Source organism: Cherax quadricarinatus, unplaced genomic scaffold, assembly GCF_038502225.1.
Source record: "Cherax quadricarinatus isolate ZL_2023a unplaced genomic scaffold, ASM3850222v1 Contig842, whole genome shotgun sequence".
Lineage (NCBI taxonomy): Eukaryota > Metazoa > Arthropoda > Malacostraca > Decapoda > Parastacidae > Cherax > Cherax quadricarinatus.
In genome coordinates this window covers 1-110,000 of record NW_027195868.1, presented here as the reverse complement: position 1 = coordinate 110,000, position 110,000 = coordinate 1, and the positions used below count along the sequence as shown (strand labels likewise).

At 43.3% G+C, this 110,000-nt stretch overlaps 2 protein-coding genes across 2 annotated transcripts; one reads left to right on the top strand and one right to left on the bottom strand.

Annotated features, from left to right (window-relative positions):
* Positions 1–1,994: 1,994 nt before the first annotated feature.
* On the top strand, positions 1,995–3,611 carry LOC138851520 (zinc finger protein 271-like). Its single transcript, XM_070080721.1, has one exon. It carries the CDS (start codon positions 2,482–2,484, stop codon positions 3,475–3,477), a length of 996 nt encoding a protein of 331 aa, XP_069936822.1. The 5' UTR covers positions 1,995–2,481; the 3' UTR covers positions 3,478–3,611.
* Positions 3,612–28,657: 25,046 nt separating this feature from the next.
* Positions 28,658–72,084, bottom strand: LOC128696518 (uncharacterized). The gene is made up of 3 exons (XM_053787796.2): positions 71,933–72,084; positions 47,866–52,485; positions 28,658–30,253 (listed from the first exon to the last, which is right to left on the bottom strand). The coding sequence occupies exons 2-3, from the start codon at positions 52,101–52,103 to the stop codon at positions 30,187–30,189; spliced, it is 4,305 nt and encodes a 1,434-aa protein (XP_053643771.2). The 5' UTR covers positions 52,104–52,485; positions 71,933–72,084; the 3' UTR covers positions 28,658–30,186.
* Between the last annotated feature and the right edge of the window lie 37,916 nt (positions 72,085–110,000).

Below are 110,000 nucleotides of genomic sequence, written 5' to 3'. Positions count from 1 at the left end.
GGGTTTTAATTTTTCCGCCTCTATGTACCCATTGAAGTCCTGGACATATTTTTCAGCCACTTTTTTTTGTCAGAACTGGCAGCCTCACCATGCCTTATCACACTGTGTATGCCACTATGATTCTTAAATCTCTCAAACCAGCCTTTGCTGGCCTTAAATTCACCAATATGAGCACTAGTTCCAGGCATTTTCTTAATGATTTTTAAATATAATTGCAAAACACTATCTCCTGTTAATTGTTTCTTGTTGATCCACACCAACAAAAGTCTCTCCACATCTTAGAGTATTTGCGATCTCTGTTTTGTAAGCATATTTGCACCTTTCACAACAACAGCTTCCTTGATTGCCTTTTTCTTGGCCAAGATAGTAGTGATGGTTGTATGGGGTTTGTTATACAACCTGGCCAGCTCGGAGACGCACACTCCACTTTCGTATTTTGCAATGATCTCTTTCTTGAATTCTATAGTGTTTCTCACCCTCTACCAAAGGGCTGGCACTAGAAGCTTTCTTTGGGCCCATGGTGGCTTATTTAGCAGCTACAAGCACTAAAAACAATGGAATAATACAAAATGTATCGCATGTACACGTGGAATCTTCCTCACTGGATTGTAAACAGTGGCACACTGGCTGTACATGGAGTGGCTGGGCCGCTCACGGCATGCGGACATGTCCCGGACGAATGACTTTAACCGAGTTCAGCGTCATTAACCGAGCCAGTATTTTGATGCAAAAACGTTACATAATCCAATTATTTTCTTAATCCAATGACGTCTTAATCTGGGGATCCACTGTACTTTGTGTATTTAGAGTACAGTGGTACCTTGAGTTTCAAACGGCTCTCAACTCTAACAGTTATATAAGTGTGTTTTTGTAAGTGCTTTTGTAAGTGTATTTTTGGGGGTCTGAAACGGACTTATCTAATTTACATAACCTCTGATGGGAACAAATTCGTTCTTTAACAGCCGAAACTTGAGGTACCACTGTATTGTAATAATTATTTATAATTTGTAATATTAATACATTTAAAATGTGCGTAAAGTAAAAAATTTAACAAAACTATATTTTGTCTTATATTCCACTTAATGTGACATTTATTTTATGTAGGTAATCTGGCACCAGAGGCTGGTAGTGGGCCAATACTGCAAGTTGTCATTTTCATTAAGAAGAGGAATTGCATTTGTAGTGCTTCCACTGCAGATCTTCAGTGTTATAAAGCTCATATATGCTACATATATACTGAAATATGTATAGTGATGGCATTATTTAATTGCAGTGATGGAAATGCTACATACGTACAGTGTCATCACCTGTGCCATGTTTGTCAAGAGAGACTCCTTAATAGTCTGTTTTGACATTCATTCTCCTGACTTACTTAGGCTTATTATGTACAATGTTATCTCAGTTTGCATTACAAATTTTTTCACAAAATTATTTCAAGTATAGTATCATCAGCATGAAGTGTGCTTAAGTTAATCTCTTTCTTCAACAAAATGTGCTGATTCTTCTTTAAGTTTTTAATATGAATGTGCATTGTACAAGAGTATTGCAAAGATTGAATGTTCTGCTGTATTATAGAGGTGTTGTTCATGTAACCATTGTGCAGCAGTATGATGATAAATGTATGAATGGTATTATGAGGAAGGTACTATGTATGACCATTGTGCAGCAGTAATGATAGTATCTGCTATATCAGTTACATAATTTCTCATCTGTCTTAGTCCCCACCTCATCCCATCCCATCCCATCCCTCTGCTCTGCTCTGTTTTACTGTTCATTACTATTATAAACTTTTGTGCCCCCAAATGTAATATGATTTAACCTCATTTTTCCCTTGATAAAATTCCTGCCCTAGCAATCATTGTCCCATGTACTGTGTTGGACACATTATAAGGCTCCAATTTTGCATGAAAAGATGTTTATCAAGCTGTATGCCATTTCATTAATAAGGGAATGCATTAATATAGCTGACTGTCATACAAATTTTAAAAAACTTATATATATATATGCTATACTAAACACATTCCTGGTGCTTGTCATAAGTAAAATTTGCATAAAGCAAGATCATAGTAGCAATATCTTGTGTGGATAGGAAGTACCAAGACTGCAGTAGTAACATGAAGTTTTTTTTATAAATTGGCTTTAATAATATGCATGATAATATATATAATATGTATGTAACTTATAACAATATACATTATTTCAAAAGTGGTGTGAAAGCTTTGACAACAAATATTTAAATTTGTATACGGTATTAGAAAGCCCTTCAGGGCTTTCAAGGACTTGGAGCTGTCCTAGTAATCTGTGAATCATCATTCCTTTTTAATTTTCTCTGTATGATCCTTATGGGTTTATCACTTGCCTGTGTTTATAATATTGTAATAAAACAGAAATTCAGAAAAATTGGTTTTCAGTGTAATGAAATATCAGAAAAAATTTCATCTCGTTAAGCTCTCATAGTTCATATAGAATATTATCAAGTTAATGTTAACTATGTCTGATATACTTGAAAAAGAACGTGTTCAAAGATCACAAATTATTCTACACACACAGGATAAATTATATCAGTATTCACAGTCTCTAAAACACTCCTCACAAAAGTCTCATTGTGCATCTTTGAAGAGAATTTGCAAAAGCAAAAAAGCACTTCAGTGTTCAGTGTGTCTAAAAGACTTTTCCTATAACTCTACCTTAATAAAACATATGAGAATTCATACTGGAGAGAAGCCATATCATTGTCCAGAGTGCCTAAAAGATTTTTCTCTAAAGTCTATCTTAGTACAACACATGAAAACTCATACAAAAGAGAAACCATATCCATGTTCAATGTGTTTAAAAGGGTTTTCTCTAAAATCTAATTTAGTGCAACACATGAAAATTCATACTAGAGAGAAACCATACAAGTGTTTAGTATGTGTGAAAATTTTTTCTAAAAATGCTCATTTAATCAATCACATGAGAGTTCATACTGGAGAGAAGCCATATCAGTGCTCAGTGTGTCTAAAAGCTTTTTCCTTAAAATTTAACTTATTAAAACATATGAAAATTCACACTGGAGAAAAGCCATATCACTGTTCCGAATGTCTCAAAGAGTTTTCAGATAAATCCAGTTTAATAAGACACATGCGAGTTCATACTGGGGAGAAACCATACCAGTGTTCCGAGTGTGTAAAAGACTTCTCAGATAAATCTAGTTTAGTGAATCACATGAGGATTCATACTGGAGAAAAACTGTTCCAGTGTTCAGTATGTTTAAAAGAATTTTCTGATAAGTCTGCATTAGTAAAACACATGAGAATTCATACAGGGGAAAAACCATATCATTGTTCAGTGTGTGCAAAAGACTTTTCACATAAATCCAATTTAGTAAGACATATAAGAGTTCATAGTGGAGAGAAACCATATCATTGTTCAAAATGTCTAAAAGAGTTTTCAGATCAGTCGAGTTTAGTAAAGCACATGAGAGTTCATAAAAATTAGGTCATATTAGTGTTCAGTTTCTGGAAGTGGAAGGAGTTGTACACATTTAAGTTAAGAACAATCTAGTAATTATCCTGGTATGTTAGCTACTATCAGCCAATGCAAAGGAATTCACTGAATAAACAAGAAAGATAGGTAGCTGCTTTGAAAATCCCTCGCCAAATACTGCCTCCCTTGGAGATTTCAGCCTTCCAAAAGTAAAACAAAGATGTTAGCAGCATTTTACCAGAAAAAATTTTAGAAGCTTTCTAGGTCAACAAAAATACCATGGAAAAAGTTTGTTTTGAGCTAACAGATAAGTCTGCTAGAAATAAGAAATACATAAAATCTGATCATGAATAATGAAGAAATATCAGACACATAACACTATGAGATAAAATGTACAGTACTCTGGTCACAACCACACAAAAGTTTGGATATCCGTGTGTATTTGGATACCCATGTGTAAAGGATGTGCGAATATCTAGCATGAGGGAATGTACAGGAAATTTAACTTCACCAGTCAGAGAGCTGATTGGGACAAAATATACAATGAGCCATCAGGTATTTTCTTGGAAACAGTAAATGTAGGTTTTTACAGACTATTTTCACACCAATAAGGCTGTGGCATGCGCTAATTCAAGTCCCCTTCAAAGCTGTTAGAAACGACTCATGAAATTGTAATAACACAGTAGTAAAGAAGTCACTCATTGTAGGGTTTGATGCCATGGAAAGCAAGTCTTCAAAAAAAGTCATTCATTAGACGTTTGAGGAGACTTGATCTAGAGTTTGCCATGGCCAGGCTGGTGTGAGATTGATCCATAAAAACCTGCAATTATGGTCACAGTGGTGTTCTTGCTAACATAATTAATGAATATAGTAATATATCTAGCTTGATGAATCCTATTAGGATGGTGCCCTCCCTTGCTAGTTTTAGGAGGATTAGCATGGACCCCACTGACCATAAATACAGGTTTTTGCAGCTAAATCATACACCAGCATGACTGTGGCATGCTCTAGCTCGAGTCCATTCATAGCCATTATAAATGATTAGTTCTGGGACTGGCTTGTCATATTTTTTATTACAATTGTGTCATGATTATTAGAATCAAATTCAGAATTTGAAAAAAATAATGAAACACATGTCCATACATGCAGCATCTCGGCTAAATTCCCAGAAATTATCATTAGTACAAATATTCAGTATTCTTTGAAGAAAATTCTTAGATATACTTGATTTCCCAGATATTTAGTAAGGGCAGATGTAGCTCCTCTGCACACGAGTAAGCAGAAGAGCAATGACAAAATTACACAAGTCTTTGAAAGGGTCATGAGATGCCAACTTACTGATTTTCATGGATCAGCATGATCTAAACAACTCAATCCCTTCAAGGGGGATTTCTTGGCATGGCAAAGGGGCTCTTGATCCCATGAGTTAGACCTCTTGTCTCCTTCCTCAAAATCTAAGTTCCTTCCCATCCCCCTCTCTCCATTCCCTGTCACCAAAATGGAAACTAAAGTCTGTCCTTCTGAGGTCAGAAGTGTTGGCCAAGTAACATTGCCAGACTGTCAATTGCTGGGAGCTAGCAGCCTTTGTTTACCTAGCAGGTCAGCACTTACAATGTGGGAATTGTTCCCAACACCTTAGTCAGAACCTGGCTGTAGATGGAGAATGTTGTTGTTCATTATAATCCATCTTGTGGCCAGCCAGAACCAGGTTAACCCCTTGACTGTCGCAACCCCCAATCCTGAGGTGTCTCCTGGTGTCGCAAAATTTCAAAAAAAAAAAAAAATTGTTTTTTCTTATGAAATGATAGAGAATCTTTTCCCGATTGTAATGACACCAAAAAAATGAAATTTGATGGAAAACTGACGGAATTATGCTCTCGCGAAGTTAGCGACCTCGGCGATATTTACAAATCGGGGATTTCGCCCACTTTGAGCCCTATTTTCGGCTAATTACTTTGTTCCAATCGACCAAACTCATAGCTATTTCTTTAGAACTCCATTTTTTTTTATCGATTGAGTACAAGAAACTGCCCATTTACTGATTTCAACTACCCAATAATGTGGTCAGAAATTTGCAATTTGGCCAATTTCATGAAAATTAAAAAAATATGAAAATTTCAAAATAAGGTCCAGAATGAACAATGCAGACATTCCTGGCTCTAAAATGATATTTTCTTTGTTCATCAGTCATGTCTCCAGGCCCCTCTGATATTACTCTTGCTTTCTATTTTGAATTTTTATTCAAACAAAAAATAGAAGACTTACTATTATGCAGACTACTGCAATACTGTAATAATTGTATAAATAACATCAATCCATTCATGACTGCATATTAGAATGGCTAGTTGGACATTTATTGGACAATGACATCATTTGTTTACTTTTGAACACTGGCAAAAATCAAACATTTCCCCTACTTTGAGCTCCATTTCCAGGTTCTTTTTATAGTAAAATCAATCAAAATCACCTCAATTTCTATAATATGTTTTCCATTCTATCAAATGAGACCAAGAAAACGAGAATACAACCACAAATATACGAAAATAGACCTCAAAGTTGGCATTTTAATTAAAAAAAATGGTCGGAGCTTTTTTATCTCATTATGCACTGCGTGCTCCAGGATTTTTTTTATATGGTGCACACTGACCACACAGACCCATTCTCTCACATGTGGGCCTACCAGCTTTCTCCTGCTTGATTTGAAGCCGCTAGAATTTATGAGTATATATACGTCATAAGTAGTCATGAGTAGACTTCAGGATGTACATGTTTATAGAGGGGCCACAGATATATCAGATCACTTTCTAGTTGTAGCTACACTGAGAGTAAAAGGTAGATGGGATACAAGGAGAATAGAAGCATCAGGGAAGAGAGAGGTGAAGGTTTATAAACTAAAAGAGGAGGCAGTTAGGGTAAGATATAAACAGCTATTGGAGGATAGATGGGCTAATGAGAGCATAGGCAATGGGGTCGAAGAGGTATGGGGTAGGTTTAAAAATCTAGTGTTAGAGTGTTCAGCAGAAGTTTGTGGTTACAGGAAAGTGGGTGCAGGAGGGAAGAGGAGCGATTGGTGGAATGATGATGTAAAGAGAGTAGTAAGGGAGAAAAAGTTAGCATATGAGAAGTTTTTACAAAGTAGAAGTGATGCAAGGAGGGAAGAGTATATGGAGAAAAAGAGAGAAGTTAAGAGAGTGGTGAAGCAATGTAAAAAGAGAGCAAATGAGAGAGTGGGTGAGATGTTATCAACAAATTTTGTTGAAAATAAGAAAAAGTTTTGGAGTGAGATTAACAAGTTAAGAAAGCCTAGAGAACAAATGGATTTGTCAGTTAAAAATAGGAGAGGAGAGTTATTAAATGGAGAGTTAGAGGTATTGGGAAGATGGAAGGAATATTTTGAGGAATTGTTAAATGTTGATGAAGATAGGGAAGCTGTGATTTCGTGTATAGGGCAAGGAGGAATAACATCTTGTAGGAGTGAGGAAGAGCCAGTTGTGAGTGTGGGGGAAGTTCGTGAGGCAGTAGGTAAAATGAAAGGGGGTAAGGCAGCCGGGATTGATGGGATAAAGATAGAAATGTTAAAAGCAGGTGGGGATATAGTTTTGGAGTGGTTGGTGCAATTATTTAATAAATGTATGGAAGAGGGTAAGGTACCTAGGGATTGGCAGAGAGCATGCATAGTTCCTTTGTATAAAGGCAAAGGGGATAAAAGAGAGTGCAAAAATTATAGGGGGATAAGTCTGTTGAGTGTACCTGGTAAAGTGTATGGTAGAGTTATAATTGAAAGAATTAAGAGTAAGACGGAGAATAGGATAGCAGATGAACAAGGAGGCTTTAGGAAAGGTAGGGGGTGTGTGGACCAGGTGTTTACAGTGAAACATATAAGTGAACAGTATTTAGATAAGGCTAAAGAGGTCTTTGTGGCATTTATGGATTTGGAAAAGGCGTATGACAGGGTGGATAGGGGGGCAATGTGGCAGATGTTGCAAGTGTATGGTGTAGGAGGTAGGTTACTGAAAGCAGTGAAGAGTTTTTACGAGGATAGTGAGGCTCAAGTTAGAGTATGTAGGAAAGAGGGAAATTTTTTCCCAGTAAAAGTAGGCCTTAGACAAGGATGTGTGATGTCACCGTGGTTGTTTAATATATTTATAGATGGGGTTGTAAGAGAAGTAAATGCGAGGGTCTTGGCAAGAGGCGTGGAGTTAAAAGATAAAGAATCACACACAAAGTGGGAGTTGTCACAGCTGCTCTTTGCTGATGACACTGTGCTCTTGGGAGATTCTGAAGAGAAGTTGCAGGGATTGGTGGATGAATTTGGTAGGGTGTGCAAAAGAAGAAAATTAAAGGTGAATACAGGAAAGAGTAAGGTTATGAGGATAACAAAAAGATTAGGTGATGAAAGATTGAATATCAGATTGGAGGGAGAGAGTATGGAGGAGGTGAACGTATTCAGATATTTGGGAGTGGACGTGTCAGCGGATGGGTCTATGAAAGATGAGGTGAATCATAGAATTGATGAGGGAAAAAGAGTGAGTGGTGCACTTAGGAGTCTGTGGAGACAAAGAACTTTGTCCTTGGAGGCAAAGAGGGGAATGTATGAGAGTATAGTTTTACCAACGCTCTTATATGGGTGTGAAGCGTGGGTGATGAATGTTGCAGCGAGGAGAAGGCTGGAGGCAGTGGAGATGTCATGTCTGAGGGCAATGTGTGGTGTGAATATAATGCAGAGAATTCGTAGTTTGGAAGTTAGGAGGAGGTGCGGGATTACCAAAACTGTTGTCCAGAGGGCTGAGGAAGGGTTGTTGAGGTGGTTCGGACATGTAGAGAGAATGGAGCGAAACAGAATGACTTCAAGAGTGTATCAGTCTGTAGTGGAAGGAAGGCGGGGTAGGGGTCGGCCTAGGAAGGGTTGGAGGGAGGGGGTAAAGGAGGTTTTGTGTGCGAGGGGCTTGGACTTCCAGCAGGCATGCGTGAGCGTGTTTGATAGGAGTGAATGGAGACAAATGGTTTTTAATACTTGACGTGCTGTTGGAGTGTGAGCAAAGTAACATTTATGAAGGGATTCAGGGAAACCGGCAGGCCGGACTTGAGTCCTGGAGATGGGAAGTACAGTGCCTGCACTCTGAAGGAGGGGTGTTAATGTTGCAGTTTAAAAACTGTAGTGTAAAGCACCCTTCTGGCAAGACAGTGATGGAGTGAATGATGGTGAAAGTTTTTCTTTTTCGGGCCACCCTGCCTTGGTGGGAATCGGCCGGTGTGATAATAAAAAAAAATAATAAAATAAAATATACGTCAAACACGGTACCTCGTAAGACGTATATATACTGCCGCGACAGTCAAAGGGTTAAGGCCAGCTGAGGCCCTAAGTACAGATCAGTAATGGTGCCCCCTCAGCCCTTCCATTGCTTAGCTTGATAGACGTTTAGACTCGGTAAGTGCTGAAGGTGAAATAATACATTAAAAATTAAAGTTTTCTTCAAGGTCATTCCCCACACCAGAACACACAATTACATTAAATATACAGTGGACCCCCGCATAACAATTACCTCCGAATGCGACCAATTATGTAAGTGTATTTATGTAAGTGCGTTTGTACGTGTATGTTTGGGGGTCTGAAATGGACTAATCTACTTCACAATATTTCTTATGGGAACAAATTCGGTCAGTACTGGCACCTGAACATACTTCTGGAGTGAAAAAATATCGTTAACCGGGGGTCCACTGTATACTGTTTTTATTAAATTAATTTAACAATAAATAGCAAGCAGTATAAGCCAATTACTTATAACTAGGGCAACAGAAAAAAATAAATTTCATCAATACTTTCTGTACTTTTTAAGAAAACTGTTATAAGGGAAAAATGGAAATGCAGACATTTATTGAAAACTATTTTTAATCACCCTCCAAAAGTTTATAAGACAAAATAAAAAAATAAGATCTGATTTTATCATCACTGAAATTATGTGATCTCGAGAGCATACTTTTCTGTTTATTGTTGCCTGCTTATAAATTTATTATTTAAAAAGTATCCTCAAGTCCTCAAAATCAGTCAGGCATAAATCTTCAATATTTAGCAGTGCTAAGGCATCCAGCCAGTGTTGGAGTAAAGATGTTCTCTTGGGGTTTCTTATATGCTTGAGCTGAGAAAATGAATGCTCCTCTCTGCAGTTTGTGACCATTAATGTTAAAAATATGCACAAGGCGATGTCTATGTCTGGAAATGCACTCTCAGGTTTGTATTATGAAATTTAAAAAACAGATTCCGTTATGCTGAACTTTATAACAGTTTTTGTTGCACTGAACTTACATTGTACGTGAGTGAAACTGCTGAAGCTCAGCATAGAGGCTGGTGTCCAAGTCCTCTGGGTGAGCATCAGTTAACTTCAGAACGCTGGTTTGTCATTACTTCACTGGTATGATTTTTGTTAGTTGCAGAAAGGTTAAAAAAAAAAAAAAGCATTTGCTATGCTGTCTATCTTTTAAGTATCGGTGGGCATGCTTAAACAGAGCTTCACTTTACAGTTCTTTGCTATACAGCATTTTGCTAATGCAACTGTTTTCAAGTAGTACTATAACTATTCTTCATTAATTCAGACTTCCTGCAATAAATTTGAATATTAAAATGGTATAAAATACCGACAGGTTGTTAGGCAAGACATGCATGGAATAGTTGGGTATACTTATTTCAAAACGTTTCACCAACACAGTAGGCTTCTTCAATTGAGTACAGAAAAGTTTGAGAGGGATGTGACCTCTCAATGATTACATTCTTGCTTCTGCTAGTGGCCTCCATCTCATCACCTGACAGTATATAATGTTCCATACTGTCACTTCAACTCCACATCGTTTCAGACTTTGGAACAAATACTCTTCTCCAGGCTGAGAGACTGCCCACCTCAAAGCTAGATCTTCAAGGGTGATGGACTGATTACATTGTCGTCACATCTTTTCTGCTTTTACAAACTTTTCTGTACTCGACTGAAGAAGCCTACTGTGTAGGCGAAATGTTTTGACATAAAGATACTTAACTGTTGTATGTGTGTCTTGCCTTACAATAAATTTATTCACCACTCATCATAAAGTAAGGAAAAAATATTTTAAGGAAAGTAATGCATGTACTGCATTTTTGTTTTTTAGACCTAGCTCTATTGCTCACTTAATATAAGATAATATAAACATTTTCAGGCATTTATATGTACACCTACCATCCGACTTACGACCTGCTCGATATGCGACGACTCGACTTATGACCGTGTTTTTTATGCCAAATTTCTGGGAAATAAGTGTTTGTGTTGTACACAGTGTTTATCCTAAATCTTACAGTATAAAATACAGTACTAACAGCATAAAAAATAAAGTAAAACATGAAATACCAAAATAAAACTAAATTTTTGTAATGACTTTTATTTTATTATGTTGATATTCAGTAGTAAAGTTCGACTTGCGTCCATTTCAACTTACGACCAGTTTCTTGGAACCGAACTCTGTCGTAAGTCGGATGGTAGGTGTATTTGAAAGTGAAAAAAGCCATGTTTCACTTTACAGCAGTAACCAAGAGCCTATCCTGGTGTATAAGTGGGGCCCTCCTGTATCAAAGTACAACACTTAATTGCTAAATTATCAAAGCTAAGCACTAAACCAACAAGGGTCATACAGTGCTACAAGGTAGGATGTGTGTACTCTATTTGTGGTTGCAGGCCTATTCAACGGGGGTTCCTTGCAGTGGTGAAGAGGCTCTTGATGTGAGAAATTGGACCCTTCGGTCTTCTTTGTCTGATTGAACCTAATTACCCCCCATTCCTTCCATCCCCTGTCTCATCTTCCCCATTCCTCCTCTCCCCATCCCTCCCCTTTTCCTTTCCTGTTTTCAGCCTTTGAGGTTGTTCCTTTAGGCATTGTAGTTCCTAGATCTGGGAAGGGGCTCCAGGGCCCATCCCAGTCCATAGAGATCCTTGGTGGTAGTGTAGTTTGCTGTGGGATTTGGAATTTCCTCTCCTGTCCCCTCCCAGGTTTCTTCCTCTCCTGTCCCCTCCCAGGTTTCTTCCTCTCCTGTCCCCTCCCAGGTTTCTTCCTCTCCTGTCCCCTCCCAGGTTTCTTCCTCTCCTGTCCCCTCCCAGGTTTCTTCCTCTCCTGTCCCCTCCCAGGTTTCTTCCTCTCCTGTCCCCTCCCAGGTTTCTTCCTCTCCTGTCCCCTCTCAGGTTTCTTCCTCTTCTGTCCCCTCCCAGGTTTCTTCCTCTTCTGTCCCCTCCCAGGTTTCTTCCTCTCCTGTCCCCTCCCAGGTTTCTTCTCCTGTCCCCTCCCAGGTTTCTTCTCCTGTCCCCTCCCAGGTTTCTTCCTCTCCTGTCCCCTCCCAGGTTTCTTCCTCTCCTGTCCCCTCCCAGGTTTCTTCCTCTCCTGTCCCCTCCAAGGTTTCTTCTCCTGTCCCATCCCAAGTTTCTTCTTCTCCTGTCCCCTCCCAAGTTTCTTCTTCTCCTGTCCCCTTCCAGGTTTCTTCCTCTCCTGTCCCCTTCCAGGTTTCTTCCTCTCCTGTCCCCTTCCAGGTTTCTTCCTCTCCTGTCCCCTCCCAGGTTTCTTCCTCTCCTGTCCCCTCCCAGGTTTCTTCTTCTCCTGTCCCCTCCCAGGTTTCTTCCTCTCCTGTCCCCTCCCAGGTTTCTTCCTCTCCTGTCCCCTCCCAGGTTTCTTCCTCTCCTGTCCCCTCCCAGGTTTCTTCCTCTCCTGTCCCCTACCAGGGTTCTTCGCCTGTCCCCTCCCAGGTTTCTTCTCCTGTCCCCTCCCAGGTTTCTTCTTCTCCTGTCCCCTCCCAGGTTTCTTCTTCTCCTGTCCCCTCCCAGGTTTCTTCCTCTCCTGTCCCCTCCCAGGTTTCTTCCTCTCCTGTCCCATCCCAGGTTTCTTCCTCTCCTGTCCCCTCCCAGGTTTCTTCCTCTCCTGTCCCCTTCCAGGTTTCTTCTCCTGTCCCCTCCCAGGTTTCTTCCTCTCCTGTCCCCTCCCAGGTTTCTTCCTCTCCTGTCCCCTCCCAGGTTTCTTCCTCTCCTGTCCCCTCCCAGGTTTCTTCCTCTCCTGTCCCCTCCCAGGTTTCTTCCTCTCCTGTCCTCTCCCAGGTTTCTTCCTCTCCTGTCTCCTCCCAGGTTTCTTCCTGTCCTTTCTCCTCCCAGGTTTCTTCCTCTCCTTTCTCCTCCCAGGTTTCTTCTCCTGTCCCCTCCCAGGTTTCTTCTTCTCCTGTCCCCTCCCAGGTTTCTTCTTCTCCTGTCCCCTCCCAGGTTTCTTCTTCTGTCCTCTCCCAGGTTTCTTCTTCTCCTGTTCCCTCCCAGGTTTCTTCCTCACCTGTCCCCTCCCAGGTTTCTTCCTCTCCTGTCCCCTCCCAGGTTTCTTCCTCTCCTGTCTCCTCCCAGGTTTCTTCCTCTCCTGTCTCCCAGGTTTCTTCCTCTCCTTTCTCCTCCCAGGTTTCTTCCTCTCCTTTCTCCTCCCAGGTTTCTTCTCCTGTAACCTCCCAGGTTTCTTCTTCTCCTCTCCCCTCCCAGGTTTCTTCTTCTCCTGTCCCCTCCCAGGTTTCTTCTTCTCTTGTCCCCTCCCAGGTTTCTTCCTCTCCTGTCCCCTCCCAGGTTTCTTCTTCTCCTGTCCCCTCCCAGGTTTCTTCCTCTCCTGTCCCCTCCCAGGTTTCTTCCTCCTGTCCCCTCCCAGGTTTCTTCTCCTGTCCCCTCCCAGGTTTCTTCTTCTCCTGTCCCCTCCCAGGTTTCTTCTTCTCCTGTCCCCTCCCAGGTTTCTTCTTCTCCTGTCCCCTCCCAGGTTTCTTCTTCTCCTGTCCCCTCCCAGGTTTCTTCTTCTCTTGTCCCCTCCCAGGTTTCTTCTTCTCCTGTCCCCTCCCAGGTTTGCTCTCCTGTCCCCTCCCAGGTTTCTTCTTCTCCTGTCCCCTCCCAGGTTTCTTCTTCTGCTGTCCCCTCCCAGGTTTCTTCTTCTCCTGTCCCCTCCCAGGTTTCTTCCTCTCCTGTCCCCTCCCAGGTTTCTTCCTCTCCTGTCCCCTCCCAGGTTTCTTCTTCTCCTGTCCCCTCCCAGGTTTCTTCTTCTGTCCTCTCCCAGGTTTCTTCTTCTCCTGTCCTCTCCCAGGTTTCTTCTCCTGTCCTCTCCCAGGTTTCTTCCTCACCTGTTCCCTCCCAGGTTTCTTCCTCACCTGTCCCCTCCCAGGTTTCTTCCTCTCCTGTCCCCTCCCAGGTTTCTTCCTCTCCTGTCCCCTCCCAGGTTTCTTCCTCTCCTGTCTCCCAGGTTTCTTCCTCTCCTTTCTCCTCCCAGGTTTCTTCCTCTCCTTTCTCCTCCCAGGTTTCTTCTCCTGTCCCCTCCCAGGTTTCTTCTCCTGTCCCCTCCCAGGTTTCTTCTCCTGTCCCCTCCCAGGTTTCTTCTTCTCCTGTCCCCTCCCAGGTTTCTTCCTCTCCTGTCCCCTTCCAGGTTTCTTCTCCTGTCCCCTCCCAGGTTTCTTCCTCTCCTGTCCCCTCCCAGGTTTCTTCCTCTCCTGTCCTCTCCCAGGTTTCTTCCTCTCCTGTCTCCTCCCAGGTTTCTTCCTGTCCTTTCTCCTCCCAGGTTTCTTCCTCTCCTTTCTCCTCCCAGGTTTCTTCTCCTGTCCCCTCCCAGGTTTCTTCTTCTCCTGTCCCCTCCCAGGTTTCTTCTTCTCCTGTCCCCTCCCAGGTTTCTTCTTCTGTCCTCTCCCAGGTTTCTTCTTCTCCTGTTCCCTCCCAGGTTTCTTCCTCACCTGTCCCCTCCCAGGTTTCTTCCTCTCCTGTCCCCTCCCAGGTTTCTTCCTCTCCTGTCTCCTCCCAGGTTTCTTCCTCTCCTGTCTCCCAGGTTTCTTCCTCTCCTTTCTCCTCCCAGGTTTCTTCCTCTCTTTTCTCCTCCCAGGTTTCTTCTCCTGTCGCCTCCCAGATTTCTTCTTCTCCTGTCCCCTCCCAGGTTTCTTCTTCTCCTGTCCCCTCCCAGGTTTCTTCTTCTCTTGTCCCCTCCCAGGTTTCTTCCTCTCCTGTCCCCTCCCAGGTTTCTTCTTCTCCTGTCCCCTCCCAGGTTTCTTCCTCTCCTGTCCCCTCCCAGGTTTCTTCCTCCTGTCCCCTCCCAGGTTTCTTCTCCTGTCCCCTCCCAGGTTTCTTCTCCTGTCCCCTCCCAGGTTTCTTCTTCTCCTGTCCCCTCCCAGGTTTCTTCTTCTCCTGTCCCCTCCCAGGTTTCTTCTTCTCCTGTCCCCTCCCAGGTTTCTTCTTCTCTTGTCCCCTCCCAGGTTTCTTCTTCTCCTGTCCCCTCCCAGGTTTGCTCTCCTGTCCCCTCCCAGGTTTCTTCTTCTCCTGTCCCCTCCCAGGTTTCTTCTTCTGCTGTCCCCTCCCAGGTTTCTTCTTCTCCTGTCCCCTCCCAGGTTTCTTCCTCTCCTGTCCCCTCCCAGGTTTCTTCCTCTCCTGTCCCCTCCCAGGTTTCTTCTTCTCCTGTCCCCTCCCAGGTTTCTTCTTCTGTCCTCTCCCAGGTTTCTTCTTCTCCTGTCCTCTCCCAGGTTTCTTCTCCTGTTCCCTCCCAGGTTTCTTCCTCACCTGTCCCCTCCCAGGTTTCTTCCTCTCCTGTCCCCTCCCAGGTTTCTTCCTCTCCTGTCCCCTCCCAGGTTTCTTCCTCTCCTGTCTCCCAGGTTTCTTCCTCTCCTTTCTCCTCCCAGGTTTCTTCCTCTCTTTTCTCCTCCCAGGTTTCTTCTCCTGTCCCCTCCCAGGTTTCTTCTCCTGTCCCCTCCCAGGTTTCTTCTCCTGTCCCCTCCCAGGTTTCTTCTTCTCCTGTCCCCTCCCAGGTTTCTTCTTCTCTTGTCCCCTCCCAGGTTTCTTCCTCTCCTGTCCCCTCCCAGGTTTCTTCCTCTCCTGTCCCCTCCCAGGTTTCTTCTCCTGTCCCCTCCCAGGTTTCTTCCTCCTGTCCCCTCCCAGGTTTCTTCTCCTGTCCCCTCCCAGGTTTCTTCTCCTGTCTCCTCCCAGATTTCTTCTTCTCCTGTCCCCTCCCAGGTTTCTTCTTCTCCTGTCCCCTCCCAGGTTTCTTCTTCTCCTGTCCCCTCCCAGGTTTCTTCTTCTCCTGTCCCCTCCCAGGTTTCTTCTTCTCCTGTCCCCTCCCAGGTTTCTTCTTCTCTTGTCCCCTCCCAGGTTTCTTCTTCTCCTGTCCCCTCCCAGGTTTGCTCTCCTGTCCCCTCCCAGGTTTCTTCTTCTCCTGTCCCCTCCCAGGTTTCTTCTTCTCCTGTCCCCTCCCAGGTTTCTTCCTCTCCTGTCCCCTCCCAGGTTTCTTCGTCTCCTGTCCCCTCCCAGGTTTCTTCCTCTCCTGTCCCCTCCCAGGTTTCTTCCTCTCCTGTCCCCTCCCAGGTTTCTTCCTCTCCTGTCCCCTCCCAGGTTTCTTCTCCTGTCCCCTCCCAGGTTTCTTCTCCTGTCCCTTCCCAGGTTTCTTCTTCTCTTGTCCCCTCCCAGGTTTCTTCTTCTGTCCTCTCCCAGGTTTCTTCCTCACCTGTCCCCTCCCAGGTTTCTTCCTCACCTGTCCCCTCCCAGGTTTCTTCCTCACCTGTCCCCTCCCAGGTTTCTTCTTCTCCTGTCCTCTCCCAGATTTCTTCCTCACCTGTCCTCTCCCAGGTTTCTTCCTCACCTGTCCTCTCCCAGGTTTCTTCCTCACCTGTCCCCTCCCAGGTTTCTTCCTCACCTGTCCCCTCCCAGGTTTCTTCCTCACCTGTCCCCTCCCAGGTTTCTTCCTCACCTGTCCCCTCCCAGGTTTCTTCCTCACCTGTCCCCTCCCAGGTTTCTTCCTCTCCTGTCCCCTCCCATGTTTCTTCCTCTCCTGTCTCCTCCCAGGTTCCTTCCTCTCCTTTCTCCTCCCAGATTTCTTCTTCTCCTGTCCCCTCCCAGATTTCTTCTCCTGTCCCCTCCCAGGTTTCTTCTCCTGTCCCCTCCCAGGTTTCTTCCTCTCCTGTCCCCTCCCAGGTTTCTTCCTCTTCTGTCCCCTCCCAGGTTTCTTCCTCTCCTGTCCCTTCCCAGGTTTCTTCCTCTCCTGTCCCTTCCCAGGTTTCTTCCTCTCCTGTCCCCTCCCAGGTTTCTTCCTCCTGTCCCCTCACAGGTTTCTTCTCCTGTCCCCTCCCAGGTTTCTTCTCCTGTCCCCTCCCAGGTTTCTTCTTCTCCTGTCCCCTCCCAGGTTTCTTCTTCTCTAGTCCCCTCCCAGGTTTCTTCCTCTCCTGTCCCCTCCCAGGTTTCTTCCTCTCCTGTCCCCTCTCAGGTTTCTTCTTCTCCTGTCCCCTCCCAGGTTTGCTCTCCTGTCCCCTCCCAGGTTTCTTCTTCTCCTGTCCCCTCCCAGGTTTCTTCCTCTCCTGTCCCCTCCCAGGTTGCTTCCTCTCCTGTCCCCTCCCAGGTTGCTTCCTCTCCTGTCCCCTCCCAGCTTGCTTCCTCTCCTGTCCCCTCCCAGGTTGCTTCCTCTCCTGTCCCCTCCCAGGTTTCTTCCTCTCCTGTCCCCTCCCAGGTTTCTTCCTCTCCTGTCCCCTCCCAGGTTTCTTCCTCCTGTCCCCTCCCAGGTTTCTCCTGTCCCCTCCCAGGTTTCTTCTCCTGTCCCCTCCCAGGTTTCTTCTTCTCCTGTCCCCTCCCAGGTTTATTCTTCTCCTGTCCTCTCCCAGGTTTCTTCCTCACCTGTCCCCTCCCAGGTTTCTTCCTCACCTGTCCCCTCCCAGGTTTCTTCCTCACCTGTCCCCTCCCAGGTTTCTTCCTCACCTGTCCCCTCCCAGGTTTCTTCCTCTCCTGTCCCCTCCCATGTTTCTTCCTCTCCTGTCTCCTCCCAGATTTCTTCTTCTCCTGTCCCCTCCCAGGTTTCCTCTCCTGTCCCCTCCCAGGTTTCTTGTTCTCCTGTCCCCTCCCAGGTTTCTTCTTCTCCTGTCCCCTTCCAGGTTTCTTCCTCTCCTGTTCCCTCCCAGGTTTCTTCCTCTCCTGTCCCCTCCCAGGTTTCTTCCTCTCCTGTCCCCTCCCAGGTTTCTTCCTCTCCTGTCCCCTCCCAGGTTTCTTCCTCTCCTGTCCCCTCCCATTGCTACTTCTGCACTGATGGACACTGATCCACCTCCCATTGCTACTCTCTACTCTTCTTCATCCGCATAACTCTTCACAGCGTTCCAATCCTTCACTGCTAACTCGTTTTCCGCTGCCTCCATATGTGGATTTTACTAACCCTTCTAGTCCATAGATACTTATTACTTCATATTTCCTGTATCCTTCTCTTTGCAAATTATGGCTTATTTACAGTGGAACTTCCGATGCCTCAGTGATAACCGGGCTGAGCTTCAGGTGTTGCTCTCCAGGTTTTCCCGTTTATGTTAGTTTACAAAATCTCAAATTACGCTCCACTGTTATCCATCCCATCTCGGGCTATGTTTTTTTATATTCATCAGATCCTTTTCCTAATGAAATCTTTAATAAGAGCGCACTTCTTATATGCACGGATAATCCATACCGTTAACTCTTTGTTCATACTTCGCTGCATTACACTGCAGGCTGTATCCACTTGCATAAGTGGTAACCAATCTGTTCTTTGTATATCTCTCCTCCTCGGGCATTATCTATTCCAAATGTTGCATTTCTGGTTTCTTTCTTACCTCCACCTCTAGTGTTACTTGGCGATTTTAATGCCCAACATTTCCTCTTTGAGGGGGGGGATTCTCACTGTGACTTCCCACAGCATTCAGTTGGAGGCTTTTCTTGCTTTCCCCCCCTCTCTCCATGTTTTAAATATGGGTACTCCCACCCATTTTGATCCTCATACTCATCCTCTCTTGCATTGATCTCTCTGTATGCACTTCAACTGTACTAGACTTCACCTGGTCCGGACTTGCATGACAGCAATCATTTTCTAATCATCCTTACTTTTCCTTCATATTCACCACCACCTTGTAGCCCACACTGGCAATTTGTCCTAGCAAATTGGGACCTTTACTCTCATCTAACTGCTTTTATTGAGGTTCCTTCTTCGTCCTCCATTGATGAGCTTTTACATCTCTTCTCGACCTCGGTTTTAACAGCAGCTTCACAATCTCTACCAGGTATTTTCAGAAGTGCGTGCCTTGGTGGTCTCCTGCTTGTGCTAGGGCAGTATGTTTGAAATGTGCTGCGTGGGGCAAGTACCAGTACAACAGAACCAGAGAGAGACTCCTTGATTTTAAGCAGAAGAGAGCGGTCACTTAGTGTCATCTGTGACGCTAAAAGCACTTGCTGGTGGGATTATTTTTTTTTACCATCACTTCTGCCTTCTCTATGAGTGCAGTCTGGAAAAAAATATGGCAACTATCCCGACTCGGCTAATGTTTTTTGGGTTTCTGGTGTTGATATCGCAAACCCTCTTGACGTTACCACAGAAATTAGTAATCATGTATGTATCTCTCAGGGGCTTCATCTATGCCCCTCATTTCGTTCCTCAAAGTCTGCCAGAGACTTAGCACCCTTAAGCTTTTCTTCTATCAGGGAAGAATCTTATAATGTGCCTTTTACATTTCTGGAACTGGAGACAACACTCTCAGCTTGCTGGTCATCTGCAGCAGGGCCTGATGACATTTATACTTGCATGTACCGCCCACAGGATGGGTATGGGGTGCATAATAAACATATTAAACTAAATGCTACAGCATTTACATCAGTCAGCCCTTGCAGTCGTCTTATTTGGTCACAAGAAGTTCTCCAGCTGTGGAAATCTACCATTGTTCTCTCTTACTGAAAACCAGGTACTACGGGGCATGATGCCTCCCACTATCGTCCCATTGCTCTTACCAGTGCAATTTGCAAGGTGATGGAACTTCTGGTAAATAGACGTTTGATGTGATATTTAGAAACACACAACAGTCTTTCCACTAGTTAACATGGCTTTCATAAAGGCTGTTTTACTACTGACCCTTTACTACGCTTGGATACTTATGTTCATAATGCCTTTGCCAGTAACTCGGTTATCACCATTTTTTTTTTTGACCTTGAGAAGGCATATGACACAAATTGGAGGTATAATATCTTGGCCCAGGCCCACTCCTTAAGCCTCCGAGGCAATCTACCATTTTTCCTTAAGAACTTCTTAACTTAAAGACATTTCCATGTTCGCGTTAATAATATCCTTTCCCTGGACATTGTCCAGGCTGAACGTGTCCCCCAGGGGTGTGTTCTGAGCACAATGTTTTTTCTCCTTGCTATAAATGATCTGGCCTCTATTCTTCCATCCAATCTTTCGTCATTGCTCTATGTTGATGACTTTGCTATAGCTTGTGCAGGCGCTGACTGTCACCTCACTTAGTTTCTCATCAGCATGCAATCAGCCATGTTTCCAATTGGACCACCAGGAGACTCCTGGGTTTAAATTTTCTAGTACTAAAACTCGCCAAATTATTTTCACTAGATGTTCTGTCATCTCTGATCATCCATTGTACCTGTATGGCTTGCTTATCCCAGAACGTGATACGGTACTTGCTCCCATCTTGTTCCTCATCCTCATATCTGACATAGACAAGGATGTCAGCCACAGCACCGTGTCTTCCTTTGCAGATGACACCCGAATCTGCATGACAGTGTCTTCCATTGCAGACACTGCAAGGCTCCAGGCGGACATCAACCAAATCTTTCAGTGGGCTGCAGAAAACAATATGAAGTTTAACGATGAGAAATTTCAATTACTCAGATATGGTAAACACGAGGAAATTAAATCTTCATCAGAGTACAAAACAAATTCTGGCTACAAAATAGAGCGAAACACCAACGTCAAAGACCTGGGAGTGATCATGTAGGAGGATCTCACCTTCAAGGACCATAACACTGTATCAATCGCATCTGCTGGAAAAATGACAGGATGGATAATGAGAACCTTCAAAACTAGGGATGCCAAGCCCATGATGACACTCTTCAGGTCACTTGTTCTATCTAGGCTGGAATATTGCTGCACACTAACAGCACCTTTCAAGGCAGGTGAAATTGCTGACCTAGAAAATATACAGAGAACCTTCACGGTGCGCATAACGGAGATAAAACACCTCAATTACTGGGAGCGCTTGAGGTTCCTGAACCTGAATGCCCTGGAATGCAGGCGGGAGAGATACATGATTATATACACCTGGAAAATCCTAGAGGAACTAGTACCGAACTTGCACACGAAAATCACTCACTACGAAAGCAAAAGACTTGGCAGACGATGCAACATCCCCCCAATGAAAAGTAGGGGTGTCACTAGCACGTTAAGAGACCATACAATAAGTGTCAGGGGCCCGAGACTGTTCAACTGCCTCCCAGCATACATAAGGGGGATTACCAACAGACCTCTAGCAGTCTTGAAGCTGGCACTGGACAAGCACCTAAGTCGGTTCCTGACCAGCCGGGCTGTGGCTCGTACGTTGGTTTGCGTGCAGCCAGCAGTAACAGCCTGGTTGATCAGGCTCTGATCCACCAGGAGGCCTGGTCACAGACCGGGCTGTGGGGGCGTTGACCCCCGGAACTCTCTCCAGGTAAACTCCAGGTCAGGTTTCTCGGCCTAATGTTTGACCGTAGGTTATCCTGGAAACCTCACATTACCTCTCTGAAGGCAATTTGTCACAGCCGGCTGAACCTCCTTAAAACCCTTGCTCATCTTTCATGGGTGGCTGATTGTAGGACTCTCCTCTGACTACATTCAGCCCTAATTTTATATTCAGCAGCCTCCCCTGCAACTCTCTCTAGCCTTAATCCCATCCATCACCAAGGATTACATTTATGCCTCGGTGCTTTTCGCTCTTCACTGGTTGAGAGCCTCTATGCAGAGGCGAATATTCCATCCTTGTCCAATCGCTGTGATGCTCATTGCCTTTGCTATTACGTTCGCTCTCATGAACTCTGCAATCTTTCCACATACAGGATAGTCACTGATGTTAGTAGACGTTCTTTATTTGTTCGTTGCCCCTGTTTACTCCATCCCTCTTCCCTTTGTCTACATTCGCTCTTATCTTTTCTTCAGTTACCACCTTTCTATGTTCATCTAGCATCTCGCTTTTCCCTACCTCTTGAGAAATTCTGACGGTTTGTGTCTGTTCTTTCCCACTGCTATGCGTGAAAGCCCAACTGCCTACGGTGACTTCTTGCTTTCTTTTTCTTAACCACTTTCGATCTCATTCTCATGCCATCGCAGTGTACACCGATGGTTCCAAGTCTTCTGATGGCGTCGGATATGCAGCATTGTTTCCGAACAGCATCGTGCGAGGGCATTTATTATCCCTGGCTAGCATTTTTATGGCTGAAATGTATGTCACACTAATCCATATTGTTTCTGTCACCATTTGTGGTCGTTTCAGACTCCCTTAGTGCTGTACTGGCTATACAAAAATTTGATACACCTTAATATTGTTTTTTGTTGGGTTCCCAGTCATGTTGACATACAGGGCAATAAACAGGAAGACACTGCTGTGCGGTCAGCAGTACATGACCTCCGTTTCATATAGAGGTAATTGTTATCCACCTTCGCACCCGTTGGCAACAACATTGGTCTGATCTGCTCCATAGTAAACTACATTCTATTAAACCGAGTATTAGTTTCTGGCCCTCTTCTTATTAGTGTCGAGGTTGGGAGACTATTCCCATCTTCACATCGGCCATACTCGTCATACTCATGGGTATCTCATGGAGAGGCGTCCTGTTCCACTCTGTGAAAATTGTCAGGTTCCAGTTTCTGTTAGCCACATTTTGTTGGACTGCCCACTATCAATGAGCATGCAGAATTTACCTCTGTTGTTGCCGCTCTGATGCTCTTTACCTTCCTTTCTTACTGATGGACCCTCCTTCAAGCCAGACTCTTTAATTGACTTTGACAGCAACTGATTTACTGCCAAACTCTAATGATGATGCCTCTGGTACTCCTCACAGCCCTTTCTATCTCAGTCTCCTGCTACCCTCTGCCCCTGCACTATCCATTGTCCCGCTGCACTCCAGGACCTAATAATCATCCCTCTCCCTCTTGCTAGCCAATACCCCTGCATCCTTTCCTGCCTGGCAGTCACTGTATGACCTTTGTAGGTTTAGTGCTTTTATTATAATTCACAATCAGTACCTCAAACCTTGGGCAGGTATTCTCAGAAATGCAAGCCTTGGTGGTTTCCTGCTATTCTCATGCGGTACGTTTGAAACGCGAGGCATGGAGCAGATAGTTACAAGAGCACCACAAAGTAACTCATTGATTTTAAGCAGACGAGAGCGGTCACTTGCCGTGTCATCCGTGAAGCTAATTGTACTTGTTGGCGGGATTATGTTTCTACCTCACTTCGGCTTCCTCTGTGAGTGCAGTCTGGAAAAATGTATGGAAACCGAGTGGCAAATACTCTCCAGACCCATCTTCCATTCTTCGGGTTGCCAGTGTCACCATAGCAAACCCTCTTGGAGTTGTCACTGAAATAGGTAATCATCTTGACCCCATCTCTCAGGGGCTCCATCCATGCCCCTCGTTTGTTTCCTCCAAGTCTGCCAGAGACTTAGTCTTTTCTTCTAGCAGAGTCTTATAATATGCCGATCATCGGCAGCTGGGCCTGATGACATTCATATTTGTATGCTCTAGCATTTACATCCATCAGCCCTTGCTATCCAATTACATCTATTTCATCTTATTTGGTCACAATGAGTTCTTCCCCAGCTATGGAAATCTGCCTTTAAATAAACTACGTACTTTGGGACATGATGCCTCCCACTATCATCCCATTGCTCTTACCAGTTCAGTTTGCAAGGTGATGGAACATCTGATAAATAGACGTTAGATGTGGTATTTAGAGACACACAATAGTCTCTCCACTAGTCAATATGGGTCTCGTAAGGGCTGTTCTACTATTGACCCCTTTGCCAATAACCACTTAGTTTTTAGTTAGTTTAATATGTTTATTATGCACCTCATACCCATCCTGTGGGCGGTAGTCAGAAGATTACAGAGGTACATAATGGGTCCAGGGACTGGACTCCAAAGGGCACCTAAAGTCAGTGCCTGACCAGCCGGGCAGTGGTTCGTACGTCGGGTTGCCTGCGCCCAACAGTAACAGCCTGGTTGATAAGGCCCTGATCTACCATGAGGCCTGGTCACAGACCTGTCCGGGGGGTCGTTGACCCCCAAAACCATCTCCAGGTATACTTTAGGTATACTTCCTCTAGCACTCCTCGTAGCCCTTTCTAAATCTCTCTTGTCCATTCCAGTCTTGCTACTGTATAATCCTGCACTATCCCCTGCCCCACTGCAATGTATGACCCTTGTAGGTTTAACGCATCTTTTTCATTATAATAATCATAAGCCTAGTTCCTTCTACTTTACTGTATGAAATAAGGAATAGTACAGCACTTGGTAGCAGTTCTAGCATTAGGGAAAAAGTTTGAGACTACTGTCAGTGTCAGAGTTGTCTGAGATACCAGACTCTACCACACGGAGGCTATGGAGTCGATGTGGGTTTAGTAACTGATGATGTCAGGAGGCATGCATATTACTGTCTAGGAAATCTGACACTTGGGGTTATTTATGTAGCAGAGGTTTTTATTGAAGTTACCTGCAATTATCAGGTGATTTTTATTAAGTGATTGTTATGTTTTGTAGGTTGTAATTTCAGCTGTCAGTGTTTTTGTCAGGTATTGTGTAAGTCGCAGTCAGTGTTCGTGTAAGGTATTGTGTAAGTCGCAGTCAGTGCTTGTGTAAGGTATTGTGTAAGTCGCAACAGCTGCTATGGATTAGTATTATTGACATTAATTTAAGCAAATATATATTCATTATATTCATCAGATCAGAGGTTACTTTATTTAATATCTTTATTGTGCTTCCTTACCTATCCTGTGGACGGTAGTTAAAAGATTACACAGGCACATAATGGGTCCAGGGACTTGTCCTCAACATTTCAGAAGCACTTAATGGGTTCAGGGACTGTACCTTAACATTTCAGAAGCACTTAATGGGTCCAGGGATTGGGCCACAAATTTTTGATAGCTAAACAAGTTACAATAGTAATGAACTATTTACATGTTTATATCTGCTTACAATAGTACTGGGTTATTTATGCAGACATGAATTATAGGTAGTAGGTTGGTAGACAGTAGCCGCCCAGGGAGGTACTACCGTCCTGCCAAGTGAGTGTAAAACGAAAGCCTGTAATTGCTTTACATGATGGTAGGATTGCTGGTATCTTTTATCTGTCTCATAAACATGCAAGATTACAGGTACGTTTTGCTACTTCTACTTACACTTAGGTCACACTGACCTAGGAAATGTACAGAGAACCTTCACGGCGCGCATAACGGAGATAAAACACCTCAATTACTGGGAGCGCTTGAGGTTCCTGAACCTGTATTCCCTGGAACGCAGGCGGGAGAGATACATGATTATATACAGCTGGAAAATCCTAGAGGGACTAGTACCGAACTTGCACACGAAAATCACTCACTACGAAAGCAAAAGACTTGGCAGACGATGCAACATCCCCCCAATGAAAAGCAGGGGTGTCACTAGCACGTTAAGAGACCATACAATAAGTGTCAGGGGCCCGAGACTGTTCAACTGCCTCCCAGCATACATAAGGGGGATTACCAACAGACCCCTGGCAGTCTTCAAGCTGGCACTGGACAAGCACCTAAAGTCGGTTCCTGATCAGCCGGGCTGTGGCTCGTACGTTGGTTTGCGTGCAGCCAGCAGTAACAGCCTGGTTGATCAGGCTCTGATCCACCAGGAGGCCTGGTCACAGACCGGGCCGCGGGGGCGTTGACCCCCGGAACTCTCTCCAGGTAAACTCCAGGTAAACACTACACATACACGTACATGTTCATTTATACACACTCGTCTGAGTTTTCTTTGATTTTATCTTAATAGTTCTTGATCTTATTACTTTTCCTTTTATATCCATGGGGAAGTGGAATAAGAATCTTTCCTCCGTAAGCCATGCGTGTTGTAAACGTCAACTAAAATCCCAGGAACAATGGGCCAGTAACCCCTTTTCCTGCAATAATTACTAAAAAGAAGAAAATTGTCAAAGTGGGAAGTCTGTGCGTGGATGTTGTGCAAATGATAGAGATAATTGTGGATGTTGTGAATGAGAAGCTGGATGTTCTGGCTTTAAGTGAAACAAAGCTGAAGGGGGTGGTAGAGTTTCAGTGGAGAGGAATAAATGGGATTAGGTCAGGGGTTTCAAATAGAGCTACAGAAGGAGTAGCAATAATGTTGAAGGATAACCTATGGCAGGAAAAGAGGGACTATAAATGTATTCGAAGATTATGTGGAGTAAAATAAAGGTTGGATGTGAAAAGTGGGTTATAGTAAGCATATATGCACCTGGAGAAGAGAGAAGTGGAGAGAGGAGAGAGAGATTTTGGGAAATGTTGAGTTAATGTGTGGGGAGTTTTGAACCAAGTGTGAGAGTAATGGTGGTTGGGGATTTCAGTGTTAAAGTGGGCAAAAATGTTGTGGAGGGAGTAGTAGGAAAATTTGGGGTGCCAGGGGTCAATGAAAATGGGGAGCCTTTAATTGAGCTTTGAGTAGGTTTGGTAACAAGTAATACATATTTTTGGAAGAAGAGGATAAATAAATATACAAGGTATGATATAGTGCATAATGAAAGTTTGTTAGATTATGTATTGGTGGATAAAAGGTTGATTGGTAGGCTCCAGGATGTACATGTTTATAGAGGGGCAACTGATATATCGGATCATTATTTAGTTGTGGCTACAGTTAGAGTAAGAGATAGATGGGAAAAGAGGAAGGTGGCAACAAGTAAGAGGGAGGTGAAAGTGTACAAACTAAGAGAGGAGGAAGTTCGGGTGAGATATAAGCAATTATTGGCAGAAAGGTGGGCTGGTGCAAGTATGAGTAGTAGGGGGGTTGAAGAGGGTTGGAATAGGTTTAAAAATGCAGTTTTAGAATGTAGGGCAGAAGTTTGTGGTTATAGGAGGGTGGGTGTAGGAGGAAAGAGGAGTGATTGGTGGAATGATGAAGTAAGGAGTGTGATAAAAGAGAAAAAGTTAGCTTATGAGAGATTTTTACAAAGCAGAAGTGTTATAAGAAAAGACGAGTATACGGAGAGTAAAATAAATGTGAAGAGAGTGGTGAGAGAGTACAAGAGGAGAGCAGATGATAGTGGGAGAGGCACTGTCAAGAAATTTTGCTGAAAATAAGAAAAAAAATTGGAGTGAGCTAAACAAGTTAAGAAAGCCTAAGGAACGAATGGATTTTTCGGTTAAAAAGAGTAGGGGAGTAATAGATGGGGAGATGAAGGTATTGGGTAGACGGTGAGAATATTTTGAGGAACTTTTAAATGTTGACAAAGAAAGGGAGACGGTAATTTCATGCACTGACTAGGGAGGTATACCATCTTTTAGGAGTGAAGAAGAGCAGGATGTGAGTATGGGGGAGGTGCGTGAGGCATTACATAGAATGAAAGGGGGTAAAGCAGCTGGAACTGACGGGATCATGACAGAAATGTTAAAAGCAGGGGGGGGGATATAGTGTTGGAGTGGTTGGTACTTTTGTTTAATAAATGTATGAAAGAGGGGAAGGTACCTAGGGATTGGTGGAGAGCATGTATAGTTTCTTTATATAAAGGGAAGGGGACTAAAGAGATTGTAAAAGTTATAGAGGAATAAGTTTACTGAGTATACCAGGAAAAGTGTATGGTAGGGTTATAATTGAAAGAATTAGAGGTAAGACAGAATGTAGGATTGCGGATGAGCAAGGAGGTTTTAGAGTGGGTAGGGGATGTGTAGATCAAGTGTTTACATTGAAGCATATATGTGAACAGTATTTAGATAAAGGTAGGGAAGTTTTTATTGCATTTATGGATTTAGAAAAGGTATATGATAGTGGATAGGGGAGCAATGTGGCAGATGTTGCAGGTATGTGGAATAATAGGTGGTAAGTTACTAAATGCTGTAAAGAATTTTTATGAGGATAATGAGGCCTAGGTTAGGGTAAGTAGAAGAGAGGGAGACTACTTCCCAGTAAAAGTAGGTCTTACACAGGGATGTGTAATGTCACCATTTTTGTGTAATACATTTGTAGATGGGGTTGTAAAAGAAGTAAATGCTAGAGTGTTCGGGAGAGGGGCGGGATTAAATTATGAGGAATCAAATACAAAATGGGAATTGACACAGTTACTTTTTGCTGATGATACTGTGCTTATGGAGGATTCTAAAGAAAAATTGCAAAGGTTAGTGGACGAGTTTGGGAGTGTGTGTAAAGGTAGAAAGTTTAAAGTGAACATAGAAAAGAGTAATGTGATGAGGGTATCAAATGATTTAGATAAAAATTGGATATCAAATTGGGGGGGAGGAGTATGTTTTCAGGAGTGAATGTTTTCAGATATTTGGGAGTTGACGTATTGGCGGATGGATTTATGAAGGATGAGGTTAATCATAGAACTGATGAAGGAGTGGTGCGTTGAGGTATATGTGGAGACAAAAAACGTTATCTATGGAGGCAAAGAAGGGAATGTATGAAAGTATAGTAGTACCAACACTCTTATATGGGTGTGAAGCTTTGGTTGTAAATGCTGCAGCGAAGAGGCGGTTGTAGGCAGTGGAGATGTCCTGTTTAAGGGCAATGTGTGGTGTAAATATTATGCAGAAAATTCGGAGTGTGGAAATTAGGAGAAGGTGTGGAGTTAATAAAAGTATTAATCAGAGGGCTGAAGAGGGGTTGTTGAGGTGGTTTCGTCATTTAGAGAGAATGGATCAAAGTAGAATGACATGAGATTATAAATCTGTTGGGGAAGGAAGGCGGGGTAGGGGTCGTCCTCGAAAAGGTTGGAAGGAAGAGGGTGAGGGAGGTTTTGTGGGCGAGGGGCTTGGACTTCCAGCAAACGTGCGTGAGCGTGTTCGATAAGAGTAAATGGAGACGAATGGTATTTGGGGCCTGATGAGCTGTTGGAGTGTGAGCAGAGTAATATTTAGTGAAGGGATTTAGGGAAACCAGTTATTTTTACATAGCCGGATTTGAGTCCTGGAAATGGGAAGTACAATGCCTGCACTCTAAAGGAAGGGTTCGGGATATTAGCAGTTTGGAGGAATATGTTGTGTATCTTTATAGGTATATGCTTCTAAACTATTGTATTCTGAGCACTTCTGTAAAAACAGTGATTGTGTGAGTGAGGTGAAAGCGTTGAATGATGGAAGTGTTTTCTTTTTTGGGATTTTCTTTCATTTTGGGTCACCCTGCCTCGGTGGGAGACGGCCAATTTGTTAAAAAAAATGAATTAGGTCACAAAAATATTTTATTAAAATATGCTTGTAAACATTTTTAAATGATTATGCTTCATTTATAGTGGGAAAAGTCAGGGTATTATTCACAATAGTTGGTAATATACCACAGTGGATAAAATACTTCGTCATTTCTGGAACATTTCTGAGTCACTTGTCTCTAAATTCATCAATTTTATCGTATTCCAGTATATAATGACGCAAGGTGTGACAATTGTTAATCTGGTAAAGTTTACTAGTTTGGTCTACATAATGATAATTAATAATAATAATAACTGTAATAATTTCTACAGGTATATGATACAACTTAAAGACCATAGCTGACATCAGAGACATACTATATATAGAAAGCCCCTGGTTATGCAGAGCATTTCGGGCATCTTAGGTTAATCTTGTCCCCCAGGATGTGACCCACACCAGTCGGCTAACACCCTGGTACCTACTGGCTGTTAGGTGAACAAGGACAGCAGGTGTAGGGAAACATGCCCAATGTTTTCATCCGCACCGAGGATCGAACCACGGACACTGTGTGTGAGAACAGTTTGCTACCAACCGTGGTGGTGATTTAACCTCTCAGTGATACTGGTAACCCAGCCTATAATATGAACACAGCTGAATTCACTTGTATTGTAAATAACTGTACCACCACCACCTTTTTTGTTAGGCCTATAGTTATGAAAAGTTGTGAACCCAGGTATGTTGAACATGTTGGTGTAGTGCTTCACTCAGATCTCAGTTTGTATAATAGAGAAAATGGTATTTAGAAATTCAAGTTATGCCATGACATCACCATTGTTTACTTGGTGACTTGGTGTTGTCAGGGAAGATACTTAATAATAAATATGTTTATTTCTACAAGTACATGTACAAGGTATACAGTCCTAGCCGATATCAATGACATACTACTATAAAGAAAACCCCTTGTTATGCTGAGCATTTCGGGCAAATAAGGTCAATTTTGTCCTAGGATGTGAACCATACCCTCACACACTGAGGGTATGAGGTGAGTGCACTAAGAATCGAGCTACGGGACAGTTACCTTTGTTAAGAACAGCTACAGCAGTGTTTGCTGTACAGTATTTGCACTTATTGTCAGTAAGCTGTTGCTTACTTATTTTTCCTTTCAGAGGTTAAGTTCTGGGTCGATGTTTTTTATTCTGAATAATGAAGGTAGCTACACTAGGTAAGAAAAATGTCTGTGTAAAAATCCAGAGTCAGTGTATGGATATGTACACAAGCATGTGCAAATGAGGTTATAACATTATATAAGTAGGTTAACACTAATATTAATTTTAGCTAGGTCATGTATGTAGGTTAATTGTTTTTACGATATAATGCAGATTTCAATCAAATGTGGCAAAACCAGTTGAAGATTGTGTATATAAAACAAACACTTAGGATAACCCAGAAACGTCATTATAGGCCTTGCTTGTTTTGCTTTGTTGTCTCAAAATAAACAAAGCGAAACCGAAATATTTGGATCCATCCTGTACCATTATCAAGCACTGTGGGAACAGAAATGCGACTAATCCTGCAGTTGAAGAAGACAGGGCCGTGATCTCGCCGGCCTCAAGAACCCATCCACTGCATTCCTGAAATAGATAAAAAAATTAAATTATGATTCAATACTGACTTTCAGAATGTAAATATAACGCCTCGGGAAATCACTCACATATGCAATACATCGCCATATAAATTTTTTCGAGCCTAAAGCATGACCCATAGAGATTAAACACCTTCGTGAAAACTATGTATACAAGATATATATATATATATATATATATATATATATATATATATAATATATATATATATATATATATATATATATATATATATATATATATATATATATATATATATATATATATGTGTGTGTGTGTGTGTGTGTATAATATGCCGAATAGGTAAAACTTGCTATTTTAGTAGCAACGCTCTTGCCGAATTAGGCAAGCGAAAATTTGTGTATGCAATAATTTCGCAAAAATCATTGACCCTACCAAAAAAAATATTTCATTGTGTTTATTTATTATTAAATTATTGTAAACCTTACCTATGTAAAATATATTTAGTTGGATTAGGCTAAATTGCACTTGTTATAATACGGTTAGGCAAGTTTCCTGGAATATACCTGGAGAGGGTTTCGGGGGTCAACGCCCCCGCGGCCCGGTCAGAGACCAGTCCTCGTGGTGGATCAGGATCTGATCAACCAGGCTGTTACTGCTGGCCGCACGTAAACTGATGTACGAACCACAGCCCCGCTAGTCGGGTACTGACTTTAGGTGTCTGTCCAGTGCCTTCTTGAAGACAGCCAGGGGTCTATTGGTAATCCCCCTTATGTTTGCTGGGAGGCAGTTGAACAGTTTTTGGCCCCTGACACTTACTGTGCTCTCTGTGTACTCGTGGCGCCCCTGCTTTCATTGGGGGAATGTTGCATCGTCTGCCGAGTCTTTTGCTTTCATAGGGAGTGATTTTCATGTGCAAGTTTGGTATTAATCCTTTTAGGATTTTCCAAGTGTGTATTATCATGTATCTCGCCTGCGTTCCAGGGAATACAAATCAAGGGACTTCAACCGTTCCCAGTAATTTAGGTGCCTTATCGTACTTATGTGTGCCGTGAAAGTTCTTTGTACACTCTCCAGGTCAGCAATTTCTCCTACCTTGAAGGAGGCAGTTAGTGTACAGCAGTATTCCAGCCTAGATAGAACAAATGATTTGAAAACACTCATCATAGGCTTGGCGTCCCTCATTTTTCTAGCAGATGCGATAGATGCAGTGTTGTGGTCTTCGAAGGCGAGATTCTCTGACATGATCACTCCCATGTCCTTCACATTACTTTTTCGCTCTATTGTGTGGTTAGAATTTGTTGTATACCCTGATAGTTTTAATTTTCTTAAGTTTTCCATATCTGAGTAGTTGAATTTTCTCTTCATTTAATTTTTGAGTAGCCCATCTGGAGATTTGGTTGATACCCACTTGGAATCTTGCGGTGTCTTCGATGGATTCGGGTGTCATTTGCCAAGGAAAACATGGAGCTATAGCTTACATCTGTCTGTCAGATATGAGGATGAGGAATAGGTTGGGAGTAAGTATTGTGCCTTGTGGTTAGTTTTTTTTAGTTTAATATCTTTATTATGCACCCTATACCCATCCTGTGGGCGGTAGACAAAAGATTACATAGGTACATAATGGGTACAGGGACTGGACCCCAAAGTTATGATAGATAGCTGAACTAGTTACAAAGGTAATGAACTCCAGGTAGATCTGGTCACAATCATGGCAAGTTACAAAGGTAATGAATCAGCCTCACTCCTATACATGGTTACAGTCATGAACAAATTACTACAAAGTAATGAGCCACTGACATATGCACACGAGCGTACAAATATATGCATACACACAAGCATGCATGCACACACACACACACACACACACACAGCAGATATGTTGTGCGTGCCACTTACCACAATCTTCAACACATCCCTGGAAACTGGGCAACTACCTGAGGTATGGAAGACGGCAAATGTAGTTCCCATTTTTAAAAAAGGAGACAGAAAAGAGGCACTAAACTATAGACCTGTGTCATTGACGTGTATAGTATGCAAAATTATGGAGAAGATTATCAGGAGGAGAGTGGTGGGGCACCTGGAACGGAACAGGAGTATAAATGCCAACCAGCACGGATTCACGGAAGGCAAATCCTGTGTCACAAACCTTCTGGAGTTTTATGATAAAATAACAGAAGTAAGACAAGAGAGAGAGGGGTGGGTTGATTGCATCTTCTTGGACTGCAAGAAGGCCTTTGACACAGTTCCTCATAAGAGATTAGTGCAGAAGCTAGAGCATCAGGTGCATATAACAAGAAGGGCACTGCAATGGATCAGAGAATACCTGACAGGGAGGCAACAACGAGTCATGGTACGTAATGATGTATCACAGTGGGCACCTGTGACGAGCGGGGTCCCACAGGGGTCGGTCCTAGGACCAGTGCTATTTTTGGTATATGTGAACGACATGACGGAAGGGTTAGACTCAGAAGTGTCCCTGTTTGCAGATGATGTGAAGTTAATGAGAAGAATTAAATCTGATGAGGACCAGGCAGGACTTCAAAGAGACCTGGACAGACTGGACACCTGGTCCAGCAAATGGCTTCTCGAATTTAATCCTGCCAAATGCAAAGTCATGAAGATAGGGGAAGGGCACAGAAGACCACAGACAGAGTATAGGCTAGGTGGCCAAAGACTGCAAACCTCACTCAAGGAGAAAGATCTTGGGGTGAGTATAACACCGAGCATGTCTCCGGAAGCACACATCAATCAGATAACTGCTGCAGCATATGGGCGCCTGGCAAACCTGAGAACAGCATTCCGATACCTTAGTAAGGAATCATTCAAGACACTGTACACCGTGTATGTCAGGCCCATACTGGAGTATGCAGCACCTGTTTGGAACCCGCACTTGATAAAGCACGTTAAGAAACTAGAGAAAGTACAAAGGTTTGCGACAAGGTTAGTTCCAGAGCTAAGGGGAATGTCCTATGAAGAAAGATTAAGGGAAATCGGCCTGACGACACTGGAGGACAGGAGGGTCAGGGGAGACATGATAACGACATATAAAATACTGCGTGGAATAGACAAGGTGGACAAAGACAGGATGTTCCGGGGAGGGGACACAGAAACAAGAGGCCACAATTGGAAGTTGAAGACACAAATGAGTCAGAGAGATAGTAGGAAGTATTTCTTCAGTCATAGAGTTGTAAGGCAGTGGAATAGCCTAGAAAATGACGTAGTGTAGGCAGGAACCATACACAGTTTTAAGACGAGGTTTGATAAAGCTCATGGAGCGGGGAGAGAGAGGGCCTAGTAGCAACCGGTGAAGAGGCGGGGCCAGGAGCTAGAACTCGACCCCTGCAACCACAAATAGGTGAGTACAAATAGGTGAGTACATACACACACACACACACATACACACACACACACACACACACACACACACACACACAGTAATGCATTATTTACAGCTAGCAAAGTCAGGGTATTTCTCCAGAATGGTCTGTAATATACCACTGTGGATAAAATACTTTGCCATTTCTTGAACATTTCTGAGTGAGTTGTCTCTAAATTCATTAATTTGATCACACTCCAGTACATAATGACGCAAGGTGTGACAATAGTCCATCTGGCAAAGTATACATTTCGTTTGGTCTACATCTTGTGGAACAGAGCTTTTCGCCGTAGCTGCCTCGGACTTTACTCTGATTACTATTACTCTGTGTTCTATTTGTTAGGAAGTCATAGATCCATCTACCAACTTTTCCTGTTATTCCTTTATCACACATTTTTTGCTCTGTTACACGATGGTCACACTTGTCGAAGGCTTTTGCAAAGTCTCTGTATACTACATCTGCATTTTGTTTATCCTCTATAGCAGCCAGGACCTTGTCATAGTGGTCCAGTAGTTGGGACAGGCAGGCACAACCTGTTCTAAATCCGTGTGGTGTAACTAATGGGTGTGGTTGGCGATCCTGCTTCTAAGAACCCTTTCACAGATTTTTATGATAAGGGATGTTAGTGCTATCGAGCTGTAGTTCTTTGCAATTGCATTACTGCCCCCTTTGTAGAGTGGGGCTATGTTGTTTTTAGTGAGTGTGGGATGACCCCTGTGTCCATGCTGTCTCCATAGAATGCTGAAAGCACATGACAGGGTCTTCTTGCAGTTCTTGATGAACACGGAGTTTCATGAATCTGGGCCTGGGGGCAGAGTGCATGGGCATGTCATTTCTTGCCTTTTCAAAGTCCTGTGGAATTAAGATAATATCAGAGATTTTTGAGATGACCAAATTTTGAGTCTCGTTCATAAAAAAATCATTTAGATTGTCGACCCTTAGTCTGGGCAGCGGCTCGCTGAACATTGAGTCATATTGGGACTTTAGTATCTCATTTCTTAGCTGTCATCTGTGTATATCCCATCTCGCCTAAGCAGAGGCCCAATACTTGATGTTTTCCCTTAGATTTGGCATAAGAGAAGTTTTTTTCAGTTTTCTTTATGGCTTTTAGTTCTGAGATTCTTGTCTCCTGTAATATTCCTTCAGCTTAGGTTCGATATTTACTATTTCACTGACCAGTACCTCCCTTCGAATTTCTGATATATTGACCCCTCACAGTAGCTCTGTGATTCTTCACCTTCGTCTGTATAGGGAGCGTCTCTCCCTTTCTAGTTTACATCTTTCCTTTTCTTAATGTAATGTGCCTTGAGCAGACCTCAAGAAGCAGTTAATTTTTTCTAGGCAAAGGTTCTGATCCGTATTGTTTAGGATATCTCCCCAGCTTGTTTCATATAGGACATGGATGACTTGTTCCCATTGTATGTTTTTGTTATTGAAGATTAATTTTGTGAAGACACCCTCTTGAGTGATCACATTTTGCTGGTCAGGAGCCCTGTGCATACATGTCTGTATCTCTGTTATGTTGTGATCTGAGTGTATTGTCGCTGATACGGTTATGTTACGTATCAGATGGTCATTGTTAGTGAAGACTATGTCCAGCACATTTTCTAGTCTTGTAGGTTTAAGGTGAATTTAGTGCAGAGATTTAATAGCTCATATGTGTGTGAATTTTCATCTGAGCTGCCTCCTGGGGTGATCTCTGCTAAAATATTTGCTACACTCCTCCATTTTAGGAGTCTCAAGTTGAAATCTCCCAATAGCAAGATGTTTGGGGCAGGAGTTGGGAAATTTTCCAGACAGTCAATTTCCAAAAGCTGTTCTTGGAATTGCTGGGAAGTTGCATGCGGAGGCTTGTATACAGCCACAATGATAAGGTTTTGGTTTTCAATCTTTACTGCCAGAACTTCACCTACATCATTTGAGGTGTTCAGTAGTTCTGAACAAATGAGCGACTCTGACATACAGGCCAATCGCACTTGTTGCATGTTTAGTCTGTCACATTTGAATAGGTTATAACCTGGGATCTATATTTTGTCAAAATGATCTTTATGTGGGTCTCTGTGAAAGCTGCAAACATTGTATTTGACTCCGTGAGCAGTTCCTTGATGTAAGGAAATTTTATTTGTTGACGGCTTTAGACCCTGTAAGTTTGCGAAGACAAATGTCGTTATATTGATGGAATTTAGAGGAGTTTCATTTGCTGGATTTATATCTGCTGTTATTTTGGTACAAAATCATTAATTTTAATATTAACATAATATATTTTTTAATGTGCAAGAGAAAATTTTAGTAAGGACTTAATTTTAAGTGAGTTCTTGCTAACTACCTGGATATATTACCAAAAACAACTGGTGGGAGCTCCATTGTTGGTGCTAGGGAGGATAGGAATAAGACAGGTAAACATGCACCAACAGGGAATACAGTCACAGAAACCCAAGGCAAACGGAAACCAAGCCTGTGCACATACTATGCTCTTGGTATCTGCAGACATGGGAAATCTGGAAAAACAGATGGGACGTACAACTATGACCACCCTAGAAAATGCCGTGCCCATATGACAACAGGAAAATGCAAACTCCATTCCTGTAAGCTTTTTCACCCTGAAATGTGTACCTCTTCAGTACAGGAAAGACTGTGCTATAACTTAAATTGCCAGGCACACCATCTAAAGGGGACAAAAAGATACAAAACATCCAGGCCATGGGAAAACCTGGGTAGCCACAGCCACTCAAGAGAGAGAGGTTTTTTAGTGCCTGGAAGGAAAAAAAACTGGCAGGAAATGGCAGAAATCGTACACCAAATCCAGTCATTCCTGGAGTGGAACCACAGTTGATGGCCTCCACTCCAAACCAACAGATACAGATACTAATGCTGGAAAAAAAATCACCCCCCCCAATACCTACAATACCACCAGTCCGATGACATTCTTCTTTGCAAATATACAGAGTCTAAAGCCAGCAACAAACAACAAAATACATTTCATCCGAGGACTGCTTGCAGAGGCAAAGGCAATGTTCGCGGCATTCACTGAGACCCACATAAAGGATCACTTGGACAACGAAATATGGATCCCAGGTTACAACCTATACAGATGTGACAGAGTGAACAGGCAAAATGGGGGGGTTGGCCTGTACATTGCAGAGTCACTTGTTTGCACAGAACTGCTTAATGCCTCAAATGATGAAGTGGAAGTTTTAGCAGTAAAGATCGAGAACCAAAACCTAGTCATTGTGGTAGTCTACAAGCCTCCAGATGCAACATCCCAGCAATTCCAGGAACAGCTGTTAAAAATTGACCACTGTCTGGAAAATCTTCCAGCTCCTGCACCCAACATCTTGCTCCTGGGGGATTTCAACTTAAGGAACCTAAAATGGAGGAATATAGCAAATAATATTGTTGCAGAAATAACACCAGGAGGCAGCTCTGATGAAAACGCACACTCACACGAGCTTTTAAATCTCTGCACAAAATTCAATTTAAACCAGCAAATAATAATGCCTACTAGACTGGAGAATACACTAGACCTCATCTTCACTAACAATGATGATCTGATAAGAAATGTCACCATGTCAAAAACAATATACTCAGATCACAACATAATTGAGGTTCAGACATGTATGCGCGGAGCCCCAGACCGACAAAATGAGATTAGTCATGAGGGAGCATTTACCAAATTCAACTTCAATAACAAAAACATAAAGTGGGACCAAGTAAACCAAGTCCTAACCGATATAAGCTGGGAAGATATACTAAGCAACACAGACCCCAACTTATGCCTAGAACAGATTAACTTGGTGGCACTCGATGTATGCACAAGACTTATTCCTCTAAGAAAAAGGAGGAGTAGATGTAAAATAGAAAGAGACAGGCGCTCCCTTTACAGGCGACGGAAAAGAATAACAGAGCGGCTAAAAGAGGTCAATCTATCTGAAATGCGTAGGGAGACACTGGTCAGAGAAACAGCAAACATCGAACTTAAGCTAAAGGAATCTTATAGGAGTCAGGAATCGCGGGAAGAACTAAAAGCCATAAATGAAATCGAAAGAAACCCAAAGTATTTCTTCTCCTATGCCAAATCAAAGTCGAGAACAACGTCCAGTATTGGGCCCTTACTTAAACAAGATGGATCCTACACAGATGACAGCAAGGAAATGAGTGAGCTACTCAAGTCCCAATATAACTCAGTTTTTAGCAAGCCACTAACCAGACTGAGAGTCGAAGATCAAAATGAATTTTTTATGAGAGAGCCACAGAATTTGGTTAACACAAGCCTATCTGATGTTATCCTGACGCCAAATGACTTCGAACAGGCGATAAATGACATGCCCATGCACTCTGCCCCAGGCCCAGACTCATGGAACTCCGTGTTCATCAAGAACTGCAAGAAGCCCCTATCACGAGCTTTTACCATCCTATTGAGAGGGAGCATGGACACGGGGGACGTCCCACAGTTACTAAAAACAACAGACATAGCCCCACTCCACAAAGGGGGCAGTAAAGCAACAGCAAAGAACTACAGACCGATAGCACTAACATCCCATATCATAAAAATCTTTGAAAGGGTCCTAAGAAGCAAGATCACCACCCATCTAGAAACCCATCAGTTACACAACCCAGGGCAACATGGGTTTAGAACAGGTCGCTCCTGTCTGTCTCAACTATTGGATCACTACGACAAGGTCCTAGATGCACTAGAAGACAAAAAGAATGCAGATGTAATATATACAGACTTTGCAAAAGCCTTCGACAAGTGTGACCATGGCGTAATAGCGCACAAAATGCGTGCTAAAGGAATAACAGGAAAAGTCGGCCGATGGATCTATAATTTCCTCACTAACAGAACACAGAGAGTAGTAAACAGAGTAAAGTCCGAGGCAGCCACGGTGAAAAGCTCTGTTCCACAAGGCACAGTACTCGCTCCCATCTTGTTCCTCATCCTCATATCTGACATAGACAAGGATGTCAGCCACAGCACCGTGTCTTCCTTTGCAGATGACACCCGAATCTGCATGACAGTGTCTTCCATTGCAGACACTGCAAGGCTCCAGGCGGACATCAACCAAATCTTTCAGTGGGCTGCAGAAAACGATATGAAGTTCAACAATGAGAAATTTCAATTACTCAGATATGGCAAACACGAGGAAATTAAATCTTCATCAGAGTACAAAACAAATTCTGGCCACAAAATAGAGCGAAACACCAACGTCAAAGACCTGGGAGTGATCATGTCGGAGGATCTCATCTTCAAGGACCATAACATTGTATCAATCGCATCTGCTAGAAAAATGATAGGATGGATAATGAAAACCTTCAAAACGAGGGATGCCAAGCCCATGATGACACTCTTCAGGTCACTTGTCCTATCTAGGCTGGAATATTGCTGCACACTAACAGCACCTTTCAAGGCAGGTGAAATTGCTGACCTAGAAAATGTACAGAGAACCTTCACTGCGCGCATAACGGAGATAAAACACCTCAATTACTGGGAGTGCTTGAGGTTCCTGAACCTGTATTCCCTGGAGCGCAGGCGGGAGAGATACATGATTATATACACCTGGAAAATCCTAGAGGGACTAGTACCGAACTTGCACACGAAAATCACTCACTACGAAAGCAAAAGACTTGGCAGACGATGCAACATCCCCCCAATGAAAATCAGGGGTGTCACTAGCACGTTAAGGGCCATACAATAAGTGTCAGGGGCCCGAGACTGTTCAACTGCCTCCCAGCATACATAAGGGGGATTACCAACAGACCCCTGGCAGTCTTCAAGCTGGCACTGGACAAGCACCTAAAGTCTGTTCCTGATCAACCGGGCTGTGGCTCGTACGTTGGTTTGCGTGCAGCCAGCAGTAACAGCCTGGTTGATCAGGCTCTGATCCATCAGGAGGCCTGGTCACAGACCGGGCCGCGGGGGCGTTGACCCCCGGAACTCTCTCCAGGTAAACTCCAGGAGGTTATTCCGGGGATGAACGCCCCCGCGGCCCGGTCCAAGACCAGGCCTCCCGGTGGATCAGGGCCTGATCAACCAGACTGTTACTGCTGGGTGCACGTAGTCCAATGTACGAGCCACAGCCCGGCTGATCCGGCACTGACTTTAGGTATCTGTCCAGCTCCCTCTTGAAGGCAGCCAGGGGTTTATTGGTAATTTCCCTTATGCTTGGTGGGAGGCTGTTGAACAGTCTTGGGCCCCGGACACTTATGGTGTTTTCTCTTAGTGTACCAATGGCGCCCCTACTTTTAATTGGGGGTGTTTTGCATCGCCTGCCCAGTCTTTTACTTTCGTAGGGAGTGATTTCTGTGTGCAGATTCGGGACCATTCCTTCCAGGATTTTCCAAGTGTAGATTATCATACTTCTCTCTCTCCACACCACAACGTACATGGTTATAAATGATCATAATTTTTAAAGGGGTGGACCGGTAAGCTAGTGGAAGGCCTCGGTCAGATGACCAAAGCTCCAAAGGCGGGTCATAATCTGACTAAGATCTGCGTCAGGAAACATTTGTCCTGTTTCCTGACGAACCTTACCTAACCTCTCTCTTTCTCCTGCGTTCCAACGAGTACAAGCCAAGTGCCTCCAATCGTTCCCAGTAGTTTAGGTGCTTGATAGAACACATACGTGCAGTAAAGGTTCTCTGTACACTCTCTAGATCTGCAATTTCACCTGCTTTTAACGGAGATGTTAATGTACTGCGGTAGATTAACATCTCCAGCCTAGAGAGAACAAGTGATTTGAAAAGGATCATCATTGGCTCGGTATCTCTCGTTTTGAACGTTCTCATTATCCATCCTATCATTTTCTTTGCACTTGTGATCGTGGCACTGTTGTGATCCTTGACAGTGAGATCCTCAGACACTACTACTCCCAGGTCCCTTACATTATTTTTCCGCTCTTTTGTATGGCCAGAGTTTGTAGTATACTCTGTTCTAGTTAACTCCTGTTTTCCATAACGGAGTAGTTGGAATTTGTCCTCATTGAACATCATATTGTCTTCCGTTACCCATTGGAAAACTTGGTTTATATCTTCTTGGAGGTTAACCGCGTCCTCAGCAGATGACAGTCTCATGCAGATCCTAGTATCGTCTGCAAAGAATATGGTGCTGTGGATTACATCTCTGTCTATGTCTGATATGAGGATGAGGAACAGGATGGGGGCGAGTACTGTGCCTTGTGGAACAGAGCTCTTCAATATGGCAGCCTCCGATTTAACTCTGTTGACCACTACTTTATGTTCGATTGGTTTGTAAGTTGAAGATCCATCTCCTCACTTTGCCAGTTATTCCTTTAGCACGTATTTTGTGCGCTATTACGCCATGATCGCACTTGTCAAACTCTTTTGCAAATTCTGTGCATATTGCATCTGCATTCCGTTTTTCTTCCAGTGCATCCAAAGCCATGTCATAGTGATCCAGTGGTTGTGAGAGGCAGGAGCGACCTGCCCTGAACCCATGTTGCCCTGGATTGTGCAGATTTTGGGAATCCAGGTGGTTTGCAATCCTGCTTCGTAACACTTTCTAAGATTTTTATGATGTGGGACGTTAGAGCTATTGGTCTATAGTTCTTAGCTAATGCTTTACTGCCACCTTTATGGAGTGGGGCTATATCCGTTGTTTTAAGTGACTGTGGAATTTCACCCATGTCTACGCTCTTTCTCCATAGTATACTTAGGGCACGTGAGAGGGGTTTCTTGCAGTTCTTAATGAACATAGAGTTCCATGAGTCTGGGCCTGGGGCTGAGGGCATGGGCATGTTGTCAATGGCCTTTTCAAAGTCTATTGGAGTTAGGGTAATGTCGGAAATCTGGCATACACTGATGGAGTTTTGAGGCTCATTTATGAAATCATTTGGATTGTCGATCCTCAGACTGATTAGTGGCTCACTAAACACAGAGTCGTACTGGGATTTCAATATTTCACTCATTTCCTTGTTGTCATCTGTGTAAGTCCCATCCTGTCTGAGTAAGGGCCCGATACTAGATGTGGTATTTGCCGTGTTTTTGGCATATGAAATATTTCGACTCTCTTTCATTTTCACTAATAGCTTTAAGCTGCTGCTGTCTCTCCTGGTTCCTGTAAGAGTCATTTAACTTAAGTTCGATAGTTTCCACTTCCCTCGTCAGCGCTTCCTTCCGTGTATCAGATATTCTAGCGTTCCTGATCAGTTTTACTTATTGCGCGCGCGCGCGCGCGCACACACACACACACACACACACACACACACACACACACACACACACACACACACACACACACACACACACACACACACACACACACACACACACACATGTACGTATATATATTTATTATTATTATGCATGCATGCATGCAATAATTTTGTCAATATAAGTAAGGATAGAGGCTGTGCAATACGCAATTTTTGTTTTGTTCAATGAGTTTACTATAATGTAATATTGTACCGACAAGATGATGATGAAGATCCATGTGCGTCATTTATGTATATTGCCTGTAATACAGGCTGAAGATGGTCGAAGAAGTGGAAGCTTTTTGGTGTTCAGTCCCTCAGTCTTGAAAGTGACAGTTATAGAGGAGGAGATCTCAGGGGTTCAGTCTCTCACTTTTGACTGAAGTGGAGAAGTCATGCTGAGACGTTCAGTTCCTCAGCCTAAATGGAAGATGTTTATCTGTGGAACCGAACACCTTCCTTCCATCTAGACTGAGGAACTGAATACCTTCCTTCCATCTAGACTGAGGAACTGAACACCTTCCTTCCATCTAGACTGAGGAACTGAACACCTTCCTTCCATCTAGACTGAGGAACTGAACACCTTCCTTCCATCTAGACTGAGGAACTGAACACCTTCCTTCCATCTAGGCTGAGGAACTGAACACCTTCCTTCCATCTAGACTGAGGAACTGAATACCTTCCTTCCATCTAGACTGAGGAACTGAACACCTTCCTTCCATCTAGACTGAGGAACTGAACACCTTCCTTCCATCTAGACTGAGGAACTGAACACCTTCCTTCCATCTAGACTGAGGAACTGAACACCTTCCTTCCATCTAGACTGAGGAACTGAACACCTTCCTTCCATCTAGACTGAGGAACTGAACACCTTCCTTCCATCTAGACTGAGGAACTGAACACCTTCCTTCCATCTAGACTGAGGAACTGAACACCTTCCTTCCATCTAGACTGAGGAACTGAGCACGTTCCTTCCATCTAGACTGAGGAACTGAACACCTCAAGATGACTTCTTTCAGTATATTAATCCTCTCTCTATTTAACTGAAGACGACAGATGCGCATGTAGATGAATGGTTCGGAGAACCAACAGGTTGATAAATTAGACACATGTGCAACACTTTGGTATCTTTAATGAGGAAACGTTTCGCCAGACAGTCTTCATCAGTCCATACAAATGAGAATGGTGAAGAACAGGAGTAGTTTGAGGTAATTAGTCCCTCAGCCTTGAGTCGATGTGACCACATCGGAATGTTGCACATATGTCTAATTCATCCATAAATTTATCTTAATGGCTCTCTTCAGCTTTTAATTATTATCAAAACGAAGAGCTCGCTCTACAAGTCCTTCAGCTTAAAAAATATAGCTATATCTACCTGCTTGCTGCGGTGTCCCAAGCCATTGCTGTTTTAAACTGTTAAGTTGAACAGCTGCTGGTCTGTTCATCACAGGAAAAAAATATGACACTGAATTTTGGGAAATAAAAATTGCAGCGTGTAAGTGAGCACCAGCTGGGATTATGATACACACAAGTGAGCACCAGCTGGGATTATGATCCACACAAGTGAACACCAGCTGGGATTATGGTCCACACAAGTGAGCACCAGCTGGGATTATGATCCACACAAGTGAGCACCAGCTGGGATTATGATCCACACAAGTGAGCACCAGCTGGGATTATGGTCCACACAATAAACAGCTGGGATTATGAACCACACAAGTAAACACCAGCTGGGATTATGATCCACACAAGTGAGCACCAGCTGAGATTATGAATCACACAACACCAGCTGGGATTATGATCCACACAAGTGAAAACCAGCTGGGATTATGAACCACACAAGTGAAAACCAGCTGGGATTATGAACCACACAAGTGAAAACCAGCTGGGATTATGAACCACACAACACCAGCTGAGATTATGAACAACACAAGTGAACACCAGCTGGGATTATGAACCACACAAATGAACACCAGCTGGGATTATGATCCACACAAGTGAGCACCAGCTGAGATTATGAATCACACAACACCAGCTGAGATTATGAATCACACAACACCAGCTGGGATTATGATCCACACAAGTGAAAACCAGCTGGGATTATGAACCACACAAGTGAAAACCAGCTGGGATTATGAACCACACAAGTGAAAACCAGCTGGGATTATGATTCACACAAGTGAACACCAGCTAGGATTATGAACCACACAACATCAGCTGGGATTATGAACAACACAAGTGAACACCAGCTGGGGTTATGAACCACACAAGTGAACAGCTGAGATTATGATCCACACAAGTGAACACCAGCTGGGATTATGAACCACACAGGTGAACACCAGATGGGATTATGAACCACACAAGTGAACACCAGCTGGGATTATGAACCACACAGGTGAACACCAGATGGGATTATGAACCACACAAGTGAACACCAGCTGGGATTATGAACCATACATCACCAGCTGGGATTATGAATCACACATCAACAGCTGGGATTATGATCCACACAGGTGAACACAAGCTGGGATTAAGAACCACACAAGTGAACACCAGCTGGGATTATGAATCACACAAGTGAACACCAGCTGGGATTATGAACCACACAACACCAGCTGGGATTATGAACCACACAACACCAGCTGGGATTATGAATCACACAAGTTAACAGCTGGGATTATGAACCCCACAAGTGAACACCAGCTGGGATTATGAACCACACAACACCAGCTGGGATTATGATCCACACAAGTGAACACCAGCTGGGATTATGATCCACACAAGTGAACACCAGCTGGGATTATGAACCACACAGGTGAACACCAGATGGGATTATGAACCACACAAGTGAACATCACCTGGGATTATGAACCACACATCACCAGCTGGGATTATTATCCACACAGGTGAACACAAGCTGAAATTATGAGCCACACAAGTGAACAGCTGGGATTATGAGCCACACAAGTGAACACCAGCTGGGATTATGAATCACACAAGTGAACACCAGCTGAGATTATGAACCACACAAGTGAACACCAGCTGGGATTATGAACCACACAAGTGAACGCCAGCTGGGATTATGAATCACACAACAGAAGCTGGGATTATGAACCACACAACACCAGCTGGGATTATGAACAACACAACAGAAGCTGGGATTATGAACCACACAAGTGAACACCAACTGGGATTATGAACCACACAAGTGAACAGCTGGGATTATGAACCACACAAGTGAACACCAGCTGGGATTATGAACCACACTAGTGAACACCAGCTGGGATTATGATCCACCGAATATTATAATTCTCTTCTTCCCTTTCCGTACTCCATGCTATTTTTAGAGTTGCCTTTGATTATATACACCTGGAAAATCCTAGAGGGACTAGTACCGAACTTGCACACGAAAATCACTCACTACGAAAGCAAAAGACTTGGCAGACGATGCAACATCCCCCCAATGAAAAGCAGGGGTGTCACTAGCACGTTAAGAGACCATACAATAAGTGTCAGGGGCCCGAGACTGTTCAACTGCCTCCCAGCATACATAAGGGGGATTACCAACAGACCCCTGGCAGTCTTCAAGCTGGCACTGGACAAGCACCTAAAGTCGGTTCCTGATCAGCCGGGCTGTGGCTCGTACGTTGGTTTGCGTGCAGCCAGCAGTAACAGCCTGGTTGATCAGGCTCTGATCCACCAGGAGGCCTGGTCACAGACCGGGCCGCGGGGGCGTTGACCCCCGGAACTCTCTCCAGGTAAACTCCAGGTATGCTGGTGACGGGATTTTGTTCTAAGAAGTTGAAGCTCTTCTCCCCTTTATAAGATTAAACCTTACTACCTCCTGTTTTCCGGTTCTGTGTAATTTCCGTCAGGTTTAGAGCTTCGATTTGAATGTAATAATCTACAATGTGATTTTACGTTCTGTCTGTTCTCTTTGAGAAAAGTTATTTTTTAAGATATTCATCCTATGGAGAGGGAGCATGGACACGGGGGTCGTCCCACAGTTACTAAAAACAACAGACATAGCCCCACTCCACAAAGGGGGCAGTAAAGCAACAGCAAAGAACTACAGACCAATAGCACTAACATCCCATATCATAAAAATCTTTGAAAGGGTCCTAAGAAGCAAGATCACCACCCATCTAGAAACCCATCAGTTACACAACCCAGGGCAACATGGGTTTAGAACAGGTCGCTCCTGTCTGTCTCAACTATTGGACCACTACGACAAGGTCCTAAATGCACTAGAAGACAAAAAGAATGCAGATGTAATATATACAGACTTTGCAAAAGCCTTCGACAAGTGTGACCATGGCATAATAGCGCACAAAATGCGTGCTAAAGGAATAACAGGAAAAGTCGGTCGATGGATCTATAATTTCCTCACTAACAGAACACAGAGAGTAGTCGTCAACAGAGTAAAGTCCGAGGCAGCTACGGTGAAAAGCTCTGTTCCACAAGGCACAGTACTCGCTCCCATCTTGTTCCTCATCCTTATATCCGACATAGACAAGGATGTCAGCCACAGCACCGTGTCTTCCTTTGCAGATGACACCCGAATCTGCATGACAGTGTCTTCCATTGCAGACACTGCAAAGCTCCAGGCAGACATCAACCAAATCTTTCAGTGGGCTGCAGAAAACAATATGAAGTTCAACGATGAGAAATTTCAATTACTCAGATATGGTAAACATGAGGAAATTAAATCTTCATCAGAGTACAAAACAAATTCTGGCCACAAAATAGAGCGAAACACCAACGTCAAAGACCTGGGAGTGATCATGTCGGAGGATCTCACCTTCAAGGACCATAACATTGTATCAATCGCATCTGCTAGAAAAATGACAGGATGGATAATGAGAACCTTCAAAACTAGGGAGGCCAAGCCCATGATGACACTCTTCAGGTCACTTGTTCTATCTAGGCTGGAATATTGCTGCACACTAACAGCACCTTTCAAGGCAGGTGAAATTGCCGACCTAGAAAATGTACAGAGAACTTTCACGGCGCGCATAACGGAGATAAAACACCTCAATTATTGGGAGCGCTTGAGGTTCCTAAACCTGTATTCCCTGGAACGCAGGAGGGAGAGATACATGATTATATACACCTGAAAAATCCTAGAGGGACTAGTACCGAACTTGCACACGAAAATCACCCACTACGAAAGCAAAAGACTTGGCAGACGATGCACCATCCCCCCAATGAAAAGCAGGGGTGTCACTAGCACGTTAAGAGACCATACAATAAGTGTCAGGGGCCCGAGACTGTTCAACTGCCTCCCAGCACACATAAGGGGGATTACCAACAGACCCCTGGCAGTCTTCAAGCTGGCACTGGACAAGCACCTAAAGTCAGTTCCGGATCAGCCGGGCTGTGGCTCGTATGTTGGTTTGCGTGCAGCCAGCAGCAACAGCCTGGTTGATCAGGCTCTGATCCACCAGGAGGCCTGGTCTCAGACCGGGCCGCGGGGGCGTTGACCCCCGGAACTCTCTCCAGGTAAACTCCAGGTAAATACAATTTAAATTTTTTTTCAACGAAATAGACGTATCCTACCGAGGTAGGGTGACCTTAAAAACGAACTTACGTTTTCTTTTTAAATTTGATAATGTATACAAGAGAAGGGGGTTACTAGCCACTTGCTCCCAGCATTTCAGTCGCCTCTTTCGACACGCATGGCTTACGGAGGAGTAATTCTGCTCCACTTCCCTATGGCGATAAGAGGAAATAAATAACAAGAACTAGTAAGAAAATAGAAAACTAAGAGGGTGTGTATATATATGCTTGTACATGTGTAGTGTGACCTAAGTGTAAGTAGAAGTAGCAAGACGTACCTGAAACCTTGTATGTTTATGAGTCAGAAAAGACACCAGCCATCCTACCATCATGTAAACACAATTACAGATATGTTATTTAAATTACACACATTTTTACAACAGGTTTAGACTATTATTTCAAAAAGTGATATTAAATGAAATGAACATGTATAACCATGTTCTTTTCTGTATAGAAAAAGATATATTACCACATAGTAAATCACAACACTTACTTCACATTACAGAGAAATCCTATTGCAACATCCAGCGGATCTTGAGTGTTTACTCTCGTCTCTGGGTTGAATATCTTCTCTAGGTCTAATCTCGTCGCCGGGTTTACTCTTGTCTCTGGGTTTACTATCTTCTCTAGGTTTAATCTCGTCGCTGGGTTTACTCTCGTCGCTGGGTTTACTATCTTCTCTAGGTTTAATCTCGTCGCTGGGTTTACTCTCGTCGCTGGGTTTACTATCTTCTCTAGGTTTAATCTCGTCGCTGGGTTTACTCTCGTCGATGGGTTTACTATCTTCTCTAGGTTTAATCTCGTCGCTGGGTTTACTCTCGTCGATGGGTTTACTATCTTCTCTAGGTTTAATCTCGTCGCTGGGTTTACTCTCGTCGCTGGGTTTACTCTCGTCGCTAGGTTTACTATCTTCTCTAGGTTTAATCTCGTCGCTGGGTTTACTCTCGTCGCTAGGTTTACTCTCGTCGCTGGCTTTACTTTGATCTTTGGGTTTAGTTTCATCCCAAATGGATTAAATCTGTTGATAGCAATATTTTGGATGCATTCTGCCTCTTTTCTGATTTCTCTGAGTTGCTCGACCCGCGCCATCCATCCCTGTTGTGCTTGTGACTTCTCTGTTTCTATCATGATGTCAATGTATTCTACCGTTGACAAAGGGTTTGGCCTCAGCGCAATTTCCTGCAAGCGTTCTAGTGATTTTTTCACTGACTTTGTCATTTCCAGAACTTCCTGCTGCACTTCTTTGAAATGAGCATTAATTTTAGAAATAAGTTTCTCTGCTGTCAGTTTCTCTTGTGTGGCTTTCTCATAGCGCGCTCTCAGTTCGTCAACAGTCTTGATCTTTTGTACCACCACAAGAACATACTTGTATGGGAAGTTCTTGTCTGGGCAGATACGACACTTTCCGTCAGTTATTGCCCAGCAACGATGTTTCTCATCATCAGCAATTTTGCATTTTTCATGGCAGGTTCGGTTGCACTTTTGGCAATTTGTTATATATTGGCCGGGTGGAACTGGAACTTGCTTATATATTTCCTCGTTTACTGTATAAATAAAGTTTTTATTTTTGTCTATATCAGCTTGGTGGGATTTTACTATTTCTGCTTCTTTTTTTAATGTTTCAAGAGTGCTGAGACCAGCTTGGATCTGTATCCGAATCTCTCTGATGTAGTTTTGTAACTTAGCTCTTTCAAGGAGGACATCCTGAGTCAGACAGAGGCTTCTGCTATCAACTTCATTCAATTTCTTCAAAAACACTTTGAAACTATTTGCTCCCATGTTCCAAAACATTTCATCAAAATTACTTATTGCTTCGTCTTCGTCACTCTCATCTTTAGTGGCAGTGCTTCTAGCATCCTTAGTACGTTTAGCAAATAAAGCAGAGTTGTTAAACTTGAAATATTTTCTGTATGGTATACCAGCTGCTGTTATTCCACTAAGAACCTGTGGTTTTTGTCTATCAGCAAAAGTGAGTAAAAGAAAAATGTTATCCTCGATATCCTTGCCAAATATGGAGAGAATCTGGTCAAAAATGTAAGTCTGGGTTGGCGTTAGTCTCGGTAGTGAGGACTGAATCACAAAACCAACTGCATCAATATGGTCAATACCTCCTGGACCCTGGGTAGTGAAGAACCTGTGTATCTGGCTGGTGATCTCCTTGTCTCGCTTCACTCCCGAGGTGTCGCCGAACCCTGGTGTGTCAATGATGGTCAGTGTGTAAGGGTAATCAAAGCTGTCTTGATGATGAATAGTATAAGATGTAATGTGTTTAGTCTGACTTTTCGCTTGATCGTTGCTTCTGTCTTCTGATATTAATTTGAATCTGAAATCATCTTTCCAGTTGACATCAAAGATGTAGTTAATGATGCCATTGATCAAAGTTGTTTTTCCTGATCCTGTTGCTCCGACTAGTAAGATTACCTTTTCCTCAGCACCTGTATTCTGTTTTGTTGTTAGTTCATACTTTATCAGATCTTGATCTTTAGAAACAACCAATTTTGTTTTGATCATATAAATGGAAGGTGGACCTTTATCAACAAGGTTTGATGCATGATATAATTCTTGTTTCCTTTTATTTCTTTTACTATCAATTATAGCCTTTTGATCAGCTTTTACACAAATGTAATCACTGGGATCACTGTCCACACTCCATAATGCAACACCACAATCAGCAGCCACCGCGAACCTAAGAACAGTGTTCGGTACAACATGTGTTCCATAGGTAACTTCATCTGTCTTCGTGATTCCCGTTGTAACCCATAAGTCTGTCCCTTTCTCTTGCTGCCTAATTACATACTTTTGTATACTACAGTGTGGGTCAATATATGGTGGTTTTGACCATTGTATTTCTAAAGTTGTTACTGAAGTTTGCCACGCCTGAGGCTTCCCTGGAGGACTGGATGGTCTGGTGTCTACTTTTATTGTCTCACTGGCGGGACCTACTCCCACTACACAAAGGCTCCGTACTCTCACCTGGTAGCCACAGTTAGCCTCAAGGTTGGGAACAGTATAGCTAAGAGTGTGTGAATCTGTCTTAACCTTCGAGCTTACAGGGGAATGGTCTGTACTCGCTTGTTGATAAAGTATTTCATAATTTTGCACACTTGAAGAGCCATATTGTGGTGGTATCCAAGCAATGGTAAAACTATTATGAGTACTTTCAGTACTGTCAGCTTCAGGCATGGTAGGTGCTGAAGGAATTTCATAATTATTATTTATATTACAGCCCTGCTTAAAACACTGAACATGAGCCTGATAATCTAATGTGTCAGAATAGTTCACTGTCACTGCAAAGGAAGTTCCTTTGTTTTCTTTGTTGGATAGAAAGAAGTCTCTAAATAGTGAGATTTTCTCTAAAATAGACATTTTTCCATCCTCGTAATTTCTTTTTAGATTGCCCTCAAAGTTTCCCTCAGTGCTTTTGTCACTTTCAGGGTCATATTCATTTTTATTATACATTTCCATTTTTAGAAGCTGAGAGTTGTTTTGTGGGATAAGAATTTGAAGGCAGAGTACGTAGTTAATATCTGGCTGCATCATCATTACCTCCAAATCACCAGGTTCTGAGGCAAACATGATCTCTGATAGCATGTTGATATATCCATTGAGAATTTTTATAAGTTTTTTTTTATCTTGGAGCCAAGTGTGAAGGTTCAGGTAATTGAATGGAGATGCCTTTTTCTTCTTCAGAAGATCTGCCAGTTGTGATTCTTCAGCTCCTCCACCTTTGATGCTGGGTAGCAACTTTGCCAACTGGTTTTGGAACTCTTGCTTGTAAATGTTGATCATTGATTTAAAGTGACATATTTCCTTTTGGATAATATTAATTTTTACTGCAACAGAAAAATTATTTAAATCGTTGCACCTAATAGTAAGCTCATGGAGATTTTCAAAAACTTTTTCTGTCTCATTGGTCAAGTTTGCACTAATACCACGCACGAATTTACTGGCTTTACTATCCAGAAGTGCTAAAGGATACAGTGTGACTTTAACTGGTACAGCATTTTGTCCTTCCTTCCCTAAGAGCTTTGGTAAGTTCTTGTAGACTCGAATGGCATCTTCGAAGGTGCAAGGGTTTTCTTGGAGCTGAAAATCTCCAATGAATGTGCAAGTAAAATTTTCAGCGTATTTCTTTTCATTTTCAGAAATATCCATTTGTCCTTTACCATCTATTTGAATTTTTTTTATTAATTTCGCCATACCTTGCAATTCTCCAAAACTTTTCTTGTCACTTGAAAATGAGGAACACACTCTATCAAAAATAAAGAAAGCTTGTGCTCCATACTCTACTGCAGTGACGACGTGCGTTGCAATTCCATTATCAAATACATCTGGATGCTGCACTTTACCCTTGCCAAGTTGATCCATCGTCATCGCCTCAGACCTGATGCTACATTTGTACTGCAGAGTGACTCTCTCCTGTTTACTGGAAGTCTTCTCGTTGTGTAGGTATTTTCCTGATCCCGATACATGAAACAGATCTCCGAGGAAACTCAGCTTCAGGTTAGCATTAATATCAAGAGCAGAGGCTTTGTCTTCCAGAGAGTCGGAAGCAATTATGCGAGAATCAGTGGTTGCAAGTTTTTGAATAGTTCTTTCTTCCAGTGTTGTTGTGCCCCATGGACATACTCCCTGGATTAATTGGTCGTTCCTGCAGTCGTAAAGCATCCCAGGACGGAAAGGCCGGCCTAGAGCAGGGATAGAGAGGTTTGTATCACTTGCAGAACACATCTTGTATCAAGGTTTTGGCACCCTGCTACACTGTTATGGCAGTGATAATGTATTGCTCGTGGTTGACACACTGCCTTAATGGTAGTTCTGACAATGTCGTGTCAATGATGGTTCTGACACACTGTCGTATCAATGATGGTTCTGACACACTGTCGTGTCAGTGATGGTTCTGACACACTGTCGTGTCAGTGATGGTTCTGACACACTGTCGTGTCAGTGATGGTTCTGACACACTGCCGTGTCAGTGATGGTTCTGACACACTGCCGTGTCAGTGATGGTTCTGACACACTGCCGTGTCAGTGATGGTTCTGACACACTGCCGTGTCAGTGAGGGTGTCCGGCTGGTGGTTCTGACATATTCTGAGGCACCATCACGAAGAGCTGAAATATATAATGCCAAATTAAGCTTATATATTTAATTATATTGTTGAAGAAAATGCAAACGAAATCATTAAGACACTTGGAAGTGACCTCAAATGTTTATTCATTCAACATAATGATAAAACAGAGGAATTTATTATCGATACAAATAACTGCATTAGAGATAAGTCTTTCGGAGAGGTTAGAGAAGAGGTCAGAGTAAGCATTGAATGGTGTTGAAAATGAAGTGAGACACGATATGCATTAATAACTGCTGAAGGAAAAAGTGGAAAAATGTGTAGGTGCTCTCTTATGAGGCCTGGTCACAGACCGGGCCGCGGGGGCGTTGACCCCCGGAACTCTCTCCAGGTAAACTCCAGGTATGAAGAGAATCATTCATGAACTCCCGTCCTTAATGCTAGTGAACGACATACTCATTCCAAGAATTGGGACTGATACCTTATACCTTGGATGAAAACTGATTACCTGCTATTTCCAAAGCTCTTTATGACTCCTAAGAGTTTTGCAATTCCCCTTAATAATAATAATAATATCCTGGGGGATTTCAACTTAAGGCACCTAAAATGGAGGAATATAGCAAATAATATTGTTGCAGTAATAACACCAGGAGGCAACTCTGATGAAAACTCAAACTCACACTCACACGAGCTTTTAATCTCTGCACAAAATTCAATTTAAACCAGCAAATAATAGAGCCTACTAGACTGGAGAATACACTAGACCTCATCTTCACTAACAATGATGATCTGATAAGAAATGTCACCATATCAAAAACAATATACTCAGAACACAACATAATTGAGGTTCAGACATGTATGCGTGGAGCCCCAGACCGACATAATGAGACTAGTCACGAGGGAGCATTCACCAAATTCAACTTCAATAACAAAAACAAAGTGGGACCAAGTAAACCAAGTCCTAACCGATATAAGCTGGGAAGGTATACTAAGCAACACAGACCCCAACTTATGCCTAGAATAGATTAACTTGGTGACACTCGATGTATGCACAAGGCTTATTCCTCTAAGAAAAAGGAGGAGTAGATGTAAAATAGAAAGAGACAGGCGCTCCCTTTACAGGCGACGGAAAAGAATAACAGAGCGGCTAAAAGAGGTCAATATATCTGAAATGCGTAGGGAGACACCGGTCAGAGAAATAGCAAGCATCGAACTTAAGCTAAAGGAATCTTATAGGAGTCAGGAATCGCGGGAAGAATTAAAAGCCATAAATGAAATCGAAAGAAACCCAAAGTATTTCTTCTTCTATGCCAAATCAAAGTCGAGAACAACGTCCAGTATTGGGCCCCTACTTAAACAAGATGGGTCCTACACAGATGACAGCAAAGAAATGAGTGAGCTACTCAAGTCCCAATATGACTCAGTTTTTAGCAAGCCGCTAACCAGACTGAGAGTCGAAGATCAAAATGAATTTTTTATGAAAGAGCCACAGAATTTGGTTAACACAAGCCTATCCGATGTTATCCTGACGCCAAATGACTTCGTACAGGCGATAAATGACACGCCCATGCACTCTGCCCCAGGGCCAGACTCATGGAACTCCGTGTTCATCAAGAACTGCAAGAAGCCCCTATCACGAGCCTTTTCCATTCTAAGGAGAGGGAGCATGGACACGGGGGTCGTCCCACAGTTACTAAAAACAACAGACATAGCCCCACTCCACAAAGGGGGCAGTAAAGCAACAGCAAAGAACTACAGACCGATAGCACTAACATCCCGTATCATAAAAATCTTTGAAAGGGTCCTAAGAAGCAAGATCACCACCCACCTAGAAACCCATCAGTTACACAACCCAGGGCAACATGGGTTTAGAACAGGTCGCTCCTGTCTGTCTCAACTATTGGATCACTACGACAACAGGAAAAGTCGGTCGATGGATCTATAATTTCCTCACTAACAGAACACAGAGAGTAGCCGTCAACAGAGTAAAGTCCGAGGCAGCTTCGGTGAAAAGCTCTGTTCCACAAGGCACAGTACTCGCTCCCATCTTCTTCCTCATCCTCATATCCGACATAGACAAGGATGTCAGCCACAGCACCGTGTCTTTCTTTGCAGATGACACCCGAATCTGCATGACAGTGTCTTCCATTGCAGACACTGCAAGGCTCCAGGCGGACATCAACCAAATCTTTCAGTGGGCTGCAGAAAACAATATGAAGTTCAACGATGAGAAATTTCAATTACTCAGATATGGTAAACACGAGGAAATTAAATCTTCATCAGAGTACAAAACAAATTCTGGCCACAAAATAGAGCGAAACACCAACGTCAAAGACCTGGGAGTGATCATGTCGGAGGATCTCACCTTCAAGGACCATAACATTGTATCAATCGCATCTGCTAGAAAAATGACAGGATGGATTATGAGAACCTTCAAAACTAGGGAGGCCAAGCCTATGATGACACTTTTCAGGTCACTTGTTCTATCTAGGCTGGAATATTGCTGCACACTAACAGCACCTTTCAAGGCAGGTGAAATTGCTGACCTAGAAAATGTACAGAGAACCTTCACGGCGCGCATAACGGAGGCAAAACACCTCAATTACTGGGAGCGCTTGAGGTTCCTAAAACTGTATTCCCTGGAACGCAGGCGGGAGAGATACATAATTATATACACCTGGAAAATCCTAGAGGGACTAGTACCGAACTTGCACACGAAAATCTCTCACTACGAAAGCAAAAGACTTGGCAGACGATGCAACATCCCCCCAATGAAAAGCAGGGGTGTCACTAGCACGTTAAGAGACCATACAATAAGTGTCAGGGGCCCGAGACTGTTCAACTGACTCCCAGCATACATAAGGGGGATTACCAACAGACCCCTGGCAGTCTTCAAGCTGGCACTGGACAAGCACCTAAAGTCGGTTCCTGACCAGCCGGGCTGTGGCTCGTATGTTGGTTTGCGTGCAGCCAGCAGCAACAGCCTGGTTGATCAGGCTCTGATCTACCAGGAGGCCTGGTCACAGACCGGGCCGCGGGGGCGTTGACCCCCGGAACTCTCTCCAGGTAAACTCCAGGTAAACAGTTAGTATGTAATGTTGCAGTCTTCCTTCGGCCGGTGCGCTATCGGAGAGAGAGTATATATCAAATATTATATTTTTTTTTTAAAGTGGTGGACTGGTAAGCTAGTGGAAGGCCTTGGCCAGAAGACTAAAAGCCCCAGTGGCGGGTCATCATACGACTAAGATCGGCGTCAGGAAACAATTGTCCTGTTTCCTGACGACTTGTACCTAACCTATATGTATCTCTTAACCTCAGCTCCTGCAAGCTATCAGATAAAGAAGCCTAATACCTCTATCTGAAAACCCTCAACACGCTTGCAGCGGTAGTTCGAATCCCTCAAAAGACCTAGGATCTATATTTCAATCCTCTCAATTTGTCCAGGAGCTGGAGATAAACAGTTTCGGGCTCCTTGTGTATGACTACACAAGAAACTGACTGCCCCTACCTTAACACACTAAAAATAAAAAGGAACTGTGGATCAACATATGCAATAAGCAGATGAGCTATTAATCAACACCTCCAGAAGCTTATGAGCTCAAAAATTAAAAATTTGCGAGAGAAAACACTCGAGTTTTGTCGGGTGATTCCCATAAAAATTTCCTTAATAACTGACCATCTTCCGTTCACGTCCCAGAAACAAATAGCCCATATTAACGAAACTTTTCTAGTTATTTTTTTAAGCCATTAAATAACAGCACACAACAACGATGGAATTTTGAAACTAATACAAAAAGTCATTCTTAAGTAAGCGTTCTGAAACCAATACGTAATTTGTTTCATAAAATTGACAATGTGATTTGTCATTTGTACAAAACACACAAACCTTGGAAGTCAGGAGCCAATCAGAAAAAGTGGAAACCCCCAGTTTTCTCTTCTATAATTATATTAGTAAATTTACAAATTAGCAGCTATATAGCTTAAACCTACAGTGACCTTTCTTCTGTCTTAAATGTATCAGTGTTTAATGTTGGAAGCCGTGTAAAAGAGGTATTCTGAAGTTATTAAATAGAAACCAGTTCAAGTCAGCTAATTTTGCAGAGAATAAAGATGTCAGTAAGAATATCAGAGAAAAACTGTGTAAAAGTGTTCCTGATGGAGACTCGTAGGTAAAGATTATAGATCGATGAGAGTATAGTTTCTTGGTGCAGAAATAATTTTATGAGCAAAATGAAGTATATTCTCTACGGTAGTGGAAACAATGAGTGTAGGAGGTAATGATATCAGGAAAGTTCAGAGTGAAGAGTTGTTAAAGGTATATAGGAAAGATACTGTAATGATTACAAAAAACAAGTGACATTATAGAGTGAGATATCGACGAGAGAAAGAATATTATGATGAATCTGAGAAAATAAAATTATTGATAATATGACAGCTTTTCCAGCAGGTTGTTCGTGCACGGAATAGACTCCGTCTTATCAAGATAAGCAGTGCAGCTGGCTCCTTGAATTTAATCCCGCCAAATGCAAAGTCATGAACATCGGGGAAGAACAAAGGAGAACGCAGACAGTGCATAGCCTAGGTGGCCAAAGATTGCAAACCTCACTCAAGAAAAGAGATCTTGGGGTAAGTATAATACCGAGCACGTCTCCTGAGGCGCACATCAATCAGATAACTGCTGCAACATATGGGCGCCTGGCAAACCTGAGAATAGCGTTCCGATACCTCAGTAGGGAATCGTTCAAGATTCTGTACACCATATACATCAGGCCCATACTGAAGTATGCAGCACCAGTTTGGAATCCACACCTGGTCAAGCATGTGAAGAAATTAGAGAAAGTGCAAAGGTTTGCAACAAGACTAGTCCCAGAGCTAAGGGACTTGTCCCACGAAGAAAGGTTAAGGGAAACCGGCCTGACGATACTGGAGGACAGAATGGTTAGAGGAGACATAACAACGACATACGAAATACTGCGAGGAATTGACAAGATGGACAAAGACAGATTGTTCCATTATTATTATTATAATCAAAAAGAAGCGCTATGCCACAAGGGCTATGCAGCCAGATTGTTCCAGAGATGGGACACAGAAACAAGGGGTCACAATTGGATGTTCAAGACTCCCATGAGTCAGAGGATGTTAGGAAGTATTTCTTCAGTCATAGAGTTGTCAGGAAGTGAAATAGCCTAGAAAGTGACGTAGTGGAGGCAGAAACCATAGAAAGTTTTAAGACGAGGTTTGATAAAACTCATGGAGCAGGGAGAAAGAGGACCTAGTAGCAATCGGTGAAGAGGCGGGGCCAGGAGCTATGACTCAACCCCTACAACCACTAATAGGCGAGTGCAAATAGGTGAGTATGCACCACCATCACAAAATAACAGGAGGCTAAGACAAGAGTACAATGAGAGCAACAGAGTAATGGACACTAGCTGACACGGCCACAAGGGCCCACATGGGTAGGGCAAAGTTAATATTTGTGGGTGATTTCAGTCACAAGGAGACTTACTGGGAAAACCCGGAACCACATGGGGGACCAGAAACGTGGAGGGCTGCGATGACGGAGGCAGTACAGGAAAACCTCGTGCATCAACATATTTGGAACACTACCAGAGAGAGCATGCTGCCAGGTCTCCCATTCCCCCAACCCCCAGAATACTGTGTTGGAGAGGAAACTGAAGGTATGGTACACCAACGCTGATGGAATAACGAGCAAGTGGGAGGAGTAGCATGGAAGAATCAGAGGCAGCACCAGATATCATAGCTCTCACAGAAATCAAACTCGTGGGAATGATAACAGATGCTGTCTTTCCAACTGGGTATCAGATCCTGAGGAAAGACAGAGGATAGAGAGGGGGTGGTGGAGTGGGACTGCTCATCGAAAACCAATGGGATTTTGAGGAGCTGGAGAGAGGAGACAGAGAAGCAGGAGACTACATAATAGAAACACTTAAGTCTGGAAGGCCCAAGGTGGTACTTGCAGTGATGTATAACCCACCACAGAATAGCAAAAGACCAAGACAAGAATACGATGGAAGTAACAGAGCGATGGTTGACACACTGGCTGAAGTGGCCAGAAGGGCCCATGTAGGTAGGGCAAAGCTATTGGTTGTAGGTGAAATTGACTGGGAAAATCTGGAGCCACATGGGGGCCCAGAAACCTGGAGGACTAAGATGATGTAGGTGGTACTGGAAAACTTCACGTACCAACACGTAAGGGACACTACGAGAGAGAGAGGAGAGGATGAACCAGCAAGACTGAACCTAGTATTCATCTTGAGTAGTGCAGATATTGAGGACATCACATATGAAAGACCCCTTGGGGCCAGCGATCATGTGGTTTCAAGCTTCGAATACACAGTAGAGCTACAAGTGGAGGGGGAAGCAGGAAGGCCCGAGCGAATGAAGCCAAACTAAAAGAAAGGGGACTACACGGGAGTGAGGAACTTCCTGAATGGGGTTCAGTGGGACAGAGAACTAGCAGGGAAGCCAGTAAATGAGATGAAATATGTAACAATATGCAAGGAAGCTGAGGATAGGTTTGTGCCCAAGGGTAACAGGAATAATGAAAAAGCGAGGATGAGCCCATGGTTCACCCTAAGGTGCAGGGAGGCAAAAACCAAGTGTGCTAGGGAATGGAAGAAGTATAGAAGCCAAAGGACCCAGGAGAATAAGTAGAGCAGTCGTAGGAGGAAAACAACAGTCAAGGACCAGGTAATCAGGCTAAGGAAGGAAGGAGGAGAGACAACAAGAAATAACCGTGAATACACAAATAACCCGCACATAAAAGAGAGAAGCTTACGACGACGTTTCGGTCCGACTTGGACCATTGACAAAGTCACACTAACAGAGGTGGAGCAGGACGGCTATATATAGGCAGGAAGAGGTGGAGGTAGTAGTAGTAGTGGTAGTAGTAGTACAAGAATTGTATATAATACCGACAGGATGAAATGACACATGCACAACACCCGGGCATCCCCACCGTAGACGTTGTGCATGTGTCATTTCATCCTGTCGGTATTATATACAATTCTTGTACTACTACTACCACTACTACTACTACCTCCACCTCTTCCTGCCTATATATAGCCGTCCTGCTCCACCTCTGTTAGTGTGACTTTGTCAATGGTCCAAGTCGGACCGAAACGTCGTCGTAAGCTTCTCTCTTTTATGTGCGGGTTATTTGTGTATCGTTCCAGTCACGGTATTGTGCCTTTTTGTTATTTAATAACCGTGAAGTATGTGAGGAACTCAATATGAGATTCAAAGTGTTCAAAGAGGAGACGGAAGGGGCTCCAGAAAGACGGAGAGGTGGGGTACACCACCAAGTGCTGGACACAGTACACACAACCGAGGAAGAAGTGAAGAGGCTTCTGAGTGAGCTAGATACCTCAAAGGGTATGGGGCCGGATAACATCTCTCCATGGGTCCTGAGGGAGGGAGCAGAGGCGCTGTGTGTACCCTTAACAACAATATTCAACACATCTATCGAAACAAGGAGATTGCATGGAAGACAGCAAATGCAGTCCCAATTTTTAAAAAAGAAGACAGACATGAAGTACTAAACTACAGACCAGTGTCACTGATATGTATAGTATGTAAAGTCATGGAGAAGATTATCAGAAGAGTGGTGGAACACCTAGAAAGGAATGATATCAACAGTAGCCAACATGGTTTCAGGGACGGTAAATCCTGTGTCACAAACCTACTGGAGTTCTATGACAGGGTGACAGCAGTAAGACGAGAGAGAGAGAGGGGTGGGTAGAGTGCATTTTCTTGGACTGTAAGAAGGTGTTTGACACAATTCCACACAAGAGATTAGTGCAAAAGCTGGAGAACCAGGCAGGGATAACAGGGAAGACACTCCAGTGGATCAGGGAATACTTGTCAGGAAGACAGCAGCAAGTCATGGTACGTGGCGAGGTGTCAGAGTGGGCGCCTGTGGCCAGCGGGGTCCCACAGGGGTCAGTCCTAGGACCAGTGCTGTCTCTGGTATTTGTGAACATGATGGAAGGAATAGACTCCGAAGTGTCCCTGTTTGCAGATGACTTTAAGTTGATGAGAAGAATTCATTCGGTCAAAGACCAGGCAGAACTACAAAGGGATCTGGACAGATTGCAGACCTGGTCCAGCAATTGGCTCCTGGAGTTCAACCTCACCAAGTGCAAAGTCATGGAGATTGGGGAAGGATAAAGAAGACTGCAGATGGAGTACAGTCTAGGGGGCCAGAAACTACAAACCTCACTCAAGGAAAAAGATCTTGGGGTGAGTATAACACCAGGCACATCTCCTGAGCCACACAATAACTGCTGCAGCATATGGGCGCCTAGCAAACCTCAGAACAGCATTCCGACATCTTAATAAGGAATCGTTCAAGACCCTGTACACTGTGTACGTTAGGCCCATATTGGAGTATGCAGCACCAGTTTGGAACCCACACCTAGCCAAGCACATAAAGAAACTAGAGAAAGTGCAAAGGTTTGCAACAAGACTAGTCCCAGAGCTAAGGGGTATGTCCTACAAGGAGAGGTTAAGGGAAATCGACCTGACGACACTGGAGGACAGCAGGGATAGGGGAGACATGATAATGACATATAAAATACTGAGAGGAATTGACAAGGTGGATAAAGACAGAATGTTCCAGAGATGGGACACAGCAACAAGGGGTCACAATTGGAAGTTGAAGACTCAGATGAATCACAGGGATGTTAGGAAGTTGAATCAGCAAGCCACGTGGATCAGCATGTCACGTAGATCATGACACCACGTGGGGTGTGGGCGATGTCACATGGATCTACAAGCCACGTGAGTTACCAAGCCAGATGTCCCAGGCCTCATGCTGTGGTCTGCTGCCTGCATCACATTGACATCACCGACGATGCTGCCTGACTTCATGACGTCACGATGTCTGCTGACGTCACCTCGAGATGCCTGCTGGCATCACAGTGCTGCTGACGTCACCTTGCAACATCACGCCTGACATTACATGATGTCACATCGAGTGTTCTAGTAATTATTTCAGTATTGTCGAGAAGATTGAGAGAAGATATGTCATGTGTTAATTAACTCCTCTCAGTCAGTGTTCTCACATGTTAGTGTATGGCTTAGTGTCAGTTTTGTGCACAGAAAAGCATCTTTTGCTAGTTAAGCCATGTTGTACCGCATGTACCACGGGTGTGTGTAAAGTTTTCCGTGTGTCCAGTGAAGTCTGTGGTCAGACCCTTGTGTAGCACCTTGTGTTGTCACCCGGTGTGACCAGCGTGTTTGACAGCTGATATCAGTCAGCCTGAGCCCGAGCCCCTTTGTACAGAAAGCTCTTATACTCGTCGCTCATAGATGTTCTGCAGAATCGTACCTGCTACGATTCCCATCGAGATTTGTTTCACTTCACCTCCAGACCTTCAGAGTGCAGTTATATGTAGAGAAACAAGTCTGGGGACGCTTAGACTAACCTCTGCTATAACTCCAACTGCCGAAAGAATGACACTCGTCAAGCCACAGTTAGCCTGTCGGCAGGCGCTGTGTCAGCCTCGTGTCACAAGCTTCAGTGAGCAGCCTGCACAAAGATGATGTCACTTTGACTGCTAGCCCACTCACTGCAGTCTGGTGTATGATGTTACGACTCCCAGATGTTTCGCCCAGTCGTCTCTGCTACAACTCACTCCACGCTCGCCGCAGTGACAGTACCAGTCGAGAAGTGTCCTCCTTAGTCGCTTGCCAGAAGTCCTGCCCAGTTGCCGAGTTTTGACGATGCCTCGCTCGAGGTCACCACCATGTCATGCCCCAGGTTGAATGAAAACCTGCAGCGACTCCTACGATGACTGCTTCACCGTTCCAGAGGAGACCATAACCTGCTACATCACAGCTCAGCCGCAGCGATGTCTCCTGTGTTGCAGTATCTGTCCAGACGCAGGAAGGCATGCAGTGATGCCCATCGGCACTCACTGCCTATGACCATGATGTTTAGCACACCCCACATGTTTTTTTTCTTTCCTCCCTGTAGGAAGTTTTTTTCCATGTCCATATGTATATGTATGTTTTTTTACTTTGTGTTCTGTGCCCTGTTCCTACGAGAGAGACCAAGTTTTTTTTACCACCAGTATTGTCGCGTCGGGACGACGCGAGGTAGGTGGCCGAGCGTATGCAGACATCCTGTACTGTCTGCACAGACAGCCTATGCTGTCTGCCAGCTTAGTTTATATTTCGCGGCATTTAAGTGCTGCCATCTGGACCAGCCCAAAGTGAGTGGGACGCTGGGCCCACACTCACTCAGCGGCCAAGCAACAAGACAGAAGGCCTACTAGCTCTCTCCTCTCGTGGGCATGGCCCTACCCGGGCCATGGGCACAACACACAAGCCTGTGTACCCACCACTACATTACAAATAAAGTAAGAAGCCTCCGAAGACGTCTATCATTTACTCCCCGCTTGCAGAAACTCCAATTAATCTCGTTCACAGTATTTCTTCAGCCACAGAGTAGTCAGGAAGTGGAATAGTTTGGGAAGCGATGTAGTGGAGGCAGGATCCATACATAGCTTTAAGCAGAGGTATGATAAAGCTCATGGTTCAGGGAGAGTGACCTAGAAGCGACCAGTGAAGAGGCGGGGCCAGGAGCTGAGACTCGACCCCTGCAACCTCAACTAGGTGAGTACAACTAGGTGAGTACACAAACAACCAACTACCTGAGGTATGGAAGACGGCAAATGTAGTACCCATATTTTAAAAATGAAACAGAAAAGAGGCACTAAACTATAGACCAACGTCACGTCAGTTACACTGGTTTATAGTTTAGTGAAGATTATGAGGAGAAGACTATCAGGAGGAGAGTGGTGGAGCACCTGGAACGGGACAAGAGTATAAACGCCTACCAGCACGGACTTATGGAAGGCAAATCCTGAGTCACAAACCTACTGAAGTTTTATGATAAAGTAACAGAAGACACGAGAGAGAGGGGCGGGTTGATTGCATCTTCTTGGACTGCAAGAAGGCCTTCAACACAGTTCCTCACAGGAGATTGGTGCAGAAGCCAGAGGATCAGGTGTGTATAACAGGAAAGGCACTGCAAAGGATCAGAGAATACCTGACAGGGAGGCAACAACGAGTCATGGTACGTGATGAGGTATCACACTGGGCACCTGTGACGAGCGGGGTCCCACAGGGATCGGTCCTAGGACCAGTGCTATTTCTGGTATATGTCGATGACATGATGGAAGGGTTAGACTCAGAAGTGTCCCTGTTCAAAGATGATGTGAAGTTAATGAGGAGAATTAAATCAGATGAGGATCAGGTAGGACTTCAGAGACAGGCTGGACGCCTGGTCCAGCAACTGGCTTCTCGAATTTAACCCCGCTAAATGCAAAGTCATGATGGAGTATAGGCTAGGTGGCCAAAGACTGCAAACCTCGCTCAAGGAGAAAGATCTTGGGGTGAGTATAACACCGAGCATGTCTCCGAAAGCACACATCATCCAGATAATTGCTGCAGCATATGGGCACCTAGCAAACCTGAGAACAGCGTTCAGATACCTTTAGTAAGGAATCGTTCTAGACACTGTACACCGTGTACATCAGGCCCATACTGGAGTATGCAGCACCTGTTTGGAACCCACACTTGATCATGCACGTCAAGAAATTAGAAAAAGTACAAAGGTTTGCGACACGGTTAGTTCCAGAGCTAAGGGAGATATCCTACGAAGAAACGTTAAGGGAAATCGGCCTGACGACACTAGAGGACAGGAGGGTTAGGGGAGACATAATAATGACATACAAAATACTGCGTGGAATAGACAAGGTGGACAGACAGGATGTTCCAGAGAGGGGACACAGAAACAAGGGGTCACAATTGGAAGTTGAAGACCCAGATGAGTCAAAGGGATGTTAGGAAGTATTTCTTCATTCATAGAGTAGTCAGGAAGTAGTCAGCAAGTGAGGAAGTGGAGGCAGGAACCATACATAACTTTAAGATGAGGTATTTTATCATGGAGCAGGGAGAAAGAGGACCTAGTAGCACTCAGTGAAGAGGCGGGGCCAGGAACCGAGTCTCGACCCCTGCAACGACAATTAGGTGAGTACACACACACACGCACACAAAAGCATAGAGTCAGCAGAGGACAGCCAGAACCGGGCAGAGCAACAAGCGCAAATACACACAGAACCACCTTCACAACCCCACAGCCATACACTATCTCAGCACAAACCATAATCAATACTCACAAACCCCACCCCACACTATGCAGCAGAATCCTACAGGACACTGCTAGGTCCCCCACTCCCCCAACCTCCACAGACCCCGAGAATACAGTTTTGGAGAGGAAACTGAAGATATGGTACACCAACGCTGATGGAATAACGAATAAGTGGGAGGAGAAACATATAAGAATCAAAGAGTCGTCACCGGACATTATAGCTCTTACAGAAACCATGCTCACTGAAATGATAGCAGATACCATCTTTCCAACTGGTTATCAGGTCCTGAGGAAAGACAGAGGGAACAGACGGGGTGGAGGAGTGGCTCTTCTCATCAAAATCCAATGGCATTTTGAGGAGTTGGAGAGAGGAGACACAAGAGAAGCAAGAGACTGCATAATATGAACATGTAAAGTAAAAGGACACAAGTGCAACTAATGTGACATTTATTGTGGAAACGTTTCGCTCTCCAGGAGCTTGATAAAGCTCCTGGAGAGCGAAACGTTGCCACAATAAATGTAACATTAGTTTCACTTGTGTCCTTTTACTTTATATATTGTCGGTAATTCTACCAACTTTATCATAATATGAACACTTCAGTCTGGAAATCCCAAGGTGGTAATTGCAGTGATGTATAACCCACCACAGAATAGCAGGAGGCCAAGGCAAGAATATGATGAGAGTAAGAGTGATGGTTGATGCACTTGCTGAAGTGACCAGAAGGGCTCATGCGAGCAGGACAAAGCTACTTATTGTGGGTGACTTCAATCACAAGGAAATTGACTGGAAAAACCTGGATCCACATGGGGGCCCAGAAACGTGGAGAGCTAAGATGATGGAGGTGGTATCGGAAAACCTCATGTACCAACATGTAAGAGACACTGCCAGAGAGAGAGAGAGAGAGAGAGAGAGAGAGAGAGAGAGAGAGAGAGAGAGAGAGAGAGAGAGAGAGAAAGAGGAGAGGACAAACAAGCAAGATTGGATCTAGTATTCACCTTGAGTAATGCAGATATTGAGGACACCACATATGAAAAACACCTTGGGGCCAGTGACCACGTCGTTCTGAGCTTCGAATAAATAGTTACAAGTGGAGAGGAAAGCAGGAAGGGCAGGACAAATGAAGCCAAACTACAAGAGTGGGGACTACACAGGCATGAGGAATTTCCTGCACAAGGTTCAGTGAGACAGAGAACTGGCAGGGAGATTAGTAATGAGATACTATTTGCCACAAAAGGTAAGCAGAAAATGGTAAATACCTTCAGTTAAATGGCTTGTATATGCATATCAGGTGAATTTATAAGGAATGTATTAAAAAAACAAATGCCTGTATAAGTTCCTCTTTATAGAGGCGAGGTGCCAACCTGTTCAGGAACGCAAGACTGAACGTTTAGCTCATGCAGTACAATCTCATGGATATTTTTTTGGTTCGTGGTATTCTACTACAACAAAAAAAATAGGAGACTACAGATTACCAAGGAAAAGATGATGAGATACATCCTGGATGCGGGTCCAAGAGAGCATTTAAACAAGGATGAATCACATGTGACTCAACCACACACACAAAAAAATTTATAATGTCATGTGTCTAGGTTAGTAAACCAGTATGGTACTAGGGGGAAAGTGAACCGGCTTTCATAGTACTCACAGTAGGTGGCCAGGCTTGAAATACCTTCTAATACACACCGAATGGGTTGCTTGATCATGTCATGGCCAGTGTCAGTTTAAAGCAGTTTAAGAATAGAACTAAAGGATATATACCTGATGAAACTACAGAAAGGGACGAAAGTGGATTTCTTGAATTTTTTCTTGTTTCTGAAGGGAGCTTAAGTGACTGGGGAAATTATTTTTTCTTATTTCGCTTTCTTCTTCCTCCAAATGATTCTAGATGTCTTGTGACGATAACTGTTAAACCCATTTCTAAAATTCTGAAATAGCTTTAATAAGTTCTAGAACCCTCCGCAGCGTATCATAAAACGTTAAAAGAAAAACGCCTCCTAATTCGACGACTGAGAGAGTGAAATTCTAGTTTCTAATTTCACACGTACCAATTTTATGCGTAAAATAGTGTGCAATTTTTATTCCAGTTTAATAACAATAAAAATATTTGAGTCTACCTCTGAACTTCTTCAATATTTAATAGCTAATGCATCTTACGACCTGGAGGATACCAGTTAAGCTTACTTTGTGAGAGGGAAAATTTATCAGTGTACTAAATTAGTTTACAAAATTTTTGGAATTAATGTGATAACTGGAGAATGACTCGTGTACTGATCCAAGACACTTGTGTGTGTAGTTACCAGTACTGCTGCAAGACACTCGTGTGTGTAGTTACCAGTACTGCTGCAAGACACTCGTGTGTGTAGTTACCAGTACTGCTGCGAGACACTAGTGTATGTAGTTACCAGTACTGCTGCAAGACGCTAGTGTATGTAGTTACCAGTACTGCTGCAAGACACTAGTGTGTGTAGTTACCAGTACTGCTGCAAGACACTCGTGTATGTAGTTACCAGTACTGCTGCGAGACACTAGCGTATGTAGTTACCAGTACTGCTGCAAGACGCTAATGTATTTATTTACCAGTACTGCTGCAAGACACTAGTGTGTGTAGTTACCAGTACTGCTGCAAGACACAAGTGTGTGTAGTTACCAGAACTGCTGCATGAAGCTAGTGTATGTAGTTACCAGTACTGCTGCATGAAGCTAGTGTATATAGTTACCAGTACTGCTGCATGACGCTAGTGTGTGTAGTTACCAGTACTGCTGCAAGACACAAGTGTGTGTAGTTACCAGAACTGCTGCAAGACACTCCTGTGTGTAGTTACCAGTACTGCTGCAAGACACTCCTGTGTGTAGTTACCAGTACTGCTGCAAGACACTGGTGTATGTGGTTACCAGTACTGCTGCAAGACACTCGTGTGTGTAGTTACCAGTACTGCTGCAACTGCTGCAAGACACGTGTATGTAGTTACCAGTACTGCTGCAAGACACAAGTGTGTGTAGTTACCAGTACTGCTGCAAGACACTAGTGTGTGTAGTTACCAGTACTGCTGCAAGACACTCGTGTGTGTAGTTACCAGTACTGCTGCGAGACACTAGTGTGTGTGTAGTTACCAGTACTGCTGCAAGACACTCGTGTGTGTAGTTACCAGTACTGCTGCAAGACACTAGTGTGTGTAGTTACCAGTACTGCTGCAAGACACTCGTGTGTGTAGTTACCAGTACAGCTGCGAGACACTAGTGTGTGTGTAGTTACCAGTACTGCTGCAAGACACTCGTGTGTGTAGTTACCAGTACTGCTGCAAGACACTAGTGTGTGTAGTTACCAGTACTGCTGCAAGACACTCGTGTGTGTAGTTACCAGTACTGCTGCGAGACACTCGTGTGTGTACTTACCAGTACTGCTGCAAGACACTCGTGTGTGTAGTTACCAGTACTGCTGCAAGACGCTAGTGTATGTAGTTACCAGTACTGCTGCAAGACACTCGTGTGTGTAGTTACCAGTACTGCTGCAAGACGCTAGTGTATGTAGTTACCAGTACTGCTGCAAGACACTCGTGTGTGTAGTTACCAGTACTGCTGCAAGACGCTAGTGTATGTAGTTACCAGTACTGCTGCAAGACACAAGTGTGTGTAGTTACCAGTACTGCTGCAAGACACTCGTGTGTGTAGTTACCAGTACAGCTGCGAGACACTAGTGTGTGTGTGTAGTTACCAGTACTGCTGCAAGACACTCGTGTGTGTAGTTACCAGTACTGCTGCAAGACACTCGTGTGTGTAGTTACCAGTACTGCTGCAAGACACTCGTGTGTGTAGTTACCAGTACAGCTGCGAGACACTAGTGTGTGTAGTTACCAGTACTGCTGCAAGACACTCGTGTGTGTAGTTACCAGTACTGCTGCAAGACACTCGTGTGTGTAGTTACCAGTACAGCTGCGAGACACTAGTATGTGTGTGTGTAGTTACCAGTACTGCTGCAAGACACTCGTGTGTGTAGTTACCAGTACTGCTGCAAGACACTCGTGTATGTAGTTACCAGTACTGCTGCGAGACACTAGCGTATGTAGTTACCAGTACTGCTGCAAGACGCTAATGTATTTATTTACCAGTACTGCTGCAAGACACTAGTGAGTGTAGTTACCAGTACTGCTGCATGACGCTAGTGTATGTAGTTACCAGTACTGCTGCATGACGCTAGTGTGTGTAGTTACCAGTACTGCTGCAAGACACAAGTGTGTGTAGTTACCAGAACTGCTGCAAGACACTCGTGTGTGTAGTTACCAGTACTGCTGCGAGACACTAGCATATGTAGTTACCAGTACTGCTGCAAGACGCTAATGTATTTATTTACCAGTACTGCTGCAAGACACTAGTGTGTGTAGTTATCAGTACTGCTGCATGACGCTAATGTATGTAGTTACCAGTACTGTTGCATGACGCTAGTGTATGTAGTTACCAGTACTGCTGCATGACGCTAGTGTGTGTAGTTACCAGTACTGCTGCAAGACACTAGTGTGTGTAGTTACCAGTACTGCTGCATGACGCTAGTGTATGTAGTTACCAGTACTGCTGCATGATGCTAGTGTGTGTAGTTACCAGTACTGCTGCAAGACACTAGTGTATGTAGTTGCCAGTACTGCTGCAAGACGCTAGTGTATGTAGTTACCTGTAGTGCTGCAAGACACTAGTGTGTGTAGTTACCAGTACTGCTGCAAGACACTAATGTATGTAGTTACCAGTACTGCTGCAAGACGCTAGTGTATGTAGTTGCCAGTACTGCTGCGAGACACAAGTGTGTGTAGTTACCAGTACTGCTGCAAGACACAAGTGTGTGTAGTTACCAGTACTGCTGCAAGACACAAGTGTGTGTAGTTACCAGTACTGCTGCATGACGCTAGTGTATGTAGTTACCAGTACTGCTGCAAGACACAAGTGTAGTTACCTGTACTGCTGCAAGATGCTAGTGTATGTAGTTACCAGTACTGCTGCAAGACACAAGTGTGTGTAGTTACTAGTACTGCTGCATGACGCTAGTGTATGTAGTTACCAGTACTGCTGCAAGACACAAGTGTAGTTACCAGTACTGCTGCAAGACACAAGTGTAGTTACCAGTACTGCTGCAAGACGCTAGTGTATGTAGTTACCAGTACTGCTGCAAGACACAAGTGTAGTTACCAGTACTGCTGCATGACGCTAGTGTATGTAGTTACCAGTACTGCTGCAAGACACAAGTGTAGTTACCAGTACTGCTGCAAGACGCTAGTGTATGTAGTTACCAGTACTGCTGCAAGACACTAGTGTGTGTAGTTACCAGTACTGCTGCATGACGCTAGTGTATGTAGTTACCAGTACTGCTGCATGACGCTAGTGTGTGTAGTTACCAGTACTGCTGCAAGACACTAGTGTATGTAGTTGCCAGTACTGCTGCAAGACGCTAGTGTATGTAGTTACCTGTAGTGCTGCAAGACACTAGTGTGTGTAGTTACCAGTACTGCTGCAAGACACTAATGTATGTAGTTACCAGTACTGCTGCAAGACGCTAGTGTATGTAGTTACCAGTACTGCTGCAAGACACTCGTGTATGTAGTTACCAGTACTGCTGCAAGACGCTAATGTATTTATTTACCAGTACTGCTGCAAGGCACTAGTGAGTGTAGTTACCAGTACTGCTGCATGACGCTAGTGTGTGTAGTTACCAGTACTGCTGCATGACGCTAGTGTGTGTAGTTACCAGTACTGCTGCATGACGCTAGTGTGTGTAGTTACCAGTACTGCTGCATGACGCTAGTGTGTGTAGTTACCAGTACTGCTGCATGACGCTAGTGTATGTAGTTACCAGTACTGCTGCATGACGCTAGTGTGTGTAGTTACCAGTACTGCTGCAAGACACAAGTGTGTGTAGTTACCAGAACTGCTGCAAGACACTCGTGTGTGTAGTTACCAGTACTGCTGAGAGACACTAGCATATGTAGTTACCAGTACTGCTGCAAGACGCTAATGTATTTATTTACCAGTACTGCTGCAAGACACTAGTGTGTGTAGTTACCAGTACTGCTGCATGACGCTAGTGTATGTAGTTACCAGTACTGCTGCATGACGCTAGTGTGTGTAGTTATCAGTACTGCTGCAAGACACTAGTGTATGTAGTTGCCAGTACTGCTGCAAGACGCTAGTGTATGTAGTTACCTGTAGTGCTGCAAGACACTAGTGTGTGTAGTTACCAGTACTGCTGCAAGACACTAATGTATGTAGTTACCAGTACTGCTGCAAGACGCTAGTGTATGTAGTTGCCAGTACTGCTGCGAGACACAAGTGTGTGTAGTTACCAGTACTGCTGCAAGACACAAGTGTGTGTAGTTACCAGTACTGCTGCAAGACACAAGTGTGTGTAGTTACCAGTACTGCTGCATGACGCTAGTGTATGTAGTTACCAGTACTGCTGCAAGACACAAGTGTAGTTACCTGTACTGCTGCAAGATGCTAGTGTATGTAGTTACCAGTACTGCTGCAAGACACAAGTGTGTGTAGTTACCAGTACTGCTGCATGACGCTAGTGTATGTAGTTACCAGTACTGCTGCAAGACACAAGTGTAGTTACCAGTACTGCTGCAAGACGCTAGTGTATGTAGTTACCAGTACTGCTGCAAGACACAAGTGTAGTTACCAGTACTGCTGCATGACGCTAGTGTATGTAGTTACCAGTACTGCTGCAAGCCACAAGTGTAGTTACCAGTACTGCTGCAAGACGCTAGTGTATGTAGTTACCAGTACTGCTGCAGGACACTAGTGTGTGTAGTTGCCAGTACTGCTGCAAGACACTAGTGTGTGTAGTTACCAGTACTGCTGCGAGACACAGGTGTGTGTAGTTACCAGTACTGCTGCAAGACACAAGTGTGTGTAGTTACCAGTACTGCTGCAAGACACTAGTGTATGTAGTTACCAGTACTGCTGCAAGACACTAGTGTATGTAGTTACCAGTACTGCTGCAAGACGCTAGTGTGCGTAGTTACCAGTACTGCTGCAAGACACAATGGTTGTGGGTAGTTACCTGTACTGCTACAGGACACAATAGTTGTGGGTAGTTACCTGTACTACTACAGAACACAATTGTGGGTAGTTACCTGTACTGCTACAGGACACAATAGTTGTGGGTAGTTACCTGTACTGCTACAGGACACAATTGTTGTGGGTAGTTACCTGTACTGCTACAGGACACAATAGTTGTGGGTAGTTACTTGTACTGCTACAGGACACAATAGTTGTGGGTAGTTACCTGTACTGCTACAGGACACAATAGCTGTGGGTAGTTACCTGTACTGCAGCAAGATGATATCTGCTTCTATCGTGATATCACCGCTTTCTTTATATAGCAATGCATGTCATGTGTGTGACCCTCAGCACTACGATCTGCTCCTCTCCCTCCTCCGTACATTATCGGAGTGGATTTAAGTAATTTTTAGAGCATGATCTGTTTTGATGTGCTTACGTTAACCTTTATGATGGAATTCAGGAAAACCATTTAACCGGATTTTAGTGTTGTAAGTAGGAAGTATACTGCCAGGTGCCTAATCTCTAGACAAAGGGATAGGGGCGGGAATGTCATATCAGTACACTTCTGGGAAATCAGCTACTGGTAGCATAATTGTGTATGTGTTTCCTTCTTTTGGATAATCCTAACTTGGTGGCATACATAGGATATTTATTATCACACTGGCCGATTCCCACCAAGGCAGGGTGGCCCGAAAAAGAAAAACTTTCACCATCATTTACTCCATCACTGTCTTGCCAGAAGGGTGCCTCACACTACAGTTTTTAAACTGCAACATTAACACCCCTCCTTCAGAGTGCAGGCACTGTACTTCCCATCTCCAGGACTCAAGTCTGGCCTGCCGGTTTCCCTGGTGCCTCGTTTTTCCTTGAAATAAATTTACCTTTAGTTACCGAAACAAGAAAAACATACACAGAGAACGTCTGCCTAGTAACGTATTCCATCAAGAGCATTGATGCTGATAATGTATCTTTGATAATATGTGGAAATGACACATCAGCCTTCTTTTAAATGTATATCTGAAAAGGATTATCAAATTCACTAGAAGAATTCCAAAGTAATATAGCCTGAAAGTGTAATTATGAAAGGAATATTGTTCCTAATTTTAATATTTCTTTTGTGTACTCGATACAAGATACAGTGAATGATTAAGACTTTTTTTCAAAATGTGTAACCCAGTACAAACTCTAAGGCTGTTACTTCACTCTCTCTAACAGATACATATAACATCCTGTGTACTGCTGTGAAAACTATATCCTCATTAGCCATTTAAATCTTTTTTGATGTGGCTTGAAATACTTTCCTCAAATTACATTAACAGAGTTTATTTTACACACACACACACACACACACACACACACACACACACACACACACACACACACACACACACAGTAGCTACCAGTGAAGAGGCGGAGCCAGGAGCTATGACTCGACCCCTGCAACCATAACTCAGTGAGTACAGTTAGGTGAGCGCGCGCGCGCACACCCGAAACCCCCTCCATGTAAACTCCAGGTAAGCACACACACATTGTTCCAGAGATGGGACACAGCAACAAGGGGTCCGAGTTGGAAGCTGAAGACACAGATGAACCACAAGGATGTTAAGAAGTATTTCTTCAGTCACAGAGTTGTCAGGAAGTGGAATAGCCTGGATAGTGATGTAGTGGAGGCAGGATCCATACATAACTTTAAGAAGAGGTATGATAAAGCTCACGGAGCGGGAAGAGTGATCGGGTAGCGGCCAGGTGAAGAGGCTGGGCCAGGAGCTGTGACTCGAACCCCGCAACCACAACTGAGTACAACTAGGTGGTGAGTACACGCGTACACACACACACACACACACACACACACACACACACACACACACACACACACACACACAATGTAGTTCCAATTATTTAAGAAAGACAGACACAATGCATTGAACTACAGACCAGTGTCACTGACGTGTGTAGTATGTTAAGTCATGGAGAAGGTTATCAGGAGGAGGTTCGTGGAGCACCTAGAAAGGAATAAACTTATGACAACCGACACGGTTTCAGGGGAGGAAAATTCTGTCAGAAACCTACTGGAGTTTTATGAAAAGGTAGCAAAAGTAAGACACGAGAGAAAGGGGTGGGTATATTGCATTTTCTTGGACTGCAATAAGACCTTCGACACAGTTCCTTACAAAAGATTAGTGCAAAAGCTAGAGGGTCAGGCACGGATAACAGGAAAGGCACTGCAATGGATCAGAGAATACCTGACAGGGAGGCAATAACGAGTCATGGTGCGTGACGAGGTGTCAGAGTGGGCGCCTGTGACGAGCGGGGTTACAAAGGGGTCAGTCCTAGGTCCACTGCTGTACTTGGCATATATGAATCACGGGTGGAAGGGACAGACTCAGAAGTGTCCTTGTTTGCAGATGTAAATTTAGTGAGAATTAAATCTGATGAGGATCAGGCAGGACTACAAAGAGACTTGGACAGGCTGCAAGCCTGGTCCAGCAACTGGCTCTTCGAATTTAACCTCGCCAAATGCAAAGTCATGAAGATCGGTGAAGGGCAAAGAAGACCCCCAGACAGAGTAAAGGCTAGGTGGTCAAAGATTGCAAACCTCGCTCAAGGAAAAGGCACTTGGGGTGAGTATAATACCGAGCACTTCTCCTGAGGCGCACATCAACCAGATAACTGCTGCGGCATATGGGCGCCTGGCAAACCTGAGAATAGCGTTCCGATACCTCAGTGAGGAATCGTACAAGACTGTTCACCGTGTATGTCAGGTCCATATTGGAGAATGCAGCACCAATTTGGAATGAATTTAGAAACAACTCACTCAGAAATGTTCAAGAAATGGCAAAGTACTTTATCTACAGTGGTATATTGCAGACCATTCTGGAGAAATACCCTGACTTTGCTAGCTGTAAATAAAGCATTACCACATGTGTGCATGTGTGTGTACTCACCTATTTGTACTCACCTATTTGTGGTTGCAGGGGTCAAAGTCTTAGCTCCTGGCCCCGCCTCTTCACCGGTTGCTACTGGGCCCTCTCTCTCCCCGCTCCATGAGCTTTATCAAACCTCGTCTTAAAACTGTGTATGGTTCCTGCCTCCACTACGTCATTTTCTAGGCTATTCCACTGCCTTACAACTCTATGACTGAAGAAATACTTCCTACTATCTCTCTGACTCATTTGTGTCTTCAACTTCCAATTGTGGCCTCTTGTTTCTGTGTCCCCTCCCTGGAACATCCTGTCTTTCTCCACCTTGTCTATTCCACGCAGTATTTTATATGTCGTTATCATGTCTCCCCTGACCCTCCTGTCCTCCAGTGTCGTCAGGCCGATTTCCCTTAATCTTTCTTCATAGGACATTCCCCTTAGCTCTGGAACTAACCTTGTGGCAAACCTTTGTACTTTCTCTAGTTTCTTGACGTGCTTTATCAAGTGCGGGTTCCAAACAGGTCCTGCATACTCCAGTATGGGCCTGACATAAACGGTGTACAGTGTCTTGAACGATTCCTTACTAAGGTATCGGAATGCTGTTCTCAGGTTTGCCAGGCGCCCATATGCTGCAGCAGTTATCTGATTGATGTGTGCTTCCGGAGACATGCTCGGTGTTATACTCACCCGAAGATCTTTCTCCTTGAGTGAGGTTTGCAGTCTTTGGCCACCTAGCCTGTACTCTGTCTGTGGTCTTCTGTGCCCTTCCCCTATCTTCATGACTTTGCATTTGGCAGGATTAAATTCGAGAAGCCATTTGCTGGACCAGGTGTCCAGTCTGTCCAGGTCTCTTTGAAGTCCTGCCTGGTCCTCATCAGATTTAATTCTCCTCATTAACTTCACATCATCTGCAAACAGGGACACTTCTGAGTCTAACCCTTCCATCATGTCGTTCACATATACCAAAAATAGCACTGGTCCTAGGACCGACCCCTGTGGGACCCCGCTCGTCACAGGTGCGCACTGTGATACATCATTACGTACCATGACTCGTTGTTGCCTCCCTGTCAGGTATTCTCTGATCCATTGCAGTGCCCTTCCTGTTATATGCGCCTGATGCTCTAGCTTCTGCACTAATCTCTTGTGAGGAGCTGTGTCAAAGGCCTTCTTGCAGTCCAAGAAGATACAATCAACCCACCCCTCTCTCTCGTGTCTTACTTCTGTTATTTTATCATAAAACTCCAGAAGGTTTGTGACACAGGATTTGCCTTCCGTGAATCCGTGCTGGTTGGCATTTATACTCTTGTTCCGTTCCAGGTGCTCCACCACTCTCCTCCTGATAATCTTCTCCATAATTTTGCATACTATACACGTCAGTGACACAGGTCTATAGTTTAGTGCCTCTTTTCTGTCTCCTTTTTTAAAAATGGGAACTACATTTGCCGTCTTCCATACCTCAGGTAGTTGCCCAGTTTCCAGGGACGTGTTGAAGATTGTGGTAAGTGGCACGCACAACATATCTGCTCCCTCTCTAAGGACCCACGGGGAGATGTTGTCCGGTCCCACTGCCTTTGAGGTATCGATGTCCCTTAGCAGTTTCTTCACCTCCTCCTCATCTGTATGTATGTCGTCCAACACTTGTTGGTGTATTCCTTGCTGGTGTCCCCATCTGGTCTGTCCCCCCAGAGTCCTTCCTGTCTCTACTGTAAATACTTCCTTAAATCTCGTGTTGAACTCCTCACATACCTCTTGATCGTTTCTTGTGAGTTCTCCACCTTCTTTCCTCAGCCTTATCACCTGGACCTTGACTGTTGTCTTCCTCCTAATGTGGCTATACAGCAGTTTCGGGTCAGATTTGACTTTCGATGCTATGTCGTTTTCATACTGTCGATGGGCCTCCCTCCTTATCTGTGCATGCTCGTTTCTGGCTCTTCTACTAATCTCCTTGTTTTCCTGGGTCCTATGCCTCCTGTACCTTTTCCATTCTCTGCTGCACTTAGTTTTTGCCTCCCTACACCTTCGGGTAAACCAAGGACTCGTTTTGGTCTTCCTATTATTTCTGTTTCCCTTGGTAACAAAACTTTCCTCTGCCTCCTTGCACTTTGTTGCCACATATTCCATCATCTCGTTTACTGATTTTCCTACCATTTCTCTGTCCCACTGAACCTCCTGCAGGAAGTTTCTCATACCTGTGTAGTCCCCCCTTTTATAGTTTGGCCTGTCCCCTTCAGTTCCTGTTACCTTCTCCACTTGTAACTCTACTATATAATCAAAACTCAGAACCACGTGATCGCTAGCTCCAAGGGGCCTCTCGTAAGTGATGTCCTCAATGTCTGAACTGCTTAGGGTTAACACAAGATCCAGTCTTGCTGGCTCATCCTCCCCTCTCTCTCTGGTTGTGTCCCTGACATGTTGATGCATGAGGTTTTGAAGTACCACATCCATCATCTGTGTGTGTGTGTGTGTGTGTGTGTGTGTGTGTGTGTGTGTGTGTGTGTGTGTGTGTGTGTGTGTGTGCGTTTGTGTGTGCGTGTGTATGTGTATGAGTGTGTGTGTATGAGTGTGTGTGTGTGTGTGTATGAGTGTGTGTGTGTGTATGAGTGTGTGTGTATGAGTGTGTGTGTGTATGAGTGTGTGTGTGTATGAGTGTGCATGTGTGTGTATGAGTTTGTGTATGTGTATGTGTGTGTGTGTGTGTTTGTGTGTGTGTGTGTATGAATTTGTATATGTGTGTGTGTGTGTGTGTGTGTGTGTGTGTCTCAACAATCAATAGTTGTACCAATAACTCACTACAGTTGTGACCGGGTGTGGAAGTGTGAATTGCTCATTACACTATAATTTGTTCATGATTGTAGCCATGTATAAACGCAAGTAACCATTCTTACAGTATTCATTACCTTTGTAACTTGTGAGTTCATTACCTTGTACCTAGTTCAGCCATCAAAACTTTGGGGCCCAGTCCCTGGACCCATTACGTACCTCTGTAATCTGTAAATACCTTTGTAACTTGTCATGATTGTGACCAGACCTACCTGGAGTTCATTACCTTTGTAAATTGTGAGTTCATTACCTTTGTACCTAGTTCAGCCCTCAAAACTTTGGGGCCCAGTCCCTGGACCCATTACGTACCTCTGTAATCTGTAAATACCTTTGTAACTTGTCATGATTGTGACCAGACCTACCTGGAGTTCATTACCTTTGTAAATTGTGAGTTCATTACCTTTGTACCTAGTTCAGCCCTCAAAACTTTGGGGCCCAGTCCCTGGACCAATTATGTACCTCTGTAATCTTTTGACTACCGCCCACAGGATGGGTATGGGGTGCATAATAAACATATTAAACTAAAACCTGGTCAAGCACGTCAAGAAATTAGAGAAAGAGAAAAAGCTTACAACAAGACTAGTCCCGGAGCTAAGGGGAATGTCCTACCAATAAAGGTTAAGGGAAATCGACCTGGCGACACTGGAGGACAGGAGGGTTAGGGAAGGTACGATAACGACATATAAAATACTGCGAGGAATTGACAAGGTGGACAAAGACAGGATGCTCCAGAAATGGTACACAAACAAGAGGCCACAATTGGAAGCTGAAGACTCGCATGAGCCACAGGGATGTTAGGAAGTATTTGTTCATAGTTGTCAGGAAGTGGAATAGTCTGGAGGGTGATGTAGTGGAGGCAGGAACCATACATAGTTTTAAGATGAGGTTTGATTAAGTTCATGGAGCAGGGGGAGAGAGGACCTAATAGCGACCAGTGAAAAGACGGGGCCAAGAGCTGTGACTTAACCCCTGCAACCACAATTAGGTGAGTACACACACATGCGCACATACACACAGACACACAAACACACGCGTGCACACAAAAGCACGCACTACAGTTTACACTAGTTTAAACTAGTACTTAGTTTAAACTAGTGTAAACCTGTATTTAGCTCAGTGGTGACCTGTACTTAGCTCTGTGAAGATCTGTCCAGTGTGTTCTCCGTGAATCTGCCTAAGATGTCCTCTCTTGAGCAACTCTACCAGCAGCTAAAAGAGGAGCTTAGGATTGCTAAGCTTGAAATACGGCGACTGACGGAGGAAAAGAAGATTTGAAGTAATCCTCCTGTTGTGAGTCCTCAGGTCAAGAGAGGAACCTGGTCAGTGGTCGGCCAACATGGAACGAAGCTCAAAATCAAGAAGACTGTTGGAGTTGCTGAAACAACAAAGATCCAGAAGACTGCTGTGGAGACTTCCAACCCATTTTCGGTGTTACCAGACGAATGTGTGTTGTCTACTGGAAACGTCGCTATGAGTACCAAGGAATCATTGGCAGAGGAGAGTCGATATCCCTTAAAACACCAACGAAGACCATCGAAAACGTCTCTACGAACTCCACCAGTGAAGGTAAGAACATTGTTTTAGTAGGGGACAGTGAAGTGAAATTTATGGATAGGGCATTTTGTCTTAGGGACAGGAAGAGGAGGCAGAGGGTATGTTTTCCTGGGGCTGGGATGGGAAATATTGTTAGCTGTCTGGACGACATCATGAAAGGTAATGGGAGCAATCCTATTATCTGCCTCAGTGCGGGAGGCAACGATGTTGGCAGACGTAGGAGTGAAGACCTGATTAGCAGGTATAGGACAACAATAGAGATAATTAGGAAGAAAGGTGGGAACCCTGTGATCTGTGGCATTTTGCCCAGGAGAGGAGTTGGAAATGAATGGTTGTCCAGGGCAATTTGTGTCAACTGCTGGATGGAGAAACACTGTAAGGAAAATGCAGTGACATTCATTGACAACTGGGACCTCTTCTATTGCAGAAATGACATGTATGCCAGGGATGGGGTTCACTTATCTAGGTTTGGGGTGGGAGCACTGGCTAACGCAGTAGAGGGAGCTGTTAGGTCTTTAAACTAGAAATAGATAGTGGTATGGGTTTTCGTGGAAAATCAAGGTATTCTGAGTGTAGCGACAGGGTGAATTTTAAGGAAACCAGTTATAGGAAGAATGAGGAAGAATTATTGGTGAACATAGGAAAGCCAATGGCATTAGGTGATAAGGAGAGTAACAGGCATAATGGAGGAACAGAAACCAGCAGGAAGAAAAAAGAGAAGGGAGGGTTTCTAAAAATATATTTTACTAACAGTCGTAGTGCGAGAAATAAGATGGACGAATTGAGATTAGTTGCAAGTGCGGGTAACATAGATGTTTTTGCCATAACTGAGACAAGGTTTAATATGAAAAATAGGGACATGCCTGCTGAATCTCACATTCAGGGTTTTAAATTGTTCCAAGTAGACAGAAATATCGGAAAGGGGGGTGGGGTGGCACTCTATGTCCGAGATCATTTAAATTGTTGCATAAAAACTGGTATAAAGTCCGAAACACATACTGAGTCTGTTTGGGTAGAATTTTCAGAGCGGCGTGAAAAATTGATTTTAGGTGTGATATACCGTCCCCCAAACTTGGATAGAAACCAAGGAAGACTACTGTGGGAGGAAATTGTTAAGGCCACAAGGCACGACAACGTTGTAATTCTAGGAGACATAAACTTTATTCAGATTGACTGGAATCTTTTGACAGAATTTAGAATCTAATGACTTTTTAGAAGTAGTGCAGGATTGTTTTTGAAGCAGTTTGTGACAGAACCTACAAGCGGTAATAACCTGCTTGACTTGGTTCTGGCAAACAAGGAATTACTTGTTAATAATTTAGAAATTTCAGAGGAACTTGGCACAAGTGACCACAAATCAATTACCTTTAGCATTGAATGGAAGTATGATATTAGGGATAACTCGGTAACAGTCCCAGATTTTCGATTAGCAGATTACAATGGGCTTAGAGAACACTTATCTGTTGACTGGGGTAACGAAGAGAGCTATCAATACGAGAGTTTTCTAAACACTATACATGCTGCCCAGAGAACATTTATCCCGTATAAAGAAATTAGATCAAATAGAAATGACCCAAAATGGATGAATAATAGGCTCAAATATCTTTTAGGACAGAAAAAAGGAATTTATAGGCGCATCAAAAGAGGTGAGGGTCATCTTATGAATCATTATACTGACATTAAGAGGGACATTAAAAAGGGATACGGAAAGCTAAATGGGACTATGAAATTAAAGTTGCTAGGGAATCGAAAACTAACCCGAAAAGTTTTTTCCAGGTATATAGAACAAAAGTCATAAATAAGATAGGTCCCCTTAAAGATAGCGCTGGGCATCTTACTGACAAGGAGAATGAAATGTGCTCTATTCTTAATTATTTTCTCTGTTTTCACTCAGGAGGACACTAACAATATCCCAGTAATAAATTTTTATAGTGGGCCTGAAGACGATAAATTATGCAATATCATAGTCACTACCGAAATGGTTATCAAACAGACAGACTGAAGCAAAATAAATCCCCGGGCCCTGATGAACTTTTTTCTAGGGTTCTTAAGGAGTGTAAAATTGAACTTTTTGAACCATTGACTAATATTTTTAATATTTCTCTTGAAACAGGTGTAGTGTCTGATATGTGGAAGATGGCTAATGTAATTCCTATTTTTAAAGCAGGGGATAAGTCGTTACCGTCAAATTACCGCCCAATAAGCCTGACCTCAATTGTGGGCAAGTTACTAGAGTCAATTATAGCTGATAATATAAGAAGCCATCTCGATAAGCATAGCTTGATTAATGATACTCAGCACGGATTCACTAGGGGCCGGCTCCTGCTTAACTAATTTATTAACCTTCTTCAGTAAAGCTTTTGAGGCCGTTGATCAGGATAAAGAATGATCATATAGTTCCACATCAGAGATGGAAATAAATGGTATAAAATACCGACCCAGTGGAAATATAAACACACATGCAGTTTAATGTGATCCTTTATTGACAACGTTTCGCCCACACAGTGGGCTTTTTCAAGTCACAAACAGATCTGTTTGTGACTTGAAAAAGCCCACTGTGTGGGCGAAATGTTGTCAATAAAGGATCACATTAAACTGCATATGTGTTTATATTTCCACCACATCAGAGACTTTTGAAGAAAGTGGCTGCTCATGGCATTCGGGGAAAAATGGTGTCATGGATCGAGTCATGGCTCACCAATAGGAAGCAGAGAGTGTGCATAAATGGGATTAAATCTGAGTGGGGATCTGTAACAAGTGGCATTCCGCAGGGATCAGTTTTAGGCCCATTGTTAAGACACATGTGCAACATCTGGGTATCTTTATTGTAGACGTTTCGCCATCCAGTGGCTTTATCGATACAAATTCTAGGACATAGCTTGAAGACAGTAGGAATACATACAGAAGATGAGGTAATCAGTCCCTCAACCTTGGAGTAGGTGCGAAGAGCACCATAGTCGTGGAGATTCTGAAGCAGAAGCAAGGAGCCTGGCGCTTGTATAGTAACGTCAGGTGTAGCAGACGAAGGCATAGTCACTGGTAGGCGGGATTCCCCAGTGGAAGTAGGTCCTTCCCAAAGAGATGGGTTAGTTGTCGTAGTCGTGAAGGTTATGTGCATGTCCTCAGAATCAAGATTACATGATATTGCAGTGTCTGACAAGTTGTGTAAGAATGGTATATAATACATAACCTTCACGACTACGACAACTACTACTACAACTAACCCATCTCTTTGGGAAGGATCTACTTCCACTGGGGAATCCCACCTACCAGTGACTATACCTTCGTCTGCTACACAAGCGCCAGGCTCCTTGCTTCTGCTTCAGAATCTCCACGACTACGGTGCTCTTCGCACCTACTCCAAGGTTGAGGGACTGATTACCTCACCTTCTGTAAGACACATATGCAACAGTTAGGTATCTTTATTTCGAAACGTTTTGCCTACGCAGTAGGCTTCTTCAGTCGAGTACAGAAAAGTTGATAGAAGCAGAAGATATTTGAAGACGTTTCGAAATAAAGATACCTAACTGTTGCATGTGTGTCTTACCTAACAACCTGTCGGTATTTCATACCATTTTAATGTTCACTCTGTCAGACACTGCAACACAAGGGTATCTTGGTACAGACCTGCAATCAACTTTGTCAACTTCTACTAGTGAGAATGGCTGGATCTGAGAAGGACCTGACCTTCCAACGACAACATCCTCTACTAGTGGCCTACATCTCACCTCCTGGAGGTATATAGGCTCCATCCTGTCACTTCAACTCCATATTGTTTCAGGCCATGGAACAATACTCTTCTCCAGACTGAGGGACTGACCACCTCAAAACTTCAAGGGTGATGGACTGATTACATCATCTTCAAGTCTCTTCTGCTTCTATCAACTTTTCTGTACTCAACTGAAGAAGCCTACTGCGTAGGCGAAACGTTTCGAAATAAGAAGCCTACTGTGTAGGCGAAACGTTTCGAAATAAAGATACCTAACTGTTGCATATGTGTCTTACCTAACAACCTGTCAGTATTTTATACCATTTTAATGTTCAATACCTACCTTGTTAGGTAAGACACATATGCAACAGTTAGGTATCTTTATTTCGAAACGTTTCGCCTACACAGTAGGCTTCTTCAGTCGAATACAGAAAAGTTGATAGAAGCAGAAGAGACTTGAAGACGATGTAATCAGTCCATCACCCTTGAAGTTTTGAGGTGGTCAGTCCCTCAGTCTGGAGAAGAGCATTGTTCCGACAGTATTTAAGTGTCCGCACTGTCGCTTGATCTTCAGATAGTTCCTGAATATGGAACTGAACTTCTCCAGGCTGAGGGACTGATAACCTCAAATTCTACGACTTCAAGGGTGATGGACTGATTACATCGTCTTCACATCTCTACTGTTCCTGCCTTCTTTCTGTATTCGACTGAAGAAGCCTACTGTGTAGGCGAAACGTTTCGAAATAAAGTTGCCTAACTGTTGCCTATGTGTCTTATCTACCACCCTCTCACTCATGTATTTATCTAACCTAAATTTGAAACTATCCAACGTTTTAGCTTCAGTTCCTGATCACCCGGGCTGTGGCTCGAACGTTGGTTTGCGTGCAGCCAGCAGCAACAGCCTGGTTGATCAGGCTCTGATCCACCAGGAGGCCTGGTCACAGACCGGGCCGCGGGGGCGTTGACCCCCGGAACTCTCTCCAGGTGAACTCCAGGTAAACAACCCTACTAGGCAGGACTGTTCCACTCATCAACTACCCTATTTCCAAACCAATACTTTCCTATATCCTTTCGAAATCCACTCCAAACCAACAGATACAGATACTAATGCCGGAAAAAAAATCCCCCCCCAGTAAGATAAGATACCACCAATACCACCAGTCCGATAACATTCTTCTTTGCAAATATACAGGGTCTAAAGCCAGCAACAAACAACAAAATACCTTTCATCCGTGGACTGCTTGCAGAGGCAAAGGCAATGTTCGCGGCTTTCACTGAGACCCACATAAAGGATCACTTGGACAACGAAATATGGATCCCAGGTTACAACCTATACAGATGTGACAGAGTGAATAGGCAAAAGGGGGGGGGGGGGGGGGGGGGGGTTGGCCTGTACATTGCAGAGTCACTTGTTTGCACAGAACTGCTAAATGCCTCAAATGATGTAGTGGAAGTTTTAGCAGTAAAGGTCGAGAACCAAAACCTAGTCATTGTGGTAGTCTACAAGCCTCCGGATGCAACATCTCAGCAATTCCAGGAACAGCTGTTAAAAATTGACCACTGTCTGGAAAACCTTCCAGCTCCTGCACCCAACATCTTGCTCCTGGGGGATTTCAACTTAAGGCACCTAAAATGGAGGAATATAGCAAATAATATTGTTGCAGTAATGACACCAGGAGGCAGCTCTGATGAAAACTCACACTCACGCGAGCTTTTAAATCTTTGCACAAAACTCAATTTAAACCAGCAAATAATAGAGCCTACTAGACTGGAGAATACACTAGACCTCATCTTCACTAACAATGATGATCTGATAAGAAATGTCACCATATCAAAAACAATATACTCAGATCACAACATAATTGAGGTTCAGTCATGTATGCGCGGAGCCCCAGACCGACATAATGAGATTAGTCACGAGGGAGCATTCACCAAATTCAACTTCAATAACAAAAACATAAAGTCGGACCAAGTAAACCAAGTCCTAACCGATATAAGCTGGGAAGATATACTAAGCAACACGGACCCCAACTTATGCCTAGAACAGATTAACTCGGTGGCACTCGATGTATGCACAAGGCTTATTCCTCTAAGAAAAAGGAGGAGTAGATGTAAAACAGAAAGAGACAGGCGCTCCCTTTACAGGCGACGGAAAAGAATAACAGAGCGGCTAAAAGAGGTCAATATATCTGAAATGCGTAGGGAGACACTGGTCAGAGAAATAGCAAGCATCGAACTTAAGCTAAAAGAATCCTTTAGGAGTCAGGAATCGCGGGAAGAACTAAAAGCCATAAATGAAATCGAAAGAAACCCAAAGTATTTCTTCTCCTATGCCAAATCAAAATCGAGAACAACGTCCAGTATTGGGCCCCTACTTAAGATGGGTCCTACACAGATGACAGCAAGGAAATGAGTGAGCTACTCAAGTCCCAATATGATTCAGTTTTTAGCAAGCCGCTAACCAGACTGAGAGTCGAAGATCAAAATGAATTTTTAATGAGAGAGCCACAAAATTTGATTAACACAAGCCTGTCCGATGTTATCCTGACGCCAAATGACTTCGAACAGGCGATAAATGACATGCCCATGCACTCTGCCCCAGGGCCAGACTCATGGAACTCTGTGTTCATCAAGAACTGCAAGAAGCCCCTATCACGAGCCTTTTCCATCCTATGGAGAGGGAGCATGGACATGGGGGTCGTCCCACAGTTACTAAAAACAACAGACATAGCCCCACTCCACAAAGGGGGCAGTAAAGCAACAGCAAAGAACTACAGACCAATAGCATTAACATCCCATATCACAAAAATCTTTGAAAGGGTCCTAAGAAGCAAGATCACCACCCATCTAGAAACACATCAGTTACACAACCCAGGGCAACATGGGTTTAGAACAGGTCGCTCCTGTCTGTCTCAACTATTGGATCACTACGACAAGGTCCTAAATGCACTAGAAGACAAAAAGAATGCAGATGTAATATATACAGACTTTGCAAAAGCCTTCGACAAGTGTGACCATGGCGTAATAGCGCACAAAATGCGTGCTAAAGGAATAACAGGAAAAGTCGGTCGATGTATCTATAATTTCCTCACTAACAGAACACAGAGAGTAGTCGTCAACAGAGTAAAGTCCGAGGCAGATACGGTGAAAAGCTCTGTTTCACAAGGCACAGTACTCGCTCCCATCTTGTTCCTCATCCTCATATCCGACATAGACAAGGATGTCAGCCACAGCACCGTGTCTTCCTTTGCAGATGACACCCGAATCTGCATGACAGTGTCTTCCATTGCAGACACTGCAAAGCTCCAGGCGGACATCAACCAAATCTTTCAGTGGGCTGCAGAAAACAATATGAAGTTCAACGATGAGAAATTTCAATTACTCAGATATGGTAATCATGAGGAAATTAAATCTTCATCAGAGTACAAAACAAATTCTGGCCACAAAATAGAGCGAAACACCAACGTCAAAGACCTGGGAGTGATCATGTCGGAGGATCTCACCTTCAAGGACCATAACATTGTATCAATCGCATCTGCTAGAAAAATGACAGGATGGATAATGAGAACCTTCAAAACTAGGGAGGCCAAGCCCATGATGACACTCTTCAGGTCACTTGTTCTATCTAGGCTGGAATATTGCTGCACACTAACAGCACCTTTCAAGGCAGGTGAAATTGCCGACCTAGAAAATGTACAGAGAACTTTCACGGCGCGCATAACGGAGATAAAACACCTCAATTATTGGGAGCGCTTGAGGTTCCTAAACCTGTATTCCCTGGAATGCAGGAGGGAGAGATACATGATTATATACACCTGGAAAATCCTAGAGGGACTAGTACCGAACTTGCACACGAAAATCACTCACTACGAAAGCAAAAGACTTGGCAGACGATGCACCATCCCCCCAATGAAAATCAGGGGTGTCACTAGCACGTTAAGAGACCATACAATAAGTGTCAGGGGCCCGAGACTGTTCAACTGTCTCCTAGCACACATAAGGGGGATTACCAACAGACCCCTGGCAGTCTTCAAGCTGGCACTGGACAAGCACCTAAAGTCAGTTCCGGATCAGCCGGGCTGTGGCTCGTACGTTGGTTTGCATGCAGCCAGCAGCAACAGCCTGGTTGATCAGGCTCTGATCCACCAGGAGGCCTGGTCACAGACCGGGCCGCGGGGGCGTTGACTCCCGGAACTCTCTCCAGGTAAACTCCAGGTAAATATAATTTGAATCCATTATTGCGGGTTCTTTCTATTTCCAAACCAGTACTTTCCTATGTCTTTTCGAAATCTAAACTTAAATAATTTGAATCCATTATTGCGGGTTCTTTCTTGAAGTGATATCCTCAAAACCTTATTTATATCCCCTTTGTTAATACCCATGTTCCACTTATACACTTCGATCATGTCTCCCCTCATTCTTCGCCTTACAAGTGAATGTAGTTTAAGAGTCTTCAATCGTTCTTCGTATGGAAGATTTCTAATGCTATGTGTTAATTTGGTCATTCCACGCTGGATATTTTCTAGCGAATTTATATCCATTCTGTAATATGGAGACCAGAACTGAGCTGCATAATCTAGGTGAGGCCTTACTAATGATGTATAAAACTGTAAAATAACCGCTGGACTTCTGTTGCTTACACTTCTAGATATAAACCCCAGTAGTCTGTTTGCTTTGTTACGTACGCTTAGGCACTGCTGTCTTGGTTTAAGGTTGATGCTCACCATAACCCCCAAATAATTTTCCCAATCTGTATGGCTAATGTTCTACGTTATTTAACTGATAAGTGCTAAGGTTATGGACACTCCCGAGCTTTAGAACCTTGCATTTATTTACACTGAACTGCATCTGCCACTTTTCTGATCAGGAATTGAGTTTGTCTAAATCCTCCTGAAGTTCCGTGACATCTAAGTTTGAATAAATTATCCTATCTTTGTGTCATCGGCGAATTTGCTCATATCACTAGTAATTCCCTCATCAAGGTCATTGATATATATTATAAACAGCAATCGGCCCAAGGCCCATTGTGGAACGCCACTTGTTACAGATCCCCACTCGGATGTAACTCCATTTAAGCACACTCTCTGCTTCCTATTGGTGAGCCATGACTCGATCCATGACAGCAATTTTCCCCCAATGCCCTGAGCTGCCACTTTCTTTAACAGTCTCTGGTGTGAAACTCTATCAAAAGCCTTACTAAAATCTAAATAAACAATATCGAATTCTTTATCATGATCAACGGCCTCTAAAGCTTTACTGAAGAAGGTTAATTAGTTAGGCAGGAACGGCCCCTCGTGAATCCATGCTGAGTATCATTAATCAAGCTGTGCTTATCCAGATGGCTTCTTATATTATCAGCTATAATTGATTAGTAATTTGCCTACAATTGAGGTTAGTTTTATTGGGCGGTAATTTGACAGTAACGACTTATCCCCTGCTTTAAAAATAGGAATTACATTAGCCATCTAACACATATCAGACACTACACCTGTGTGAAGAGAAATATGAAAAATATTAGTCAATGGTTCACAAAGTTCCATTTTACACTCTTTAAGAACCCTTGAAAAAAGTTCATCAGGGCCCGAGGATTTATTTTGCTTTAACCGGTCTATCTGTTTGATAACTATTTCGCTAGTGACTGTGATATTGCATAATTTATCATCTTCAGGCCCAATATAAAAATTAATTACTGGGATATTGTTAGTGTCTTCCTGAGTGAAAATCGAGAGAAAACAATTATTGAGAATAGAGCACATTTCATTCTCCTTGTCGGTGAGATGCCCAGAGTTATTATTAAAGGGACCTATCTTATCTCTAACTTTTGTTCTGTAAACCTGGAAAAAACTTTTTGGGATAGATTTCGAATCCCTAGCAACTTTAATTTCATACTCCCGTTTAGCTTTTCTTGTTGGGAAGTTGCACCTGTAGGCTTGTATACAACCACAATGACAGGGTTTTTGGCTTTCAATATTTACCTGGAGTTTACCCGGAGAGAGTTCCGGGGGTCAACGCCCCCGCAGCCCGGTCTGTGACCAGGCCTCCTGGTGGATTAGAGCCTGATCAACCAGGCTGTTACTGCTGGCTACACGCAAACCAACGTACGAGCCACAGCCCGGCTGGTCAGGTACCGACTTTAGGTGCTTGTCCAGTGCCAGCTTGAAGACTGCCAGGGGTCTATTGGTAATCCCCCTTATGTATGCTGGGAGGCAGTTGAACAGTCTCGGGCCGCTGACACTTATTGTATGGTCTCTTACCGTGCTATTGACACCCCTGCTTTTCATTGGGGGATGTTGCATCGTCTGCCAAGTCTTTTGCTTTCGTTGTGAGTGATTTTCGTGTGCAAGTTCGGTACTAGTCCCTCTAGGATTTTCCAGGTGTATATAATCATGTATCTCTCCTGCCTGCGTTCCAGTGAATACAGGTTCAGGAACCTCAAGCGCTCCCAGTAATTGAGGTGTTTTATCTCCGTTATGCGCACCATGAAGGTTCTCTGTACATTTTCTAGGTCAGCAATTTCACCTGCCTTGAAAGGTGCTGTTAGTGTGCAGCAATATTCCAGCCTAGATAGAACAAGTGACCTGAAGAGTGTCATCATGGGCTTGGCATCCCTAGTTTTGAAGGTTTTCGTTATCCATCCTGTCATTTTTCTAGCAGCTGCGATTGATACAATGTTATGGTCCTTGAAGGTGAGATCCTCCGACATGATCACTCCCAGGTCTTTGATGTTGGTTTTTCGCTCTATTTTGTGGCCAGAATTTGTTTTGTTCCTCGTGTTTACCATATCTGAGTAATTGAAATTTCTCATCGTTGAACTTTATATTGTTTTCTGCAGCCCACTGAAAGATTTGGTTGATGTCTGCCTGGAGCCTTGCAGTGTCTGCAATGGAAGACACTGTCATGCAGATTCGGGAGTCATCTGCAAAGAAAGACACGGTGCTGTGGCTGACATCCTTGTCTATGTCAGATATGAGGATGAGAAACAAGATGGGAGCGAGTACTGTGCCTTGTGGAACAGAGCTTTTCACCGTAGCTGCATCGGACATTACTCTGTTGACTACTACTTTTTGTGTTCTGTTTGTGAGGAAATTATAGATCCATCTACCAACTTTTCCTGTTATTCCTTTAGCACGCATTTTGTGTGCTATTACGCCATGGTCACACTTGTCGAAGGCTTTTGCAAAGTCTGTATATATTACATCTGCAATCTTTTTGTGCATCTAGGACCTTGTCGTAGTGATCCAATAGTTGAGACAAACAGGAGCGACCTGTTCTAAACCCATGTTGCCCTGGGTTGTGTAATTGATGGGTTTCTAGATGGGTGGTGATCTTGCTTCTTAGGACCCTTTCAAAGATTTTTATATGGGATGTTAGTGCTATCGGTCTGTAGTTCTTCGCTATTGGTTTACTGCCCCCTTTGTGGAGTGGGGCTATGTCTGTTGTTTTTAGTAACTGTGGGACGATCCCCGTGTCCATGCTCCCTCTCCAGAGGATGATAAAAGCTCGTGATAGGGGCTTCTTGCAGTTCTTGATGAACACTGAGTTCCATGAGTCTGGCCCTGGGGCAGAGTGCATGGGCATGTCATTTATCGCCTGTTCGAAGTCATTTGGCGTCAGGATAACATCAGATAGGCTTGTGTTAACCAAATTCTGTGGCTCTCTCATAAAAAATTCATTTTGATCTTCGACTCTGTCTGGTTAGCGGCTTGCTAAAAACTGAGTCATATTGGGACTTGAGTAGCTCACTCATTTCCTTGCTGTCATCTGTGTAGGACCCATCTTGTTTAAGTAGGGGCCCAATACTGGACGTTGTTTAAGACTTGATTTGGCATAAGAAAGAAATACTTTGGGGTTCTTGTTACAAAAAATGCGATTCTAAAAGCTTAGAGATCTCCAGTGAATACTAGAAAGGACTTCCCTTATAGCATTCAGCCTGTTACTGGGTTTTCGTAACAATGTCAGTATCCTTGTCCAATTATCCATTAGAATTCAGTATGATTCAATAGTGCTTCAGGATTACAACTGGTAGGCTACTAACTAGAGAAATTAATACTTAATAAATTTATTAATTTAGTTGTCTAGGCGTATATCAAATTAAATTAATCACAATAATCAAAATAATATTAATCACTTCTCTCATGTACAGTATTATTGTGCTGAAAGCACATATCACATTAATAATTCTCAAGTAACGTCTGGTACATTAACATTTAATAACACAATATACAAATAAGTGTGTGTATGTGTGTAAGTGCTCTAAGTAGTTCGCTATGTCTCACGACTCGACTAGACTTAAACAAGTGACTGACAAAGTCCTCAAATAAACTAACTTCTTGACCAACTGGCAATCAGAACAGTCTGTTTGAACAATAAAAAGAATGCTAAGCCCAATAGCAATATAACAAGCAACTGCGACATAGAATCAGGAACAAGGAGATAATATAATGACAGCTAGTAGGGACCATCAGCAGATCCTCCACAAAAGTCACAAAACTCCCATAATACTGAATCTAAGTTCAGCATAAGAAAATACCCGACTGTGACAATACACAGATACCAGTACAAGTTAAGTCGGAAGCTACAGCTCAGGACCTGAGTTGCTCCGAGTGTCTATGCGACACAACCTCAGTACAACGTCGAAAATCACTAAGCCTATCCAATGTTCTGTGAACAGAGTCTCACAGAACCTTACGAGACAGAGACGATCTTCCAACAATGGCCAATAAGGGAGATTTAGGCTCTTGTCAGGGATACGTCCAACCACCAAGAGAGTCTAGACCAGACTGAATACTTCAGGCAAGGTGAGGACCCCCCCCTCGATCACGTGATAGCTCCGTGGACAGCTGCAGCTCAGCAACAACGAGAAGCCGGCAGGGAAATGAGCCACAAGCAATAATTACAGTAGTTAGACAATCAAGACTTGAACTTTGAGCACATAATATATGTGTTACATCCTACCTAACAACATAACTAAGTCAAATAATAATATAAAGCAATATATTCACGATTTAGCTATTATCGCAAATATAAGCAGTATAAAATTATATGAAAAGGTAATATACATGTAATATATATACATAATATATATTGCAACCCATTCAGGGGTTGCAACAGTTCTTTCGATTTCATTTATGGCTTTTAGTTCTTCCCGCGATTCCTGACTCTTATAAGATTCCTTTAGCTTAAGTTCGATGTTTGCTATTTCTCTGACCAGTGACTCCCTACGCATTTCAGACATACATGTATTGGCCTCTTTTAGACGCTCTGTTAAGGGAGCGCCTGTCTCTTTCTATTTTACATCTACTCCTCCTTTTTCTTAGAGGAATAAGCCTTGTGCATACCTCAAGTGCCACCGAGTTAATCTGTTCTAGGCATAAGTTGGGGTCTGTGTTGCTTAGTCTATCTTCCCAGCTTATATCGGTTAGGACTTGGTTTACTTGGTCCCACTTTGTTTTTGTTATTGAAGTTGAATTTGGTGAATGCTCCTTCGTGACTAATCTCATTATGTCAGTCTGGGGCTCTGCGCATACATGTCTGAACCTCGATTATGTTGTGATCTGAGTATATTGTTTTTGATATGGTGACATTTCGTATCAGATCATCATTGTTAGTGAAGATGAGGTCTAGCGTATTCTCCAGTCTAGTAGGCTCTATTATTTGCTGGTTTAAATTGAATTTTGTGCAGAGATTTAAAAGCTCGTGTGTGAGTGAGTTCTTGTCAGAGCTGCCTCCTGGTGTTATCACTGCAACAACATTATTTGCTATATTCCTCCATTTTAGGTGCCTTAAGTTGAAATCCCCCAGGAGCAAGATGTTGGGGGCAGGAGCTGGGAGATTTTCCAGACAGTGGTCAATTTTTAACAGCTGTTCCTGGAATTGCTGGGACGTTGCATCCAGAGGCTTGTAGACTACCACAATGACTAGGTTTTGGTTCTCGATCTTTACTGCTAAAACTTCCACTACATCATTTGAGGCATTAAGCAGTTCTGTGCAGACAAGTGACTGCGATGTACAGGCAACCCCCCTTCCTTTTGCCTGTTCACTGTCGCATCTGTATAGGTTGTAACCTGGGATCCATATTTCGTTGTCCAAGTGATCCTTTATGTGGGTCTCTGTGAAAGCTGCGAACATTGCATTTGCCTCTGCAAGCAGTCCATGGATAAAAGGTATTTTGTTGTTCGTTGCTGGCTTTAGACCCTGTATATTTGCAATGAAGAATGTCATCGGACTGGTGGTATTGTTGGTACTGGGGGGGGACTTTTTTTTCCAGCATTAGTATCTGTATCTGTTGGTTTGGAGTGGAGGCCATCGACTGTGGTTCCACTCCAGGAATGACTGGATTTGGTGTACGATTTCTGCCATTTCCTGCCAGTTTTTTTTTTTCTTCCTTCCTGGTACTAAAAAAAATCTCCCTCTTGAGTCCCCTCAAAGAAGGTTCCTTGATGCTGGTGAGGGGCTCTTGATCTAGGGAATTGGATCTGTGCTCCAGTTCCCTGAGTTAAGCCTGAATACCTTCCACATCCTCCCCCCCACAGGCGCTACATAATCCTACGGGTTTAGTGCTCCCCCTTGATTATAATAATAATAATAATAATCCCTCTTGAGTGGCTGTGGCTACCCAGGTTTTCCCATGGCCTGGATGTTTTGTATCTTTTTGTCCCCTTTAGATGGTATGCCTGGCAATTTAAATTATAGCACAGTCTTTCCTGTACTGAAGAGGGACACATTTCAGGGTGAAAAAGCTTACAGGAAGGGAGTTTGCATTTTCCTGTTGTCATATGGGCACGGCATTTTCTAGGGTGGTCATAGTTGCACGTCCCATGTGTTTTTCCAGATTTCCCATGCCTGCAGATACCAAGTGCATAGTATGTGCACAGGCTTGGTTTCCGTTTGCCTTGGGTTTCTGTGACTGCATTCCCTGTTGGTGCACGTTTACCTGTCTCATTCCTATCCTCACTAGCAGCAACAATGGAGCTCTCACCAATTGTTTTTGGTAATATATCCTCACTATTGCTAGTGGAGTCCTCTTGTTTGCTATTTCCTGTGGTATTACTAGTTTGTAATATTGGTTTTATCTTGTCCTTGACTACACTTGTTTCCCCACTACAGCTCCTGTCTCCCATGAGGTCATTTATATGCATTCCCTCCTGCGTATATTTACTGACTACCTGGACAAAATCTCCAGCTTCAACATTACTGTCTCCCAGGACAGCACCTCCAGCTTCACCATTACTGTCTACCAGGACAGCACTATCAGCCCCACATTTACTGACTACCAGGCAGCACCTCCAGCCTTACAGTTTCTAACTACATGGCCAGCACCAAGGGTGATAGCATCCATCCCAGACTTTATTTTCCCATCTGTCCCATATGTCAAAACTTCAACTACATTATTTGAGGTGTTTAGTGGTTCCGAGCACTGTGTGACGTACAAGCCAACCTTCCCTTGTTATAATATCGTTATTTCCTACAAGTACATATACAAGGTATACAGTCCTAGCTGACATCAATAACATACTACTATATAAAAAGCCGCTTGTTATGCTGAGCATTTCGGGCAAATTAGGCCAGTTTTGTCCCAGGATGTGACCCACACCAGTCCACTAACAACCAGGTACCCATTATATTGATGGATGAACCTTAAGTAGGAGAAACTTTTAGAGAGGGTGTGGTAGGTAAGTTTGGGGTGCCAGGTGTAAATGATAATGGGAGCCCTTTGATTGAACTTTGTATAGAAAGGGGTTTAGTTATAGGTAATACATATTTTAAGAAAAAGAGGATAAATAAGTATACACGATATGATGTAGGGCGAAATGACAGTAGTTTGTTGGATTATGTATTGGTAGATAAAAGACTGTTGAGTAGACTTCAGGATGTACATGTTTATAGAGGGGCCACAGATATATCAGATCACTTTCTAGTTGTAGCTACACTGAGAGTAAAAGGTAGATGGGATACAAGGAGAATAGAAGCATCAGGGAAGAGAGAGGTGAAGGTTTATAAACTAAAAGAGGAGGCAGTTAGGGTAAGATATAAACAGCTATTGGAGGATAGATGGGCTAATGAGAGCATAGGCAATGGGGTCGAAGAGGTATGGGGTAGGTTTAAAAATGTAGTGTTAGAGTGTTCAGCAGAAGTTTGTGGTTACAGGAAAGTGGGTGCAGGAGGGAAGAGGAGCGATTGGTGGAATGATGATGTAAAGAGAGTAGTAAGGGAGAAAAAGTTAGCATATGAGAAGTTTTTACAAAGTAGAAGTGATGCAAGGAGGGAAGAGTATATGGAGAAAAAGAGAGAAGTTAAGAGAGTGGTGAAGCAATGTAAAAAGAGAGCAAATGAGAGAGTGGGTGAGATGTTATCAACAAATTTTGTTGAAAATAAGAAAAAGTTTTGGAGTGAGATTAACAAGTTAAGAAAGCCTAGAGAACAAATGGATTTGTCAGTTAAAAATAGGAGAGGAGAGTTATTAAATGGAGAGTTAGAGGTATTGGGAAGATGGAAGGAATATTTTGAGGAATTGTTAAATGTTGATGAAGATAGGGAAGCTGTGATTTCGTGTATAGGGCAAGGAGGAATAACATCTTGTAGGAGTGAGGAAGAGCCAGTTGTGAGTGTGGGGGAAGTTCGTGAGGCAGTAGGTAAAATGAAAGGGGGTAAGGCAGCCGGGATTGATGGGATAAAGATAGAAATGTTAAAAGCAGGTGGGGATATAGTTTTGGAGTGGTTGGTGCAATTATTTAATAAATGTATGGAAGAGGGTAAGGTACCTAGGGATTGGCAGAGAGCATGCATAGTTCCTTTGTATAAAGGCAAAGGGGATAAAAGAGAGTGCAAAAATTATAGGGGGATAAGTCTGTTGAGTGTACCTGGTAAAGTGTATGGTAGAGTTATAATTGAAAGAATTAAGAGTAAGACGGAGAATAGGATAGCAGATGAACAAGGAGGCTTTAGGAAAGGTAGGGGGTGTGTGGACCAGGTGTTTACAGTGAAACATATAAGTGAACAGTATTTAGATAAGGCTAAAGAGGTCTTTGTGGCATTTATGGATTTGGAAAAGGCGTATGACAGGGTGGATAGGGGGGCAATGTGGCAGATGTTGCAAGTGTATGGTGTAGGAGGTAGGTTACTGAAAGCAGTGAAGAGTTTTTACGAGGATAGTGAGGCTCAAGTTAGAGTATGTAGGAAAGAGGGAAATTTTTTCCCAGTAAAAGTAGGCCTTAGACAAGGATGTGTGATGTCACCGTGGTTGTTTAATATATTTATAGATGGGGTTGTAAGAGAAGTAAATGCGAGGGTCTTGGCAAGAGGCGTGGAGTTAAAAGATAAAGAATCACACACAAAGTGGGAGTTGTCACAGCTGCTCTTTGCTGATGACACTGTGCTCTTGGGAGATTCTGAAGAGAAGTTGCAGAGATTGGTGGATGAATTTGGTAGGGTGTGCAAAAGAAGAAAATTAAAGGTGAATACAGGAAAGAGTAAGGTTATGAGGATAACAAAAAGATTAGGTGATGAAAGATTGAATATCAGATTGGAGGGAGAGAGTATGGAGGAGGTGAACGTATTCAGATATTTGGGAGTGGACGTGTCAGCGGATGGGTCTATGAAAGATGAGGTGAATCATAGAATTGATGAGGGAAAAAGAGTGAAGACACGTGGGGGCGCCGTCTGCTGATCACGGCACATCTTGTCCAGTTGGTGTCTGTCTTAAGAAGAACGAGCTGGTCTCTCTTCCAGACCCTCGTCTCTTCATTCATACTAGGGCTGCCAGTTCTCCCTAGCTAACTTAACCTAGTGTTTGCCTACATTATCGGCCTATTACTACCTATTTTAAGGTCTTAGGTCTACATTACTATCTACAGTTGCCTCAATGATCCTAATATTAGTGTACTACCAGTAAAACTACCTACTCCTTCCCTGAAGGGTAAATCTATAAATTAAATAAGCTTACCAACCATGCCAACTCGGGGAGAATGCTTTTGTTTGGGTGGGTTTAAGGGCCACCCAGCTCAGCCGTTCCATTACGGCTATGCTGGGACCCCTTCGTACGCCGTATCTGTCCTGTGGAACTTTAGGGACCAAATAAATTTCCACACAGCGTGTGAAGCGAGAGCTTTTGCCACCAGGCCACGGGGCCTGTTTATTCTGCCGCATCTGAATAGGTTATAATCTGGGATCCATATTTCCTTGTCAAAGTGAACCTTTATGTGGGTCTCTGTGACAGTCGCCAACATTGCGTTTGACTGTGAGCAGTCCACTGATGAAAGGTATTTTGATGTTGATGGCATTAGACACCATATTTGCAAAGTTAAATGTCGTATTGAGAGTATGTGCAGGGTTCTCTGTTTGCTGGCATATCTTGTTCTGGAGTGGAAGCCAATGACTGCTGTTAGTCAACTGGTGTGGGTTGCATCCAAGGACAAAATTGACTGAGGGAAAATTTCAATAGACAGGAGTGGAAGTATGAATGACAGGTGGTGGTAGTGTGATGGGCGGCATACTGGTTGTGTAGGGAATGTTCATCGTTACCGCTACACCCTCCCCCCTTCTCCACCTGGGGGGAGTTGATGTGTATCCCTCTGGACAGTTGACAGTCACTTGACTTTCTGTTCCCATCAAGTCTGTAGATATTCAGTCCACTCATGTTTAATAATATACAGTGGACCCCCGGTTAACGATTTTAATCCGTGCAAGAGGGGTAATTGTTATGCGAAATAATCGTTATGTGAATGAATTTTCCCCATAAGAAATAATGGAAATCAAATTAATCCGTGCAAGACACCCAAAAGTATGAAAAAAAAATTTTTTTTACCACATGAAATATTAATTTTAATACACACAAACTGAAAAAGGCATGCACACTTACATGACACTTACTTTTATTGAAGATCTGGTGATGATTGATGGGATGGGAGGAGGGGAGAGAGTGTGTTAGTGTTTAGAAGGGGAATCCCCTTCCATTAGGACTTGAGGTAGTAAGTCCTTTTCTGGGGTTACTTCCCTTCTTTTTTTAATGCCACTAGGGCCAGCTTCAGAGTCACTGGACTTCTTTCGCACAAGATATCTGTCCATAGTGGCCTGTACCTCTCGTTCCTTTATCACTTCCCTAAAGTGTTTCACAACATTGTCAGTGTAATAGTCACCAGCACGGCTTGCAATAGCTGTGTGAGGGTGATTTTCATCCATGAAGGTTTGCACTTCAAGCCACTTTGCACAGATTTCCTTTATCTTTGTAGTAGGCAACTTCTTCAATTTCTCTCTCCCCTCCTCTGAACCAGTTTCCCCAGGTCTGGCCTCTTGCTCTTGAAGTTGATCTATCAGCTCATCAGTGGTTAGTTCTTCATTGTCCTCCTCCACCAACTCTTCCACATCCTCCCCACTAACCTCCAACCCCAAGGACTTTCCCAATGCCACAATGGATTCCTCAACTGGCATAATCCTCTCAGGGTTAGCCTCAAACCCTTCAAAATCCCTTTTGTCTACACATTCTGGCCACAGTTTCTTCCAAGCAGAGTTCAAGGTCCTCTTAGTCACTCCCTCCCAAGCCTTACCTATAAGGTTTACACAATTGAGGATATTAAAGTGCTCTCTCCAAAACTCTCTTAGAGTCAGTTGAGTTTCTGAGGTCATTACAAAGCACCTTTCAAACAGAGCTTTTGTGTACAGTTTCTTGAAGTTGGAAATAACCTGCTGGTCCATGGGCTGCAGGAGAGGAGTGGTATTAGGAGGCAAAAACTTGATGTTAATGAATTTCATGTCCCCATAAAGTCGCTCTGCCACGTCTGTAGGATGACCAGGGGCATTGTCTAACACCAGGAGGCACTTAAGTTCTAATTTCTTTTCAGTTAGGTAATCTTTCACATTGGGGGCAAATGCATGGTGTAACCAGTTATAGAAAAATTCCCTAGTGACCCATGCCTTACTGTTTGCCCTCCACAGCACACACAAATTATCCTTGAGGACATTCTTTTGCCTGAACGCTCTGGGAGTTTCAGAGTGATACACTAATAAAGGCTTCACTTTGCAATCACCACTAGCATTGGCACACATCAACAAAGTAAGCCTGTCTTTCATAGGCTTATGTCCTGGGAGTGCCTTTTCCTCCTGAGTAATGTAGGTCCTGCTTGGCATTTTCTTCCAGAACAGGCCTGTTTCATCACAATTAAACACTTGTTCAGGTTTCAGTCCTTCAGTTTCTATATACTCCTTGAATTCCTGCACATATTTTTCAGCTGCTTTGTGGTCCGAACTGGCAGCCTCACCATGCCTTATCACACTATGGATGCCACTACGCTTCTTAAATCTCTCAAACCAACCTTTGCTGGCCTTAAATTCACTCACATCATCACTAGTTGCAGGCCTTTTTTTAATTAAATCCTCATGCAACTTCCTAGCCTTTTCACATATGATCGCTTGAGAGACGCTATCTCCTGCTAGCTGTTTTTCATTTATCCACACCAATAAGAGTCTCTCAACATCTTCCATCACTTGCGATCTTTGTTTCGAAAACACAGTTAAACCTTTGGCAAGAACAGCTTCCTTGATTGTCTTTTTGGTGCCCACAATAGTAGCGATGGTTGATTGGGGTTTCTTGTACAACTTGACTAGGTCGGCAATATGCACTCCACTTTCATACTTATCAATGATCTCTTTCTTAATTTCAATGGGTATCCTTACCCTTATTGGTGTACGGTTGGCACTAGAAGCTTTCTTGGGGCCCATGGTCACTTATTTTCCAGAAACACCACCGAAAACACTGTAATAATAAGAAATATTCCGAGTGTATGCTTGGATGTTAGCGCGGAGGCTGCCTGGTAAACAATGGCACGGGCGGCACATGTGAGGCTGGGTGAGGGCGCACATTGGACGCGTCTCGGACGAAAATCGGTGAGCGGGTTTTTAATCGGTATGCGCGGCAAAAATTTTGCGATTAAAGTAAGCGGTATGCGAAAAAATCGCTATGTGATGCCATCGTTATGCGGGGGTCCACTGTATAGTGTATTTGGGTTAATTTGGGTTCAACAAGAGCTTCACTCTTGTTTAGGTTTTCATTCTGCTAATTCATCCTGACCTGCTTTGGACTTGCGTAGTGCAACATAATCATTTTTGTCCTCACCATTTCTTTGAAAGGCAGTATGCCTATCATGTGAGTGGTTTCTCGAATGGTTTGTAATTTTGTTTCTTTATTTTAACCTTGACTTTCGGCTCGGGTCATCTAACACAGGTGAGGAGGTGCAGCTTAGATCTTGCCCAGATCTGAAAATTAATCTAGCATCTGTATTTAAACTGGTCCCCTTCCACTCGTAGCTGACAATCAGCTATACACCGCCCATCAGCCGTTCTCCAGTTATCACCCCACCAAACTTTCATTGTGGTTCACGACTGGTGACTATTGCTTCGGAAGGGTTGTGGTTTTCAGAGGATCCCAGTATCTCGGTTCTTCAGGACCTCTACTCATGTTGGAGTCACTCTCTACTTCAAGTGTCACAAGAGTCACGTCCAACGTCCACCTGTGACCTCCCCCTTCTTTATCTACATCAACAACGGCTCAGCGTTCCAAACCACGATTCAGAGCTACGTTTCCAGAACTTCGGCACTGCAGTTATATCAATTACTGTGTGCACATTAGCTTCCAGCCACTAATTATTTATATTTCATTTTTCATTCTTTGCTTCAGGCAGGATTAATTTCATGTTGAAGTTTTTATATTCTATACTATTGTACATTTGTCCGTGGCCACCCATTAGTATAAAATGGGTACCTAGGTGTTAGTCAACGGGTGTGGGTCGCATCCTGGGGGAAAAAAAATTGACCTAATTTGCCCGAAATGCTTTGCATCTGCAGAGCATCTGCTCTGGAATGCAGGCGGGAAACATACATTATAATATACACTTGGAAAATCCTAGAGGGATTAGTACCAAACCTGCACATGAAAATCACTCCCTATAAAAGCAAAAGATTCGGCAGGAGGTGCAGCATTTCCCCACTGAAAAGCAAGGACCCCACGAGTACACTGAGAGACAATACAATGAGTGTGTGGGGAGGAAGACTGTTTAACTGCCTCCCAGCATACATAAGGGGGATTACCAATAGAGCCCTGGCTGTCTTTAAGAAGGCACTGGACAGGCACCTTAAGTCAGTACCTGACCAGCCAGGCTGTGGTTCATACATCAGTTTGCATGCAGCCAGCAGTAACAACTTGATTGATTAGACCCTGATCCACCACGAGGTCTGGTCTCAGACAGGGCCAGAGGGGCCTTAACCCCCGATACCCTCTCCAGGTATACTACAGGTTTACCTGGAGAGAGTTCCGGGGGTCAACGCCCCCGCAGCCTGGTGGATCAGAGCCTGATCAACCAGGCTGTTACTGCTGGTTGCACGCAATCCAACGTACGAGCCACAGCCCGGCTGGTCAAGTACCGACTTTAGGTGCTTGTCCAGTGCCTGCTTGAAGACAGCCAGGGGTCTATTGGTAATCCCCCTTATGTATGCTGGGAGGCAGTTAAACAGTCTTAGGCCCCTGACACTTATTGTATTCTCTTAACGTGCTAGTGACACCCCTGCTTTTCACTGGGGAGATGTTGCATTGTCTCCCGAGTCTCTTGCTTTTGTTGTGAGTGATTTAGTGTGCAAGTTCGGTACTAGTCCCTCTAGGATTTTCCAGGTGTATATAATCATGTATCTCTCCCGCCTGCGTTCCAGGGAGTACAAGTTCAGGAACTTCAAGCACTCCCAGTAGCTGAGGTGTTTTATCTCTGTTATTCGCGCTGTGAAGGTTCTATGTACATTTTCTAGATCAGCGTACATAACATAACATAAGAATGAAGGAACACTGCAGCAGGCCTACTGGCCTATGCAGGGCAGGTCCATGTCATACCCCGGCTTAGACCAATGGCCCACCCAATCAGGTCACCTCCACTTAAGGAAGGAGCACGGCATCTGACCCAGTGGCACCAGCTAGTCAGGTCCATCTCGCACCCACTCGAGTATTTATCTAACCTTTTAAAAACTACACAACGTCTTAGCTTCTATAACGTACTCTGGAGTTTGTTCCAGTCATCCACAACTCTATTACCAAACCAGTCCTTTCCTCTCTCTTTCCTGAATCTGAATTTTTCCAGCTTAAAACCATTGCTGCGAGTCCTGTCTAAACTAGATATTTTTAGACTGCTGTTTACATCCCCTTTATTCATTCCTGTTTTCCATTTATACACCTCAATCATATCCCCCCTAATTCTATGCCTTTCTAGAGAGTGCAGATTCAGGGCCCTCAGTCTATCCTCATAGGGAAGATTTCTGGTACATGGGATCATCTTTGTCATCCTCCTCTGTATGTTTCCCAGTGCATTTATATCCATTCTGTAATACGGTGACCAGAACTGTACAGCATAATCTAAACGAGGCCTAACCAAGGATATATAGAGTTGAAGAACAACCTGAGGATTTCTATTATTTATGCTTCTTGATATGATGCCAAGGATTTTGTTAGTTTTATTGTGAACGCTTATCCACTGTTATCTTGGTTTCAGGTTACTGCTAACCAGAACTCCTAAATCCTTTTCGCAATCGGTAATATTAAGATCTACATTATTTAGTTTATATGTGGCATGGTTATTATCCTTTACAACATTTAGAACTTTGCATTTGTCTATATTAAACTGCATCTACCACTTCTCTTTTATTATCACACTGGCCGATTCCCACCAAGGCAGGGTGGCCCGAAAAAGAAAAACTTTCACCATCATTCACTCCATCACTGTCTTGCCAGAAGGGTGCTTTACACTACAGTTTTTAAACTGCAACATTAACACCCCTCCTTCAGAGTGCAGGCACTGTACTTCCCATCTCCAGGACTCAAGTCCGGCCTGCCGGTTTCCCTGAACCCCTTCATAAATGTTACTTTGCTCACACTCCAACAGCACGTCAAGTATTAAAAACCATTTGTCTCCATTCACTCCTATCAAACACGCTCACGCATGCCTGCTGGAAGTCCAAGCCCCTCGCACACAAAACCTCCTTTACCCCCTCCCTCCAACCTTTCCTAGGCCGACCCCTACCCCGCCTTCCTTCCACTACAGACTGATACACTCTTGAAGTCATTCTGTTTCGCTCCATTCTCTCTACATGTCCGAACCACCTCAACAACCCTTCCTCAGCCCTCTGGACAACAGTTTTGGTAATCCCGCACCTCCTCCTAACTTCCAAACTACGAATTCTCTGCATTATATTCACACCACACATTGCCCTCAGACATGACATCTCCACTGCCTCCAGCCTTCTCCTCGCTGCAACATTCATCACCCATGCTTCACACCCATATAAGAGCGTTGGTAAAACTATACTCTCATACATTCCCCTCTTTGCCTCCAAGGACAAAGTTCTTTGTCTCCACAGACTCCTAAGTGCACCACTCACTCTTTTTCCCTCATCAATTCTATGATTCACCTCATCTTTCATAGACCCATCCGCTGACACGTCCACTCCCAAATATCTGAATACATTCACCTCCTCCATACTCTCTCCCTCCAATCTGATATTCAATCTTTCATCACCTAATCTTTTTGTTATCCTCATAACCTTACTCTTTCCTGTATTCACCTTTAATTTTCTTCTTTTGCACACCCTACCAAATTCATCCACCAATCTCTGCAACTTCTCTTCAGAATCTCCCAAGAGCACAGTGTCATCAGCAAAGAGCAGCTGTGACAACTCCCACTTTGTGTGTGATTCTTTATCTTTTAACTCCACGCCTCTTGCCAAGACCCTCGCATTTACTTCTCTTACAACCCCATCTATAAATATATTAAACAACCACGGTGACATCACACATCCTTGTCTAAGGCCTACTTTTACTGGGAAATAATTTCCCTCTTTCCTACATACTCTAACTTGAGCCTCACTATCCTCGTAAAAACTCTTCACTGCTTTCAGTAACCTACCTCCTACACCATACACTTGCAACATCTGCCACATTGCCCCCCTATCCACCCTGTCATACGCCTTTTCCAAATCCATAAATGCCACAAAGACCTCTTTAGCCTTATCTAAATACTGTTCACTTATATGTTTCACTGTAAACACCTGGTCCACACACCCCCTACCTTTCCTAAAGCCTCCTTGTTCATCTGCTATCCTATTCTCCGTCTTACTCTTAATTCTTTCAATAATAACTCTACCATACACTTTACCAGGTATACTCAACAGACTTATCCCCCTATAATTTTTGCACTCTCTTTTATCCCCTTTGCCTTTATACAAAGGAACTATGCATGCTCTCTGCCAATCCCTAGGTACCTTACCCTCTTCCATACATTTATTAAATAATTGCACCAACCACTCCAAAACTATATCCCCACCTGCTTTTAACATTTCTATCTTTATCCCATCAATCCCGGCTGCCTTACCCCCTTTCATTTTACCTACTGCCTCACGAACTTCCCCCACACTCACAACTGGCTCTTCCTCACTCCTACAAGATGTTATTCCTCCTTGCCCTATACACGAAATCACAGCTTCCCTATCTTCATCAACATTTAACAATTCCTCAAAATATTCCCTCCATCTTCCCAATACCTCTAACTCTCCATTTAATAACTCTCCTCTCCTATTTTTAACTGACAAATCCATTTGTTCTCTAGGCTTTCTTAACTTGTTAATCTCACTCCAAAACTTTTTCTTATTTTCAACAAAATTTGTTGATAACATCTCACCCACTCTCTCATTTGCTCTCTTTTTACATTGCTTCACCACTCTCTTAACCTCTCTCTTTTTCTCCATATACTCTTCCCTCCTTGCATCACTTCTACTTTGTAAAAACTTCTCATATGCTAACTTTTTCTCCCTTACTACTCTCTTTACATCATCATTCCACCAATCGCTCCTCTTCCCTCCCGCACCCACTTTCCTGTAACCACAAACTTCTGCTGAACACTCTAACACTACATTTTTAAACCTACCCCATACCTCTTCGACCCCATTGCCTATGCTCTCATTAGCCCATCTATCCTCCAATAGCTGTTTATATCTTACCCTAACTGCCTCCTCTTTTAGTTTATAAACCTTCACCTCTCTCTTCCCTGATGCTTCTATTCTCCTTGTATCCCATCTACCTTTTACTCTCAGTGTAGCTACAACTAGAAAGTGATCTGATATATCTGTGGCCCCTCTATAAACATGTACATCCTGAAGTCTACTCAACAGTCTTTTATCTACCAATACATAATCCAACAAACTACTGTCATTTCGCCCTACATCATATCTTGTATACTTATTTATCCTCTTTTTCTTAAAATATGTATTACCTATAACTAAACCCCTTTCTATACAAAGTTCAATCAAAGGGCTCCCATTATCATTTACACCTGGCACCCCAAACTTACCTACCACACCCTCTCTAAAAGTTTCTCCTACTTTAGCATTCAGGTCCCCTACCACAATTACTCTCTCACTTGGTTCAAAGGCTCCTATACATTCACTTAACATCTCCCAAAATCTCTCTCTCTCCTCTGCATTCCTCTCTTCTCCAGGTGCATACACGCTTATTATGACCCACTTCTCGCATCCAACCTTTACTTTAATCCACATAATTCTTGAATTTACACATTCATATTCTCTTTTCTCCTTCCATAACTGATCATTTAACATTACTGCTACCCCTTCCTTTGCTCTAACTCTCTCAGATACTCCAGATTTAATCCCATTTATTTCCCCCCACTGAAACTCTCCTACCCCCTTCAGCTTTGTTTCGCTTAGGGCCAGGACATCCAACTTCTTTTCATTCATAACATCAGCAATCATCTGTTTCTTGTCATCCGCACTACATCCACGCACATTTAAGCATCCCAGTTTTATAAAGTTTTTCTTCTTCTCTTTTTTAGTAAATGTCTACAGGAGAAGGGGTTACTAGCCCATTGCTCCCGGCATTTTAGTCGCCTCATACGACACGCATGGCTTACGGAGGAAAGATTCTTTTCCACTTCCCCATGGACAATAGAAGAAATAAAGAAGAACAAGAGCTATTTAGAAAAAGGAGAAAAACCTAGATGTATGTATATATATATGCATGTGCGTGTCTGTGAAGTGTGACCAAAGTGTAAGTAGGAGTAGCAAGATATCCCTGTTATCTAGCGTGTTTATGAGACAGAAAAAGAAACCAGCAATCCTACCATCATGCAAAACAGTTACAGGTTTCTGTTTCACAGTCATCTGGCAGGACGGTAGTACTTCCCTGGGTGGTTGCTGTCTACCAACCTACTACCTACAATATATATATATATATATATTCTCTTCTTTCAACACACCGGCCGTATCCCACCGAGGCGGGGTGGCCCAAAAGGAAAAACGAAAGTTTCTCCTTTTACATTTAGTAATATATACAGGAGAAGGGGTTACTAGCCCCTTGCTCCCGGCATTTTAGTCGCCTCTTACAACACGCATGGCTTACGGAGGAAGAATTCTGTTCCACTTCCCCATGGAGGTAAGAGGAAATAAACAAGAACAAGAACTAGAAAGAAAATAGAAGAAAACCCAGAGGGGTGTGTATATATATGCTTGTACATGTATGTGTAGTGTGACCTAAGTGTAAGTAGAAGTAGCAAGACGTACCTGAAATCTTGCATGTTTATGAGAAAAAAAATACCAGCAATCCTACCATCATGTAAAACAATTACAGGCTTACAGCAATCTCCCTGGGCGGTTGCTGTCTAACCACCCAGGGAGGTACTACCGTCCTGCCAAGTGAGTGTAAAACGAAAGCCTGTAATTGTTTTACATGATGGTAGGATTGCTGGTGTCTTTTGTCTGTCTCATAAATATGCAAGATTACAGGTACGTCTTGCTACTTCTACTTACACTTAGGTCACACTACACATACATGTACACGTTTATTTATACACACTCATCTGAGTTTTCTTTGATTTTATCTTAATAGTTCTTGGTCTTATTACTTTTCCTTTTATATCCATGGGGAAGTGGAATAAGAATCTTTCCTCCGTAAGCCATGCGTGTTGTAAAAGTCAACTAAAATGCCGGGAACAATGGGCTAGTAACCCCTTTTCCTGTAAAGATTACTAAAAAGAATAAGAAGAAGAAAATTGTCAAAGTGGGAAGTCTGAATGTGCGTGGATGTTGTGCAAATGATAAGAAAGAGATGATTGTGGATGTTATGAATGAGAAGAAACTGGATGTCCTGGCTTTAAGTGAAACAAAGCTGAAGGGGGTGGGAGAGTTTCAATGGAGAGGAATAAATGGGATTAGGTCAGGGGTTTCAAATAGAGTTAGAGCTAAAGAAGGAGTAGCAATAATGTTGAAGGATAAGCTATGGCAGGAAAAGAGGGACTACAAATGCATAAATTCAAGGATTATGTGGAGTAAAATAAAGATTGGATGTGAAAAGTGGGTTATAGTAAGCGTGTATGCACCTGGAGAAGAGAGAAGTGTAGAGGAGAGAGAGAGATTCTGGGAAATGTTGAGTGAATGCGTGGGGAGTTTTGAATCAAGTGTGAGAGTAATGGTGGTTGGGGATTTCAATGCTAAAGTGGGTAAAAATGTTATGGAGGGAGTAGTAGGTAAATTTGGGGTGCCAGGGGTAAATGTAAATGGGGAGCCTTTAATTGAGCTATGTGTAGAAAGAAATTTGGTAATAAGTAATACATATTTTATGAAAAAGAGGATAAATAAATATACAAGGTATGATGTAGCACGTAATGAAAGTAGTTTGTTAGATTATGTATTGGTGGATAAAAGGTTGATGGGTAGGCTCCAGGATGTACATGTTTATAGAGGGGCAACTGATATATCGGATCATTATTTAGTTGTAGCTACAGTTAGAGTAAGAGGTAGATGGGAAAAGAGGAAGGTGGCAACAACAAGTAAGAGGGAGGTGAAAGTGTATAAACTAAGGGAGGAGGAAGTTCGGGCGAGATATAAGCGACTATTGGCAGAAAGGTGGGCTAGTGCAAAGATGAGTAGTGGGGGGGTTGAAGAGGGTTGGAATAGTTTTAAAAATGCAGTATTAGAATGTGGGGCAGAAGTTTGTGGTTATAGGAGGGTGGGGGCAGGAGGAAAGAGGAGTGATTGGTGGAATGATGAAGTAAAGGGTGTGATAAAAGAGAAAAAGGTAGCTTACGAGAGGTTTTTACAAAGCAGAAGTGTTATAAGAAGAGCAGAGTATATGGAGAGTAAAAGAAAGGTGAAGAGAGGTGAGAGAGTGCAAAAGGAGAGCAGATGAAAGAGTGGGAGAGGCACTGTCAAGAAATTTTAATGAAAATAAGAAAAAATTTTGGAGTGAGTTAAACAAGTTAAGAAAGCCTAGGGAAAGTATGGATTTGTCAGTTAAAAACAGAGTAGGGGAGTTAGTAGATGGGGAGAGGGAGGTATTAGGTAGATGGCGAGAATATTTTGAGGAACTTTTAAATGTTGAGGAAGAAAGGGAGGCGGTAATTTCATGCACTGGCCAGGGAGGTATACCATCTTTTAGGAGTGAAGAAGAGCAGAATGTAAGTGTGGTGGAGGTACGTGAGGCATTACGTAGAATGAAAGGGGGTAAAGCAGCTGGAACTGATGGGATCATGACAGAAATGTTAAAAGCAGGGGGGGATATAGTGTTGGAGTGGTTGGTACTTTTGTTTAATAAATGTATGAAAGAGGGGAAGGTACCTAGGGATTGGCGGAGAGCATGTATAGTCCCTTTATATAAAGGGAAGGGGACAAAAGAGATTGTAAAAATTATAGAGGAATAAGTTTACTGAGTATACCAGGAAAAGTATACGGTAGGGTTATAATTGAAAGAATTAGAGGTAAGACAGAATGTAGAATTGCGGATGAGCAAGGAGGCTTCAGAGTGGGTAGGGGATGTGTAGATCAAGTGTTTACATTGAAGCATATATGTGAACAGTATTTAGATAAAGGTAGGGAAGTTTTTATTGCATTTATGGATTTAGAAAAGGCATATGATAGAGTGGATAGAGGAGCAATGTGGCAGATGTTGCAAGTTTATGGAATAGGTGGTAAGTTACTAAATGCTGTAAAGAGCTTTTATGAGGATAGTGAGGCTCAGGTTAGGGTGTGTAGAAGAGAGGGAGAATACTTCCCGGTAAAAGTAGGTCTTAGACAGGGATGTGTAATGTCACCATGGTTGTTTAATATATTTATAGATGGGGTTGTAAAAGAAGTAAATGCTAGGGTGTTCGGGAGAGGGGTGGGATTAAATTATGGGGAATCAAATTCAAAATGGGAATTGACACAGTTACTTTTTGCTGATGATACTGTGCTTATGGGAGATTCTAAAGAAAAATTGCAAAGGTTAGTGGATGAGTTTGAGAATGTGTGTAAAGGTAGAAAGTTGAAAGTGAACATAGAAAAGAGTAAGGTGATGAGGGTATCAAATGATTTAGATAAAGAAAAATTGGATATCAAATTGGGGAGGAGGAGTATGGAAGAAGTGAATGTTTTCAGATACTTGGGAGTTGACGTGTCGGCGGATGGATTTATGAAGGATGAGGTTAATCATAGAATTGATGAGGGAAAAAAGGTGAGTGGTGCGTTGAGGTATATGTGGAGTCAAAAAACGTTATCTATGGAGGCAAAGAAGGGAATGTATGAAAGTATAGTAGTACCAACACTCTTATATGGATGTGAAGCTTGGGTGGTAAATGCAGCAGCGAGGAGACGGTTGGAGGCAGTGGAGATGTCCTGTCTAAGGGCAATGTGTGGTGTAAATATTATGCAGAAAATTCGGAGTGTGGAAATTAGGAGAAGGTGTGGAGTTAATAAAAGCATTAGTCAGAGGGCAGAAGAGGGGTTGTTGAGGTGGTTTGGTCATTTAGAGAGAATGGATCAAAGTAGAATGACATGGAAAGCATATAAATCTATAGGGGAAGGAAAGAGGGGTAGGGGTCGTCCTCGAAAGGGTTGGAAAGAGGGGGTAAAGGAGGTTTTGTGGGCGAGGGGCTTGGACTTCCAGCAAGCGTGCATGAGCGTGTTAGATAGGAGTGAATGGAGACGAATGATACTTGGGACCTGACGATCTGTTGGAGTGTGAGCAGGGTAATATTTAGTGAAGGGATTCAGGGAAACCGGTTATTTTCATATAGTCGGACTTGAGTCCTGGAAATGGGAAGTACAATGCCTGCACTTTAAAGGAGGGGTTTGGGATATTGGCAGTTTGGAGGGATATGTTGTGTATCTTTATACGTATATGCTTCTAAACTGTTGTATTCTGAGCACCTCTGCAAAAGCAGTGATAATGTGTGAGTGTGGTGAAAGTGTTGAATGATGATGAAAGTATTTTCTTTTTGGGGATTTTCTTTCTTTTTTGGGTCACCCTGCCTCGGTG

Bases quoted from the DNA above. Each gene is read 5' to 3' on its own strand.
- LOC138851520 (XM_070080721.1), top strand. From the start codon at position 2,482: ATGTTAACTATGTCTGATATACTTGAAAAAGAACGTGTTCAAAGATCA.
- LOC128696518 (XM_053787796.2), bottom strand. From the start codon at position 52,103: ATGTGTTCTGCAAGTGATACAAACCTCTCTATCCCTGCTCTAGGCCGG. The intron at 30,254-47,865 runs GTAAGTGTTGTG...TATCTATTTCAG, and splicing joins GGATTTCTCTGTAATGTGAA to GAATGCAGTGGATGGGTTCT.